We start from the raw sequence: 144179 nt of genomic DNA on the forward strand, positions 1-144179 counted from the left end.
AAAAGAAATTGAACAAGCCATCAAAGAACTCCCTAAGAAAAAAACCCCAGGTCCAGATGGATTCACAAATGAATTCTATCAAACATTCAAAGAATGACTAATCCCAATACTATACAAACTATTTGACAGAATAAGCAAAGAAGGAGTTCTACCAAATTCATTTTATGATGCAAATATGGCACTAATTCCAAAACCAGGCACGCCAAAAACAGAGAAAGAAAACTGTAGACCAATCTCCTTAATGAACATAGATGCAAAAATCTTAAATAGGATACTAGCAAAAAGACTCCAGGAAGTGATCACAAGGGTTATTCACTATGACCAGGTAGGATTCACACCAGGAATGCAAGGATGGTTCAATATTAGGAAAACCATCCACATAATTGACCATATTAACAACCAACTGACAAAAATCAAGATTATCTCAATAGATGCAGAAAAGGCCTTGACAAAATACAACACCCATTCCTATTGAATACACTAGGAAACATGGGAATAGAAGGGCCTTTCCTAAAAACAATAAACAGCATATATCTAAAACCATCAGCAAACATCATCTGCAATAGGGATAAACTAGAAGCCTTTCCAATAAGATTAGGAGTAAACAAGGATGCCCATTATCACCTCTATTATTTAACACTGTACTAGAAACAGTAGCTGTAGCAATTAGAGAAGAAAAAGAAATTGAAGGTATTAAAACAGGCAGTGAGGAGACCAAGTTATCACTTTTTGAAGATGATATGATGGTCTACTTAAAGAATCCCAGAGAATCAACCAAAAAGCTAGTCAAAATAATCAACAACTTTAGCAAAGTTGCAGGATACAAAATAAACCCACATAACTCATCAGCATTTCTATATATCTCCAACACATCTCAGCAGCAAGAATTAGAAAGGGAAATTCCATTTAGAATCACCCTAGGCAATATAAAATAATTAGGAATCTATATGCCAAGACAAGAACTATATGAACACAACTACAAAACACTCTCCACACAATTAAAACTAGATCTAAACAATTGGAAAAATATTAATTTCTCATGGGTAGGAAAAGCTAACATTATAAAAATTAGAATCCTACCCAAATTAATTTACTTATTCAGTGCCATATGCATTGAACTACCCAAAAACTATTTTACTGAATTAAAAAAAAATCCGTAACAAAGGTCATTTGGAAGAACAAAAGATCAAGGATATCCAGGGAAATCATAAAAAAAAATGCGAAGGAAGGCGGTCTTGCAGTCCCAGATCTCAAACTATACTATAAAGCAGTGGTCATCAAAACAATTTGGTACTGGCTAAGAGACAGAAAGGAGTACTAGTGGAATAGACTTAGGTTAAGTGACCTCAGCAAGACAGTCTATGATAAGCCCAAATATCCCAGCTTTTGGGACCAAAATCCACTATTTTATAAAAACTGCTGGGAAAAATGGAAGACAGTATGGGAGAGATTAGGTTTGGATCAACATCTCACACCCTACACCAAATATAAAGAAGGAAACTATAAGCAGATTATGTGAACACAGAATATTGTACTTGTCAGATCTCTGGGAAAGGAAAGACTTTAAAACCAAGCAAGAGCTAGAAAAAAATCACAGAATGTAAAATCAATAATTTTGATTACATCAAATTAAAAAGGTTTTGTACAAATAAAACCAATGCAACCAAAATTAAAATGGAAGCAACCAATTGGGAAACAATGTTCATAACAAAAACCTCTGACAAAGGTCTATTTACTCAAATTGATAGGGAGCTAAACAAATTGTACAAAAAATCAAGCCATTCTCCAACTGATGAATGAGCAAAGGACAAGACTAGGCAATTTTCAGTTAAAGAAATCAAAAGTATTAATAAGCACATGACAAAGTGTTCTAAATCTGTTATAATGAGAGAAATGCGAATCAAAACAACTCTGAGGTATCACCTCATACCTAGCAGATTGGCTAAAATGACAGCAAAGGAAAGTAATGAATGCTGGAGGGGATGTGGCAAAGTGGGGACATTAATTCATTGCTGGTGGAGTTGTGAATTGATCCAACCATTCTGGAGGGCAATTTGGAACTATGCCCAAAGGGCTTTAAAAGATTTCCTGCCCTTTCATCCAGCCATAGTACTGCTAGGTTTGTACCCCAAAGAGATAATAAGGAAAAAGACTTGTCCAAGAATATTCATAGCTGCGCTCTTGGTGGCCAAAAATTGGAAAATGAGGGGATGCCCTTCAATTGGGGAATGGCTGAACAAATTGTGATATCTGTTGGTGATGGAATACTATTGTGCTCAAAGGAATGATGAACTGGAGGAATTCCATGGGAACTGGAATGAACCCCAGTAATTGATGCAGAGAGAAAGAAGCAGAACCAGGAAAACACCATACACAGAGACAGATACACTGTGGAACAATTGAAAGTAATGGACTTCTCCATTAGTGGCAATGCAGTGATTCGAACAAGTTGGAGGAATCTATGAGAAAAACCACTATCCACATTCAGAGGAATAACTGTGGGAGTAGAAACACAGAAGAACAAACAACTGCTTCAATACATGGGTCGAGGGGATATGGTTGGGGATGTGGACTCTAATGAACATCCTAAAGTAAACACCAATGACATGGAAATAGGTTTTGATCAAGGACACATGTAATACCCAATGAAATTGTGTGTCGGCTGCGGGAAGGGTGGGGTTGGGTGGGAGGGAAATAATATAATTCTTGTAACCAAGGATTATGTTCTAAATGAGTAAATAAATTAATTTAAATAAAAGCAATGCAAGATATCACTATTAACCACTAAATAGCTGTCATTAATACCAAGAGCCTAGTGTAGGAGTATTTAATTTGAAATATGATGTTTATATTGTAGGAGTGGGAAGGGAACAAAATTCATTAAGTACCTACTACTATGTGTCAGTCACAGTACTAAGCATTTTATAAAAATTAGCTCATTTGATCTTTATAAGAGCACTAGGAAGTAGATTTTTCCCATTTTATACTTAAGGAAACAGAAGCTCATGGAAATGACTTGCTCAGGGTGACATAGCCCATCAATAGCTAAATCTGGATTTGAACTCAGATCTTCCTTACTCAAGGATCTGCCATTCACTTGCCTCTATTTTAAAATTTAGTTCATTCAAAAGTTCAGAACCTTGCTTGAGGGATGTCAGCATTTTTTAATATAATTTTATAATTTCAGATTATTCTGTTAAACACAAGATTATTTTTGTTTAATCAATCATCTCTTAAAATAAGCTTTTTATTCTGATAAATATTTTTATTCTTCAAAGATCTCTATACTTTTGCTTTTATTTCTATCTATGTCTACATTTAATAGCTATAATACCTAGATAAAGAAGGGTAAATGAAAATTTCCAAATGATTTGAAATAAAAGAAAAGAATATTCTTAAGAATATAATAGAAAAATACATATACCTTTTCTCATGAATGGGGAAACAGAGTGGTCCATAATTTCACCAGGAATTGTTGTATAGTTTGCCATTGGATTCTTTTTCATTATATCAAAAGAGGTATGGTAGATGATTTTATCTAAAGCATCTTCATCTAGTTTCTTCCCCATGAATTCCATTATCTTTTGAATCTCATGCTTTGGGTTCTGTGAGAGTGGAAAGAGAAAAGAGAATTTCATTCTAGAGAACAATTTGGGATTATGGCCACAGGGCTATAAACTTTGCATATCTTTTGACCCAGAAATACCACTCTTTAAGCTATATCCCAAAGAGACCAAAGAAAAAAGGAAAAGTACCCCCTGCACAAAGATACTCATAGCAGTTCATTCTTCCTTCCTTCCTTCCTTCCTTCCTTCCTTCCTTCCTTCCTTCCTTCCTTTCTTTCTTTCTTTCTTTCTTTCTTTCTTTCTTTCTTTCTTTCTTTCTTTCTTTCTTTCTTTCTTTCTTTCTTTCTTTCTTTCTTTCTTTCTTTCTTTCTTTCTTTCTTTCTTTCTTTCTTTCTTTCTTTCTTTCTTTCTTTCTTTCTTTCTTTCTTTTTGTGGCATCAGAGAATTGGATGTTGAAGGGATGCCCATCAGTTGGGGAATGGCTGAACAAGTTGTGATATATGATTGTGATGGAATACTATTGTGCTCTAAGAAGTGATCAGGAAGATGGTTTCAGAAAAACCTGGGAAGACTTATATGAACTGATTTGAGGTGACCAGAATCAGGAGAACATTGTACAGCATAAGAGCAACATTATGAGGATGATTAGCTATGAAAGACTTAACTTACTCTCATCCATATAATAATACACAAGAATTCCAAAGGACTGATGAAGGATGCTATCCATCTTCAGAGAAACAACTAATGAACTCTGAGTCTAGATTGAAATACTTTTTCAATTTATTTTCATTGCCCTTTTTTGACACATGGTTAATATGAAATATGTTTTGCATGATTTGATCTATATAATTGATATATTGCTTGCCTTTTCAGCAGAAGAAGAATAATTATAAACTCAAACTAAAAAGCTAATGTTCAAATAAATAAATGACTTATAAAAGATAGTTTACTATTTTCCATATTAAATCTAATACTGGGGCTCTCTGCCTTTGTTAAAAGGTACCCTTTTCAAGGGCACGTTCCCCATTTATGATGTTGTTTCTCTTCCTGGAAATGCTTTCTAGTTTGGCACATTTGTTTATGTCATAGAACTTTCAACCCACTGTAACACAAAGTGCAATATAGTAGAAAGTATGTTAGTTTTTTTCAGTTCCCTTTTATGTGCTCTCTTTCTCAAGGTAAACTCTTGAGGGTGTGAATTGTATTATTTTTAAACCCTTACTTTCTGTCTTAGTAACAAGTCTAAGATATACAGGCAAGATGTAGGCACAAAGGGTTAAGTGACATGCCCAGGGTCATAGGGCTAGAAAGTATCTGAGGTCAAATTTGAACCTAAGACCTTCTGACTCCAGGCCTGGCCCTCTATCCACTGTAGCACCTGATACTCTTACAGACTGTATTTTTGCTTGTTTTTGAATCCACAGTTTTTAGAATAATGCCTAACTCAATAAATACTAGTTGACTTGACTTTTATGGCTAGGAATTAATAGCGGAGTAATAGTCCTAGAACATCACTCTGGAGAAAGACAAGTTTTACTTAGTTTTGTATCCCCAGTACTTAGAACAGTAACTCTTACATAGTAACTGCTTAGTAAATGTTTGCTGATAACTATGTCTAGGCTATAAGAACAGTGAAAGAGGTAAAGAACATTATTCTGGGGAAAGTTCATAAAAATGCCCCCCCCACTGGAATTGACAAGGTATTTCTGCATAAAAAATCCAGAGCCTCAATAATTAGTTCTTAGAATCCTGATAACAGAAAAAATTTCCTTTATACGCAGGAAGTATGTAATGCTTATGCATTAAGAACCTTATTATCAGTGCTTTGTTAAAGCAATATTTAAAAAATGTCTATTACACACGAGAAGGGTATTTAGGGTAATCTTCTATTTCCTTGTATTAAAACACACACACACACACACACACACACACACACACACACTCAGAGACAGCTTACCTTCTGTTGTAGAATTGATAGTAAGAATTAATTCCAGGTAGAAAAGCAGTAAGATCTAGGCAATTGGGATTAAGTGAGTTGCTCAGGGTCATATAGCTAGGAAGTGTCTAAGGTTACATTTGAACCCAGGTCTTCCTATCTCCAGTCTTGTATTTCTTTTCATTAAACCCCCTAATTGCTATCTTCTAAGTATCTTAAGTGCCAAGTATAGTTAACTATACCCAACAGACCCTTAGTAAATATTATCACTTGACAGACTGGCTCTCGTGCTCACCTCCTTCATGTCCTCGTAAAAGAGGTAGAGAATGGGATATTTGTCTTTTGCTTCCCACCATCCTTTTACATGGTCATACCAGGAACCCCAGCACACTGAAAGGCAGGTAAGAAAAGTGCATAAATTAGTTTGAATGGAGGATGCATTCAGGACAGAATGTGGGCCACACAAGAAACTCCTTGATAATTAAGAAGACTGAACTCTTCATGAAGTGGTCAAAGATTTCTCCATATTTTTAGGATTTTGTTGGCAAAAACAATATAGCTGGACTCTGTCACCTTTTCCATTCAGGAAATCTTCAAAATACTCCTCCCAGGTTCCTGGATCAGGAAGTGCTGCGTTCATCTTTTGGAAATGGTAATAGGACACCAAGTTGTCCTTCGCATTTCTTGCCACATAGATTATCTGAAATTGTTCATGGAGGAGGGAAGAAAAAGGAGGTTTTAAAGTGTATTGAGGAAAAAAATTAATAATCTCAGTTAAGTATCATTGATTCGTTCATCAATTATTTATTCTCTGGGTCTCAACTTCCTCATCTGCGAAATGAAGACCCTGGACAAATTGGCTTCTAGTTAGTCATCTGGTATGAATATTGACTAAGCGTTGTAGTGATATAAAGATACAGGAGTCTGCATGTGTCCTGACATCTGTCTAGATTATCTTTTGGGTATGGTAACTATGATCTCAGTGCTGCCCCACAATTATTCTTAGGGGCTGATTTCTTGTGATTCTATTTCTGTGAGCAATAGGAAGGATTCCAAGGTAATTATAATAAGGGAAGTATGTCACTGGGGAGTCAGATAGACTTCTGTTCAAGTCTTTTGAATACATATCAATTGTGTGACCCTGAGAAAGTCAGTGTTACTCTCATTGGGCTGGACAGCTCCTTAAGGCTAAAACTGGAGTGAGTGCCCACATGTTTTGATTAATAAGGGATTTCCTACCTGGTAATTCCTTAGATCAATGAAATTACTGGTCTATCCTCCCTTCTGATCCCATCAAAAAGAAATCCCTGGGGTTAGTAGTAGATTAATATCCTTGAGACCAGGAGAAGTTTGTTTCTAGATGACTGGTCAAAGCCCTCTTTAAGAGGTTCCAAGGAATGTTTATCTCTTGCTCTTACCTTGCAGCCCTTCTCCAAGAAGGATGGTGGCAGTAGCTGAATGGGAAGATGAGTTTTCAGTTTGCGTGGTGATGGCATTGCATTAGCTTGTTCCACACCTACAAGACAGTTTTTGACCATTCAGCATCATTCTTATATTGTGACTCTAGGATAATTTTTCTTTCATTGTTGGAACAATTAAGTGCAACTTCAAGATCATTATAGTTATTTCTAGATCTCAGTGTCCATCTCCACACCATGCTACCATTATCTTCATCTTCCTGTCATTGGAACTGGAACCTTAAACTCTGCTTCTGGGAAACAGAGCTGAGAGAGGTAAGTCTTTGTCTTATCTTAACATGTATTCTTGTCCATGTCTATGCCATATTTGGGTTTAGCTAGTCCATTTCTCTTTTATGTGTTTTCTGCTATTAGAATATATACTCTTTTGAGGTCAGGTGAGGTCCTTTTGTTGTTTGACTGTTTCAGTTGTGCCTGACTCTTTGTGATCCTGTTTAGGGCTTTATGGGACAAAGGTACTAGAGTACTTTACCATTTCCTTTTCTAGCTCATTTGATAGATGAGGTACTAGAGCAAACAGTTAAGTGACTTGCCCCCAGTCGCACAGCTAGTATGGATTAGAGTCAAGATTTGGATTCAGGAAGGTGAGTCTTCCTGACTTCAGGCCCAGCATTTTATTCACTGTGACACCTAGCTGCCTGTTAAGCTTCTTGTTTGCTTCAATTTGTATCCCCAGAACTTAGTACAGTGCCTAGTGAACAGTAAAGATGCAATAAACTATCTGTCTAGTCTTGATTTATGTGGCTATATTTGTATATCATCCCCACTAAATCCTTTATAAAAGGTATCCTCCATAAATTTCAGCAATGAAATTGTACTGCATAGGTTTTGGAATTGATATTACTTCTAAAGTGTGTATATGGTCTGAGTACTACCCTAGTGATGTGGAATGCTTCATCTCTAATAGGTTAGCTATTAAGGTATGGATTCTTAGGGCATGACAACCAATAAAACAACAAAAAAAATACAAAATGTTATCTCCTGCTTCAAAGATAATGGCGGTACAGTTTCGTAAGATAGTTTTTAAATGATCTATAAATATTATAAGATTATAGATCTGAATAAATAAGGTACATCAGAAGCCACTTAATCTAGTTTTCTGATGTTGTAGATGAGGAATCTAAGGCCAAGAGAGGTTAAATGACTTGCTCAAGGACACACAGGTAGACTTCGTAAAACATAGTATTTGAACTTGGATCCTCTGATTTCAAGGTCATTCTGCTAGTATCTTAAGTTTGAAATCTTGCTATTATTTTTGAACCTTCCTTTACTTACCCCTCCTACACCCATCAATTGTTAAGTCCTAGAGAGTCTAGTTTCACATATGATATTTTTCATCTTTATTCACTCTTGCATCTTGCTTCCATTCATTGCCACACCTCATCTCCAATCACTCTTTTGTGTTCCAATTGCTACTGTCCTATTAGAAGCCCTCATCACTTGCCTGGGCTACTGCCATAGCCCTTGGTTTGGTCCTCATGCTTTCATTCTCTGCTTTCTCCAATACATGCTTTATAGTACTACCAGATAAATTTATCTTTTGAAAGGTATAATCATTTCACTCTACTGTTCAAAAATCCTTGATAGATCCAAATTCCTTAGTTTGGCATTCAAGGCTCTCCACATTACACCACCATTTTAGCTGTCCAATCTTATTTCAACTTATGCCCCTTTCCGTACCTTGTGTTTTAGACAATTTGACTACTTACTGCCTCTCATATATACCATGCTTTCCTAAGTTTCCTCAAACATTTTGTCCTTTGGAATATACTTTCTTCCATCTTTACCTGTTAACCTTATTTCACTTCAAATGTCCCCCTTTGTAGGAAACTTCCTTGGATGGTCTCAGTCAGTTGTGATCTTACCTCTATGAGATCTTGAAAGGTACTTCAAATGCAAGTATTAAAGGCATTTATCTTGTCATATTTTCCATCATAGGTATTCTTATACTAGATTAACTCCAAGAGGGCAGTGACCATGTCTTACTTAATTGTTAAATAAAAAATTGCCTAGCCACTGTGCTTTCTTTACGTAGCAGATACTTATTAAATGTTTGTGGAATGGAACTAGATTTTTATATTGCAGGTAGCTGACTTCTACAATGATTTACATAACCTCATGGAGAGTTTCTTTCATGCAGACATATTCCCATTATATCAAGACAAAGACATTGTATAGCCTCCCCCAAAAAGCATAATCACATAAGAATTTAGCCAATCAGGAAAAACTAAACAACAAAAAAGTATACAAAAATTTCCGTTGTGTACATTATGACGTCTAGATAGACAATTGGTTCATCAGTACATATATCCAGGCCAGATAGTACAGGAGGGCAATGAGTTTGGCCCAGTGCTGCATTTAAGTAAGAATGAGCTAGTTCACAATTGGAAAATTGTGTGGCGCTTTTTAAAAAAATTAAGCATAAAGACTTTCTTCAAACAAAATTCCATTTTGAAAACATGAGTTTACTTCCAATAATGCTGTAGAGGTAGAAGTAATAATTTCTGAGGAATTCAAGTTTCTGGCTAAAATGAGTAATTTAGAGATGAATGAAAAAATTGCATACTCCAAACATTGCAGGCATTGCCAAATGACGTGAATGATATCATCAAATAAATGCCTGATTAGAAAAGGAGACAGATGAGCAGGTGGTAAAACCAAGGAACAGTACATATATTACAGTGCTATAATAATGTCTGCAAAATAACATCTAGAGATCCAGACGAAACCAAAGAGTATTTCTGTAACTGAAAAGTAGTAAGGATCTATAGTCATATAGTGCTTCTCTGTTTGTTTCACATGGAGAGGATGCTCTTGAATGGAAAATAACACAGAAGCTGGCCATCAACAGTTGGGAATTGGCCGAGTACTTTTCACCGTAGTGACTGACTGCATTATAGAAGAGTATTATCCAGGTTCATGCATGCATTATGATGCACTTTATGTACTCTATTGGATACATTCTTTTCTGTTTTGCTTCATAGTTAAATTCGTGACTCTGATTACAATTTAAAAATGATACGTCTAATTATTGCAAGTAGCTGGTCATAGAAATGCCATATATCGTGTGCATGTGTTCCCTCATCAGTGTCTGCTCGTGCAGAGAGAAAACACATGGGAAGGGAGGCTGTTCCTCGAACTCTGAGAAAACCAGAATACAATTGTGTTGCGGTGATCTATCTCTGGAAAGGGAGACACACTGGGTTGAGGTCAGGTTGGAGTGAGTGAACCACACTTAAAGAGACAGTGTGCTCTGTGTCTCCTGAGAGGTGAGGCATTTATGTGTTTATCTAGAAATACTGCATAGATATAACTGCGCATCTCCACTACATATTCATAAGTAATGTCTATCTATATCTAGACAGACATTGTCAGGGTCCCCATCTCCAGAAAGCACACTTTGTTTCCATGTTACAAAAGTATAAGATTTGGGTGCTGAAAGTGAATTTTGTCTGGGTTTCCACCCAGATTAGTGAGGTAAAACTCAGGACAAAGAGAATTAAAAGGATTTTATCATAGGTATGTCATGGTCGTAACACCTCTATGGGCTAATCATTGGAGACCAGCAAATGACTTCAGGATGAGCCAGATTTTATTGGCAACTTTTGTAATGAGAAAAAAACCATTTGTCTAGGTTCATGTCCCTGAAAGGTCTTGGGCCATTTCAGCTCCTCCTTAAGGGAGGAAGCATGTAATAATTTCTAGATAGAAACAGACAGGGCTACAGTGACAAATATCAGGGAATACAAAACTTTCCTTTGAGTGGCCTCCCTCTGACACTGACTGACAAGCAGATCTGGAACCAATGGATCACTGAGTCAGCACAACTTTCAACTTGGGTAGGCACTACATTTCAAAAGCCAAAGGTCAGAAAATAGCTTAGTTCAATTAATTATTAATGGAGTGTTTATTTAGTGTTCCAAATACTGAATGAGAGTCAGGAAGGCTCAAGCATATGTACTGAAAAGGAAAAGATCTGAGTTGGAGAGCCAGTTCCAGCACTTAGGATACTAGTGACTTTGGGTTAACCATCGAATACCCCTGAGTCTCAGTTTCTTAATTTATGAAGTAGGACCAATGATAATTGCATTACAAGAGATGCCATAAGGAAAACACGTATAAACTAAAAAGTACTATAAATGTTATTTTACATGTATACATATACACTGAAAGAGAGAGACTGAGAGAGACAGACAGAGAAGGAGTAGCAGTATGGTAAAATGCTAATGTTAGAGGCAAGAAGGCTTGAGTTGAAATCCTGTTTTAGATATCTACAAATTGTGCAACCTTGTATTACTTAACCTCTCTTGCCTTTACTTTTCTCATCTGTAAAATGTGGGAGTTGGATTGACCTCTAAATTAGAGGAGTTGGGGATAGTTAGGTGGTTCAGTGGATTGAGAGCTAGGGCCAGAGACAGGAACTCCTGGGTTCAAATAGTATCTCAGATACTTCCTAGTTGTGTGACCTTGGGCAAGTCACTTAACCCCCATTGCCTAACCCTTACCACTCTTCTGCCTTAGAACCAATGCATAGAATTGATTCTAAAATGGAAGGTAAGGGTTAAAAAAAAATAAAGCAGAAGACTCCAACTCTGGAGCAAATGGATCATAAAACTTCCTAATGGGGCCAAACCAGATTAAAATGTAGTTAGAGTATTTTAAACAAAATAAAAAGAAATACCCCATGGGATAATATTTATTTGTGCTTTTCCAAATCAATGTGTGACAGGATCCATTCCTATTTGTGTGTGACACTACTGCCCTAAAGACCCTTCTGCCTCTTAATCTATCTTGTTATGAGCCAAGAAATGATATATCATGCTGAATAATGGGTCAGCAGTCTTGAATTTCAGAATAGGCTGTGTTTGTAAAGTTCACTTGTAAATAAATTGTTTAGAACTTAAACTTTTTTTTTAAAACCAAAGATAAAATGTTATATGAAGTGTTTAAATTGTCCACTAACAAATAGAAATTGATAATATAACAGTATAACTAAAGCACCAAGAGAAGCGATGTCATTGTTGTTATTATTTTTTAATTATGTATCCTCTGTTTTGCCCTTCTCAACTTGGTGGTAATAAGAATGAAAACTTTTTCAGTCCTAAGTCCCTGGGGAGAGGGGCTAAAGCCCAGGCAAAGAGGCTAATAAGAGGTTGTTAAAGGAATGGTGGACATCTATTGCCATCAACCTCAGTGGCACTTTTTTAGTTAGGTTTGTTGTTTGTTCTTGCTTACCCTTGTTAAGTCCATTCTTCAGTCACCCCACTTTTAAACTTCCTAGTTGTTCATATTTCCCTAAGCACCCCTCCCTTTTTACAGAGATTCCCCCAAATCAGCATACTTATTCTTTTTCAGTCTTGTCTCTGAGGCAAATACACTTTTCTCTGGAGCCTTTCAAAAGGATTTTGCCAGCGAGTCTTTGTACAAAAAGATGTGAAGCCAGAATCATCCACATTTCAGAGGAAAATATGTGATTGATTTAGATATTTGGATATTTTGTCATAACATCTATTGAGTGTGGAGCTTTTGGAAGGGGAGGGGGTTTAGGAATTCAGTTCTTAACATTCCATTGATCCTTCTGGGCAGTCCTGTGAATCTTCTAAGACCCCTTCTCAGAATATTTTTCAATAATTGAAAGAAATGCTAGATTTTAGTTAGAAGCCAGTGAAAATCAAGATGTAGGTTTCCCCCTGCCTCAATAAAGTTATGGATCCTCTGAATGGGACCCTTTGGGTCTGAGACCCCAGATCAAGAATCCTCCCTATGGGAAAAGAGAGTCTCTGGGATTATGGCTGTGTGAACAGATAAGATGAGACTAGTGCTCTTGCTCAAGAGACCAGTGCTGGTATGGGAGAATCTATTGGCAATAATGCAGGAATGAGGGATGTTTGGGGGTAAGGTAAGGGATTCCTCTCCTTCCTTTGATCACTACTAGTCCTGCTACTGCCTATACTATTATAAAACATTGTGCATGGACTGATGATGGGAAAATGTGAGAAGGGTAGTGCTGTTGTTGATCCTAGGCAGCAGCCAGAAATTGAAGGGAAAGTGAAGACAGAAAAGAAAAGGGTAAAGATAAATTCTGAGTAGAGAAAAAAAAAACCCAATAGAGGATTTCTCTTTCCTTTGTTCATGTGTTGTCAGGGAATAATTAAGTCAGGTGTTTAGAGTTAAGTGTGGTTGTGTGCCCATATTGTCACTTACCAGATGGTAGTGATGGAATTTTCCATTCAACGAAAGCAAACCGAAGGTGAGTAGGGGCTCGTTTACATTTCTCAATATTACCATCATTTTGTATCATGTCTACTATCTCCTGGGTCCATGTTGTTCCTTATTCCACAAAAAGAAATGAGAATACAAGTTTGAAAGAGTTCTTGATTTTTAAAATATGGAATGACAGCTATTCTGTATATGCTAAATTCACAAAGCAATATAGAACAAAATTCCATATTGTTTTGTCAAAATCTCATTATTTGTAAATATAGATAAAAAGCATTTTATAATGGTACTCTATAAAGGAATGAATATCTTAGTCTTTATTTGAGCTTTTCATTCCTCCTGGGAATGGAGCATTTAGTATCTCACCATTGACCTTAGGCTCATGTTGAAAGTATTTCCTTTTAGAAAATAGCTATCTCCTTTTTTAAGCAGCAGGGTCCAGTATCAAGAACACTGGATTTTTAATCATAAGACCATGGTTGGACTTTTAACTCAGCTATATTTAATAATTATCCTTGATTATTGTGTCAAATAAATTTTATTTATGTATGGATTAGACTAGAATGGTTCTCAGACCTCTTCCAATTCTGCAAAATTCTATACTATTTTGAATTTTAAAAATTATATTCAGCATGGAGACTTTTTAAGATTGTAATTCCTTAAAAATGAAACTTTGTGTATCTTCTATAACATGACAAATATGAAAATATGTTTTGCATGATAACACATATAAAATCTATATAAATTGCTTATCATCTCAGGGAAGAGGGAATGAGCAGAGGAAGTAGAGAATTCAGAACCCCAAATGATAGAAAATGAATGGTAAAAAGCATTTTTACATATTATTGGAAAGAATAAAAAAAACTGAAGTAATGAGGTTGGTACAGAGCATGAGACTTGGCTTCAGGAAGACATGTTTAAATTCTGCCTCAGTCACTTACTAGTCATTTCACACCCTTGGTAAATCACTTAACCTCTGGGCTTTGGTGTCCTCATCTTTAAAATGGGGATAACAATTGGCACCTACCTCACAGGGTTGTTACAAGCATCAAATGAAATAATAGATATAATGTTATAAGTTATAAAGTTATAAATAGTTGCAAACTTTAACATGTTATATCAACGCTAGCTATTATTGTTAGGAAATTCTTAGTCTTTGACTCTACCTGAAAACACTCTATTACGCTATTTTCCACAGAGACTAATGTAGTCAGCAATTTTCTGAGTCAGTAGAAATTTGTTAGTCAAATTGTATTAGGGAGAAAGTTGGTCATAAAGTTTGTGCTAATTGATAAGAGCAAGAAATAGATTAGAGCAAAAATTTACTCATTATGACAACAATTGACCTTTATCCTTCCTCTCTCTCTCTCTGTGTCTCTTTCTATAAGAGGATTATAAGGACAGCAAACATAAAATAATTTTTTTGGTGAAATAGGTAGAGGAGAAGTAGGGATCAGGATCACTGAAGCTCAAGCTTCTAATAAAATTTTCCCATTTTTAAGAAGAGTTAATGTGTCTACATGCAAACACATGTACACATGTACAACACACAGGATGTATCTAGCCTTCCTTCAAACACTCATGTGTATTCTTAGAACTCTCCTCTACAAAGATCTTTGTAAACTGATTCGAAAAATAAGGCAGGTCTTGTCATGCTCAAAGAAGGAAAGCAGAGCTTAGACTTGATCAGATTGCCTCTTTATCTTTTAAAGTCTCCTCAAACCTCTCATAGGGATGCTCTTTAATCTATTTTAGTGACACCTCTCTCCTACTTCAGTCCCCTGAGAAATGGATCAAATCTCTGAAATTGCAGTCCACGTTTATGCAATATCTCCAAATAATCTCTCTCTCTCTCTCTCTCTCTAGAAATACATTCATCTAAATCCTGCCCTCCCTTGTAAACCCAGTGCAGATTTTTACCTATTCTAGCATCCTATCTGTATCATTTGACTAAGGAAATATTTATTAAGGCTCCACATTATGTAAAACCCTTCCCCCCAACTTCCCTCAAGCCCTTCTTCCCCAGACCTGCTTTGGGATAGGTTGAAATAAGGAGATCATCTGGCTTGGCTTGAAAGTTCCAGATTTCATCCCAGATATCACAAGTGGGTGTAGGTTGAAGAATCCCCTTTATGTAGTCAACTCCAATTCTTTCGTTCTTCTTGAGGTTCAAGTTCAAATGCTTCATCTTTGTTAAGGCCATTATGGTCAGAATTCAAAAGGCTGCTTCTTACAAAAAGAGAGTGCCTTCCTTATTTGCAAAGAATCACATACCCTGTAGATTAACAGATAGATATTATAGATTAACACAGAAAGATTTTAAAGCTGAGCTAACTGTCACTGTTGGAACTTAGCTTTCAGTCCTAAATAAGGAAGAAAACAAACAAAAGACTTTTATCCAATTGGCTTTGAGTTACATAAGCCACATGACTGTTAAATCTCTGGAATGCTCACGTGGTGAGTTTTGTTTTCTGACCCTATTTTTCAAGCCCAATTTACTAATAAAGTTCTTGTTGATGGTCTTGAGTCTAAAAAAAAAACAACAAAAAACACCCCAACACCGATGTTTTCATTAGTTTCTTCATTAAGGCAGAGATGGGGCTGAATTGAATGCCTCTCTCAACCTATGCTTTTTAGCCCCTAAAGTTGGCTTCTAATTGAACTTCCTGAAAACCGGGATGCAATTGTCTCAGAAATCCCGGGCTTGTTGAGAGATAAGGAGGCGTCCTGCAGAGAAGACATTTTCATAAGTTTTACAACAGTGATGAAGTTTTGAGCAAACAGTTTAGAAAGGATCCTTTTATCATTTTCAAAGTACAAAATAGAGAGATTTCCTGTGGAGAGTCAATTCTCTTTTCCTAATCAAATGAGATGATATTTGAACAGAGCTTAGCACAGTCCCTGGCATATTGTGGGGGGGGGGGGGGTTAATAAGCTCTGGTTCCCTTCCCCTCACTTCCTCTCTTGAGGTGAGATTCTATTTATATACCTGGATAACTCCTCTTCATTAATTATGTGGAAAACCCAAAACTTTTGAAAAAAAAAGACAGTAATTATTTACATTATATGGAGATTGTCCACTACAAAAGACGCCCCCTTAGGACATTTAAATGAGATTTTAAAGTAAAATTAATCTTATTTGACGTGCCCCAACCCCCAACATAGCTGGTGTATGTTAGGAGCCTTACCTGGATTAAATAAAATATTATCCTATTTTTCTTCATTTCTTACCTTCACGTTAATCTTCATCTCACCACAAATGACTGAAATTTTAGACATATGGTGACTGAGCAAAATTCTGAGAGGAAGGGAGACAAAGTTCTGGCATCCAATTAATCTAAAAATCAAATATGGATCATTCAGGGGTTGAATTGTCACCAAATTTGTGACTCTTATTTCTTCTTCTTCTTCTTATTGCTTGTGTTGTTCTCATTCTATTTTGTCTGCCTGTCAGCCATTTCACAACTTGTGAGCTCCTGTGAGACAATGATACACACAAACAAATCTATGTTTCTGTGTGCTAGGAGCATTCAGGAAACTAAAACTGTAATCACCTCTGAATTATTCCTTTCCTTTTTTATTGCCATGCAAAACACACTTCCAAATAGCCCAAACTGCAAAATAAAATCCATGATAACACTGATGTGAAAGAGGACTTCCTCAGAACTGCTAATGAAAGGGAGCAGGGATGCAGACTGTAGTTCATGCAGATGGGTAAAAGCAGTTCAAGCCAGTGTGGGAGCAGGAGAGGGAGGAGGGAAGTAGTGAGGCAAGTCCACCTCTGGAGCAGGGTAAAGTCTTTGGGGGCTTAATGATATCAAGAATTTTAACAACCCTTCCCATTTTGATAGTGCTTTTTGGTTTGCAAAGTGCTTTCTATTCATTATAGTATTTGATCTTCTCAAATGAGGACTGAGAGTCCATATAGTCTAACTGAGGAAGAATTCAATTCAGTTTAACAGATAGAGGACATGCTAAAAGTTTAAGCCAGAACTAAGATTCTGGGGACACCCTGTACTTATCAACCTTGTACCAAAAGCAAATCTTCCTGAATCTGATAGGCAAATTGAGTGGCTTCCAAAGGACCAGCAATATGCTGTGGAGTTTTCATCCCTTCTTAAACTTCCTAGAACTCCCTAACTAGGAAAATGGTATTAGGAGAATTTTGCTCATTGATAGAGAAGACAGGGAGGTAAACCACACAGATAATGGAAAGAACACTGGATCAGACATCAGAAAATCTGTGCTCAAAACTTGCCTTTGCCATGTCCTATCTGTGAGACTAGGAAGAGCCACAACTCTTTAAAGAAGACTCAATTTTGCATTAGTACAATGAGAACAGTTGGACTTTTTTGTATGGTGGACCACTTGGACATCCTGGTAAAACTGATGGCTCCCCTTCTCAGAATGATATTTTTAAATGCATAAAATAAAGCCTGTAGCATCCTAAAGGGAACCAATTATGCTGAAATATAGTTATTGGAACATTTAAAAGACCAAGTTCACCCACCCTAGGTGAGGAACCCTTGGAAATTATCTGTATGGCCCCTTCCAGCTCTCACTCTGATTCTTTGAACAATAGAATGGATAGAAGGTCTACTAACAAGCAGGATGGTTTGATGTATCTCAATTTAATCTTTTGGATTATTCTTGGGAAGGTTTGGGCCAGGCAGTGGTAGAGGACCATGACACATGGGGAGTGTTGGGGAAACATGTACAATGGGCTTGGCTAGATGGATCATTACTCAGCCTATGTCAATGCAATTTACCTAAATTCCTGTGAATTGATTCATCTGGAGGAGACAGAGGAAGTTCATAGGGGAGAGAGGAGTAAGGTATAAGAAGACTAGAAAGAGAGGAGGGGACAGGTTATTTGAAGAGTGATCAGGGAATTTTGTTTGTTTGTTTGTTTCTGAAGGTGATAGAGAGCCACTGGAGCTTATTGAGTGGAGGTGGGAGGTGGCTGCTGAAAAGAGAGTTTGGATTGGAGGACCTAGAATGTTGATGCAATAGTTCAAGTATGAGGTGATGAGGGCCTGGAATGGAGTAGTAGCTGTGACAGAGGAGAGAAGGAGCTGCATAAGAGAGAGAATAGAAAATTAAAATGGATAAGATATGGCAAGAAATTAGATAGGTGAGGTGAGAGCGAGGAGTCAAAGATGACACCTAAATTGTGCAGGTAGGTACCTGGGACGTTATAGGGAGAAAACTATGCCTTCAAGGAGCTTCCATTTGTTTTATATTCTATAGCTTCCATTCCATCACACATAATTAATTAGGCCATACATACAAAGCAAATTAAAAATAATTTCAAGTGGAAAAGGGAGAGGAATAGTAATTGTAGGGATTGGAGAAGACAGTAAGAGTTAAGCCTTCCCAGGGAGCCAGGACTCATAAGAGGGAGGTCATTTCAGACATAGGAGACAGCCTGTGACAGACAGTGTTTAGCAAGTGTACCTATTTGGCTTGTGTATGATGTATGTGAGTGGGAATTATGGGAATACACACGCACACAGAGAACTTCTTTGGTTCTTTTCATTTCATAAAACTCAATATCTTCCCACATTATTTTCTTCTTCATCCTTATCTCCTGTATAGAGATGGTCCATCCACTTGCTAAGGCAAGCCATTCTTCATGTACTCTTGATCCCACTCCATTTTCTATCATATTACTTCTACTATCTTTTCTTTTACCTCCCTTTTAGCTTACACCTATCTTATGTTTGCCTTTTGTTATTATCTTATTCTATGTTCTTAATTTTTTTTAGTGAGCCAATAAATCTTATGTGATCCTGATTCTGGTTCCTTGATATTTGAATTATTTTTTTTTTCTGGTCACACACACACACACACACACACACACACACACACACACACACAGACAACACACACATGACCTGTCTTAGATTCCACACTAAGTATTGGTTCCAAGGCAGAAGAGTGGTAAGGACTAGGCAATTAGAATTAAGTGACTTGCCCAGGGTCACACAGCTAGAAAATATCTGAGGTCACATTTGAACTCAAGACCTCCCATTTCAAGGCCTGGTCTTCTATCGAGTTAGTTACCTACTTTCTCCTTGTAATGTTTTTCTTTAGCCCGAAAATTCAGAATTTTGGCAATGATACACTTGGGTCTTTTTTTTTTTTAAAGAAGATGATTGATGGGCCATTCCTTTCTTCCATTCCATTACCCTCTTGTTATATTTCTGAAAAATTTCTTTAATTATTTCTTGAAATATGTTATCCAGACTTTTTTTGGCTATGGATTTCAGGTTGTTCTTTGATTATTAAGTTTTTATCTTCTTCACCTGCTTTCAAGATCAGTTGGTTGTTTTTTTTATATATGAGATATCTTAATTTTTCTCCATTTTGTCTTTTTCTTAAATTTGATTTTAAGAGTTTCCATTTGATTTTTAGAGAGTCCATGAGATTTTGTACCTCTTCTATCAAGTTATTGATCCTTTCCCTCTCCAATTCTTTCCTCTATAACTTTCTTTTTCTTTTTTTTAAACCCTTACCTTCTGCCTTAGAATCAATATTATGCATTGGTTTCAAGGCAGAAAGAGTGGTAAGGTCTAGGCAATGGGGGTCAAGTGACTTGTCCAGAGTTCATAGCGAGGAAATGTCTGAGACCTGATTTGAACTCAGGACCTTCTGTCTTTAGACCTCACTCTCAATCCACTGAGCTACCCAGCTGCTCCCTCTTATTTCTTTTCAAATTTATTTTTAAAACTCTTGCATAATTTTTTCAAAGTACTCTAAGTTCCTGTGAAGGTGTTTTTTTTTTTGTGAGGTTTAAGTGTTTTTGAGTTATTCTCTTCTTTTAGGTGTGTGGCTTGGCCATTCTTAGCATGTAAAAATTATTTTCTTTTTCTTCTTACTTTTCCTCTTCTTCACCACCTCCTCCTCTATCTTTCCTGGGCAAGTCACTTAACTCTGCCTCAATTTCTGCATCTGTAAAATGTTCTGGAGAAGGAAATAACAAACCACTCCAAGATTTTTGCCAAAAAATTCTGAAATGGAGTCACAAGGAGGTGTCAGAAATTAGTGAACAACACACAACACAACTTTCCTTTACTCCAGTCATTTTTCTTTAGTCCTTTTCCTTTGCCTCAGATACCCAAACTGCACTTTCTTTTGTTTAGCTCTTTCTTTTGGATAGAGATATAGAAGATAGATAAGTCTTTTCTTGAATTCTCAGTTAAATTTAAGATATTCTGCTCTGGTATGAGAGGGCTAGTTGAGGCTTTTTCCTTAGTATCTAAGTTTTTCCAATTTTATTTCTTTTTCTCTCAAGAAACTTATTTTTGCTAAGGCAACTGAAGATCTTAAAAAAACAAAAATGTCAGTAGTATCTAAGGCTTCATTTTCTTTTTAATGATGGATTTCCATAGGGAACAGATTTTTAAAAACTCTCTACAATGGCCTATGGCCTAACAAATAGCTATTTAGCATTCACTTGAAGATTCCAAATGGGGGAAAAATACACTAACTACCAATAGCAATTCTACTTTTGGAACATTCTATTTTTTGGGAAAGTCTGTTTCTGTTCCTTTTACCCATTGTTCTTAATTCTGACCTTTGGGGTCATATGGAATAAGTCTTTCCTATGGCACACATTCAAATATTTGAAGGAAACTCTTATTCCTCAAAACATCTACAGTTTCTTCGGTTGCTCGTTGCACTACATGATCTTGAGACCTTTCTTCATCCTGGAAACTTTCATTAGATGTTTTCCAGCTTGTACTTGTGTTCTGATGAGGACAGAGTCCATTGGGACTGTTACCTCCTTTGTTTTGGTCTCCATGCTTCTCTTGATGCATTTTTTTTTGATGCAATAACACATTCTTTAATATAATTACAACATGAGCTAATCAGTGTAGATACTGGAGAATACAATATGGCATAGAACAGCAACATCAGAAGCTGCTAAGGATAAATGTAATATTGATTAATATTGAAATCGCTCATTTAGATATAGAGTCTGGGACCAGGGACAGAAGCTTTGTGACCAGAGGTACTAAGTTTGAAAGAGTTATTGAAGACCTCTCAACACCAGCTTTTTTGGCTGTCTATCACACCACTGATTCATATAGAGTGTGTGGGTCCATAAAACGTACTAGATCTTTTTTTTTTTTAACAAGTACTATGGAATAACCATGTTTCTCTCATCTTGTATTTGTGAAATTTACTTTTTTTTGTCCTCCACCCCTCCCAGGATAGTTTCCCTTTATCCCTAGGAAATTAGATTTTATTTCATTGGCCTTTAAAAGCCTGTTGAGATCTTTTTGTTTCCCCAACATTAATACAATTTATTAACTATCTTTTCCAGCTTTATGTACTCTGCCAATCTGAGGAAATTGCTTTCAGTGATTTTGCCCAAGTCTGTGTCCTTTAAGTATCCACTAGACATCTATAAGCTGACTTTGAGTTCCTACTTCTTATATATATATATTATATATATATATATATATTTATTCAAATGTATTTACCTGCTGATACTTTCATTTAGACCACATCTTTCTAGTCTGTCTACATACCAGGATGGAATGAGAGACATAGGTTATGCTGAAACCTTGGTAAAATATGTGCAGATCCTTTGGTCCATCAATCTGGTAACCTTGTCAGTAATGGAAATAAAATTAAACTGTCATAATCTTTGGTTCTTGACAAAGCTGTCTTTACTAGGTATGAACTAACCATTCTTGTTCTTTAAGTTCACTGAAATGTAGTCAGTCTGGACAGGCCACTTTAAATTTTCTAGGGCATTTAGGGACTCTAGAATTATCTTGCTACTTATTTTTAATTCTTTGTTCCTTTTAGACATTTTTGTTTCTTTTAGCCGCTTTCCAGTCCAAAGTCCAGGTTGACCAAGTCCATTTTTGGTAGAGAAAACCAAAGCCAAATAAGAGTGGGATAGTTCTGACTTTTCTCTGTTGATCATCATCATTGTTCAATTAACTCAACAAGCAACCCTACCCCTTCTTAGGTCTTCCTTTTTTCTCCCATATGGTTTAAAGAAGCACTTTTTTGATCTTCTGTTTTTCTTGTCAGTCTCAGTTTATTTTGAGCTGTTGCACTGTGGACATTATTCGTATAGGCCAGTGCCGTACTCAAATTCATTCAGCATTATCTGCTCCTTTTTCTGTCTTTTACTTCTTTAAAATAGCTAATGTGCTCCATTATTTCCCTGTGCATTTGCATTTGGACTTTTTAGATGATTTCTACCACTACTCTAATCAGAATTGTTTCTCAATTCATTTTTTAATTCAATAAATATTTATTAAATATTGGTACAGTGCTGGTTACTAGGGAAATAAAGAAAAAAACAAAATAGTTCTGGCCCTCAAAGATCTTATGTTCTGTTGAAGGATAGGCGAAACATGTACATAGACAGGTAAATACAAAGTATATAGAAAATTCTAGAGAGAAATTTCTGTATATGGCAAGTGCAACCAATTAGAGGGACCAGGAAAGACTTCCTTTAGAAGGTGGAACCTGAGCAGTTTTTGGAAAGAAGCTAGATATTCTAAGAGGCAGGGGAGAGGAAAGACTGCACTCCAGATATGGGGGACCATTTGGGCGAAGACATAGAGGCAAGACAGAACATCATTGTAGGGGGAACATGTGGCAGGACGTTCTGACTGGGAGGGAGAGTATATGAATAAAAAATGATTAGTGTTCATCAGGTGCTTACGCTACACTAAATAATATGCTAAATGCTGAAGGAGAGTAATGGGTAATTACATAGAAAAGCAAATGGGAAGGGCTTTACATATCAGACTGGGCATTTAAATTGGCATTTTATCTTATTGGTCATAGGTAGACACAGACATTTTTGAGTATGGAGTGATGTGGTCAAATCTGAGTTTTAGGAATATTCATTTGATAGTTGTGTGGACACTAGATTTGAGAGGAGAGAAACTAGAAAGAGGGATAGTAATTGGGAGTCTATAACACATTAATACAATAAAGAGAACAGGGATGAAGAACGTACAACCTTAAAGGGGACACCATTAAAATTGCCTTTTATAAGTTATTTGAATCCTTCCACAAGGCGCCAGTTTTGCCACACTGCTAAGCCTGGAATATACCAAGCAGAGAGAAAGAGCCAAAACTAAGATTCTCTATGGAATACATTCTTCCTCTGGGTCCCTAAAGTTCAGAATTATAGACTATTAGCAAGAACTCTCTGGCTGCTGGTAATTGCTGGGAGGATGCCCATGATGAAATCCAAACAGTAATATACCTGTGTCTCAAACCACATGGAGCTTCATTAAATAAAAATAAAATATTGAATCTTGGTGGGAACCATATGGGCAGACATTGCATTGGTGCATGCCAGGCTGTGCAAAGACCTTGTGCTCCAAAGAAGAAAAGAGCTATAAATCCAAGGCCACATTGCTGCTGCTGCTACAAATGATAGCTCTAAACCCATATGCTACTAAGTCACACACTTGGTTAAATGACAAAGAAGTTAAGATGTTTCATTTTATAATTTTTGTTTCTTCTACCAATTCTTCTTTCCACATACACACCAGCACAATTTATCACATACTGTAAACAATATATTATTTAAATGTTTAAATACTCACACAAAGATGTCAGTTCCTTTCTTTCTTGTCTCTTCTGACTTCTTTTCTGCTAAATAACGTCTTCAATTGAATTGGAAGGGCTATGCATGGTGGGATGTTTACTCCTTTAAACATCCCTTGTGGCTAGTTTCACAGCAACCCGTGGAAACAGGAGGGAATAGGAAACTGTTCAATTCCCACACTTGTCTCATGCTTTCCTCCAGTCATGACTTGCACCCACAGAGAATGTATGGGGAATTAATTAAATTCACAGAGCAATGGTCATTGCTGACATATAGGAGTGGTTATCTGGAAGAGACTTAGCAGAGGCAAAAGACTTAAAAGGGCACTTCAGCTCTGCCAGCAACATCACTGGGGCCTCAGCTTTTGCCATGAGATTCACTGTGAAGAAATCTGAAGCTTTTTAGAATATCTGTGGAGCTTTTGGATAATCTGTGCATTAAAAGGTGAAAGGAAGCATTAAAAAACCCTCACCTTCTGTCTTAGAATCAATACTATGTATTTGTTCTAAGGCAGAAGAGTGGTAAGGGCTAGGCAATGGGGGTTAAGTGATTTGTCCAGGGTCTCACAGATGGGAAGTGTCTGAGGACCTCCTGTGTTTAGGTCTGGCTCTCAGTTCACTGAGCCACCTAGCTGCCCTGAAAGGAGGCATTTTTTTTTCATTCTCTAATTTTTTTTATTTTAATAAATTTATTTAGTCAATTTAGAACATTATTTCTTGGTTACAATAATCACATTATTTCCCTCCTCCCCTCCACCCACCCTTCCTATATCCAACATGCAATTTCACTGGGTTTTACATGTGCCCTTGATCAGAACCTATTTCCATGCTGTTGATATTTGCACTAGGATGTTAATTTAGAGTCTTCATCCCCAACCATATCCCCCTGACCCATGTATTCAAGCAGTTGTTTTTCTTCTGTGTTTTTACTCCCACAGTTTTTCCTCTGAATGTGGACAGTGTTCTTTCTCATAGATCCCTCCGGGTTGCTCATTGCCACTAATGGAGAAGTCCATTACCTTCGATTATACCACAGTGTATTAGTCTCTGTGTACAATGTTCTCCTGGTTCTGCTCCTCTCGCTCTGCATCACTTCCTGGAGGTCGTTCCAGTCTCCATGGAATTCCTCCACTTTATTATTCCTTTTAGCACAATAGTATTCCATCACCAACATATACCACAATTTGTTCAGCCATTCCCCAATTGATGGGCATCCCCTCGTTTTCCAACTTTTTTGCCACCGCAAAGAGTGCTATTGCTGCCAGTCTTAACCAAATGGAGTCAGTTTGGTAGGCTTCCATCATGTACATGCCGAATGACTACCAGGCCAAACTTTGAACTCTTAAATAGTTTTTTCACATTTCTATATTTACAGAGAGAATTTTCTGCCAATTTTTTTTTACCTAGTTACTTTGCTTGTATTGCTCCAGAATTATGTGGAACAGGGAAGAAGGAAGATAGGTAATTTTGAAATGTAGATTATTTGCAAGGAACAGACAGATCTGGTACTAGGCCTTAAGGCACCAAAGGTACCCTGTGTTCCAGTAGCCTAAATATTAAGTTTCAGGAAGTGCAAAAAGGTTGCAAAAAGCTTGAGGATAGCTCTGTACCCAGAAAAGAGGACACACACACACACACACACACACACACACACACACACACACACACACACACACATATATATGGAGAGAGAGAGAGACAGAGAGAGAGAGAGAGAGAGAGAGAGAGAGAGAGAGAGAGAGAGAGAGAGAGAGAGAGAGAGAGAGAGGGAGGGAGAGACAGAGAGACAGAGAGACAGAGAGAGACAGAGAGAGAGAAAGAGAACAGTCTTTATCATCATTTTTCTCCTTTTTCTTGTTCCTAAGAAGAATAATTCAACAAACATTTTTTTAAGTCTGTACTATGTGTCAGGGACATATGGGGTGTTCTGTGAGGACTAGCATCTCTAGTGTGAGGGTTTGCCGAGTGCTTTTAAGGGTGGTTCATTTACCTTTGGTGTTCACCTATCACCCAACTCTCACCTGTGGCTCCAAAAAACTATAACACATGCAGTGGTCACACCCTGGCAAATTGTCTCACAGATGGGCTAAACCAGGTTGAGGGTAACTGGCAGGCCTCAAACTCATTGCTGAATTAAGAGAATTTTGACCTCTAGCACCTGAAGACTTCTCTGTTGGAATGGGCATCTGAAAACAATTTATTTAAATGGCCTTGGAAGCAACTGAAGCAGGCGCCATGGAGCACTTGGCCAAGGCATTGAAATCACCAAGATATCTAGTGCTTCTGAGGTCATTACCAGTCATCCTGACTTTTTCCTTGTCACTGGATTTTGATGAGTATGGAAAGAGGGAAGCTAATGACTCTTTGCCACTCTGCCTCGCTTAATTCCATTTCATGCACAATAATTCAAGCCATCACCCCATTATGTCATTGGTTATCTTTGAAAATGAAGGGTGAACTGCTGTGTCTCCAGCATGGTGCTAGGTATTGGAATAATTCAGGCTAGTAGTATTACTGCTGTAGTTTAGCAACAGCAGGTTTTAATTGATTCTAAAAAATGCTCATGTGACATTAGACTACATTAAGAGGTACAAAGCTTCTAGGAATAGAGAGGTGATAGTTCCACCCTGCTCCATCTTCTTTTGACACCTTCTGGAGTGTTGTATTCAGCTCTGGCTACCATAGTTTGAAAAGTACTGTATAAGCTGGTGAGTGTACAGAGGTAGACAACTAGGATGGTGAAGACCTTGAATCCATGACAAAAGAGCACCAGTTGAAGGAAACAGGAATGTTTAGTTTGGAGAAGAGAAGACTCAGGAGGGAGAAACTGTCTTCAAGCATTTGAAAAGCTATCATATGCAGAAGGGCTTGGACATGTTCGGTTTGGCCCAAGAGGGCAAAATTAGGAGCAAAGAATGGAAGTCCCAAAGAGGCCAATTTAGACTTAAAAATTTCCTAACAATTAGAGCTTTCCAGAAGTGGAATGGGCCACCTTGAGGGCCGGTAGGCTCCCCTTCATTGATGTTCTTCCAATAAAGGATAGATTCCTTTGGTGTATGAGTTGTACTAGATGACCACTGAGATTCTCTTTAACTCTCAAATTCTGATATCATGGACCCTTAAGCAGGTTTTTAGGGAACTTAATCTCCTGCTTATATTGTTTTCATGGGAAACATACTCTGAGTTCCAAACAACAAATATATGAACAAACTTTGTTTATAAGTTTTATGAAGCTAAGATAATCAACAATGCTATTGTTTACAACAGGGAAAGTTAATTAGCTAAATGCATAAATTTCACTAGACCATGTAGTTAATTTTTTATAGTTAATTAGTTAAAAAATTAAGGTCTCTTCATTATTACAATTAGTAAATTAAAATCTTTCTGTATTTCCACAAACATGCTTGATGTAACAGAATCATTGAATTTTATTTAGAGCTGAAATTTTTGTGAAAGAGCAAATACTTTTATGTAATTATTGATTACATATTGATAAAAGCAAGAACAATTACAAAGAGATTTCTAAAAAGTTTTATTGATTACTCTTCATGCCTTAAGTATTTCTGAATATGCCCCTTCTCTCACAGGACTTCCTCTTATAATAAAGAAACAATCCGTTCAATCAACATCGCAACCATGTGTCACGGTATATGCAATATTTCAAGCCCCAAATCTCCCATCTATGTGAAGAATGGAAGAAAATCAGTTCCCTCGACTCTTTGCCAGTACCAAACTTAGTTGTTATAATTACATAGCACTTCATTTTGGTTTTGTTGTTTTTTTCTGCATACATGCCTATTTTCTTCTTTAGAAAATAATTTTTATTGCTATCTTTTGTTTTTCTATTGTTTGAATTTACTTTTATATTACTCTCTTCTCTTCTCAGAGTGTCATTCCTTGTGATAAAGAATTTAAAAGAGAGAGAGAGAAAGAAGAGAAACCAGTTCACCAGAATTTATCAACTTACACTGGTTATAATGTTCCACACTCCTATAAGGCTGGTTACTTCAAAGGACTAAGGGGAAGGAGGGAAATAGACTGTCTTTATACCTAAAAAAATTTTTTTAACTGATATCCTCATATCACACAATTTCCTCTAGTGCCACTGCTTTATGCTTCCCAGAGAGCCATCTGTAGTAACAATAATATTAAAAAAGAAAGCAAAGACAAACCCCAAATTTGACCAAAAATAAAAATTCTGAAAATGAATAGAAAGTACCCCATCCCTGCAAAGAGTGGGGAGAAGCATCGTCCATAATTTCATTCAAGTCATGCTTGTTCTTGTAATATCAAAAAACTCTCTTTTAATTTTTTGTTGTCCTTTCAGTGGGCATCTACTTTGTTTTCACCTCTTTTCTATCACAAAAGTGCTGCTATAAATATTTTGGTACGTATAGGGGCTTTCTTTTTATCAGTGACTTCCTTTGGGCATTAGCCACGTAGTAGAGTCTCTAGGTTAAAACGTATGGAAATTTTATTCATTTTATAGAATAGAGTTTCGATAATAGTCAGCTTTAGACACCTATTATGTGCTTGTCCATTATGTTAGACCCAGGGAAGAAATAGTTAGATAGGAAATAGCAACTGTTCTCAATAAGCTTCTAATCAAACAGGGGCAAAGATGGAGATAGAAAGCATGAGTGCAGAGGACACTGAGGTGAATACGAAGGGAAAATGCTATGAGAAATAGGAAGAAGTAGAGATTTCTCTCGAAATAGGAGTGGAAGGAAGGGGAGAGATGGAAAGAGTTCAGTCAAGGCTTTATGACAGTGGTGGTATCTCAGTTGGACTTTGAAAGGATAGATGTTCCTGAATGGATGGAGGTAGGTGGGGCAAGTCTCTTCCAAGGCATAGGGAGTTAATGTGAAAAATGAAAAACCAATGAAATCACAGATATAGGAGAAGAAAGTCAAGAAAAGTAGATGCTCAGTTATACTGGAATGTAGCGTTTGTAAATGAAGTCACAACATGGTCATTGCCTTCAGCATCAAATAAATACAAAATACTATATTTGCTATTCAAAACCCTTCATAACCTAGTTCTCTTCTTCTTTTTCAGTCTTCTTACTCTGTACCCACTGCCATGTACTCTCACCCAATGACACTGGCCTTCAGACCATTCTGTTAACAAGACATTCCAACTTGGGTCTATGTTTTTCTCTGACTGTATCACATTCCTGGAATGTTCCCACTCCTCAACTAACTTTGATGGCTTTCTTTAAGTCTCATCTAAAATGTGATCTTTTTCTATTTAAATTTAAATTTTAAATTCTATTTAAATTTAATTTAAAATAGAAATTTAATAGAAATTAAAAAGAAAAATGGAATTTAATGGGAAATATTTATTTTCTATTTATCCTCTTCATAGCCTGCTTTCTCTATATTTGTTTGTACATTTTCTCCTACAGTAGACTGTAAGCTGCTTGAAGTTAAGAGCTTATAATTTTTTGCCTCTTTTTGGATCTTCAGTACTTAGCACAATGCCTAAGACATAAAAGGAACTTAATAAATGTTTTTTGATTGATTTACTGGTAAAGTGGCTTGGAGATTTTATAATACTCTCAACATAAGCATCAGGAGGTGATATTTTATTTGGAAGGCAATGGATAGTTACAATACCATTTCTAAATATAGGACGTGATACCATCTGGAGGATTATTACTTTGGTAATTATGTGAAGGATGGATTTAAGTAAGAATAGACTAGAAACCACCATTTAGAGAAGGAAGTGTGATATAGTACAAAGGGCACTGGGCTTTGACTCATGAGTCTGAAAATCTGGGTTTGAGTCCTGAATTTGCCTGCTCTTAACTATATAGCCATGGGCAAATAACTTTTCTTTTTTGGAGCTTCAGTTTCTTTACATGTAAAATGACTAGAGCTGTGGGTCAGCTAGGTGGCTCAGTGGATAGAGAGCCAGGCCTGGATAGAGGAGGTCCTGGATTAAAATCTGACCTCAAATACTTTCTAGTTGTGTGATCTGAGCTGAGCAAATCATTTAACCTCCATTGTTGAGCTTTTACTACTCGTCTGTCTTAGAATCAATATTGTTTCTAAAACAAGAGGTAAGCATTAACCAAATGACTAGAGCTTGACTAACTTTCAGTAGGTCCCATTTAGATGTAATATTTGAGATGCCTTATGACAGTTCAGTAAGTTGGAAGAGATGAGGGACTGAAGGTGGTAAAAAGAAGAAGAGCAGAAAGATGGAAAAGACATTGTGGAAGTTAGTTTCATACCAGATATATAAAGAGAATAAGAAATCTTTCTTGGAGAATGATTCTTTCCTAGTGACTCCTATTGGATACCCAGGTACCATATTAACATGATATGTATATCAAGAGATAGCCATGGTATTGTGGACAGAAATCTGGCTTAAGAGCCAGTAGGACCGGGGGTCCTTTTCCTCCTCGGATAGACTTACTATGTAATGTTGGGCAAATCATATAACCTCTCAATGTTCTAAGCAGATTTCCAAGATCAAGTTGCAGAACAAATGGTAAAGAGAGCTCTCCTAAATCAGTGAAATCAGCTTCAATCCTTATCCCTATATATGTCAAAGTGAAGTGCATTCATTATAGGGGTAGGAGGTGACAAGAAAGCAGTGTGACTCAGACCCAGAAAGAGTAAGGTTGAACAAAAATATCCCGCCCTCCCATTTATTCAGGAAGGGTCAAGAAAGAAGTAAAATTTTAGTCACAATTTGAATGTTGAAAGGATACATTTGAGGGCTGAGGTGGAAAGAGAGCTCAAGGAATGTGGTACAATTTGGAGAAAGGCAAAGATTGGCTGAGATGTTTGTCTAAGGTAAAAAAAAATGCATTGTAGGAAGAATTGGGGAGGGAAAGGAGGGAAACAAGGGAAGAGAGCTATTTGGGGGTCAATTTATTGAAGGACAGTTTAGTTTTAGACAACACCTTGGATTTTGGTTAGTATAGGTATAATACAGATTTCTTTTGAGGGAAAAACAGAAGGAAATTAGACACTAGGAAAGATCTTGGAAGAATCTGATTGAATTTGACAACATTATTGATGATAGGTCAATAAGAATCATATACGAGTACGCTGTACATGTTTAGGTAAGAGCAATGGATCTAGCATCAAGGAAACCTGAGTTCAAATCTAGATGCAGACACTTACTAGTTGTGTGACCTTGGACAGAGAACTTAATATCTGTGTATTTTTTTAACAGTTAAAGAGAAATGACCATTTTATATGAATTACAAGTTTGTTGTTCTGCATTTGATGAATAGTAAATTGAATTTTTGGCTGTCATATTTCAGCTGAGCTACCTATGACCTACATAGAAAGGACTGAGTTCTCCTTCCTGATATATCAGAAACATCTGGAGAAGGAAAACTATGTGGAGACTTTACTTTTTAGTTCCTTTTAATTGGTAGCATAGCCCCCAAAGCTAATTCTGTTGTGGGCTTGGTTAAGAGAGGCATAGCTTCTAAGAAAATGGAGTTAGTTATCTTCATTCCTAGTTGGGCAACATCTGGACTATTATGTACATTTTTGGGCATACAATTTTAGCAATATTCTTGATAAGCTGAAGAGTATTCAAACAAATGAACCATAATGGTTAATGGCCTTAAGTCCATGTTGTATGAAGATCCATTGAAATAGATCGTAATATCTTACCTGGAGAGGGGTTATGATTCCTTTTTTTTTTCCCCCAAGTTGTTGGAAGGTTGTCATATAGAATAGGGAATAGATTGTTTTTGGCCTCACAAGGCAGAGTTAGGAATGAGTAATTCATACTTCATAATAATTGATGTTAAGTGGAATGAACTGCCTCAAGAGACTATGGTTTTACCTTATGGAAGGTCTTTAAATAAGGACTGAATAATCCTGTGCCAGGTAGATTGTACTGTAGAAAAATGTTCATTTTGGAGTACATATTAATTCTGAGACCATATCACTGCTCAAGATCCTTCCAACTTTGAAATTCTGTGATTCTAAGTTTTATTCCTCAAGTTAACTGTAGTGGAAAGTTAAATGAAATCAATATCCTTAAGATTCAAGATGAATTAGTCTATATATGTTTTACATGGGGAATTGAGGAATCTCTCATCTTCAGACTGGACTTGGCAAATTTAATTTGTCAAAAGTAATTCTGCATCTAACCAGGAGAACATTGTACACAGAGACTGATACATCATGGCACAATTGAATGTAGTAGACTTTTCTACTAGCAGCAATGCAACGATCTAGGACAATTCAGACAAACTAATACCCTATCCACATCTAGAGAAAGAACTGTGGGGACAGAAACGCATAAGAAAAACATATGATTGACATGTGGTTCAATGGGTATGTGATTTGGGTTTTATGTTAAAAGATCACTCTACTGCAAATGTGAATAGCAGGAAATAGGTTTGGAACAATGATACATGTATAAGTCAGTGGAATTGCTTGTCAGCTCCTGGAGGGGGGAAGGAAGAAGGATAGGGAAAGTCCTGAATCATATAACCATCGAAAATTATTCTAAATCAATCTTGGGAGCCTATAGCTACAATATGTAATATATGGATTTGGTGGACTGTAAATTATGGTGGCATAATCAAAAAGAAGAGCAAGAAAAATACAAATGAATATATATCAACACACATGCCAGAAATATACTAAATTAATTTTATTATGAGTAGCATCATGGAAATGCAATTATATTAAATATCTATGGAGAGGGGCATGAAACAATAGGATAGTTCCTGAGATTAAAGGAGTCAGTGGAGAAAAATCTAAAAAGACCTCCAAAAAGTGAGCCTAAAATGTTTCCTATTTTTTGGCATTGTTGTGAGAATTTTATGTAGTTAGTAACAAATCTCTTTAGCTTCAGAGTTTTGGGTGAGTTCAGAATTCTTCCTCATTCTGTCTCAATCCCAGATTTTCCTTCTTAGTCATCCATGGAGAAAGAGAGTGTAGTATCAGCCATCTTCTCCTTATAGATTTCATTAAATCTCTCATTCTGAGCTACTGTGAAATGATTTTTCCAGTCTCCAACAGTGCCTAAAATACAACAATGAAATATTAATAAGCATATTTAATAAAAGTAGATGTCACTAGACTCACATTTTAGTGGAGATAGTGCTACCTTGGTACCAGGAAGACAAAGGCTCAAATCCTATCTCTAACACTAGGTGTGTGATCATGATGAACAGGTTATGTAAAACTCTTAGACTCAGTTGCCTTGTTTATAAAATGAGAATAATAAGAGCGAATCTACATATACATGTGCATATACTAGCTGATAGTGTCCTGAGCAAATTACCTTATGTTTAGTGAATATTTTTCATTTTCCTATCTGCATGCTGCCACACAAGAGGGTAAATTCCTTGAGGGCAGGAATAATTTTGTTTTTATCATTGGCTTCTCAGCATCTATCATGGGATAGGACTCCTATCATAGAGTATAATATTAATCATACAGTAGGTGCTTAATAAATGCTTGCTGGTTGTTTGAATGCTTGAAAATATTCAAGTGTGGTAAATTCTTTATACAGTCCACAGTGTTAATATTAAAAGGCAAGATATCACTATTGACCACTAAATAGCTTTCATTAATACCAAGAGCCCAGTATAGGAGGATTCAATTTGAAATATGATGGTTGTTTTATAGAAGAGGGAAGGGAACAAAATTCGTTAAGCACCTACTACCATGTGCCAGTCACTGTGCTAAGTATTTTATAAAAATTTACTCATTTGATCTTTAAAAGAGCACTAGGAGGTAGGTGTTTTTATTATTCCCACATGGAAGTTCAGTGACTTGCTCAGGGTCACATAGCCCATAAATAGCTAAATCTGAATTTGAACTCAGGTCTTCCAAGACCTGAGTTCAAATTCAGATTTAGCTCTATTTTAAAATTTAGTTCATTCAAAAGTTCAGAATCTTGCTTGAGGGATGTCAACATTTTTCCCCAAGTGGAATTTTACCAGTTTTCCTATAAAATATTTATGCAGAAAATAATTCTGTGGTTGTGTGTAGAACAAAGATGTTTTACTTTTCACTCAACATGAGTGATAAAAAATAATTAAAGCATAAGAAAATCCATCTTGAGCAACACAGAAAACTATGCTTTGATTTGGAAATAGCAAACATTACTGAGTGACTAAATGTCTTAAGGAAGATAGTGAAAGGACTTGTACTTTCTCTGTCTGATTCCTTGCACAAACTGTATTAAAACAAAATTAGGCTGGCCTGTGGGAGGTCTTTGTGTTGGTTAGAGGAAAGGAAAGGATCTCTATAAATTCAAGGCACTATTATTGGGAGTCCTATGGATCAGTGTTGTAATGATGGGAAGAGATATTCATTTTCCTACTTAGTAGGAATCTTAATCAAAAGTTATTATTATGTAACTGTTAATTAGCAGGCTAATTAAGGAAAGTTTACTTCTCACTCTATGCTTTGATTTTTGCTGTTATTACTTTTTCCTCATGTTGGCTCCTTGGGGAGGAAGAGGAAATGAACCATGAATTCTTTGCTCAGGTTGGCACTCAAAATTTTTGAAGTTGTTATTAAGTGATGTCTGGCTCTTCATGACCTCATTTGTGGTTTTCTTGGCAACGACATTGGAGTGGTTTTCCATTTTCTTCTCCAGCTCATTTTGTAGATGAGTAAATGGAGGCAAACAGGATTAAGTGACTTGTCCAGGGTCACAGAGCTATTAAATGTCCACGGCCAGATTTGAACACATGAAAGTGAGTCTTTCTGATTCCAAGCCCAAGTGCTCTCTCAACTATACCACCTAACTGCCCTATTTGAACCTTCCCCAAATAACATAGGCTGTACAAAGTGGTGGCATGGAAGGGACCTCAAAGGTCATTTGATCCAAACCTTTCATTTTACAAAACAGGAAACAGAGGCATACAGAAGAGAAATGAGGTGCCCAGTGTTACAGAAAGTCTCTAGGATAGGATAGGAAATCAGGTTTTCTGGCTACAGACACAATGCTCTTTCCCATGAACAATGCCACCTCCTCAGTGTTGAGGCATAGAAAAAACTGAAGGGCTTGAGAGTAGGGTATCTGAATTGTCATGATGTGGAAGAGTGGAAAATAATATAAAAATCAGCACATAAACTTTGAGAAAAGGAGAGTCAAAGAGAGGAGGCAAAATAGTCATTATTCTGTAGCCATTTTCCTGTGATAAGGTGTCAATGATGAGGGGAGAACTTTTGGAGGGGAGTATGTCAATGAGGTCAGTGGTGAGGCAGGAGAAGTTAGAAACAAGATGGGAGCAGAGCACTAGCCAGAGGGAAATGTGGTCACAGGAGAAGTAATCATGGTTGCTAGCCTTTTGAGTGAATCAGAGGTGTGGAGAGGTGCTTCTGTTTTCTGAATTCCTCCTCTGACTTGATTGTGACCATTTGGTACTCCACAAGAAAGCCGATGAGAGACAAGCCATTTTCTAAATTAAACATTGAGGATACTTGGGTGAGAGTTCCTTAATATAAGTATTGGAATGATGTCAGTCAGGTAACTTCTGGGTTTGGGGCATACTTATACTTAATTTATTTTGAGTATATTTCCCTTTTAATTTTGGCCCAGAAAATGATATAAAATTAAACCATATTTATATGTAAGAGAATTAATTTTTGATCCTATATTTTATATTTGATTTTATTTTGTAAGTGATTTTATTTTATTCTGTGACCATATACTCTTATGCCAAAGGGGACTGCCCCCTAACTGGCTTTCCTGTCAATGCACCTAGCAATCATTGTTTTTGTTCTCTTTTCCTTTTATCTCCAAATTATTGTAATTTCAAAGTTGGTTATGTTTACAAGATCCATTGGAGAGATTAGTCTTTCACAGATCTCAGGGGGAATGTATAATTGAAAATATGTTACTCCCCCAAAAAACTACATTTCCTGGGAGCCCACCAACTTCCTGTCATTATGTACTTCCTGTGGAGAGGGGTTATTAGGCAGGGACATGGAAGGTCCCACCTCTTTTTACTTCCTGTTCCAAGCTTGGCGGTGGTAAGGTAGGTGTTTGAACTGGCTGATCAGTCATGGGTAAGTGGTCTTTATTTTGTATCTTCTTTATTCCTTGATTTCTAATGATCATTAATAAATCTCTTAAAATATAATATTTTTATTATTGATATTTAATTTTAACTTTTACACTTCCAGAGGGAAAAAAAAAACTGTTGGGAGTCAGAATGTAGAGCAAAGATTGATTTTTCATAAATCAATTTCTTACATTAGTATATTTATGTATTATGGGTTTTTGGTTTTATATGATTATTTCCTTAAAACAATTACTAATTTGGAATTGTTTTACATGATAATACCTGTATAACCCAGGTCAAATTACTTGCCATTTCTGGGAAGGGACAGGGAAAGGAAGGAAGAGAGACAATTTGGATCTTATAATCAGAAAACATGTTGAAAATTATTACATATAATTGGGAAAATAAAATATCTTTAAAAAAGAGAAACCTAAGACGTAAGCTTTCTCACAGCCACTGTTAAAGAAAAACTCTGTTCTAAATATTCTTATAAAACATTAACTCAGCATTTCCTATAAGGTTCATGTGTTATCCTTAAAAAAACTGGACTAACTGACTTTGTCCCATCTTTAGCAATTAAGGTGGACTTATCTAATCTCCAGGTACCAGTGAGTCTGTATCCCTTGACCTCTGTCTTTAACTTCAGGATACAGCTGGAACCCATAAAATTCACAAAAGCATTCCTTTTAGAGATAAAGATTGTCTCTATTCCACGTGGGGGCTATCCCCAAGTTCTTTGATGTACCCAATCATGATCTCTCATCTCTGTGATGCTACCTGATAATATGATTTCTGTTCTGTTCTTTGTTCTATGCTCATAAAAATGAGTTGCATCGTCAATTAGAGGTCATCTGGCCAGAGGCAGTATCATTTGACCTATTCTTTATTATCAGGTCACATGGTCCTCTTAATAAATTATATCTTGCTTGCAGAATTGCCTCAGTTTACTCCTTTTTAAAATTTTGCATACAACATCATTCTAGTATGCCATATTCCCATGATAAATGTTCATTGATATACAATAGACTAGGGATGATAGTGCAGTTTCCCACATGAGTTGGGGTTTCAGCCAAGAACCTAATTGGATAAATTTATATTTACCCCCACTTTCCCCAGAGTAATGCAATGAACAGCTGCCATACACAAAAAGGGCAGAACTGGAGAATAGAGGCAGTTCTATGTAAAACAGAGCTTGGTCCTCTCACTAAGTGCCCTCTGATTGGTACTGGCTAAAGCATTCAACTGCTAGTTGAACCTGCCACATCCAGCACTTAGTTAAGTGGCATAGTGCCAGACGTGGGGTGAGGAGGACTCATTTTCCTGAGTTCAAATCTGCTTCAGATACTAACTGTGTTACCCTGGGCCAGTCATTTAAAACTGTTTCGTTCAGTTTCCTCATCTCTAAAATGAGTCAAAGAAAGAAATAGCATAACACTACAGTATCTTTGCCAAGAAAAAGTACAAGTGGGGTCATGAAGAGTAGAACATGACTACAACATGTCATGAACATCAACTGAAGTAATGGGCCACTCTAGTGGCTAAACTACATTTAGCTCTTTGTAATTTTTTATTTATTAATACTTCATTTATAAGTTATATAATTTATTAAGAAATGTTTTAATGCTGTGTTTTAATAGTAATAAGTATTGTTTTAGTCCATCCTCCTGAGATTTATTTCTAATATAGAAATTAATCTAATATAGATTAGATTCTAATAATCTTTTTGACTTCTAAGTAATCATTAGGTTTGGTCTCTTTCCTCATTCCTTTGTCCTGACGTGCTCTTACATTCCCTGCCCCAGAGCATCCTCTAAACTGAAGAGATTAAAGTGAAGTTTTGAGCTCCATTTTGCCCAGAAAACAAAAAACTAGTTCAAACCAAGTATGTCTGTGGGCAGCAGGGCAATATCCTTGGATTCCCCCCTTTGAAGTGAATTGTGAAGTGAATTGGAGTGAATGGGACAATGTCACTCAACTAGCCATAATCTGATTTCTTCTTCTAGATAATGGAATCCTAGAATTGGGCATGTGATCTTCCATTCTCATGAGATAAATCAGGTAGAGACAGTAAAAAAACAATTTATTCCACTTCCTTGTTAAGGATTCACCAATTAGAGATGTTTAGGGAAAGATAAATAATAAGCTTCCAAAATTGTTTTTGATGACTCAAGATACTGAATGTCTTTGTTTTTGATCACTAAGATTACTGACCAATTAATTTATTGATTATTGCTATCCTGATCAATAAATTGATTTAAAAACCCAGGACCCAGGCTCTTAGAATTCTTAATCATCCTACTTTACTGAGTTAAAAAAGAAATATCAATCCTAAGTTCAGGATCCTCATTTATCCCATTAGACAGTATTCACAGATGAATTTCAAGTGTCCTTGTTTTTTTTCAACATCCTACATGATTGATAATTCTAGAGTAATACTTTTTAATTCTAGAGTAATGTTTTCATAGAAGGAAAACCATATTTTATGCATCGTGCTATTTGTGGTTTGAAAGAGAAAAGTGCTTATGAATTAATATTGATATTTAACATATTGAGTACTCTAATTAGATAGGGTTAGATAGTTGGTCCCAAGAGAAAGAGACCTAAGTTCAAGTTCTTCCTATGACACAAATGGCTGTGAGATGCAGGGTAAATCACTTCGGTTCTCTAAACAACTCTCTGAGACTCTGAGAAAGTGCTGAGTTACTTTGATAGAGGGGATTCTTTCAGCTGAGAGTTTGTCAGTAAAATCGCCAATCCAGCACTTAGTACAATTCTTAGGATATAGCAGTCACTATTGATGGCACAGTGGATAGAGCTCTGGGCCTAGAGTTAGGAAGACCTGAGTTCAAATCTTAGGTGTGATCCTGGAAAAGTCATTTAACCTGTTTGCCTCATTTTCCTCATTTGTAAAATGGGCATAATAATAGCATCTACCTCCCAGGGTTGTTGTGAGAATCAAATGAGTTAACAAAGTGTTTTGCATAATGCCTCACAATTAGTAAATGCCATAAACATGTTATCTATGATGATGATGATGATGATAATGATGGCAGCTTGGGGACACAGTGGATAGAATTCCAGCCTTGGAGTCAGGAGGACCCAAGTTCAAATCCAGCCTTATTAACTATGTGACTGGGGGCCAGTAAATACAAACTGTTTACCTCAGTTTCCTTATCTATAAAATGAGCTGGAGAAGGAAATGGCAAACCTCTCCAGTAGCTTTGTAAAGAAGACCCCAAATGGAGTCATGAAATGTCACACATAACTAAGCAACTAAACAAATTCTTCTTCATGTTTATTCCTTTCCCGAACCCAGTTTAAAGCATTGACATGAATGAAGAAACAATTTCCTTAGTGAAAGAACATATACATTACCTTTCCTCATGAAGGGGGAAACATTATGATTCATTTCGGGACTGAATGTATAGTTGACCATGGGATTCTTCTTCATCACATTAAATGAAGTATAATGGACAATTTTGGCCAAAACGTTTTCATCCAGGTTCTTCCCCAGGAAATGCATTACCTTCTCAATTTCTTGTTTGGGGTTCTGCAGGGAGAGTAGAAGGAGAAATGAGAATGAGTAAATTCTATATCAATATCGAGTGTCCCTGTGGGCATAACAGCAGAGCAGTTAGCATGGGGATTGTAATGCAATCTGTTTACAAACCTATTGGCTCTACTTAGATGTTTTCCAGAAGATGTAAGATGATTCTGAGGGCAGCTGAGTTTTGTAAGAGGAAATTCTATTAAAAAGGTCCCAGGTAATACACATTCCATCTGTGGCAAGATTCCTATTCTCAGTTAGTGCTTAATTTGTAAACTTTACAATTTTTTCCCCATTTGAATTAGTTTATTTAGTCAATTTAGAACATTATTCCTTGGTTACAATAATTACAATATTTTCCTCTCTCCCCTCCACCCACCCTTCCTGCAGCCAAGGGCAATTTCATTAGGTATTACTTGTGTCCTTGATCAGAACTTATTTCCATGTTGTTTGCACTAGGATGTTGAAGAGTCTATATCCCCAATCATGTCCCCTCAATCCATGTATTCAAGCAGTTGTTTTTCTTCTGTGTTTCTACTCCCATAGTTTTTCCTCTGAATGTGGATAGTGTTCTTTCTCATAGATCCCTCTGAGTTGTTCAGGATCACTGTGTTGCCACTCATGGAGAAGTCATTACATTCGATTGTACCACAGTGTATCAGTCTCTGTGTACAATGTTTTCCTGGTTCTGCTCCTCTCGCTCTGCATCACTTCCTGGAGGTTGTTCCAGTTCCCATGGAATTCCTCCACTTTATTATTCCTTTGAGCACAATAGTATTCCATCACCAACATATACCACAATTTGTTCAGCCATTCCCCAATTGAAGGGCATCCCCTCATTTTCCAATTTTTGGCCACCACAAAGAGCGCAGCTATGAATATTCTTGGACAAGTTTTTTTCTTATTATCTCTTTGGGTACAAACCCAGCAGTGCTATGGCTGGATCAAAGGGCAGACAGTCTTTTATCACCCTTTGGGCATAGTTCCAAATTGCCCTCCAGAATGGTTGGATCAATTCACAACTCCACCAGCAATGCATTCATGTCCAGACTTTGTCACATCCCCTCCAGCATTCATCACTTTCCATTGCTGTCATGTTAGCCAATCTGCTAGGTGTGAGGTGATACCTCAGAGTTGTTTTGATTTGCATCTCTCTGATTATAAGAGATTTAGAACACTTCTTCCTGTGCTTATTAATAGTTTTGATTTCTTTAACTGAAAATTACCTATTCATGTCCCTTGACCATTTATCAATTGGAGAATGGCTTGATTTTTTGTACAACTGGTTTAGCTCTTTATAAATTTGAGTAATTAGACCTTTGGTTTTTGTAATGAAGATTGTTTCCCAATTTGTTGCTTCTTTTCTAATTTTGGATGCATTAGTTTTGTTTGTACAAAAGCTTTTTAATTTGATGTAATCAAAATTATTGATTTTACATTCTGTGATTTTTTTCTAGCTCTTACTTGGTTTTTCCTTTCCCAAAGATCTGACAAGTATACTATTCTGTCTTCTAATTTGCTTGTAGTTTCCTTCTTTATATTCAGGTCATTCACCCATTCTGAGTTTATCTTGGTGTAGGGTGTGAGATGTTGATCCAAACCTAATCTCTCTATCCTGTCTTTCAATTTTCCCAGCTGTTTTTATGAAAAAAGTGGGTTTTGGTCCCCAAAACTGGGATCTTTGGGCTCATCATAGACTGTCTTGCTGAGGTAATTTACCCCAAGTCTATTCCACTGATCATCCTTTCTGTCTCTTAGCCAGCACCAAATTGTTTTGATGACCGCTGCTTTATAGTATAGTTTGAGATCTGGGCTGCAAGTCCTCCTTCTTTTGCATTTTTTTCATGATTTCCCTGGATATCCTTGATCTTTTGTTCTTTAAACTTTACAATTTTATTTAGACTTAGATCCTATTTCAAGCAGCTTATTAGTACTAAGGGAAGGGGTTCATATTACTGACATATAGTTAAGGAGCTTCTATTTGACAGATAATCTTGTTTTTTCTATGTGGAAGAAGCAGCTCTTAACATATCAAAGTAGAGATGTCTATTCTGACCTTTCAGAGGCACCAATTAGGTGGTAAAAAGGACAGCATGCTAATTGGAATAATAATAATAATGATAATAAACATTTATATAGCACTTACTATGTTCTAGGTTCTATGCTTAGTGCATTCCAATTATTATCTCACTTAATTCTCACAACCACTCTTGGAGGTAGGTGCTATTATTATCTTCATTTTACAGGTAAGGAAACTGAGGCAAATACAGATTAAGTGACTTGCCCACAATCAAACAGCCAGTATGCACCTGAAGCTAGACTAAAACTCAGGTCTTCCTGACTCTAGGCTTAGTGCTCTATCCATTTCATCACCTATGTTTAAATTCAGCCTGAGAAATAGGAATAGCGGTGTAATCCTGAACAAGCCACTTAGCCTCTGTCTGCCTCAGTTACCTCATCTGTAAAATGAAGATCATAATAGCACTTACCTAATTGAGAGGATCAATCATGATAATATTTGCAATGTGCTTTGCAAACCTTGTTGTTCAGTTGTTTTATTGGTGTCTCACTCTTTGTGATCCCATTTGGAATTTTCTTGGCAAAGATATTGGAGTGTTTTGCCATTTCCTTCTCCAGCTCATTTTATAGATGAGGAAACTGAGTCAAAGAGGGTTAAGTAATTTTCCTGGAGTCACATAGCTAGGAAATCTACCTGAGGTCAGTTGTGAATTGAGGCAGATACGTTTTCCCGACTTCAGACTAGTACTTTATCCACTGCATGACCTAGCTGATTTAAAAGCTAACAAAAATACTAGCTGTTATTATTGTTGTTATTATTAATCCCTCACTCCATTCCAGGCTTACCTAATTTCTATTACCCTAAGATAGCTAACCTAGTTTGTCCTGTAGATCCAGGGCTAGCCATGCTTGGGAAGCCTTGGGATTTGCATGACTCTCAAGGTATCCATGGCACTGGTACCTTTGGGCTGCCTCCTGACCTGCTTCCCATCTTTGGATTAATTCTAGTTACCCATTACTATTATTTATCCTACAATGTAGGCAGACACAGGCTACAAAACGACACTGAATCCCTGCCCATTATTGGTTATCCATATTATCTCGTGATTTATATTTCAGACCTAGTAGCCTTCTGTGAATTTTCTGAGAACAGTTTATGGTAGGATTTAGTGACCTCAGCGGTGTTTCCTCTTGGAGATCAGCTTCCTTATTCCTGGTATTGGGAGACCTTTAATTTTTGCCTCAAAGGTCAAGGCACTTCTTAATGAATGAGTCTAAGGATGTGAAGCTTTACTGGGGTTTTCATTGGGTTCTGTGTGTTCTTGGGAGAGAGAGATAGAGCTTCACTGTGGATTAGGTGAGTGGAATGCCTGGGAATGGAAGGTAGCTTGCAAAGAAATTACTGCCAAGACTTCCCTTGGAGGTACACTCATTTACTAGTAGGGAGCTTAATATCAGAATGCAGTCTTCTTTTGATCAATAAAAGGAAGCACAGCCCTCCAATTATTCCATTGATAAGGTTATAAAGTGCATTTGGAGATTGAAGGCAGCAGGGGCTGGGGATAGAGACAAGAAGGGAAGAAGGGAAAGAGAAAAGAGGAAAATCAAGGGAATAATAATGGAGAACAGTGATGTAGGATAGGGACAATATTACATCATTCAAAAGTTAGAAGGAAAGGTCCTAGAAAAGAGTTTAAAGAGTCAAGGAATTATAACTAATCTAAACATGAAAGAAGATGGAGATGCTCATAAAAACCCCCAAACAGAAGAAATGAAAATGCTATGTTGGTTTAAATGTACTGAGTTGAGTGTCCATGGGAAGGAACCAAGTAAATTTTCTGTCCCTAGAAGATATATGATGAAACCAGTGGCAAAGGGGTAACTGTAGGCTACCTTGTGATGAGTCATTAATAAAATAAAGACTCTTGAAAGCTTCATAAATTTGGTTTTTTAGAAAAAAAATTTTTCTAGTTTTTATTGGATTCCTCCTTTGGAGAAATCTTTTGCAGGTGCTAATCAACATGTACACAACTAAAAATTTGTAGCAGATAAGGATTCAAAGCAATGTGGGCCACTTTGAATTTATGGCTAATTTATACTGATCTGATTTTGGAAAAATTATTTCACCTCAGGGCATCAGCGTCCTTATATGTAAAAGGAGGAGTCTGGATTAGATCTTGGTTTTTAAAGTGTATCTGTGGAGCCTTAGAGGTTCTCAAGACCCTATTAGGGGACTTGTGAGGTCAAAATTATTTTTATAATAATACTAAGATATTACTTACCTATGAAAATATTCTTTCCTTTTCCCATTACCCATCTATGTGACGCCAGTTTTTCTTCAACCAAAACAACATATCATGACAGACTGAATGCAGAAACAGCTATGAGAATCTATCTGTTTTCTATTAACTGGACATTATTTCTGATATGAAAAGGTATGTAAGAAATGCCATTCAAATCTGACCTCAGATACTTCTTACCCGAGTAACCAAGGGCAAATCACAACACTAATTGCCTAGCCTTTACCATATTTCTGCCTTAGAACCAATAATTGGTATCGACGGAAGGTAAAGGTTTTAAAAAAAGAATGTAAAGAGAGAGTACAACTCATCTATAACTTAATAGAAAAAGGTTAAAAATTTACTAAGGCTTAGAAAGGTTACTTGACTTGTCCTTAATCATACATTTACAATCAGAGTCAAGATTTGAACTCAGGTTCTCCTGACTCCAAGACCAGCACTCTATCCACTGTAATATGTTGCATCTTAGTCTTCTTCATAACTTTCATAAAACTTAAATGGTAGGTAAGGGAGCTTTATGATAAAAATCAAAATTATTTACTTTCTTAATGTCTTCATAGAAGAGGTAGAGAATGGGATAAACGTCTTTTGCTTCCCACCATCCTTTAACATGATTAAACCAGGAGCCCCACAGACCTGAAAGAGAAGAACATGGTTGTCTTGGTCACAAGAATTAAAGACAGAATGTCCCCTACTACTTTCTGGGACAAAAGGTAAAGGGTGCTTGGTGTAAGCAGACATAGTACAAAGCCTGTTCCTGCCTCATCTGGGTATTGTCCTGTTCCAGCCTCCCTGTAATAAATAGTCTTCTGAAGATTTGCCACTTGACTCTGGGGACTCAGACTTTCTTATTTCAACATTGGCCTTAATCCTGGCCATTTTGTTGCTTTTTCCTTCTTTTTCTTGCATGCCACTTCTGCTTCTGCTATTTAATGTCCAGCTAAGTCCTACCTCTTGAAGACTTTGTTGGTTAAACTTTGCCTGTCTAATGTCAACTTATTGGGGTTGAAATTTGAAATGCCTACATTGAGACAGAGTTGAGTCTAGAGCTTTAGCTATAAAACAAAAGATGTTTCATTCTGCTCTCATCTCTTATTTCAGAGCACCTCACTTTTCTCATGGCAGTAGCCTGTGCTTGGTACAGATAACATGACTCTATAGTCCCCCTATTAAAAGGTCTGTTTTGTATCCTAGAGAGTCCTTTTTTATCCTGTCATATTAGAGACCAATAGAATAGTGTCATTCACACTAAGATATTAATGACCTTATCCCGGAGAAATTTGTGTTTCAATGAGGGGGGAAACTAAATGAGTCATTCCACTACTATGCCTTCTCTCTGAGATTACCTCTAGTTTACCCTTCTAATTTTGTAGGTACACAGTTGTGTGCATGTTGTCTCCTCCATTAGAATACAAGCACCATGAGGACAGAAACTGAGTTTTTGACATTCTTTGTAACCCCAGCATTTAGCAAAGTGCTAACTGCTTGATCACTTGGATCAATGGGGATATGATTGGGGATATAGACTCTAAGCAATCACCCTAGTACAGTTATCAATAATATGTAAATAGGTCTTGATCAATGATACATGTAAAAGCCAGTGGCATTGCATGTTGGCTATGGGAGGGGGTTGGAAGAGGGGAGGGAAAGAACATGAGTCTTGTAATCATGGAAAAATATTCTAAACCATCTAATTAAATAAAAATTTTAAAAAATAGAAAAAAATAAATGATGTTGCTGGTTAAATACTCTCTTGTAGAAAAAATGAAAGTGCCCCTCAAATTGCATCATACATGTACATGTCCTTTTATTGAGATCCTAATGCCTTGGTGTTCCCATTGGCCGAGGTCCAGATCCCATCCCCTAGCAAACTGCATCACTCAGGTATGTTCACTTCAATGTGGGATTTCCTTTAAAACAGAAGTACTGTTCCTGTGGCAGGGGTTGAGAAATTGATTTTCCTATACCTCACTCACCCTTCCCTGTCAAGAATGTTTCAAAATACTCTTCCCAGGTTCCTGGATCTGGAAGTCCTTTATGCATCCTTTGGAAATGGAAAAAAGACACCAGGTTATCCTTGGCATTTCTTGCCACATAGATGATCTGGAGTAGGGAGGAAGAAAGGAGAAAAAGAAAATGTGAGAGAGGAAGATAAGCCCAAAGTACTGCGTTTAGCATTTTAACAACTGACTCTCTAGTTCTGAGTTATTATGAGTTTAATTTGCATTAGTTGCATTAGTTTCTACCACTTTATTGAGCCTGGACAAGGTACAAAATGATAAATCAAACTCCAGTTGTACCTGTTGCTGATTTTTGATGCACAAATGTTCACACTGAAAATTTAACAATCTTTTCTCATGAGTGGGTAAAATGAGGGATACTATTTTTAATGTGCACCGGACAAGTAGGAAAAATTAGAAAAGGTCTTTGCAAACCTTAAAACCCCTTTGCAAATTATAAATTCAGTATCTCAATATTTTTCAGCAATATCCATGGTTTGTCAAAATCAAATTTAAAGCTGTTTAAAGATTGAAGCCAATTGTGCTAAAGACTATTTCTTGTATGTATTTTTATTATTTAAAAAAACAGATAACTGACACAATTTCTAGGACATGAACTTAGTCATCAAATGTTTTTACTTTAGGATTTGTTACACACATTTAAATCTCTCATCTCTCTTATTTTTTTGAATTACAGGGCTAGAAGAATCTGAAAGTGATATAATTTAACTCCCTATGCCTAAATAGAAATTCCTTCCCACAGAAAAATAATTGTTACCCTGACTTTGTAATGTCCAGAGAATCTTCATTAACTCTGGCATGTGTTCCTTAGAATTGAGAGTTTCAAATGTCAAATTCAAATGTTATTTTTAAAACTTGTAACTTTTTTTAGTGAAACAGTTTATATTGCTATTTGAATATTAATATTCAGTTCTTGCTTCATCTCCTTTGTTAATAAACCTGGGTTGGTTAATTAAAAAAAAAAGCTCTAGTACATGAGTATGTGGAGCTGTCCTTGAAGCTCATCTTTTGGATCTGGCAATCCAGTAATCAATAATCACTTCTCAAAGGTCTAATATGAGTATGGTCCTATGCCAGGGATACAAAGGAAAAAGAAAATCAGTTTCTATACTCAAAAAAATTTACCAGAAGCTCCCAGATAGAGGAAGGGAGCAAACACTCAGCTAGGGACATCGGGAAAAACTTCCCATAGGATGTGGTACCTGAGCTGAGCCTTGAAGGCATCTACAGACTCTTAGAGGCAAAGATGAAGAGAAAGAGTACATTCCAAGAATGGGAGACAACCTGTAAATGAGGTCACAATGGAGGAGGCTACTTGACATTTGGAATGTGGGGAAATGGAAGAAGGGAGAGAATTATCTGTTGACAAGGGGTTGAGAGTTTATAACATTAAAGCTTCCATGAATCCTCTCTCCAAAGTTCCTAGCATGTGCCCGTGCTAGTACCTTAAGGACAACCTTTGACTTCTCTTAAAACTTATCATCTCTATAATTCTACTATTACAGTTGTTCCCTCTTTGTCTTGCATCTCTTCTATTGGGGTTGAGGAGAGAGGCCATGAACCTATTTGAGATGGCTCTAGCACATTCCTATTTCAGTTTGGTACTCTCTAAATTCAGCCACACCTGGGCTAATGTTCTACACTCCCCATTTTGGTTATAGCTCAGTCCAGAATGTTCCTGTAGACTGCAGAAACAGAATTGCCCACCTGCCTGGTTTCAGCAGCCCTCTAGACTCCATCCCATCTATCCTTGGTAGCTATGGCACAGTAGACTCTAATTGGACCAAGTTTTCTGCATAAGCAAACATAGACCCATCTGCAATGCCTTCCTAACCTCTACTTCTTTCTTCTCACCATGTAGACACTTACCTTACTGTTTTCTTCCCAAAAGGATGGAGGTAGAAGTTGCACTGGAAGATGGGTTTTTAGGACTCGTGGTGAAGGCATATCATTAGCCCGGGTCACTCCTGAAAGACAGTTTATTTTCATTCCCTCATTGCTTTGTTTTTCAGTTCCATTGTCCTTCTGTGAATTACGTGGAAGTCAACTGAGGAGTTCACAGTTAGTTTCTGACTTTCTGGGCCACTCTCTTTATACAAGAGGTGCGCCATTTTCTTCATGAGAGTTCAAGAGGAAGAGCATCAGCTATGTTTATAGTTTATAGCTATGTGTTTATCTCATAAAACATAAAACTTAGTGTTGAAAGGCACCTTAGTGGCCATCCAATCCAAATACCTCATTTGAGATGAGAAATTTGAAAAGTGGCAGATATGGGTGAAGAATAGAAAACATTTTCTTGTATTCGATGTTGTAGCTATGTGGAACAGTGAATAGAACTCTGGACCTGGAGTCAGGAAGATGTGAATTCAGCCCCTACCTCAGATTATTACTATATGTATGTCATTTAATCTCTGTTTCTCTTATTCATGATCCCATCTGGAGTTTTCTTGGCAGAGACACTGGAGAGGTTTGCCATTTTCTTCTCCAGCTCATTTTACACATGGGGAATATGATAAAAACAAGGTTAAGTGACTTGACCAGGGTCACATAACTAGTAAGTATCTGAGACCAGATTTTTTTTTTCCGGAGATTATTTTTATTATTTTAAAAACATTTTTATTTAATTAGTTAATTTAGGATATTTTTCCATGATTACAAGATTCATGTTCTTTCCTTCCCATCCCCCCCAACCCCTACCTGTAGCTACTGCACAATTCCACTGGGTTTTACATGTGTTATTGATCAATATCTATTTCCATATTATTAATATTCTGAGGCCAGATTTGAACCCAGAAAGATGAGTATTCTTGGTCCCAGCACCCTACATACTGCACTGCCTGTTACATTCTAGAACTGTTTAAGGATCGAATGCCTAGTTCATAGGAGATCCTCTACATGTGCTTATTCTCTTTCTCCATTCCCTCCCCTTTTGTCTATTTGAAAGTATTTGGAAATCAGAAGAGCTACTGGTAAAGAACTGGAATTTTCCTAACCTAGCTAACGAAGAAAGGTAGACTATGTGTTTTAGGCAAACAAGTTAATAGAATTCAGATTTACTCTTTGGATTTCATTTTCAAAAGATAGAAGGATGTGTTTAAGTAGCGTCTGCCTAGACTCTAGAGTGAGGTTCTATAAAATCTGGTGCAGGTAGCGCTTGACTTGTAGATGAGGCATGCTCCTGGGCTCCTACGTTTAGAACTAGAAGGAACCTTAGAGGACACGTAGGGCCAATGCATCATTTTAGAAATGAGAAAACGGAGACCTAGAGAGGCTCAGTGACTTGCTCAAGGCAATAAATTGCAGAGACAGATTTTCAGATTTCGGTTCTGAGACTCTGGAGTCCTCACTGCTTTCCATTGCACCTTGTTCCTCCAGAAGTTCATTTCTAAGTTAGGGGGTTGGAACTTGGAACTATTTTTTTCTATAGAAATAATTTGAAAATTATAGTTATTATAAGGTCAACTTTCAAAAACATATTCAACCCAAAACATATCTGAAACATAGTACTAATATTGTATTAAAGTGGCATGTTGGAAAGAAAGCTGGTCTCAAGTCAGGAAGACCTGGGTTCAAGTCTTCTTACTGACACTTACTGGGTATGTGACCCTGGGCAAGTGTTTAGCCTTTCAATGCTTTAGGCAACTCTCTGAGAGGGAGTTCTTAATCTTGTCATAGATCCCTTTGGCAGTCTTGGGAAATTTCTTTACTTCTAAGAATATTGTTTTTAAATGCAAATATATATATATATATATATATATATATATAGGGTTACAAAGGAAAACAGTTATACTGAAATACAATGATTAAAATTAAAAAGAAAAACCCAGGTTCTTAAAAAGGTTAGGAATCTCTGTATCTAGAACTGTAAAGAGATCTATGATGAAAGCCATGTTTAGATCGTCAGTTTGTTTTTACAGGTCTTTGACAAGAATTTAACACCAGCGATTAATAAAACCAAATGTTCAGAGTTGGTTAGCTAATAGTCAATAAACTCAATTACAAAGTCCAAGCATTTAATTGATCTTATATCAATCCTCTGATTCAGTCCATCAAATGAATCTGGGAAGATATTTAAAAATAAATCAGTCACCTCTCTGGGTCATAGAATCTGAGGATACTGTTACTGATGTGAATTTTTATAAAAGTGAATAATAATAAATTCTATCTTCTACAAATGACTCAATGATTGTTTCTGTTATCTTTATCTGGAATCAAGATTCAGTCAAACTGTGTATTTAACATTCCAAGGTTGAAAATTGAAGCTCTTAAGCGAACTCTTTCCTTACCTATCAGTTAATTAACAACTTGGACTAAGGATTTTAGGAGATCAATTGATTTTGTAATAAATGATATAAAAGCAATAAATTCAATTTCTTTTTTCATTATTTAATAAATATTTCTTATACAGACATACCTAGGCATACATAGGCACTTTATGGCTTTTCTTTTCTTTTTCTTTTTCAATCCCTTACTTTTCATCTTAGAATAAATCCTGTTTTTGGTTCCAAGGCAGAAGAATAGTGGTAAGAGCTAGGCAATGGGGGTGAAGTGACTGTCTGAGGTTGGATTTGAACCCAGGACCTCCTATCTCTAGGCCTGGCTTTCAATCCACTGGACTTTATGACTTTTCTTAGGCTTATCAGAGCTACCAGCATCACTACTCTCATACTTTGGGTCCATTAATAATAAATGAAATCACATTAATGAAACAAAGAGAAGCACTGCTCTGGTGAGGACATGACTTCCTACAAGTGAGAGCTCTGGGCAAAATTTGATGGAGGAGTTCAATATTTGGTGCAAAACAATGGAATGACTCATTCTAATCTTTCAGCATAAGAATGAGTATGAAAGGTGAACTGCTACAAGTCTTTATGCCTTTTGGGAAAATGGTGATGATTTAGCACGTATTTAAATTTTTTTATTTTCTGTGTTTTTCTGCCTTTATTTTTTTTAGTTGCCAATTGAATATACTTGAATTCATATGGGTCAAATATTCTTGCTGAGAATTTTACATACTGATGGTTGTTCAGTTGTGTTTGACTCTTCATATTTGGAGTTTATGGTTCTGAGGTTTTCTTGGCCAAGCTCCTGGAGTGGTTTTGCCATTTCCTTCTTCAGCTTATTTTACAGATAAGGACACCGAGGCCAAGAGGGTTAAATGACTCACTCAGAAACACACGGCCAGTGAGTGTTTGAGGCCAGATTTGAATGCAGACCTTCCTGATTTCAGGCCAGGAGTTCTATTCACTGCATCATCTAGCTATATCTCAATTTCTTTTTGGGTTTGACACCACTAAAATAGAGAAGTTATGAAGAACAGAGGAGGGAAGGCAGGGTTCGGGGCTGTTATGTTGGGAATTTGGTGAGGAATGAACACAAGGGAACATATAAATAATTCAGATTTATTGGTTGGGAAGGGGAGGAAGGAACATCAAAATGGCCCCAGTCTTTTCATTGGAGTGCTGCGTTATTAAATGTAAACATGGGGCTGAAGGTATGTTTGGGGGTAACAAAAAAGGAGAAAAGACTTGTTACAATTGCTGATGTAAATGAATTAAGGAGTTCATACATTCAGTTTAGGGAGATCATAGAACTGCATAATGGGTTTTGTTGAGCTTTTGTACTATAAATTTGAATTTGGTGAAATTTTTTCCATTCTGTGAATTTCCACAGAAGACTAAGACCAAGATCAGAGTAATCAGAAGGGGGGCGGGGAACAGAGGAAGAGTATTGAGGGTTGGGAACAAAGGAATTTCAGGGTTGCAAGGACATGGTGCAATGTTCAGACAATATTTGGAGGCAAATGATCTGCTTTCATTTCTGTCTTTACTACTTTATACCTTTGTGCTCTTTGGTATTTTATCAATTTGGCCTCATTGATAAAATCAAAGGTTTGGACTAGATAATTTTTCTGAAGTTTCTTTGTGCTTGAAGTACTATGATTTGTGATTGGAGGATATTAGCTCATGAATTATTTTAGTAAAAAACATGAGGTTAAGGTTAGTTTGGAGACGAGTGAAGCCAGACAGGTAGTCTGGGTCATGGACCACAGGTCACATTAAAGGCAAAAGGTTAGGAAGGAATATAAAGTTGTGGATGGAGAGGGGAATTTTAAAGTTCAAAATCTTGGACATGATACAAATCTGAGATGAGGGGGCAGCTGGGTAGCTCAGGGGATTGAGAACCAAGCCTAGAGATGGGAGGTCCTGGGTTCAAATCTGGACTCACACATTTCCCAGCTGTGTGACCCTGGGCAAGTCACTTAACCCCCATTGCCTGGCCCTTACCATTCTTCTGCCTTGGAGCCAATACACAGTATTGATTCCAAGATGGAAGGTAAGGGCTTAAAAAAAAAAAATCTGAGATGATATGATCAAAGTTGTGATGATATTAGTGTTTGATTAATTAGTTAAGGGTAGTTAATATTTATGGAAAACTTGTTGACTACTGTCTGTATTGGACTTACCAACATAGGGTAGGTTTATTCTTTCAAGGAAAGGATTTCGTATGTTAATCGGAGCTCGTCTTGTTTTTTCAACATCTCCATTATTTCGTATCATATCTACAATCTCTTGTAGCCATGTTGTTCCTGGTAGGAAAAAAAAAAAACCATTAAGAGTCACTTTTATATAAAAAATGGTATTTAGAAGAGTTGAAAAATGAATTTCTGTGTGTTTATAGGCAATGGTGAAGTAAAGAAAAAAGTCAGAGAGAGGTATTTGATCCTGGAAATAATGGAGAGTTATTAGAACTTATTTAGGGGCAGCTGGGTGGCTCAGTGGATAGAGAACCAGGTCTAGAGACAGGAGATCTTGGATTGAAATCTGGCCTCAAACACTTCCTAGCTGTGTGACTGTGGGAAAGTCACTTGGCCCCACTGCCTAACCCTTACTACTCTTCTGCCTTGGCACCAATACTTATTGTTAATTCTAAGACAGAGCGTAAGGATTAAAAAAAAGAATTTAGTGAAAAAGGAGTGCCATAATCTGAAACACCTATGTTTGAAGAAAATTAGTTGACAATTATGTGATTGGATTGGGATCAGGGAGACACATTTTGAGGCTATTGTAGTAGCCCTAATGAGAGATGATGAGGGACTGAATTAAGATTGTGTGTTTTTAAAAAATATTATAGAGGTAGAAACTACAAGGTTGGCAACTGAACGGATGTGTAGGGTGAACAGTAGTGAGGGGTCAGGGATGATACCAAAGTTGTAAACGTGACATGCCAGAAGATCAGAGATGTTCTTGATGGTAATAAGGACATTTGGAAGGGGGTTGGATTTTTGGGAAAAGATACTGAATTCTGTTTTGGACTTGATGCGTTGGGATAGCTTTGGGACACACAGTTAATAATACCAATAAGAATTTGGCAAAGTAAGTCTGGTGTTTAGAAGATTAGAATTAGAGAAAGATGACTTAGTTCATAAAGAGCAAAAGGAAGCAGAGATGAAAGTAAGGAAGAATTTGCGTCTCCCTTACCTGGGAAAGTTTACTTATCTATAGATGAGTCCTCAAGAGTCTTAGATGGAAAAGGAAGGAAGGAATATGCTGTAATTGAGGAAAACAAAGAGGCTGCCCTCCAGAGGTCTGGTTAGCCCAAACCTGTGAATTACATGCATTCAACCAAGCTTTGAAGATGCTAGAAGAGAGAGTTCTGATTTTTAGCAAAGGGAAAGAATTAATTTATGTGGATTTACTAACTCAAGTGCTAAGGAACTTGCTGAGGCCAGAACAACTGGCAGGAGTCAGCCAATCCACCACTTAGACAGTGACCAGTGAGCACCTTGTGCCAAGATATGGGCTCATCAAGAATATTGATTCTGGGGGCATCTGGGTGGCTCAGTGGATTGAGAGCCAGGCCTAGAGATGGGAGGTCCAGTGTTCAAATGTGGCCTCAGCCACTTCCCAGCTCCATGACCCTTGACCCCCATTGCCTAGCCCTTACCACTCTTCTGCCTTGGAACCAATACAAAGTACTTACTTCAAGACAGAAGGTAAGGGTTAAAAAAAAAGAATATTGATTCTGAGGATAAGATTAATTTTACAGTTTACCAGGCTGAGAGTGGAAATTTAGTTCCCATGGACCAAATGTCTTCCTTTGGCCTTACTGAAGATAAGGACAAAGCCTTGAAAGACAAGAGGCTGTCCTCCTATGCCAGAAGACATAACTGTGAGAGAACAGATGAACAAGGCTATAGAGCCTCCTTTTCCGGGGACCAGTGACAAAGCATGCTTTCAAGGTTTATGTTAATTGTTTGTCATCTGTTTTTTGTTTGTGACCTTGTGTTGTCATGTGTGCATACAAAAAGGAGGGTTGGGAAAAGAAACCTCTAAGTGATTTTGAGGTAAATCTGTTTCTTTCTGTCTCCCATCATTCTAGAAGGTGGGAGAGCAGACAGACCAGAGAATATATTTGAGAGGTTCAAAAAGAAATATGAATTTTTGGACCTCTTAAACTTTAAGACCATAATTAAGTGAAGACCTAACTAAGTGAAAAAGGAACTTTGCAAACCCTCTACTTTTAATAGAGGACAAAGCCAAAAAAAGATCTGTTCAATATTTTTCCCTTTCCCCTTTTTTGCTCACCACCTGGGTGGGGCAAAAGGGGAGATTAGAACAAGAGAAGGGAGATTTTGATCCCACAGTTTGATTGGATTTTAATTAGGATTAATTTTAAAGATTGATGTATGTGATTTTGGAAAATCACAAATGATTATGAAATGTATCTTGTGGAATTGCATGAAATGATTATAAACTGATTCAGTATTGAAAATTGTTTATCAGTTGTATAAGATTCCAGATAAGATCGATTCTGAACTTAAAAACTGTTAGTTCTCACTGAGATTTGATTGCACAAAACCTTTTTAATTTAATGTAATCAAAATTATTTATTTTATATTTTGTAATATTTTCTAACTCTTGCTTTCTAACTCTTGTCTTAAAATCTTTCCTTTCCCATAGATCTGACAGGTAAACTATCCTACGTTTACCCAATTTGCTTATAGTTTCTGTCTTTATATTCCTAGAATTCACCTGTTCTGAATTTATCTTGGTGTAGAGTCTCACTGAGATTGAAATAAATATTGGTTAGAGATTTGAGTGTTTGGACATACCTAAAATGTTTGTTATTTGAGTCAGATGAATATGAGAATTGACTGAATGCAATTGATAGCCAGCCTGATGCAGAAAGGATTTTTGCTTTAAAGAAGCAGAATAGAAGTAAACTCCTGATAAGTGCTGTGTTGGCTACTTAATGAATTTAAGGATTCAATAAAATGAGAGTAAAGTGTATAAGAATTTAGTACTAGCTTAGAAGAAGATGTGATATAATATGGAGAAGATTCTATATGACCTAAATTTTGAATAGACAAAAGAGAATGTGAAAAGATTATTCTATTACATATGCTATTGAATTAAGCAACAAGTGAAAATGTAATGAACCTTGGGGAAGAGTTTTAAGTTTGGAAATCTGAAATGAAATATGCATTAACAGTTTGGAATATTGCAAAAGGGATTTCTGAATTTGTAAACATTTGTTGTAACCAATTGGGATATATGAATTGCTACCAAAATATGTACCTTGGGCAAAACTGATTTTATTGCTGAATGTGAAAATGGATTTAAATGTAATCTATTGGCCTGTAGAATGTAATTTTCAGTGAACACAAAGGATTTATTTAATTTGTACTGGGAAGAAAACTAATTTCTGAGGTGATAAGACAATATGTGAAGATAGAATATGTAAATTATGTATGTGAATGATGATGCAATTGATAAGAAGAATGATAATCAAGGTTCTTCTGAACCACTCAAGCAGGTGACAGAGTACTTGGTGGAAGGAAGTTGAGTGATGGCAAAAGTAAGAAGTAGAAGGTGAGAGAGGTGAAGAATAAGCATATGAAAGACATAAGGTGTAGGAGACACAATAGAATATGGGGCCTCTTTATGAGAGTCAGAAGGCAGACATGCTGTAGGAACAATGTAAGTAAGTATATGTATATGTGGAATTTTGAACTCTTGGACTTTATTGCCCAGAAGTCCTTCAGTATTTCCCAGATTCCTTTCCTCTCTCCACCACTGGTGCATGGTCACATTTGTATTTAAGTTTGTTGTGACTCTTCCCTCTCTCTCTCTTTTCCATGTGGAAAGCTGGTGAGCTCTCTCGGTTTCTCTAGCTTTTTACCTTCCCTTTGCTTCAAGTTAAATATTAATAAATATTATTAAATATAATACTTGGAGTATTGAATATTAATTTTTAAAATTTACGTATATGAAGATGTCAGAAGGGGAAGAAAGAATGTGATTCTGCTTGAAGCAGAAGTCTTGAGGGGAAAAAGAGTGGATATTTAGAGATTGAGGAAGTTTGATAGAGTAAGAGAAAGTCTTCCAAAGACTATGGTAATGCAAATATAAATAAGATATAGGATAAAGAGATAAAGAATTGCCATTTACTCTATAAAGAAGTTAAGGAGAAGAACATTTATTTTAGCTAAATTTGAAGTAAGATTTTTAGAAACCATTAGAATAAGTAAGTAAGCAGGAAGCTTGTTTGAAATTGTGGAAAATGGATGAAATTTGAACACTAAGAGAAAAGGTTTTCTCTCAACTATGATGAGTAGGATTTTTGTCATTTAAGACAGAGGTTTATGGGAATCACACCTAATATTATGGTGAACTTGGAATTCAAATATGGCTCTGATAATTGAATCACCGTTGGAAGAGAACAAGAAGACACTCAGAGAACAAGTGAAAGCCCTTAGAGGAAGTTGAGAGGACAATCTCAGTCTGAAACTGAGGTAGGGTCCTTCTGACTTGGTAAGCCATTCTGGATTCTAATGGTCCCTGAGTGAAACAGTCATGGCATGAGACAGTGAGAGCTCTGATCCGTACATGGATTTCGACACTGGTGACCTACTCATTCTGTGTCCTTGAAAGAACCTTAAGGACACGTAAGGATAATTTTCCCTGTCTTCCTTTTGTGACAAATTCCTACAATCAGCAAAGGATGCAAATTGTAAGATGGAAAGTTTCCATTTTCCAAACAAGCAAGTTGACTAGTAGAAGTTAGAATTGATCAAGTGATAGCTTTAGACAACTGAGATTTTTTTTTTTAATGATCTGTAATGGATATTCCATAGAAATAAGTAGAAGCAGTTATGAGAAGCTAAACTTTAGACTAAAAATTAGGGACCCAGGAATTTCTGGATCTCCTAAAGAACCTGAGTAGAAGAATTTATTTCATAAAATGTTAGCTTTGTAAAAGAATTTTTGTTAGTAGGAGGACCCTGCCCCCAAGATTCTGCAGGCAACCTTGAATAGAAGGAGCAGAGACTAGAAGAAGATTATTTCTGAAGATGGAGTGTCCAATTATGCTTAATCAATGTCACTAGTTGTTATTGTTGCATATATGGGAAATAGAGGCAGATGAGAATTACACAACCAGGAAATTAAAAAGAGGGAGGACTCTGTGGGTTGAGATTCAGTGTGTAATTTTCAGAGTAGTATTTGGCTTATAACCCCAATTCTTAAGACTCAGTGTTATTCCTTAGACTAAAAATGCCTGCCCCCTCCCAAACTTCTAGTTTTCTTGACCTATTTTCAAAAACCTTGAGAAGAGTTTATTTGTAAACTGGGAAGAAAGTCAAACTATAAGATAAGATGAAGGAGGTAGAGTACAGGGAGTTTCAAAAGTATCATCATAGTCCCCAGCCTGGGAATCCCAGGATAGTCACAGGTTTCTCTGGATCATGGGGGTCTTTAGGAGTACCTAACATTAAAAAACCACACACTCAAGACTGTGAATATCACACACACCCCCTTCTGTGGGATTGGACAGAGGGGAGAAGGAGAATCTTGTGTCAGGATTATTATAAAAGACTGATTGTACCTAGGAGAAGAGAGGATATTTTTGCCCTGAGCAAGGCACTTGTGTGGGCAGAATCCCTTTTCCTCCCCTTCCCCTTCTTCCTGCTGTCCACTATTTTCTCCAAATAAAGCAACTTTTCTCTGCCAGCTTCTTATCAAGTCTCCAGTCTTCTCATGAGAGTTATTTTTGGGGGCATGATCCCCCCCCACCACCAAATTTCACTCCACACATCTGTGAAATAAGTTTTATAATTATTTCTTCCATTTTAGAGTAGGAAACTGAGAGATCAGTGACTTGTCCAGGGTAACAAAAATAGAGTCTGAGTTCAGATTTAAACTCAGGAAGAGGAATTTTCCTGCTTCCAAACCAGGAATATTCCAATTGTACTATTCCAACTAATTGCCCCAGAAAGTATGTAAGACACATTATAGTTCCTTTGAATCTCATCGTTAGGAGTCAAATGTGATCATATATGTGAATTGCTTTGAAGACTTTACAGTGCCATATAAATGCTAGGTATTATTCTTATTACTCTTATTGCTGTTTTAATTATCATCATGACATCATGATGACTCTCCTAAATCAATTTCAGATACAGTAACTGAACTTAGTCTATATTCTTCTTCATCCCAAGCTTAATGTCCCTGAGCAGAGGAAAATCCATTTCTGAAAGTTACTTCCTCTTACAGATTCAGTTGAATAGAAATGATGCACCTATTAAATTAGAATCATTGTAAGCCTTTTCAGGCTTTTTTTTTTTTTACATTTCAGTGAGAGTAGAAAGAAGGAACCAACTTCTGCCTGTCTCATGATGTTGCTATTTTCCTTTTACTCCCATGCCTCTCAACAAGACATTTTCAGGAAGAATGCAAAAGTGGAATTTGCGTCATGTTTTATACTATATATCATGGTCTTGGTTTTTGATATTTGCCAATCAATTGAAAGGAAATGGCTCATTAATTCCAGAAATGAAAATCACATTTTTCATATATATTTTTATATCACATTATTGCATATATCCCTCTATAAAGCACATAGATATGTGTGTATGTGTAATTATATAAATATAAACTATATATTTGCATATATGAATTTGTGTGTCTATATAAATATACACATATATATTTATATCTGTACACACACATATAGAAAGGCTGGTAAAACAGAATTAGACCATTCTCAAAGACCACAACTATTCTTAGAGGAATACTGTTCTAGGTGACAACAAATTATAGGTTGTGAGGTTCCTTTTTTCCTTCTTGAATATTTTAAATGGGTCATGGTAAATAAAATAAAAAAATAAAAAATGGGTAAATTATATTTAAAATGGACATTAAGGGGGCAGCTGGGTGGCTCAGTGGATTGAGAGCCAGGCCTAGAGATAGGAGGTCCTAGGTTCAAATTTGATCTCAGACACTTCCTAGCTGTGTGACCTTGGGCAAGTCATTTGATCCCTATTGCCTAGCCCTTACCATTCTTCTGCCTTAGAACCAATACACAGTATTGATTCTAAGACAGAAGGTAAGGGTTTAATTTTTTTTTAAATGGACATTTAAGGATAGATGTAAAGGGAAAAAGAAGTCACGAAAGAGCCAGTGACCTGTGTTCAACAGTGCAGAAGTCAACTGAACTGGTGTTAGCATTTACCAGGAAGGCTAGGGAAATTTACAGGCTGATTACATGGATTTGAGTCTTGGGGATTTTTTTACAAGAAACTAGTGAAAAATAACCTTATTTTTCTTCTTGTGGGTCACCCCTCCAAGCGTCTGGTGGTGGTATCCAAAAATGTGCAATCATTATATTTTAGAGATGCTACCTAACATAGAACTAAGAAGAAAAAAGATCAGTGAAAAGCTCTTTGCGTTGTAAAAACTGACTCATGAAGCAAAAATATTGTTTTTTTTGGTGTGGTTCCTTATTCCACAACCTTCTATGCAAATGAAGTTAAATAATGTTTTCAATGTTGATTGGTGTCAAATAGCTGAAAAGGTACATACTAAAGCTAAGGCAAATATTCAAATGTCAGGGACAGCTCTGCTTCTCCCACCCTCAACAAGGAAGTAATAGGATGATAGAGTTATACCTAAGAAGGATCTTAGAGACTGGACTACTCCAGTCAGAGTCAAATCCACTTTGTTTTGGAAGATTTGCAGAACATGATGAGTGGAAATCTACACAAAGCTTCATTTCTAGGGACTTTTCTAGACAGCATAGAGTGAAGAAAAAAATTAATATCCATCTGGTAAATTTGATCAGAGTGAAATGTACAGTCAAACTATTTAGTCTCTGATGTGTAACTTTGACTCGAGCAATTTATGTTGGTCACTTATTCTGATTGGATTTATTCAACAAAGAAGGAAGTAACCACTGTGTTGGGGACTGGGAATACAAATATAAAAAGGGAACAATCCTTGCACACAAGGAGTTTACTTTTCCTCAGAGGATACACCTTGAGGTAATCAAATGAACAAATATAAAGTGATTTAAAGAGGGAAGAAATGAGAGGCAATGGAGGAAGTACTAAGTAGGGATGTAGCACCTGCTAATCTTTCATAGATATTTAGAGAATGAAGTTGAGGAGGGCTTGAGCTCCAGGTGCTGAGTGAATGCAGGGAGATGGGAGACAGAATATCAAATTGGGGAAATACTCTGGAATATAATTCATGAAAGGGGAATAATGTGAAATAAGTATAGAAAGATAGATTAGAGCAAACTTTTGGAGGGTCTTTGAAGGGAGCTCGAACAGTATTAAGTTTATAATATCATTATTTTATAATAACATTATCACATGACATCATACCCCCAGAATTTTACTCTTCCCAACTTGAAAACATTCTTCCTTGAGTGACCCTTGAGTGACTTCCCTCTCATTCCCTTGTTCCTGTTCCAGGCCTGGAGAAATGCACAAAATGGAATTAGTTCCATCTTTTTTTTTCATATTTATACTCTATAAAAACTTGGCCAAGGTGTTTGCATTTCATCCTAGAGGCAGTAGAAAGTCATTGAAGATTTTTGAGTTGACAAGTGACACAGTTATATCTATGTTTTTAGGATGCTTATTTTGGTTGAGGTTTCATGGTAGAGTTAATAGAGAACTGACCTTATAATCAAGATGACTTAGGTTTAAATCTTGCCTTTGACACATACTTGATGTATGACCTTCAGCAATTCATTTAATCTCTCAGTAGTCTAGACAATTTTTAAAATCTCAAATTGCAGAGGAGTTACCTATCTGCATTGTAAGAGTGAATTACTTCACTAGGGAATTCTTCTGACCAATGAAATCATAGATCCAGCTCCTAACCTATCCTATCCTATCCTATCCTATCCTATCTTATCCTATCCTATCCTATCCTATCCTATCCTATTCTATCCTATCCTATCCTATCCTATCCCATCCCATCCTATCCCATCCCATCCATTCCTATTTTGATGACTAGGTGGAGACATTAGATTGGAGAGAAAAGAGAAGTCAGTAGATCAAATGGGAAGCTATTGTGGCAGTGTGGAAGTTACAATAAGAGTGATTATAACAATACATCTGACCAGAATAGATCCAGACATCTCTAAATGATCCTGTAATGAATAGCCTGGCATAATCAGAATTAACCACACTAGACAGATGCTGAGGAGGAGAATTAAAGATAAGTCAGAGGTGCTTATCTTGACTATAATACCTGAGGTGTCTGACATGGACATAAATCCTACACAAGAGTAAATACCACCCTGGCCCTGAAAGAAACACCTAAATCTTAAAAATGACTCCAAGGTCTCTTGGAGTCCCTCTTATCTTATCATGACTAAGTCCTGAATCCAGATGAACAATCCAAGCTGCGTATACAACATTCCAAATGGATGCTGAGTATCTCCTGATGTATGAATTATAGCTCTTTGACGTTACTATAAAACTTGAAGTTTTGCCCTTTTAGGGAGTTCAGTTTTCCTTGGATGTGTGTGTGTGTGTGTGTGTGTGTGTGTGTGTGTGTGTGTGTGTGTGTGTGTGTGAATTCTGTCTTTTTCAGGAAATAAATATGATTGATGTGGAAACGGTTTTCTGTTTTATGATTTTTCCAGGTTTGATAGTGGTCTAGGTAAGAGATCATGCAGATCTATAGATGAATGTAAAGAAGAGGATGATGAAAAGCAAAAGATATTTTTGGAAGGGGAATTGATAGGACTTAATAACTGATTAGATATGAGGGATAAGAGAGAAGAGTCTAATTTATAACCTTGAGGATTTACTAATCCTCTGGTACAGCTCTCAGTACAAACAGAAAAGCTTGGAGAAGGAGCAGAACGATGGAGGAAAGTGGAGTCAGTTTTACACATTTTGAGCTTCAGAGGCTAGATGTCTTGTGGGTAATTGGTGGTATAGGACTGGCATTCAAGAGAAATTGTAAGACTGGATATAGAGACCCAAGAGTCATTTGGTATAAAAATGATAATTGTAGGTACTGGAGTAGGCGAAATCACTAAAAAAGTATAAAGATGGCCCAGGATAGTCTTAGGGAGCATCTAGACTTGGGGAATATTCATTGAACAAAGAAACTGAGTGAGAGTAATCCAACAGGTAGGAGGGAAAATTAGGAGAGAGAAGTGTTATAGAAGCCAAGGAAGGAAAGAATATTGGGATTGGGGTGGGCAACAGCATCAAAAGCTGCAGGAGGGAAGTGGTTTGAAAAAAGGCCATTGGATTTAGCATTTTAGAGATCAATGGGCAACCTTGGAGAATAGGTTGGTTAAAAACCAGATTGTAAATTTTTGAGAAGTAAACAGATGGTGAGGAAATAGAGCTAGCAAGTATAGCTGCTTTCCCCTTCCCTCCCTAGAGATGAACAATGAAAGCAGAAGGGATAAAGAAAGGTATTGGAGGGAACAGTGAGGATTTTAAGTGAAATTTTAAGGATGAGGGAGACATGATAGACAGTAGGAAAGAAGCTAGTAAATAGGGAAGGATTGAACCTGAAAGAGAAGATTCCAGAAGAGATAAGAAAGGATGGGATCAAGGGAGCAAGCTAACCTCAGCAAGACAAAAGGACCATCTCTTAGACATTGGAGCAAAAGAGGAAAGGATGGTAAAGATGCAGAGGAATTTTTAGTTGTGGAATAGGGGAGATGGTGGATTTTACAATGGATAACACTTTTCTTAGTAAAATTAACACCTGAGACCATCTTTTGAGACCTGAGAGTGGGAGTTGTTTGAAAACATTGAAGAAGGAAGAGGAGCTTTGGAACAACCATTATAAGGAGAGTCATATGTAATCAGGGAAGAATAATTATTAGTAACTAGATAATTGCTATTTCTCCTCTTTCAAAGTCATGTAAGCAGCTTAGTTCTACTCAAGTCCTATCTTATTATGGAAATATTCCCTTTTCTCCCTTGGACTATAAGATGGGCCTTCAGTAAAAGCGATGAATTTTCTGTCTCCTATTTCTCATTTCCCCAATCCCAGAGACTTACCTGCTTTAGGATAGGAAGAAATGAGTAGATCATCAGGTTTGGCTTGGAAGTCCCAGATTTTATTCCAAGCATCACAGGAACTCTTTAGCATAACAACTCCTCTCACTTCGGAAACTTCTTCTCGGCATATCTGATTCAAATTTGCCTCCATTGTCTCGTTTACCTTCTCCTTGGACATTGAGATGGAGAATCAGCAAAGGGAAATGTGCAAAATTAACTCCAGATTCCCAGTTTTATGTGAGTTCTCAGAAGAGGAGATGATGCAAATCTTTGCTTGATTAATGCCACCTACGCAAATAAGAGAATAGGGTTTTTGAGGGAGAGTTGGATAATGAAGGGAAGACAAAAAAACCACAGAAATAGGATCATTATTATCATCATTTCTTGATGGGCCCTGGGCCAAAAATTTTAAGCCCTGCAGTTGTTCTTTACCTTGCCAAGTGCCGGCACCACACCAGGAGCTATGGGAAGTCTGCTTCTTAGGTAACCAAGATCAAACTGTTCTGCTTCTTTTAAAATCAAGCAAATGAAGTGATTCTTTGCTCTGTAATGGACACATGATTCTTTTGCCCACTGAGGGGGAAAGCCTGAACAAAGACAAAATTTTTTTCTTTTTCTTTTCTTTTTAAAAAAATCCTTACCTTCTGTCTTAGAATCAATATGCAGTGTCAGTTCCAAGGGAGAGGAGCAGTAAGGGTTAAGCAATTGGGATTAAGTGACTTGCACAGGGTCACACAGCTAGGAAATATTTGAGGTCACATCCTAATCCAGGAACTTCCATCTCTAGGTTTGGCTCTCTCTCCACTGAGCTGTCTAGTTTCCCCACAAATGTGAATTATATTATTTCTGCCATCATATGTAATAATTCCAGAAAGATGTAGATGTCAAGAAGATCTGGTTCCAAATGTTATCTCAGACACTTATTTTGTAAGTCTGAGCAAGTAATTTAACATCTCTGAATTCAATCTTCTCCTCTGTAAAATAGGAGGACTAAATAGTCTATGTGGGTAGCTAGATGGTGCAGAATACTGGATCTAGATTCAGGAAGACTCGTCTTCCTGAGTTCAAATCTGGCTTCAGACTCTTACTAGCTGTGTGACCCTGGGCAAGTCACTTAATCATATAAATTAATTATTTAAATTTAATTAATAAGCATGTGTACCTCATTCATTTCCTCATCTGTAAAAATGAGCAGGAGAAGAAAATGGCAAACTACTCTGGCATCTCTGCCAAGAAAACTTCAAATGGGGCAATGAAGAGTTGGACACAATTGAAATGACTGACAAAATGATCTGTATGTTTGCTTTCTGTTCTAAATAGATAATCTTGTGACTTTATGGTAACATTACTGGTAATTTCCATTCTATATTCCTCTGGTAAAATCTAGAGTACATTTCAGGCAGGGCACCTAAGGATTATTAGGTCAGGAAAAAAACAAGATGATGTCTGGCAGTAGCAAATGTTTTCAGGGATTCTTTATCTGCGACATCCTCAGTGTAGTGGGGTGTAGAAACTCCCCGCCCTTTCACAGCTGCTGAAGGGATTGGGTGTATAATGAATAAAATCTCCATCTAGGGGACTGGGCTAAGACTTGTGATTTCATCACTACAAGGAACTTAATGGGTGAGAAAACCCCCTCTACCACTGCTGTGTGGTACCTTCTCTTATCACTTACACAATTGGAGAGTTGCCTAAAACACTGAGTAGTGAAGAGACTTGTCCATGGTCTCCTAGCCAGTATGTTTTAGAGATGGAACTTAAGGGTCTCCATAAAAAGAAGAATGTCAAGTTTTCTGTGAGAGCTAGGGAAACTAGAGAGTGGAAAAGTCAAAATAATAATTCACACCTTTTTTTCTTAAGCCATATCAAACATGTAATAAAGATATTATAATTTTTGTTTTGAGTTTTAATATCAACGGTAAATCTCTTGCTATAATAATATTGATTGTCACTTCCTGTGAAGCACCCTTGCCATCTAAGTGAGTTAAAGGTATAAAGGAAAAGGAAGGGAATGAAGTGAACCATTGTTTTGTATTTCAGGCTCCTTTCCTTAATTTCATTCCCTATGAGTTTCTTGGCATCTCAACTGCTATTTGTCTTTGTACTTTATAGCTATTCTCTATGATATCCAGCTTGATGGAGATATTCATGCCACTCTCTTCCTTCCTGTTCCTCTTTACTTATTGCTATTTATAGCCAGTTTCTATCTGGTTTCCACTCTCAAGCTTCAGAATAATATACCCTTCTGGTTTCTTATTTTGGGGCAACTAGGTGGTACAGTAGAGTGTTGGTCTGGGCTCAGGAAGACTCAACTCCCTGAGTTCAAATATGGCCTTAGACTCTTACTGGCAGTGTCAACTTGGGTTCTGTTTGCCTCAACTTCCTCATCTGCAAAATGAACTGGAGGATGAAATGACTAAAGACACTCCCGTGTCTTTGCCAAGAAAACCCCAAATGGGGATATGAAGAGTTGACACAACTGAAATGACTGAAAAAACAAACAAATTTCTTACTGTCACCAAGCTGTCTTGACTTTGTTCCTCAACGAGTCACTCCTTTGTAGACAATGCTGTCTCTTCCCTGGAAGATTTCTTCTCCCTGGAACAAAACAACTTTTCTTTAGTAGTTCCTTCTCCCCTGCCCCTTATCCCTCAGGGTTTTACTACTAAACTTTATGAATAAACAAATAGGTGTTGGGAAGGAACTAAATAAAATGGGGAAGGGAAAATTCAGAGCTATATAATGGTTTAATAGTTGTTCTTAGACAAACATTCCAAGAACTCATTTTGTTTTTTTCTTACTTCCTTTCCTCTTCCATACATGCATATTAATTTACACTTTTTATGTCTAGAACTATTTTTACACAATTTTTTCCCTTTCAAACTATTATCCAGAAATTTTCTCCTTCCTTTGAAGAAGAAAGCAGAAGAAAAGAATCTCCCAATCTCCTTCTTATTCCCTTTCTCTCCCTTCAGAGAGCATCCTAAGCCCTAGACCTACCTTCTCCTCTTGTCCTCTCTAAAAGATCTATTTAAACTCTATAAATTGCACCTGTCTAAGCCTAGGAAGAATTTATATCTTGGAGGGACTTCTAGCCCGGCTCTCTCAGTATTTATCACCCCCTCATCTTAGGTCCCCATGAAGGAAAAGCTAACCAGTCAAACTCAGCCATCTAGGTGAAGCTTCACCATCTCAGAAGTACAATGACGCAGTAAGTCATAAAGTCATAGAACTTTAAATGGAGGAATCATCAAACCAACATTCCACACCATTTACATTTGCATCTACATGTAAACCTACAGGCCATTACCAGCAAGTAAAGAGCACACCTGGCCAAGATACCATCAAAAATAGCCAGTAAAAAGAGTGGAGTGTCAACCGTTATCGGGAGCATTTTGTTGTTGTTGCAGTGACTCTTTTAGTAAAGGGGACATATGCAAAGATTATCCTATGTAGATACACACCACTGCCAGATTACTATACATTATTCCTCTACTAAATAAAACTGCTTATGCCTTCTTGTTGACTACTTAATAAAGTAAAAATTCCTTAGCTTAGCCTTAAATTCCTTCCTTCATAGGTTGGATCCAGCCTACCTTTTCAGCCTTATCTCTGCTTCACTGAATTGAAGAAACTGTTTTCTGAGGATAGGATTTGGATTTCTGGGTCATGGTTTAAATTATAGGGATGTTAAGTTTTTGACAAAGGATCGAATATAATTGTGAAAGGCCAGTAAAAATGTATGTTTTTGGGATCTTGCAAATTTAATGAAGAGAACTTTAAATTAAAAAGGAATGGAGAAAGAAAGGGCTCAATACTTATAGTGCAGGAAGGTGAACATTTATTGAGAAGCACAGAACCTGATAGAAAACAAAGCAGCCCACAATAAAAACATGTCATCAGAAATCAATATATACAGGGGACAGCTGGGTGGCTCAGCGGATAGAGAAAGCAGGCTCAGAGATGGGAGGTCCTGGGTTCAAATTTGATCTCAGACACTTCCTAGCTGTGTGACTGGGCAAATCACTAAACTTCCATTGCTTATTCTTATGACACAGTAAGTCATAAAGTCCTAGAATTGTTGATGAAGGAATCATCAAACCAACATTCCACACCATTTACATTTGCACCTACATTTAAAGCTATAGGCCATCAGAGCAAGTAAAGAGCACATTTGGCAAAGATATCATCAAGAATAGCCAGTAAAATTGTTGGAGTGTAAACCCTTATTGTTGCAGAGTGACTCTTTTAGTAAGGGGTAACAAATACTCCTGCCTTGGGAGCAACATACAGTATTGATTCTAAGATGGAAGGTATGGGTTAAAAGAAAAAAAGAAGAAATAGATGCACAAATCCAGAAAGTATGGGTAGGAAGTATCTTTTATTCCATAGAAAATGGAGACCTAGGGAGATTAGTTGATTTCAGAGATGAGCTTTGAATCCAATTCCTTCCCAGCTCTAGAGCTAGCACTCTTTTCAGAGAAGGGAGCTGACATGTAGGACAAAAAATTTTTTTCACTGACTTTCAGGAAGTGTGCTATGTTTTTATTCCTGTCTGTGTCAATCAATAATACCTATTCACAAAATGCAAATTAATTTCCCCAGCAAGTATGAGAGAAAGCTAGGGCAATATCTTGCCTTGTTCTAATATATCCTGGAAGCTTTTTGAAGTTGGAAGAACAGTAAAAAACAGCTGCTCACTCTCGCTTTGAAAAGGCAAACATACTTGTCCACAAGTAATGTGATGGGAAGATTTTAGCACTGAAGACTGGAAAAAGATAGCTGTTGACATTCATTTTTTTTCCCCCTCAAAGACTACCAAAATCATTGTCACAAGAAGTCCAACAGCTGCTTAAAGTTTCTCCTCAATATGTTTTAATTCAAATTTAAATTCAATTTAAATTCAAATGATTCTTTTCTAAGCTAGCTGCTAGGAAGATGACTTACAAGGACAATGGTTCTCTCTTTTAAAGAGGACTGAAGGAAAATGATATTCTTTTGAATGGGATTGTTTTGGCTCCACTTTTGGTTCTCTGCACATTATAACCACATCATTTTTACCTTCTCACCCTGTAAATCCCTTCCTTCTCCTACAACCTCCTTCTCCCATTGGTGAGCTCCTTTTAAACCTCCATTTGAGGGTGGACCCTGATCAGCCATCCTTTTTTCTTCTCCCAGCTCTGCTTCTGACTCTTAGGACTTTGTCACCATGTCCCCACACTCAGATGGTCATCTCCTTTTTATGTGTTTATTCTACCCTTAAAAGGAAAATGCTTTGAAAGGTATAAAGTCCAATGTAGATGTGAACTATGTATGTGGCTTTTAACTTTTTTTTTAACCCTTCCCTAACATCTTAGAATCATCAATGTGTATTGATTCTAAGGCAGAAGAGTGTTAAGGGCTAGGCAATGAGGGTTAAGTGTCACACAGCTAGGAAGTGTCTGAGGCCAGATTTGAACTTCAGCACTGAACCACCCAGATTCCCCCTGGCTGTTATCTCTCTGACTATCTTTGCTGTAGAATAATAGCAGCAGTTATAAAATGTGCCTGTCATCATCATTAGGTAAGGGTGAAGAGGGTGAGAAGCAAGGAAATGGATTGAACCAAGGTTTTATTATTTTTCTGACTATTTTATCTCTGGAACTTATGTTATTTTCCTATTTATTATCCAAGTTTAATAGTTTTAATAAAGAGTTGAATTTTTATTTAATGAAATAAATAAGCCTTATCTAAGGCAAAAATTCTCATATGTGAGTCATAGAAATATTATTTTTGTTTAAATGGATTATCTATTTATGGAAAAGAACCCACTTGTCTATCACTTCTCAAATAGGGTCAGTATCTTCCTTCAAGAATTTTTGTGGAAACAGTTTAACTTTTTAAAAAGGAAAGTAAGAAATGATATAGAAAAATAGCAATATTGCCACCATTTTTAACTCTCTGGACATTACTATCATGTCAGCTGCCTTCTTACTCTGGAAGTTTCCAACTATTTTCCCTTTAGGAGATAATAGAGGACTTTGGAAGCCATTTATAACTGCTATTATCTATCTGGAAGAACAAAGGGGTTGAAACTAATGTCACATAACCCAAATTTAAAAAACTATTTGTGAGATCTGACAATTATAAAAGATCTTTAATCAAATTCAAATCACATTCTTTTGATTTTTGCTTGATACCATTTGTTGCTGGCTCACATACATATATACATATGTGTATGTATATGTATGTGTGCATATATATATATGTACATATATATATATTGTTTTTGCCTTGGACTTAAAATTCTAACTAATTTCTAGGATCCCATGAAGAGAACACAGTGTCATGGATTTAGATATTCTAAATAATTTCATCTAACAATCCCATATTAGATAAGAAAACTGAGGCACATGGGCAATATAAGATGACAGATGTATAATTAAAAATCTGTTACGCTACAAAAGAACTACATTTCCCGGGAGCCCACTGACTTCCTGTTATTATGTACTTCCTGTAGACAGGGGATCAATATTGAGTGGGTAGTCCTGTCCCTCTCTCTTCTTTTGGCATGATGACATTGAGCTTGCTTGTGATGGTAAGTTAAGCATGGGGATTTTAAATAGGTTGATCAGCCATGGGCACTTTATCTTTATTTTGTGTCCTCTTCATTCCTTGATTCTAATGATCAACAAATCTAAAATATAATATTTTATTTATTGAGACTAATTTTAATTTTTACACAGATCTAGAATACTTGCTGAGGGTGTACATAGAACATTGCATTGGTACAGAAGGAAACAGAGAGTTGAAATATGCCATCTCCATATTCAAAGGACATTGAGTCCAATTAATGGAAAAGGCACAAATGCTGATAATGATAATTTATAATATTAAGATCATGGTGTAACAGCTAGAACAAAACTTAAGAGTTCATCTTACCAACTTCCTCATTTTATAAATGAAGAAACAATGTGGCTTGCCCAAAGTTTTAATCCTCTGACTCTTGAATTTTTCCCATTGCAGTCAGTCATTCAATATACATTTATTAAGTATCTACTATATGCTAGGTGGGGCAGCTAGGTGGTGCCACGGACATAGAACTCTGGTTTGGAGTCAGAAAGATCTGAGGTCAAATTTGAACTCAGACAATTAATAGTTGTGTGATCCTGGGCAAGTCACATAAGCATTATTTGCATCAGTTCTTTTGAGTAAAATGGGGGTGCTCTGTAGAAGGAAATTGGCAGACCATAGTGTCTTTGCTAAGAAAGCCTTATGGACAAAAAGTCATGGATTCGTGTAGAGTTGGACAAGACTAATGACTAAACTATAGTAACTGTGTCAGGTACTGGACTAAGCACTGGGGAGACAAATAAGAAAAAATAAGTCAGTCCTTGACTTCAAAGAGCTTCCAATCTAATGAAGGAAGACAATCTACAAAAGGAAACTGAAGAAGGGTCGATACAACACAGGGTACTGGGATAGGGGCATGATGGGTGGCAGAATAATGCTTGGGGTTCAAAACCAAGCATAGTATCTGGTGGAAAATGTAGAGTTTAGCTGAAAAGTGCTGAACCTCTATAAAGGAATGAGCCGTCAATGTTTCTTGCTCAGTCCACCAGCCTTCCTGGTCAGTGCACAATAGAATTGCAAAACAAAGGATCACATGAAGCTTGAGGGGGGCAGCTAATGCTAATTGTGAGAGGTTCTATGGAAGTAGTGACAATTGAATTGTTTTAAAGAAGGGGAGGAATTTCACATGTGAAAAGGGAGAGAAATAATATCCAGGCATAGGGAGGAATAAGAGCAAAGTTTCAGAGGCAAGAGGTAGAACACCCTAGGTCTGGAAGGCAGCATGTTGTTCCCTTTGCCTGGGAAATTATTTTTGTGGAGTGGGGGTATATAAAATTAAGTGGGGAAGGTATCCTGGTGCTGGCTTGAGAGTGACTGAATGAAAGGCAATGGAGTTTGAAATTTCTTCTGTGAGTGGGAGAAATTCAATGAAGACCAAGGAAAATTCATATAGTTTGCTTATGACAACAAACTCCGGTGACATAGGACACAGCTGCATGGGTAAACAGGATAATAGGAAGCTAAGCTTTAGAGTTTCTGGAATGTTGCTTTTCAGGACAGTGAACTTCAGTTTCTTCCTGCTACGTCAGCCCTGAAACAGGATGTTGACAACCTGCCCCAGGATGAGATATGCTTGTTGAACTGCCTGATTTGTATAAATAAAATAAATAAAACACCAACCTTAGCCAGGGGACAGGAATGTCCTTAATGACCCGTCAGTTCAAATGGCTTCATTTTACAGACGAGGAAACTGAGATCAAGAAAGATTACGCGGTTGACCAAGGTCACAGGAAACTACTGCATCCTGCTAAAGTCTGTCTCACCTTCAGCCTTCATACGGTTGGTACAGTCCCTGCAAGTGGCCCACTCCAATCCTAGTTTACTCTAAGGAGTCTTCATTCATTGCTTTACCCCTCTCTATCTCATTCCAGCTGAGATGTGTAACCTTAACCTTCTACTTCCTATTTGCAGTTCTCCTGCTGCTACTCCTAACAACAACAATAATAAATAATTAGCATTTATAGAGCACCTATTATATGTTAGATCCTATGCTATGTACTTCATAAATATTATATCATTTGATATTTATAGCAACTCAGGGAGGTAAATGCTATTATTATTTTCATTTTACAGTTGAGGAAATTGAGGCAAATGAAGGTTAAGTTGGTTTCCCAAGCTGGTGTCTGAGGCCAGATTTGAACTTAGTTCTTGCCGACTCTAGTCCCAGTGCTGGGTCCCTTTTACCTTATACTCTAATATTCTAACTGCCTAATGCTCTACTCTGCATGATAATAGTAATAACCATTTTTTATTGTACATAATTATAATGAATGTAATAATACCTTTTAGGGCTTACAGATTGCTTTATATATGTTATCTAATTCTCTTCTTTTAATCACTCTGTGAAGTAGCTACAAACATTATCTCTGTCTTTCATATGAGGAGATGGTGTCTCAGAAAATTTAAGTGACTTGCCCAGAGTCACCATTAAATGTCTGGGGAAGGATTCTGACCTGGTCTTTTTGTCTTTACATCCAAGGCTCTCTACACTGTCATGTGCTACCTCTGATGAATGACAGGTGCTTGTCTGCACTAGCTTGGGTCAGTTCTCTAGCACAGAACACCTGGAAATAGTGACATCTCCATGAAAGTAACTTGGTCCTTCCTCTAGGGTCTCACTGGTCACCTTAAACCTAGAATACAACCAAGAACATGATCTCATCTTCACGCTAGGCTAGGGAGAGGTGGGGAGTATAAGAGCTCCTGTGGGTAGGAAGGGCTTTTGAGAATTTGCCCATGTGATTTTTTCTCTTACCTAACCTTCAGACACTATATGCGAGTATTGGGATTTTCTGTACCTTTTCTTGGCCCATTAAAATCACCTGGTCACAGACCAGTCCATCCCTACTTGATCCTTCCTCTCTTGCCTTGAAACTGATCACGGCTTAGTCTTTCCTTAATTCTTAAAAGCTATGCATGATGATTTTATTATTGGTATTATTAGTATAGTCACAAATTTAACTGAGAAAGGCGACATTGCCACATTATATTGTGTAGAAATAGACCACAAATTTAGAGCTAGAAGGGACCTCTTTCCTGGCAGAGATACTGGATCGCTTTGTCATTTCTTTCTCCAGCTCATTCAACAATTAAGGAAATGAAGGCAAACAGGATTAAGTGGCTTGCCCAGGGTCCCATAGCCAGTGAGTGTCTGAAGTCAGATTTGAACTCAGAAAGAGAAGTCTACTTGACTTCAGGCCAGGTGCCACCTATCTTCCCTGTAATACAGCTAGTAAATATCTCATCCGGTTTGAACTCATTTTCTTGATTCAAAGTCTGGAACTCTCACCCGTGACACTTAGCTGCTCAGGTAGCAAAGACTGTTTCTCCTTTGGGTCATGTGCAGGTGTTCTCTGTTTCTTATTGGTTTAAGGCATGGGGTCAAAAAACTGCTAAGTCAGAACTGAGGATCCAAGTCAATCAATCAACATTTAATAAGTGCCTTCCTTTCTATGTGCCAGGCACTGTGTGTGCTAAATGCATTGAAATGGTACGAATTAATGTAATCTCCCATTCCAACTCTCTCTTTCTCTGTCTCTGCCTCTCTGCCTCTCTTTCTGTCTGTCTGTCTCTGTCTCTTTTTGCCTCTGTCTGACTGTCTGTCTCTGTCTCTGTCTTTCTCTGCTTTTGAGTAAGGAAGAATAAATACTATGGATTGCTAGTAAAAACGGAGAAAGCTGTTGTGGTTGCCATATCTTCACCAGGACTACTTTGGCATCCATGTTTTTTTTTTGTGTGTGTGATTCTGTTCTGTCTACTTTTTCTTGATTTTAGGTCTATATTGGAGATAAGAGTGGATCAGGTTTCAATGTTATGATCTTTGAAAAGTTGAAAACTCATCAGAAGTTTATCAACTGGAGCCCATGGCAGAATCTGCTGTTAACTGCAGCAGTCAGTCCTAATGAGGAGCCAGCCCTGAGTGATCTGAGTAATTCCAGCAATGGATCTACCTGGCAGGTGAGAGACTATGTCCTGCAAGCAAGGGAATGACTCGTCCATTGTGTAACTTTCCAGAAGTGAAGTCGATAGGGGCAATATTGATATTTACCATTTTAAATCCAAATCTACACTTTCTATGGTCTGAGGTGGCAGAATAGAGTTGGCTTCTATTTTGGGAAGTATTTGAAATTTAGGTCTTGATATACCTTCTCTATAAATATTACCTTGAAAAAGTAATTTGATGTTAACTAGTTAATCAATATGGAGAAGAGATCATCTAGCTGATTGGTTACTTGATATTGTGGAATTGTTAACTGGTTGATCAATACTGGAGGGCTTACAGTGGGTAGGGACTTGTGAGCTATAGAATTAGAGACAGCTCCCACAACTCCTCAGAAGCCTGAGGGACAGACTTTGGGGACCTGACCTGTCAGGACAAGTTTTGTTGGGAGAGTGAACCGAGAACCTGTATGTGCTACAACAGAAATATAGATTGCATGCCGCCATAAGGAGACCCCAAAGCCCAGAAACCATCATGCTTGGCAAACATTTGGATTCCTTGCCAAGTAGTGAGGTATTGTAGCTTTTGGCTAAGAGACAATTCTGGTTTAGAATAGAATTCATTTGTAATAAATCCTGGAGAAGGATGGTGAAAGATTATGAGCAGCACTGCTTCATAAAATGACAACAATAAAGAAAATTAAAATAACTTTATAGAAAGTTTGTTATGAGTGGAATTTAAATGATCTCCAGCATCCAACAAACATTAACAGGGAACTGTTAGGAAAATAAAAAACAAGGAGGAAAAATGAAATAACGTTAACATTTCGATAGCAAGATCAATTTTCCTCATAAGTGATAGCAGAATCACTGGATTTGGACTAATGGTATGAGAGGGGACAGAGAATTACTGACTCAAATCCTTTCACTCATAAGACTCAGTCAAGACAGATCTGAGTCCTTCCCAGCATCTAGTGACAATGTCAAAACTGTGCACTCTGGGTAGATATCTGCTTGGTTTCAGTAGTGTCTCCCATGTTCTATGTTCTAGTAGTAATACTCACTAAGCTAAGAGAGGCTACACCTGCTTTCTCCATTTCATTTCACAAACTGTTTTGCAGTTAACTCTTCCTTTTCTCTCTAAAGCTTTCAGCTGCAGTCATTTTCATGTTGCCTCAAAGAGTCTCTTTGTTTTGGATGTTCTTTAATTTATTATTATGTAACTGGAGCACAAAATGAAACAAAACTGTAACCAACTTCTTGAATACTTCTCTTAGAGGAAAACAAGAATGGCCTTCCTTAGCCTTGATAGGAAAATTCTTTATCTTGGCCATTGGATTACAGGGAGATGTAGAATAAAATTTGCTCAGCTATTGGTGTAAAAAATGTCCTCTTTCCTGACTGCCCTTCCCTCCCTCCCCATTCTCCATACATGGGCAATGAGCCTCTCTCCCTTTCTGGCAAATGCTAGAGCTATGGGACTATTCACAGGCATGTCTTGATCTATACTATTATTGTTTTGTTCTTCAAAACTGATAATTTGATTTTACAGTGTAAAGAATATTTTTTTTTGATGGGGAGAGATATATCGGGAAATAAAAGTGATAAAACTAAAGATATACATAAAATTTAAAAATATTTTAAAGAAAAGAACAAAATTCTTTTTATAAGTTTTAAACAATAGTTCCGGTTTCTTGAAAGCTTTCAAACATTATTGTTAAACTATTTTCAGATACTTTACTGCCTTGGAGAAGAATTTTAAACAATACTATTGTGATCCTTCATTTGAAAAGGCAGGTGTCATTTCCTCAGCTATCATTAGGATAAGGGACTTATTTTTTTTCAAGTTTGGAAATTGTGTTTTTAAATTTTAAATATTTTTTACCAATTACATGTAATAATAAATTTTCACATAAGTTTTCAAAAGTTATAGGATCCAAATTGTTTCCCTCCTTCCCTTCCCTCCTTTCTCCTGGAGCTGGCAAGTGCTTCGAGGATAAGATACTATAGAAAACCTGAGAAAAACAAGTTGTAATTTAGTAGTAGTTTTGGAAGCATAGCTATTGTATTAAAATAATCATGCAGGCTAGAAAGCAAGTGATTTATATAAAGTGTTGTCCATTACCACTCCCTTCCTAGTTCCTGGTATATAATGCCTATGGTTGGGTCAGTTTCTAGAAGAGAAACAAATAAGAAAGAAATAATAGTTACATTGGGGCTTATAAAAGATATGACCCTGAATCAAAATCCCTTTGACAAAGTTGCTCATTGATGTTGATCTCCATTCCTTATTTTCCAGAAAGTCAGAGGCCCAGGTTTACTTAGGTTCACTGAGAAGCCTCCTCTGGAGTAGAAGTGCTATCTTTTTATGGAGATTATAGAAGCTGATTTCTCTGTAATTCACTCACCTTTGTCAGGAAGATGTTTTAAAAAAAGTTTTATTGTTATGTTTAAAAATGTTTTTTATTTTAAAAATATTTTTCCATGTTTATATGATTCATCCCCCCCTTTTTTCTTCCCTCCCCACTCCCAGAGCTGACAAGCAATTCCACTGGGCTATACAAATGTTATCACTTGATACCTATTTCCATATTATTCATTTTTGTAATGGAGCAATTTTTAAAAACCAAAATCCCAAATTATACACCCATATAAACAAATGATAAGTCATATGTTTTTCTTCTGTATTTCTGCTCCCACAGTTCTTTCTCTTGATGTGGATAGTGTTCTTTCTTCTAAAGTCCCTTCAGATTGTCCTGAGTCTCTGCATTGCTACTAGTAAATAGTAAAGTCCATTACATTGGATCTTTCCACAATGTTTCACTTTCTTGGTACAATGTTCTCTTGGTTCTGCTCATTTCACTCTATATCAGTCCATGGAGGTTCTTCCAGTTCATGTAGAAATTCTCCAGTTCATCATTTCTTATAGCTCAATAGTATCCATCACCATCATATACCACATTCTGTTCAGCCATTCCTCAATCAAAGGACACCCTCATTTTTCATTTTTTTTTGTCACCACAAAGAGCATGGCTATGAATATTTTTGTACAACCATTTTTATTATCTCTTTGGGGAGTACAAACTTAGTAGTGGTATTGCTGGATCAAAGGGAAAGGATTCTTTTAAAGCCATTTGGGGATAATTCCAAATTGCCTTCCAGAATGGTTGGATCAATTCACAACTCTACCAGCAATGCATTAGTGTCCCAATTTTGCCACATCCCCTTCAACATTTATTATGTCACATTGGTCAATATGCTAGGTGTTAGGTGGTACCTCAGAGATGTTGTGATGCGCATTTCTCTAATCAGGAGGGATTTAGAACACTTTTTCATGTGATTATTGATAGTTTTGATTTCTTTGCCTGAAAACTGTCTATTCATGTGCCTTGGCCATTTGTAAATTAGGGAATGGCTTGAGTTCTTGTACATTTGACTTAGTTCCTTATAAATTTGAGAAATTAGACCTTTGTCAGAGATTTTTTATAAAAATTTTTCCCTGTCTGTTGCTTCCCTTCTAATTTTGGTTGCATTTGTTTTGTTTGAACAAAAACCTTTTAATTTAATATAATTGAAATTATTCATTTTATATTTTGTAATGTTCTTATTTTTTATTTTATCTTAAATTATTTCCCTTCCTATAGATCTGACAGGTATACTATTCTATGTTCACCCAATTCACTTATAATTTCCTTCCTTATATTTAAGTCATTTCCCCATTTTGGATTTATCTTGGTATAGTGTGTGAGATATTGATCTAAACCTAATTTTTCCCATACTGTTTTTCAATTTTACTGATAGTTTTTGTTAGATAGTGGGTTCTTGTCCCCAAAGCTTGGATCTTTGGGTTTATCAAACATTAGCTTGCTGAGGTCATTTACCCCAACTCCATTCCATTGATCTACCCTTCTATCTCTCAAACACATTCTTAGACCATGAATTATTTATTCATTCCTCAGTTGATGGGCATCTTCTTAGTTTTCAGCTTTTTACCACCACAAAAGGAGCTATTATGAATATTTTTGTATGGAGAGGCCCTTTTCCTCTTTTTTGGATCTCTTTTATGTAGAGATCTAGAAATAGTATAGGGGGATCAAATGTTATGCACTATTTAGTAAATTTTGGTGTATATTTCCAAATTATTTTTGAGAATGGTTGTACTTATTCCCAGATCCACCTGAAGTATATCAATGTATCCCGTTGTCCCAGCACTTCCAAAATTTATAATTTTTTTTTGCAATTTTTGCCACTCTAATGGGTGTGCAATAGAAATTTGGTTTAATTTGAACTTCTCTAATTAGTAGTGATTTGGAGTATTTTAAAAACATGGCTATGTATAAGTACCTGTTCATATCCTTAAACCATTATTGATTAGGAAATGAGTATTTTCATTATAAATTTGAATGAATTCCTTATACATCTTGGAAATTGAGACCTGTATTAGAGAAACTTATTGCATATATCCCCCTTCATTGTTTCTTTTTAATTTTATTAATTTTATGTTTGAAATAATTTTAATTTTACACAATCAAAATTATAAATTTTATCTTCTATGATTCTTTCTATTCTTTTTTGTTTATGAACTTTTATATCAGAGATGTATTAGAACCACCTTCTATTGGATCTCTGAACTGACTGTTAAATTTTCAGGGTGAACATTTATGCATTGGAAATTGGTGGGTGCTATATTAGGGCTTGCTTTATTGTTTTTGTTCATTCTCTAGTCTTAGTGTGAGAGAAAAAGTTAATAATGAAGATTAAAATAAAAAACATGTTATGTAGACATTGATCAGTATAAGTATTAGGACAATTAGACATGTTTATGTTATATTCTCATTATTTGGAGAGTAATGACATAGAGTGAAAACACACACTGAATTAGATGGGCTAGGTGGATAGGCAGTGGATTACACCACCATGGCAATTCTATTCTTCTCATGAGGGGACCGTGGCTCAATGAACACTCTATACTAACATCTTACTTTACAGTTTTGCTTCCAAATGGATGGAGATAGTAGTTATATAGGAAGAATGTGTATTCAGGGTCTATCATGAAGTTATTGCATTAATCTGCTCAGGTCCTGAAAATTCTTCTCATTCATTTTCTGTAAGTTTTCTTTTGTCCCACCATCACTTAGTCAATTAACAAGCATTTATTAAACACCATTATGGGTACACATAATGCACATATATAAAAATAAGCAGACTACAGTTATTTAGAATTAATATAGAAATATCCTGTTGTTGATATTTTGGAAGGAAATCAATTGGTTCCAAAACCACCTCTTATAGATATCCTTATCACATTATTTCTCTGCTTAGTGCAAGGCATCTATTGCAAGATTTCAAGATTAAAATCAGAGACCACAAAAGAAACACGTTATTTTGAAAACATCCACTTGCTTCATAGGATTGCTTGAATAAGAGGAGTTACAGTCACAGAATTAGCTTTCTTCTATTCTGGCCAAATGTATCTATGCACGACAACTAGAATCTTGGAGAAATTATTAGTGTTTCAAAAAAGATGCTGTTATGCTTTTTTTAGCAGGGGTTTTGAGTCTGGAACCCTTGGGTCTCAGGGTTTAGTACATGTGAACATGGGTGGAAAAAATGACATATTTTTAAATTAAGTGGTACATTTCCTTTGTAATACCCTATATTTTATTTTATGTATTTAAAAGCACAATTCTCATACAGGAGACAGGGAAAGTTTTTTCTTTTCTTTAATATTTAAGAATTAATGAGATAAACTTGGAGAAGACAGAGAGATGAGGAGAACTTTCTTGTGAGAACTGTTTTAATCATTATGCTATGGAGAAAAGAGTTTGAGAGGTTCCCAGGGCATTCTGCAAGGACTATTTCCAATGTTAACTGAAGATATTAGAAAGGAAAAAAAAAGCCATAAAATTTCTTTTCTTTTTAAAAAATTTAATTAATTTTCTTTACTAATTACATGTAACAATAAATTTCTACATACATTTTCACATTACATTATCCAAATTGTCTCCCTCTCTCCTTCCTTCCCCCCTTCCAGAAGTGTTAAGCAGTTCAATCTGAGTTATACATGCATTATCATGTAAAATATATTTCCAAATTGTTCATTTTAGTAAGTGAATAATTTTATAAAACCAAAACTGTAAAACATAACCAAACAAACAAGTGACAAATCATAATCTTTTATCTGCATCCCTACTCCAATAGTTCTTTCTCTGAAAGTGCATAGGATTCTTTTTCATAAGTCCCCCAGAATTGTCCTGAATCATTGTAATGCTGATAGTAGCAAAGTCTATCACATTTGATCATTCTACAATTTTGCTGTTACTGCATACAATGATTTCCTGGTTCAGCTTCTTTCATTTTGCCTCAGTTCCTGCAGATGTTTCCAGCTCTTTCTGAAATCATTCTGTTCATTATTTCCTTACAGCACAATAGTATTTCATCACTACCCTATATCACAATTTGTTTAGCTATTCCACAATTAGTGGACATCTCTTTAGTTTCCAATTCTTTGCCATCCCCAAAAGTGCAGCTATAAATATTTTTGTATGAGCAAGTCCTTTCCCAATTTTTTAAATCTTTTTGGAAAACAGATTTAGTACTGTTATTACTGGATCAAAAGGTATGCATTGTTTTATAGTGCTTTGGTTATAAGTACAGATTGCCCTTCAAAATGGTTGGATCAGTTCACAATTCCACCAGCAATGCATTAGTGTCCCAATTTTGCCACATTCCCTCAAACATTTATCATTTTCCTTTACTGACATAATGGTCAATCTGGTGGGCATGAGGTGGTACCTCAGTGTTGTTTTGATTTGAATTTCTCTAATCAAGAAGGATTTAGAACATTTTTAATATAATTATTGATTACATTGATTTCTTCATCTGAAAATAGCTTATTCATATACTTTGACCATTTGTCAATTGGGGAATGACCTGTATTCTAATAAACTTGACTTAGTTCTTATATATTTGAGAAAAGAGCCCCATAAAATTTCTGGAGAAATATATAGTGGATTCCTTAAAATTAATTTGTTTGTTATATTTAAACTCCCTCTCCTTTCCTCTCCTCATTATAGAAGATATCATTTGAAAAAAGATATATATTTATGCATAAATGCACACATGTATACATAAATATATATTTATAACTATGTCATTTCTATTTATCATTTTTTCCTCTGGAGGTGGACATATACAAGTCATTTTTGTAAACAATATTTCCATTCCTGTATACAATGTTCTCTTGGTTCTGCTCATTTCTCTTCATAATCTCATGTAGATCTTCTCATGTTTTTTTTCAAAATGATCCTGTTCATAATTTCTTATGGCACAATAGTATTCCATCAGAATCATATGCACAACTTGTTTAGCCACTCCCCAATTGAAAGAGAGTGGCTATAAATATTTTAGAACACAGTTTTTTTTTTACTTTTTCATTGATTAACTTAGGAAAATAAATCAAATAGCGATATTGTTGGGTCAAAAGCTATACAGAGTTTTATAACTTTCTGAGCATAATTCCTGATTGCTCTCCAAAATGTCTGGATCAGTTCATAGTTCCATGAACAATGTATTAGTGTCCCTATTTTTCCATATTCCTGCCAACATTTGACATTTTGCCCTTTTATTATTTTATTTTTTTAAATCCTTACCTTCTGTCTTAGAATCAATACTGTGTATAAGGACTAGGCAATGGGGGTCAAGGGACTTGCCCAGGGTCACACAGCTAGGAAATGTCTGAGGTCAGATTTGTGTGTAGAACCTCCTATCTCTAGGCCTGACTCTCAATCCACTGAGCTATCTGGCTGTGCCCTCTTTTATTATTTTAGTCAATCTGATATATGTGAGATGATATCTCAGATTTCTTTTATTTACATTTCTCTACTCAATAATTATTTAGAGCATTTTTCATATAGTTATATATGCCATCCCCAAACTGTTCCTATCTTTTGACCATTTGTCAACTTGGAATGGCTCATGTTCTTATATATTTGACAAAGTTCTCTATATATTTTAGATATGAGACCTCTAATTGATAAGCTGTCTATAAAATATCTTTTCCCAATTTACTAAATTCCTTCTACATTTTGTTATATTAGTTTTATTTGCACAAAACCTTTTCTATTTAATGTATTAAAATTATTCATTTTATACCTCAAAATGTTCCTCCTATTTATTCACAAATTCTTGTCATTCTTAAATTTAATAGGTAATATGTTCTCTTTTTAAAATTGTTTTATATTCTTGAGAGACTTTTTAATCAATATCTGAAAGAAAGGGATGCTGAAATTGAATAGTGCAAAGTGAAGTCCTTTGATGTTACATTGAGAGGCAGTTACATGGCATCATCAATAATGTGCTGGACTTGAAGTCAAATGCTCTTTTAGATACTTTGCTGTGTCACCCTGGGCAAGTCACTTAATTTTCCTTAAACTCACTTTTCTCTTCTTTGACTCACCTTTCTCCTATGTAAAATAGGGATAATAATAACATCTCCATCACAGGGTTGTTGTGAAGATCAAATGAGATGATACACTTTGTAAACCTTAAACATTGAATGAGAAAATTGTAGCAATTTTAATAATCTAAAAGATGTTCCAGCGTATCTCTGTATTTCTCTAGATTTGAAAGTGATATGATTATATATGGAAGCAAGTTCCAAGTAACAGGTTGGGGGGTGACCTACAAATGAAGTTGACAGACTGGTGTAACCCTATTATATTTTATCTTTTTATTACAGAAGTGGCTTCCTAGAACATAAAATTCTAGTTTATTAATGTGTCAATACTATTTTCTAAGGTATAAATCAATCATATTGCATAAAGTTTATCTATACAGGCACTTATATTCCAAAGTGACAAAGGCAAGTTTTGCATATCTGTAAAAATGGGAGGCATGATCGCTCTAGATAACCTTTTGGGAATATTGACAGAAAATATAATCTTAAATAGTTTGATCTAACTTCTTATGAGGAGCCAGGTTTTTGAAAACTTTCTTGCTATTTCTTTTCTTACCCTTCTCTTCTAGTTTTATGAAATGATCCAAATCCTGGTACTAGAAAAGAAAAATTAAAATCTGTGATCGCTTAAAAACTGGGAAATACTCTCAAGAATTTTTTGCCAGGGGCATTTCTCCCACTGATGCAGATTGAAATCCATCCACTCTTCTCAGTCTGAACTGTCTCTGTCTATGTCCATCTATAAATTCTCTATAGAGTTTCTTCTCAACATGCAAGAGATCTTATGTTAGTTATATTTTGACAAGTGAACCACTTGACCAGGATCTCAAGCCACTAGATCTCTGTATGAAGTGGAGATAATGCACATTCAAGCCCATCAAATTGAGGCAATTTATCAAAGGCATTCATTAAACTTCTCCATCTCTTTTCTAGCTCTTAATTCCATGCTTTTACCCTAATAAACATCCACGATCAAATCCAGTTTCTTTGGTCCAGTCTTTAATATGCTCCACAAACATCTCTAACTGCTTTCCTAATCTAATCTTTCACTGGTTTCCTTATATAAACCTTTTGTTTGAGCAAAATTTTATGCTTGTTAATCTCCAATTAGTCCTTGGGAAATCTTGCTCAAATACTACAAAAATTAGGACAATGGTAGGATTAGGACAAGGAATAGATCTCAGTACTTTGTGGAAATGAAACTTTGTGTTCTATAGACACGGTGTAGGTTTTCTCGAACACCTGTTTTATAAAACAAGCACACACTGTTCTCTCTGTCCCTTGGGCTATCGTATGTAAACTCGAGAGAGGCTGACAAATCCTCTAGTTCTCATTTCCTGTTCTATACGCCTCCCTCACACACGTGGAGGAATAGAATGACCAGAACTTTAAGGCTTAGCTTTCAAATCCCAGATTTGATCCTAGTAATCACAAATAAAATTTGTCATGGTAATTCCCTTTGCTTGGGAAATTTCAGGAAATGCCTATATGAACTCCATTCCAGATTTTCTATTTCCCTCATCTTATTCCTGACCATTGAGATAGAGAAGTGACAACAGAAAGAGTTGTGAAAAGAAAGCCCAAGACTAACACAGAATCATATAGACTCATAGAAAATGAGAAGACATTGGAAAGAGAAATTCACTACATTTTTGATTTCTTGTTTAATGTTCTGGGTTAGCCTTGTAAGGAAAGATTAGTTTTAGAAAAGAGAACATGATTGCTGATCAATTTCCAAATTTCCAAACTAAATAATCAATAAATATTACCTTGTCTTGCATAGCGCTGTGCCTACCCAAACCAGATGAGAAATGATTCTTGGGTATGCTGTTAATTATGACAGATGTCTTACCTGGCATGCCAGCTTGAAGATTCTGAGAAGAGCTGGGGATTGCTTTACTAGAGGATGAAGTCTTTTTCTTAGGTGCATGACTCATATGGATATTTGGGTCCAAAGGGAATTTTTCCTTTCCACCTCCAAATAAATGCTTGTCTTTTGGTTGAGATATTGCAGTATATCAGGGTGACGATAAAAAACACTGAAAAAGGCATGACCTATGAAAGAAATAAATCTCAAATCTCTATGGCTTGCCTTCCTTACTGATTTCTTCTTCATTCCTCACCTTTCTCTATTTGTCAAAGGGAAATAGATATAATGAGATATTCTGTCATAAGTTCTTGGCATCATTTCTTGGCCAATTGAGGATCTTTTTCAGGAATACTTGAGTATTACATGAATATAATTGAACCAAATTGGGAAGTCAGTAGTGTTCATTTTTGGTTTCTTAACTCTCCTTTCAGTCTCTTTTTCTGAATCACTTTATAATTCCCCTTACATATTTTCCATAATGCAATTTATCTACCATTTGTTATATTTCCGTAGTATACTCAGTGGTACACTAAAATGTTGGCTTAAATTTGCTTCGTTGTTAATCCATTCATTAAATTTTAATATGTGATTCCTTAAGGTTGAAAATCCTTGGATTCCAACTAATGTTGTAATTTCCAGAACCGTGGGGGAAGATGAGACATGTTATAAGGGGAATAAGAAGGTAACTTCCCCAATCCTGCTCAAAGTATAGCTATTATATATAACCTTCTACTCAGTCAGGTTGCAAAGTTATTTATTATTCCTGGTTAAAATCTACTGTTTTGGAAAATGGAGGGTTTTTTTTTTGTATTTAGGGGTTCTTAGCTTAGGGTCTGTGAACATGTTCTAAAATATATTTTGGTACCCATATTTCAAAATTATTGGTTGACTTTATAATTCTATGTATTTTATCTTATGCATTTAAAAACATTATTCTGAGAAGAGACCATAGGCAACTCTGAACTGCCTGAGGATTCCATGATGCAATCAAAGCCAAGTTTGCTGACCCACTATAGGTCAGTGTTGGTGCCTTTTTGTATTGAGTAGTTGGAATGTGGAATCTGAGTAGTCTGAAAACAAAACATCATGTCTCCAAAATTAGATACCAGAAGCAAAGTAGATTTTCTATTCTCTAAGCCCTACATTGTTAGAATGTCCATGTCATTGTTCTACCAGAGAGTAAAAACATAGTGTTCTCAAAAAACAACATCAATGCATGGGTGCTGCTCATCCTTTAGAGGTTCCCAATATCATGATAGTTAACAATCTAATGGTGATATCACAAACTGTATCATACCTCCTAGGAAGGGGAGGAAAGGATAGGACTTAAGGAGATGGGACAATGAGCACAGCTAGAGAGGTGGTAGGGTAATTGTATTGTGAGCTGAAGAAAGCAGTAGCTGTTGCCAGTCTCTCATGAAGGCACTAACCTCTCTTCTGCTCTGAGGCTGACCACTCTGGTCTAGAATTTCATAGAGTAAACTTGAGTTGATTGTGTTGTCAGAGGAGAGACATGGAGAGCTTCATTTTCAATCAGGAGTATAGCTCTGGGGAGTCTGATTATTTGGTTGTTTTTTCTCTCTGTGTTTTTATTTGTATGTATATATTGTCTATGTTCCTGGTGAAAGTATTATGCACTAGCCTGTGTTATAAACTTCTTGTGGCATTAGGTGCCAGGGATTTTTTGATACTGATTTCTAATCCCCTGAGTTTCTTCTTCTTTATTATTATACTCCTGTGAAGACAGGATTAACTCTCCCCTTGTCTATTTTAATTGTTTATTAAATCAATCAAAAACTTAAGTACCCCTACTTAGTACCTTACCAGTCACTAAGTATGAGAGTTCATAAGTCACTTGCTAGAGTAGGTGACAACTCCAGAGGCCACTGCCCCATCCCTGGTCAGTGCTAGGCAAACTGAAAGACTGTGATTGGTTCCGTAAAGTGGGGAAGGGACAGGAAGTGATGTGGAAAAAGGACTATAAAAAGTTCTGAACTTCCTGTCCAAGGGACTTCTACTTTGAACTTCTCCTTTGGAGTTTATCTTTGGAGACTCTGTGTTGGTGAGCTGAACTGAAAGAGGAGACTATTTCCCTGGATCCTGTGTAGGTTGTTGGTGGAATGTCCTGTGTTGGTGGAATTCTTACTGGAGATACCATTGGAACTCTTGGCTTAAGAGACTACCATGACTCTACATGGAGACTGGGACTCGAGAGCCCTTGCTGGGTGGTAAGCTGAACTTCTTCAGACAGAAATTATAGGGCATCTAGCTAGGCAATACTTTCTAATTCATTTCTACATTTTTTTCTTTTACTATATCTCTGTTAAACAAAATTGTTAAGAGCAACTATCAGACTTGTGACTTAATTAATTTTTTAAATCAGTGACCACAATATTACTTTAGAATTCTCATATTTAGCATAAAATCTAATTTCAAATTCTTATACTTCTCTTCCTCTTAGTTTGAGATGACTTACTTCACCTTTCTACTTCTTCCCTTATTTCATCTAACTTATTTTGCTTATTCAATTTCTTCCTTTAATTTTTTCAGTGTATTTATCATCCATTTGATCACATATTGAATAATTATATTATTTTTCCTATAGAGAATGACATTTACACTGTAAATGACAGAAAAATGACTAATAGGAAGTAGATATCCAACTTAATTAAGGCTCTTAAGAGAACTCTTCATTGCCCTTGATGGATTCAAATTAACTGGCTAAAAGGAACCACATCCTGGGGCCCTGAAAGCATTGGCAGAAATGATTGCTGAGACACTCTCAGGAATTATTTCAAAGTTTATGGAAAACTGGAGTTCTTCGATATTAGAGAAGGGCAAATGTTACCCCAGTTTTGAAAAGCAAAAACCAAAATATCCAGAAAATAGTCAGCAAATTATAGGTCAGTGAGCTTGGCTTTGATTGCTGGGAAAATTCTAGAATGGATCAATAAGAAAATGATTGACAAATATGTATAAAGAAACAATCTTAATTGAAGCCTTCTGAGGATTGGATTGTGGGAGAGGAAGCAGACCCCATTTTTCCCTCTTTGAACTTTATGGAACCATTAGCAAATGGTGTTAAAAGCACATGTTTTGCCTGATGAAGCCCAAACTTAGGTTTGGATTTCTTCTTTTTCATTTTTCATTTGCTGATTTAGGAAATGAATACCGCAAGATAATGTAGCAAGACTTAGGCAATCCTCTGAGTTTGAGAGTTTGGAGACCTTGTGTCTTATAGAGTAGGAGTTAACCAGTGGCAGGGGAAGCTTCTACACTGGAGAGTATGGCCATGGATAAGAAAAATGGCCCCAAACTGGCTATCTTTTTAGAGGTAACATTTTTTTCCATATATCGTGTAATCATAAACACTCTTGCTGACTAGTACCTACCAGAAACTACAGAAGTGGAGGTGGAAATAGGACAGGGAAGGGCCTTAGTCCTCTGGCTAGATATTCTGCCTCCAACATTACCCTCTGCTCAAAGGAAACACAAGGCTAGAAAACTCACATAGCAAAATTACTTATGGCAATCTAGCATCTTTTATTCAATCATTCATAGTAAAACTGCCTGAGGGAAGAGAATGACCCTATCTTGTTATTATAAAGATTTATATTGTTGTATCTCATAAACATGTATTTTTGGAGTTACAGAAAAGATCCAGACAAATTTTCTGTCTCATGTTGCAATCATCCAAATTTCCCTGTATTAATCCTTATCCATTGCCTCCTGCCTCAATAAATTCATCTCCTGGCCTAGGGATGATATCAGTGGGAAATCCACCTTCTCAATCCACCTGATCCCTCCCCCTGCTGAAACTGGGACACATTCAGGCCTTGAAGGCATCAATATTCTCTGCTCCTCCTTTTCGTGAATTTAAGTGAAATATAACCTCTTTGATAGCAGAGACTGTCTTATGTTTATATGTTTCCTTAGCACTTAACATAGAACTTTGCACATAGTGGGTATTTACTGAATGTTTACTGATTGATTGATAAAATCGAGGATTTCTTGCCCCCTCCAGGTAAGGGGTTCCTCATCTCCCTAAGTCAAATATCAACTGGATCACAAGGAGTGATTGATGTCACCCGTACCCCTGCACATGACCACAGTATCTCACCTGGTATATTACCTAGCAGTCCATGCATAGGTCTGGTTCTGCTCCTTTTGGAATGTAGCATGATATAGTAGAAAGACTATTGACTTTGGAGTCAGAGTAATGGGGAAAAAAAGTCACTTGAATGACTGTGTGTGACCTTGGGCAAGTCACTTATTCCCATTTAAACCTCAATTTCTTTTTGCATAAAATAAGGGGGTTGAACAAGATTGAATGTCCCTTGGAGCTTTAAATCTATGATCCCACCACTCTCATTGAGGAACATAAAAATGTATAGTCAATTAAAATAGCAATGCAATAAATATGTTTTTAAAATTCCTATTGGTCAAAATTCTTCCAGAATTAAAACATTAATAGATGCCATGAAGACATATAGCTCTCTTAAAGGAGAATTATACTGTATCATCAAAATATTAAAAGAATTTAAAGATAACCCAGTTAAAAAACACAAGCTACAGATAAAGGGACAAATAAGGAAATGACAAGATATCTAAGGAAAAAATCAGTGGAACAAATGAAACTAAACAAAGGAAGATAAAAATGGAAAAAAGATGTTCATGATATAAAATAGGACATAAAAAGCAAATAACACACATGAAAGAAAAATTTCTGATCTTGAAACATGATGAATAAACTCTATTTATGCTCAAGTTCCAGAAAGCAGTGAAAAAGAAAAAAAAAGGTTAGAATTTGACTTGAGGACATAAAGAAAAATTTCCAGGACACAGAAGATCAGGCAATACATTGCTAGAAGAAAGAAGATATATGACTTCAGCATAGTAAAATGTTACCTATAATTGACCAAAATATTGACCAGATATACTGAAGCAACAATGAGAATAAAATTCATACTCTTCAAGACTTAGTGCTTTACTTAGTCTAGTAAGTCAAGTCAAGTTTATTCATAAACACAGAGACACTAGACACTATTAATTAGTAGTATTTTTAATAAGAGTATTAAGTGGACATTAAAATCATTGGAGACCAATTTTACCACAAGACTATACTTTTAGAGCATGCTTTCTTAGTTTCTGTTGTTTTGTGACTGTCAAAAACATCTGTGAGAATAACATGAGATAATATTTGCAATGCACTTTGCAAACTTGAAAGAATTATTATTATTATCACTATAATCACAGTAAAATAATCATAATTATAATCATCACCATCATTATTATCATCATCCACACCATTATCATATTTCCATGCGGAATGGTAAAGAGGTTCCTTCCATCTTCTTTTTATAGTCTTTGTCGAATATCTCATTTTGAGCTACAGTGAAATGGTTTTTCCAATCTCCAACAATTCCTATAAAAAGGAAGAGCCACAGTCTTAGTTCTATCACCTGCAGTCTAGGTAAATTAGTAGAATATTCGAATTACTTTGATTTTTAGAACCAACCCAAAGTCATATGACAAAGAGACACTAGACAGGTAAAATGTATGACTTCATTGTCACCAAATTCTCTTGGTAGGAAGGACTGTGTAATTGATAAACCAAATACCTACCCTTTCTCATGAAGGGAGAAATGGATTGGTCCATAACAGTGGTAGGTACTGTAGATCGGTTAGTCATAGGATTTTCTTTCATCTTTTCAAATGATGTTTCCTGCACAATTTTATCTATTATCATTTCATCCAGGTTCTTTCCCATGAACTTTATCACTTTCTGAATTTCACGTTTTGGATTCTGTGGTGGTCAACACAATGTTAGACTAAGATGGGGCATAAAAATCATGATTTTGAAATGTCAGTGGTAGAAGCAACATATTAAAAATGAAAGGCAGAGATGGGAAATAGAATGATAATTTTATATGAACTTTACAAAATTATAAGCCCTATGAGTACAGGGATGAGGTTTTATTTAGTCTTTTATTTCTCTCTTGGAGCATAGCATAATACACTGCATATGGTAGAGACTTAATACCTGTCATTTGTAGAGAAGACTGAGGGTCCAAAAAGATGATATCTGAGGCTTGACCATGGTGAACTTTATTATCCCTTCAGTAGGAGTATGGACATAATTCAGGCTTTGCTTCTCAGAGCCTTTTAGTAAGGATGCACAGTAAGAGGCTGTGCCTCTCAACACATCACTCACCTCTTTGATGTCCTCATAAAAAAGGAAGAGAATTTGATGTTTGTCTTTTGCTTTCCACCATCCTTTAACATGATCATACCAGGGGCCACAGCTCACTGGAATAGACAGAAAGGAAACACAATAACCTAAGAATAGGGATGTATACAAACCCATGAGCAATATTTATTTCATGCTGTGATACTGCATGCCACTCATACAAAGGGAATCTGGGTCAGTTGGGGATCCTAATTCTCAGTTTGATGTTCCTAGGGGCCAAGAGAGATTGAAAAAAGGAACCTGAATTGAAAATAACAGAGATCTAACCAAGTAATTGATGCTCTGTTTGGAGGCAGTGAATTATATAGTTCTCAAGTACTCTTACTCAGAAATCTAGACTAAGAAGTGAAGCAGGGGAATAAATCATCAAAGTCAGAGGATAGACAAGTCTATTGTTGTGAAATCAACTTAGGAAATAAGAGATCAAGGCATAGACATAAACCAAGAATAGAGGAATTAATGAGAATAAAACTAGATTAGCAAGTAGACCATTAGGAATAGCTCATGTTTGTATCAAGCTTTAAGGTTGGCAAATACGCTTTACACACATCAGCTTACATGACCTAAAAATTCTGTGATATCCAGCTATTTACCCACTGGCAAGTGACTATAGAGTTGGCATAGATGGGAAACAGAGTGACAATTTTATATGGACTTTACAAAATTATGAGCCCTATGAGTACAGGGATTAGGTTTTATTTAATCTTTGATTTCTCTCTTGAAACATAATATAATACAGTGCATGTAGAAGAGGCTTAATACCTGTCATTTGGTGTAGAGAAGACTGAGGGTTCAAAAAGATGAGATCTGGTCATTCAGAGAGTGAATAATTATAATAATAATTATGATAATGATGATAGCTAGTGTTTGTTTAGTATTTTAAGGTTTCCAAAGCTCTTTACATATGCTAACTCATTTGATTCTTATAATAACCCTGGGAAATAGGCACTATCATTAGCAGTCAATAAATATTTATTAAAAGCTTACTATGTGGGAACAGCGAGGTGGATCAGTAGATTGAAAGTTAGGCCAAGAGATAGGAGGTCCTAGGTTCAAATTTGGCCTCAGAGAGTTCCCAGCTATGTGACCCTGGGCAAGTCACTTAACCCCCATTGCCTATCCCTTACTGCTCTTCTGCCTTGGAACCAATACATAGTATTGATCTAAGATGGAAGGTCAGGGTTTTAAAAAAAAGTTTACTATTTGTTCTACATTGGCTTAAGCACTGGGGATACAAAGAAAGAGAAAAGATAGTTCCTGTTTTCAAGAAGCTTAAAGTCTAATTGAGAAGATAATATACAAACACCAATGTACATCTGTCATATAGGATAAACTAGAAATAATTGTCAAAGGGAAGGCATTAGGATTCAGGGTCATGAAGAAAGTCGTCTTGTAGAAGATGGGATTTTATCTAGGACTTGAATGAAGCCAGGAGGTAAGGATGAGAAGGGAGAGTATTGCAGGCATGGAGAAGATGCTTGGATTTGGGAGATGGAATGTGGTGTGTGAAAAGGAGCAAGAAAGCCATTGGACTGTAGAATATGTGGCAGGGTATAAGATGAAAGCAAACTGAAAAGCCTGGGGATTTAGATTAGAAAGAGTTTTGAATGCCAATGAGATGACTTCATATTTGATCCCTGAAGTTTGAGTAGGGTATGACATGATCAGTCCCATGCTTTAGGAAGAACACTTTGACAATTGAATGATGGATAGAATGGAGTAGGGAGACACTATGGTAGAGAGATCAAACAGCAGCCTATTGTACTAGTTCAGTCATAAGGTGATAAGGGCTAGCAGTAGGGTGATAGTAGCAGCAAAGGAAAGAAGATATGCTAAAGATGTTATGAAGATAAACCAACAGGTCTTGATAACAGGTGGATTATGGGAGTTGTGTAATTAGAAAAAGTGTTGTACCTTTGGGCTCCATCTCCCAGAATTCTTTTTCATCTCCCAGCATCCCTTTCCCTTCTCTACATCGTGTGTTCAAGTGTATATAGAAGTTTTGGTGACTCCACTCAGGTTTTTTACTTGAAGTTATTTTTAATAAACTTTATAAATATAATACTTGGAGTATTTTGTATATTGATTTTTAATCTACATAGAGTGAAGAGTTAAGGATGATGCCTTGGTCTTGAGCCTGGATGATTGGGAGGATGATAATACCCTCAAACTAACTGGGAAGTTAGGAGGAGGGGACAGTTTTGAGGAAAGATAATGGGTTCCTTTTTGGGTCATGTTGAATTTAAATGTATATAGGGTATCCAGTTTGAGATATCTAAATAGGCAACTGGAGATTTGAGACTGGAGGCAAGCAGAGAGATGAGAGAGCCAGCAGAGAGAATTATCAGGCTAGAGATGGCAACTGAATCCCCAATTTATAATGAGGTAACAGACAGAGAGAATCTAAGTGACTTGCCCCGGGGCAAATAACCAGTAAGCATCTGAGGCAGTATTCAAACCCAGGACTTCTAAGTCTTAAGTTCTGTGCTCTATCTACTTTGAACTAATCTATTGGTTGCCCACCTTTGTCAACAGATCTTGGGGAGTGAAACAAGTGGTTTGTCTATGACTCAGTATGTAATGCAATAGCTATCTCATGAAATGATTTAATATAATAAATAAGCAAGTACACCTTCCACAGACAAAAGAAATAACATTTATTAAATACATATGTATATATATATATACATACATATATGATTTTTTTCAAATCCATATAGGTGATGCTGTGATGAATAAAATCTGGCATGATGTTTTCACAAAATCACAAAAATAAAAATTGTTCAATGAAAAATGTTACTAAATTTCCATTTGATTTTTGTTATCATGTATATTCTCAAATAATGTATATTAGTGCTATGACTACCACGTGGGGGTTCAAAATATGTTAATATGGGGGTCCCAATACTTAAAAAGTCTAGGAACTACATCTCTCCATTTTTTTTTCATGAGAACAGCATGAAAGACTTGTAAATTGCCTTGCTGAAATCTATCTATACCATATTTAATGCATTTCCCTGACATGCCAGAACAATAACACAGATTTAAAAGGAAATTCTATTCTTGATGAAGCTATGCTTGCTTTTAAAGACTCACCAGATAACCATTGCATAATATGTTTTTGAATTTTGTTACGAACTAAAGTCAACCTTATTGTGTCCCTTAGGGCAATGATTCTCTGGTGCATTAATTTTTTTTAAATGTGAGCTCTCTTTCACTACCCAAGGGATCAGTAGAATGTATCTTTCCAGTTTTTATCAGTGCATTTATAAGTGCTTGTACTTTTATACATGTCTATTTATCTAGTCATATATCTATCCATTTACCCAATTTCTTTCCTTCCTTCCTTCATTCCTTCCTTCCTTCCTTCCTTCCTTCCTTCCTTCCTTCCTTCCTTCCTTCCTTGACCCTTAAATAAAAAATTGACTTGTTACACACCCAATTTCCAGCTATACTTAGGGTCTATGTAGCCTCTCTTGATAATAATAGAATTATTTTTTTCCAGAATAGTTATGGCCAATGGCATAAATATAGAAATTAAAACATAATAAATTGATTCAGTTTCAGAAGAATAAATATTGTATATAGATAGAAGGTACTTTTCAAAATTCTTTTTTTTTTTTTTAAAACACTTACCTTCCATCTTGGAATTACTACTGTGTATTGGTTCCAAGGCAGAAGAGTGGCAAGGGCTAGGCAATGAGGGTCAAGTGACTTGCCCAGGGTCACACAGCTGGGAAGTGTCTGAGGCCAAATTAGAACCTAGGACCTCCCATCTCTAGGCCTGACTCTCAATCCACTGAGCTACCCAGCTGCCCCCACTTTTCAAATTTCTAATGAAATAATGAAAGATATTGGACTATTTAAGATATTTACCCTTTCCTAAATTTAATTTAAAAGCTATCATTTTAGCCAACCCAGCAATTACCAAAATATGAAAATCTGTATTTGACAAATTTGGTTAATTTTAATGTGAGAAACCAATTACTTTAAATTTAATAACTCACTTCCTCTTAGTCTCATACTACACATGACCCAGAATGTGAATTATAGACTTCAGAAAGCCAGACCTTTGGTAATCATGATATTATAATAAGATTTCCTCTCTATGGCATATTCCAATATAGTTCTAAATTTCCCAAAGGTCCACAATTTCAGCATTAAACTAGGTTCTTTACCATTCTGACAGCTCATACCATCTGGAAAATGTTACTTAATCTTATCTTAAATTTTCACTTGGAAATTTTATTTGACAACTTATTACATTGCGGTGCTGTCTTGAATAAATGATTTCATGCTAACTGTGACTACTTAAATACTCTAAGTTTGTTTCATAAATTACTCCCAAGTTCTTACTCAAGCCTTGCTCCAATTTTCAAATCTTCATGTCTTGGTTTACTATTCAGAAGTTTCTGTGGTATAGTAGAGAGTACTAGGAGTCTGAAAAGTTGGAATGGCTGATTCTAATACAAGAAGCAAATCATCCACTTTCTCTAGTGTTCAATTTGTTGTCATATTAAAACTTTTAAAAATAATTCTTAGCTTCTGCTTAGAATCAAAATGAAGTGTTGATTCCAAGGCAGAAGAGCAATAAGGACTAGGCAATTGGGGTCAAGTGACTTGTCCAGGGTCACACAGTTAGGAAGTATCTGAGGTCAAATTTGAACCTAGGACCTTCCATGTCTAGGCCTGACTCTCTATCCACTGATCTAGCTGCCCCCTTTTGCCCTATTTGTAAAGTGGGAACCAACACATGTACTATATTTATTTGCCTGTTTTTTCCCCCTTAGACTGTGAGCTACTTCAGAATAGGGACTGCCTTTTGCTTTTCTTAGTAGCCCCAGTGCCTGGCACATAGCAGGTCCTTAATAAATGCTTGTTGATTGGCTGACAACATTGTTTCAAGGACAGCACTTTGTAAAGGACTATAAAGGACCAAATAAATGTATATTATATTAGCCTCCCCCAACTCCATCATTTCTCTCTCCTCTCTGTGTTTCTTTGCTTCTCTGTCCTTCTCTCATTTGGGGAAGGGCCTGTACAGGTACGATTTGAACTTAGATCTTCTTGGCTGGAAGTAACTGACTGTGTTGTGACCAACTTGAGAAGTAGAACAGCAGGATAAGATGGGAACAAAATATTAGATAAAGTGTTGAAGACGAGAGAGAGAGAGAGAGAGAGAGAGAGAGAGAGAGAGAGAGAGAGAGAGAGAGAGAGAGAGAGAGAGAGAGAGAGAAAGAGAGATAGAGAGAGACAGAGAGAGACAGAGAGACAGAGACAGAGAGACAGAGAGAGACAGAGAGAGAGAGGGAGAGAGAAAGAGAGACAGAGACAGAGAGGGACAGACAGACAGAGAGAGTCGGGGGGAGGGAGAGACAGACAGAGACACAGAGAGAGAGGGAGAGAGAAAGAGAGACAGAGAGAGAGAGAGAGAGAGAGAGAGAGAGAGAGAGAGAGAGAGAGAGAGAGAGAGAGAGAAAGACAAAGACAGAGAGAGAGGGAGAGAGAGACAGAGAGGGAGGGAGAGAGAGAGAGAGAGACAGAGACAGAGACAGAGACAGAGACAGAGACAGAGAGGAGAGAGAGAGGTGGATACAAAGAGAACTTACTAACACATTTTTTTAAAAGGTTTGTTTAGAGATGGAAGCAAGGACAGGTAATGGGTAACTGTCAGTGCTAAGGACACACAAAGAATAGTTTTTAAAGTTCCATTGAGCAAAAGAAGATCAAAGAAGGGATAAGATCAATGCTTGTGTGGTATGGATAATGATAATGCAAGGCAGAGAAAGCAGAGTGGCTCAACTCATTTGCTCTTTTTTGTCAAGGAGAATGAATTTTGAACTGAAAGGGGGGTGGTTGATACCTTAGATAACTATTCTAGCCACAGGGACAAGATGGACATCATCCTTGGGTTCTGAAAGAATCATTCCTGTTCTTACTTAATTTCCATTAGTGACCTCTGAAAGGTGGTAGAGAATGAGAGAGGTATTTCAGGACTGTCAAAGAGCAAATGTTTTACTGACTTTCTTTTTTAAAGGAAGAGAATGGAGTTCATAGAATATGAGCTGATGAACTTGTCTTTTGGTTCCCAGATAAATTCTATGATATTTTTGTTCTATTGTCTTTAGTGATTAGGAAATCTTTTCAAAGAACTAGATAGACCAGTTAATGCATAAAGCAGTAACACAATTTCAACAGGATTTATTCCTAAAACAAGATGGCTAAAATTAGTTGCTTGGGAGTGAGAGCAAAGAGAGAAGACAGATTCAGAGCAAAAGAGTATGTCCAAAAGATGTAATCCAGGATAGTAAAGGGCTTTGAGAACATGCCATTTTAATATTTGTTGAAGGAACTAGTAATGTTTTGCTAGGAGTAAGGAAGTCTTGTCAGAGAGTTGAAGGATTGTCACATGAAGAAGTATAGACTTGTTCTTTTTGGTCCCAATGATGAGAATTAGGAGCAATGGGTGGAAGTTACAGAGTCAGATTTAGATTTGTCATGTATATTTATTATATACTTCTTATTTATTTCTTTGTGCCCTAGATGCTGAAAATTTTCACTGGCTGTCCCCATGATTGGAATTCTCTCTCTCATCATCTCCATCTCCTGGCTTCTCAGGCTTCCTTCAAGTCTCAGTTAGAGTTCCATCATCTGGAAGAAACCTTTCCTCCTTAATCTTAATGCTTTCCCTCTGATGGAATAGTACTGTTCCATAAGAAATGATGAGTAGGCTAATTTAAAATGCTTAAAAAAATTTAAAACATTTAAAAAAACTTGGAAAGAATCATATGAGGTAACGAACAACAGAAAGAATAGGACCAAGAGAACATTATATACAGCTATAGATTTAATACTTCAAGAATAGCATGTGAATGTCAACTCCAGAGAATGAACTGAAAAATGGAAACATGAAAGATAATCTGTGTGTTTATGTCTATCTATCTATCTATCTATCTATCTATCTATCTGTCTGTCTGTTTGTCTATCTATCTATCTATCTATCTATCTATCTATCTATCTATCTATCTATCTATCTACTTCCTAGATGATTCTTTCTATGGTGCAGGGTGGAAAGGGTGGATCTGAGACACTTGTAAATAAATTCCATTAATTAAAAAAGAAAAAATATCTTAGTATTCTGCTTCAGAGATTATTCCAAATTTATTCAATATATATCTTATTTGTACATAATCGTTTTCATGTTGTATTTATCCTTCATTAGACTGAGCACCTGGAGAGCAATGACTTTTTAAATTTTGGTCTTTGTATCCTCTTCATTGAACACAATGCTAGTTAAACGCTTCTTGACTGACTAATTTGTTGACTGTGTTCATACACCTCTTTATTCAAGAAACTTATCACCTCAAGAATCAAATACAAAATTCTCTGTTTGATGTTCAAAGCCCTCTTCAATCTTTCCAATCTTCTTATAGCTTGGCTCCCACCACATACGTTTCAATCCAGTGACACTGAGTTCTTTGCTATTCCATGAACAAAATATTCCATTTTCTTTCCCCTAGGGAATTTCCTTTCAATGTCCCCCAAGTCTTAGAATGCTCTCCTTTTTCATCTCTGCTTATTGGCTTCTCTAGCTTCCTGTAAGTTCCAACTAAAATCTCATCTATAGGAAGTTTTTCCCAACCTCTCTTAATTCTGGTGCCTTTCTTCTATTAATTATTCCCATTTTATCTTGCCTATGGCTCGTTTGGCATATATCTGCACCTTTGGTGTCTCCTCTATTAGGCTGCGAGCTCCTTGAGGGCAGGGATTTTCTGTTGACTCTTCATATCCCCAGCCCTTCACCCAGTGCCTGGTACATAATATACCTTGACTACAATATTGATTGATGTTGGATGTAGGATAGTGACTTTTCTGAGATGTCATAAAAGGGATTTAGGTAGAGGCTGAACTCATGATTTATGAAGTCTTTTCCATCTTCAGGAGTCTAAATTGTTTGCTAAGTACACAGCTGGAAAGAGAACCTTCAAGATAAAGGGTAACTTGGGCAAACAAGGTTATTCACATTCAGGAAAATGGATTAGCACAGTTTGCCATGGCATATTTTTTCATCCTGCCAGCAGCTAGAATGGTGAGGCAGGGTCCCTGCTGTATGATTCTATTTTAGAGATAAAAGATAATTAGCAGAGTATATTGTGTTTTAGAGAATACCCTAAAATGTTGTGATCATCTAGGTCCATCTCAAGTCAAAATAGGAATAAAAATAGACAACAAAGTATTCACTTACCTTTCCCATTCATGAAGTTTTCAAAATATTCTTCCCAAGTTCCCGGTGCAGGGAGTGTTTGGCTCATCCTTTGGAAATGGTAATAGGATACCATGCAGTCTTTGGCATTCCGAGCTACATAAATGATCTTGGAAAAGTGAATAAAAGGTAGAAAAGATGTTAATTTTACAAAGGTTGGTATGTTGGTTAATAGCATATATGTGCCAGCCACTGTGTAGACACCATGGTAACCACAAGGAAGTGGTAGATGGGATAGGGGTTAGTTCAGGAAGGAATATTGGATAAAGTGAATATGAGTGGATAAAGCAGAATTTTGAAGGAGGAAGGGAGAGTTTGGTGACTAGGTGGGGAAGGGCATTTTATATGGGAAAATTATGTTGAGAGAGGAAGGGGAAACTCATATTTGGGTTTATAGTAAATAGATTCTCTTGACTGACATAGAAAGCACAATTTTTTAATATTTTAAATTTTAAATGTTTAATTCAGACATTTCTCAGGAAAATTCATTCTTTAGCTATTTACTAGGTTCCAATCCTTTGGTGGATTAGGGTGACACAAGTCACTTTGGTCAGTATGTAGTATGACGATAATGACCTTCTATCTGGTGCTTAATTATTATTATTTTTTTCACTAAAGAAAGGACCAGGACTCTGCAATCAAAGCTGGGAACCCACAGAGCTTATTGCGACCCCTAGAGTTTGAGGAATGATAAGATAGATATGTAAGAGAGATAGAGACTGATCCACAGAATCACTGGGTTGAAAGGAGTCCAATGGCCATTTAGTCCAATCTACATTTCAACAGGAATATTTTCAGTAGAAAGAATGTTATTCACATCCAGAGAAAGAACTGTGGGAGTAGACACAGCAGAAAAACAACTGCTTGATCACATGGGTTGATGGGGATATGATTGAGGATGTAGACTCTAAATGATCACTCTAGTGCAAATATCAATGGTATGGAAATAGGTCTTGATCAATGACACATGTAAAACCCAGTGGAATTGTGTGTTGGCTATGGGAGAGGGGTGGGAGGAGGGGAGGGAAAGAACATGAATCATGTAAACATGGAAAAATATTCTAAATTAATTAAATAAAAAATTTCAAAAGGAATACTCTCAGTAATAACTCTGATAAATCCAATTCTTACTTCATTATAAAACAGACTCTACCCTCATTTAAGCCAGTTAAAGTGAGTCTGCTTGCTGGACAGAGTTTATTTCTGAGGTTACTGCATGCAGTCTCATTTTCCAGAACCAGATCAAGAGTGGACCATGTGATGGTGATGATGAAATGGAAGCACTTGTCTCTGAATCTTTTTAATATAAATGTTCTACTAGTTATTATGTAGATAGAGTAAAGGTGAATATGGCTGTGTTCCCTGAGATCTAGAAGTAAACCAGTACAGTGTGCTATCATATTGCCTATATTTTCTAATCAAGATATTTAAACATTTTTCTTTTTAAAACCAAGGGATAACAAATAGAGAGGAAATTGGAAGTGCAGCATTCAAGGATTATGGCTATTTTTCATTTCTTTGTCTAATAATGTAGTGTTCTAGGACTTTGTCTTCAGCCCTATTTTGAGCTTCCTTCCTTCCTTCCTTCCTTCCTTCCTTCCTTCCTTCCTTCCTTCCTTCCTTCCTTCCTTCCTTTCTTTCTTTCTTTCTTTCTTTCTTTCTTTCTTTCTTTCTTTCTTTCTTTCTTTCTTTCTTTCTTTCTTTCTTTCTTTCTTTCTTTCTTTCTTTCTTTCTTTCTTTCTTTCTTTCTTTCTTTCTTTCTTTCTTTCTTTCTTTCTCTCTCTCTCTCTCTCTCTCTCTCTCTCTCTCTCTCTCTCTCTCTCTCTCTCTCTCTCTCCCTCCCTCCCTCCCTCCCTCCCTCCTTCCTTCCTTCCTTCCTTCCTTGGCCAATGAGTTGGCTAAAGGCAATGATGGCAAGCTTATCAATTTTCTATATGATGCCAGTCTGGGATCACTAATACTATGCCTCTTTTAATGCAGTTTAGGATATCATTACCTTTTCAACTATCTAATAACATTGATAATTTATTGAGCCTTCAGTCCACTGAAACTCCCATTTTTTTTTAATGGTAGCCTCATATTGCTGAGGTTTCTTGAGCATATTGAAACTCTTAAAGCTTTTGAATCTATTTTATAAAATGGAATCACAGAACTACAGCTGGAAATCTCAGAGGCAATCTAGTCCAATTGTTTTACTCTGCAGGTGAGGAAAGCGAGGACCATGAGGCTTAAATGACTTGCCAAAGGTCATACATGTAGTATCAGAGGAGGGATTTGAACGATAAAGAGAAAAAAAGAGCTAAGGAGTAAATAAATACTCTATTTAGGTAGGAGGCCAATGCTTTAGTCTATTTGAATCTGCTACATTATAGGGGGCATTCTTCTGAGGGTTAGCTTCCAGGCTGTGGTCACCTTTCCATGGCTCTGAGTGGAGTGTGGTTGCTCAATAATGCCTTTAACTTGTGGAATGTCAAAGTCTGTTTTATGCTAGTGGGCTTTGCATTCTTGGCCACAAGGATGGGCAGGTGTAGGCCATGGACAGAAATGATATCTATCTATATCTATATCTATCTATATCTGCATCTCAGGTTTATATAATATATATATATATATAAAGTCCTGATTTATATAAATATATACAAATCAGGACTTTGAGAGAGCAAAATTGGAATTGAGATAGGTGCTCTTTATTGCATTTATAACATGTAGCCTTCATCAAATAAATGAATTGGACTATTCTTTCAGATAAACCTGCATAATAGTTTCTGCTTACCTTACAAGTGCTTTCCCAGAAGGATGGAGGAAGCAGCTGGGTGGGCAGGTGTGTCTTCAGTACCCGAGGGGAGGGCATTGCATTGGCTTGTTCCACACCTAGAAATAATTCAGAGTGATAAAGGGTTCAAGGGGATAAACTAAACAGATTAACTCTCAGAGGAGGCTCCTTTAGAGAAAGTCTTGTTGAACATTTCTCATTGTCCAAGAATCTACTTTCCCCATAATTTTTTGGGGGGAGATTTTTCAATGGAAGAATTTTTGTGGACTGTAGAATAGAATAAACAAGCAGTGTCTCTCTGTTTTCTTTAGGACAATGAAGTATTGTAAGCTTAGGAAGATTCAGTTCCCAAATATTCAATTGCATCAGACAACAGTTCTAATGAGGGTCTTGCTGAGAGTTGGTGCATCATAGTGAACAGAGGTATATCCTTAAGTTAGTCAGAGAAATATTCTTATCCCACTTTTGATCCATAGCAGCTATGTAATGCTGGGCAAGTCATGTCATTTCTCAGTGCACCAGGGAACTTTGAGACGACTTGTTCATATTCTCCTCTCCTGTTATTCTTCTTGTCTAATTGCCTGGCTTTATTTTAATTTTTTTTTTTTAACCTTCCATGTCTTCAGTACTGGGCAGCTAGGTGGCACTATGAGTAGAGCTCTGGGCCTCCAGTCAGGAAGACTCGTCTTCCTGAATTCAAATCTTGCTTCATACATTTAATATCTGTGTGACTCTAAGGAAGTCACTAAAACTTATTTGCCTCCATCTTCTTGTCTGTGAGATAAGCTGGAGAAGGAAATGCAAACCACTCCTGTATCTTTGCTAAGAAAACCCCAGATGGGGTTAGGAAGGGTCTGACATGCCTGAAAAAACAGCTGAGCCACAATATGTTTTTGTTTTTCACTTCGTCCTTGCCTTTTTCTTATATTTGTATCCATGTACTTTTCTGCTGTAGTAGAATGGGCAGAATCTATGAATCAATCAATCAATCAATCAATCAATCAATCATGTGTTTGTTTAGTACCTAATCTGGACAATGAAGTAGTCATTTTTTCAACTATCTAAAACCACAATTAATGTACAATGATAGTTATATGTAAAATAGAGCTTATCAAAACCTTTTTTCTTTATCTTTTTTTAAAAATTTTATTTAATTAAGACATTTTTTCTGTGGTTACATGATTCATCTTCTTTCCCTCTCCTTCTCCTCTCCCCTTCCCATAGCCAACGTGCAATTCCACAGGGTCAAAAACTTTTTTCAACAACCATTTGTTGGTACCCCTGGTACTTGATGCAGTCAGGGAAGAACAGACAGACATGGCCAGGAGAAAGGAAGGCTCAGGATGTTTCCTTCCTGGTTTTTGGTGGGTGATGCCTACTGATTCTCTGAAAGTTCTACTTTCTTGGCCCTCTGTTGCCTTCTTGAACCTGATGCCTCTCAGCATCTATGACTCTTTTTTGGTTGGGGTACGTGGGCTTCTGCTCAACTGTATCTCTCCCCTTGTGCTCTCTTCCCATTAGAAACCTTTCATTCCAGTACAAAGTAGACTGCTAGAAGGAACAAGAAGTCTGATTCATGATTCCACAAAAAGCATGGAATGGTATGGTAGAGCAAGAGTGAGGAACACCAGAGTATTATTAGTGGCTAAATTATTAGAGCCTAAAAGCACAACAAAGTGTAAACAGTCACTTAGTAAGATGCTAATCTGGCTATTTTACCCTTGGGGGTGTCACTTGATTCCAAAAGTATGAACAAAAGCCTGGCCTATCACGCACTGATCCCCCTTCTACTCAAGGACTGTAAGGAAGAAAAAGCTATTCATAAATAGTTGCTTAAGGCATCTACCACTGGTTTTTCTGGGGTAGCAGCTCCCCAGTATTAACACCCCCCAAGTCCTCTCTGCCTTACTCTTGTAATATAGACAGGTTCGTGGAAGCACCCTTTAATTTCAAATCATATCTCTATGGAGAAGCGCCAAATAAAACAAAATTTTCACGCTCTGGTGGTAGAAAAGAACTGCACAAACCAGATTCCCACTGATTATTGGATGGCTAAATAATTTTGGCACAAGAATGCAGCGGACTATCATTGCACTGTAACAGATAATGACTATGGGGAATGCAGGACATATGCAAAAAGAATGGCGAGAGGATTCAATAAAAGCAGTACAACAATGCACACCATAACTGTGCTGGTGCAGTCATTTTCAGGCATGTCCCATTTTTTGTAACCCCAAGTGGGATTTTCTTGGCAAAGACACTGGAGTGGTTCGCAATTGCCTTCTCCAACTTATTTTTGCAGATAAGGAAACAGAGACAAACAGGATTCGGTGACATGCCCAGGTTCATGCAGCTAAGAAGGTCAGATTTGAAATGGGGAAGATTAAATTTCCTGACTCCAGGCCTCAGTACTTTATCAAGTGCACCACCTACCTGTTCCACTTGAGGACTGCAGCAATGTAAATGGAAAGAAAGGCAATCAAAAAGGAAGCTAAATGCTGTGTGATTACAAAGACTATGCGTGATCTTGGAGAAGAGTTGGGGGAAAAAACCATTTGTTCTTTGCAGAAGTGTGTAAGGTGATGATGGGTGTGGAACACTGAGTAAATGATTAGATATAATCTAATTGCCTTCTCTTTCTTTTTACATTTTTATTAGAAGGGAGGGATCACTGAGCAGGGAGGAGAAGACATATATTAAGAAGTGAATTGGATATAAAAAGCCAAAGGCATTGATCAAAAAAATGAATCACATCTCTGTGCAACAAAAGTATTTCTACATATAAGGAATACTATTGAGCTCTAAGAAAGGATGAATAGGATGATTTGAGAGCGAGCTGGAAAGACCTATATGGACTGAGGCAGAGCGAGAACTCTGTACATAATAACAGCAATATTGTGGAATGATCGACTGTGAGAGGCTTGGCTGCTCTCGACAATACAATGATCCAGGTCAGTTTTGAAGGACTTCTGACAAAGAATGCCATCCACCTCAAGGGCAAGAGCTCTTGGAGTTGGAACGTCGATCCAAGCACATGATTTTTCACTTGAGTTTATTTGGGGTTTTTGGTTTTCTAGGAGTATTTTCTTACAAAAATGAATAACATGGAAATATATTTTACAGGATAATACATGTATAACCCAGAAAAAATTTCTACATAGGATTAGGCATGTGGACCTGCATTTATGCTTTAAAAACAAAACAAAACAAAACCTTACCTTCTGTCTTAGAACCAATACTCTGCATTGATTTCAAGGCAGAAGAGGGGTAAGGGCTAGGCAATGGGGGTTAAATGGTTCTCAATCCATGGAGCTGTCCTAGATGCTTCTTGGCTCGAAATACTTATTGTAGAATTTAGGGCTGTTTGTGGATCTTTGCCTCTGGGAGTATATACGGCTTTGGCCCTACAAGAGCCAATGCATCTTTGACTATAGCGCTCTTGATAGGGCCATCTGCCACTCATCTCGACACTACATAATGGTGCTCCCTGGCTTAGGGCTTGGCGTTGTTTCTTCTGCTCCTCCTGTTTGTGGATGCTCTACTCCATCTGGCAAAATAGCAGCTGCTTAGATACCCTGCTTTTGTTTCTCCTTCTCACTTCTCCCAGACTAATCAGTCTTGGGCAGTGGCTGAACATAGTGGCAGGGCAAGAAATTTGGAATGGGAGAGTTTGGTCAATATACAGATTAGCAATCAAAAAAGGAATCCTAGTCCATATCTAAAGTGAAAGGCAGGGCGCAACGATGAATTTAAAACAAGGCAGTCAGGGGCAGCTGGGAGTCTCAGTGGATGGAGAGTCAGTCTAGAGACAGGAGGTCCTGGGTTCAAATTTGGATTCAGACACTTCCTAGCTGTGTGACCCTGGGCAAGTCACTTAATCCCCATTGCCTAGCCATTCCCATTCTTCTGCCTTGGAACCAATACACAATATTGATTCCAAGATGGAAAGTAAGGGTTTAAAACACAAAAATAAATAACCAAAAAAACAAGGCACTCAATGTACAATGTTGAGTGTGGGACTTACAGGCAGGAAGACTTGGGTTTGTATGTTGCCTCTGATATTAACTGTGTGACTATTGGTGAATCAACCAGTAATTCTTAGGCACAGTTTCTCATGTGTAAAATGAGGAGATTGATATTAATGACCTTCAAGCTTTCTTCCAGCTCTAAATTTTTGATCCCAGGATATAGAACACATATTCATTCTCTCTTCCCCTCCCTCCCTACTTCCCTCCCTCCCTCTCTCTTTCTCTGTCTCTGTCTCTCTGTCTCTGTCTGTCTCTCTCTCTCTCTGTGTCTCTTTCTGTCTGTCTGTCTGTCTCTCTCCCCTTCTTTTTCTCTCTCCCCCTCTTTTTTCTTTCTTCATTTTAATAACAAATTTCCACACAAGTTTTCTTCCAAAGTTATATGATTCATGTTGTCTCCCTCCCTTCTTGCTTCCTCAATCTCTCCCTCTCCCTTCCTCTCTCTTTCTCCCTCCTCCTTTTCCTCTCCCTCCGAGATATATTTAATGTGTATATATTTTTATATTACATATACACATATATGTGTGTATATACACACATGTTGTTCAGTTGTTTCAATCATATCTTTGTGACCTCATTTGGGGTTTTCTTGGCAAAGATATTGGAGTTGTTTTCCATTTCCTCATCCAGCTCATTTTATAGACAAAGAAGCAGAGACAAATTGGGTTAAGTGACTTGCCCAGGATCACACAGTTAGTAAGTATCTGAGGCCAGATTTGAAATCAGGAAGACCCTACCCATTGTGCCACTTAGCTGCATGCATGCATACACACACGTGCATGTGCTTTTTAGGGAAAGGGGAATTCAAAGGATCAGAAAAAAGCAGTCAGAAACCACATTGATAGATGAGAAAGATGAAGACAGAGGTACTGAATTACAAAGCAGGCAGACAAAAATCCAGGAACCAGGATATCTACAGAAAACAAAAAAGGCCAAGGGAGGCAGGAGACCAGTCAATTAATCAATTAAATTATACATCAATGGATCAGGCATTGGACAATACCTGGAGATATAAAGAAAGGCAAAAATAGCCTCTTCCCTCAGGGCATAGCATACCATAGCAATATACAGAATGGTGGCAGAGGGTTAATTCTGGAGACTGGGGGGGACAGGAAAGATCTTCTGCAGAAGGTATGGCATGAACTGAGAAAGGTCAACAAAAAGACTTTGTTTCTATCACAAACTCTTCAGTCAGAAACTTCTTAGATACTTTCTGTTAGGAAAGAGATACTTTCTAATCTTTTGCCTTCTTAGGACCTGTTGCTTGGAGCTAGCTAGTGAGGGAAAAATATTTGGAAAAGAATAGCAGATGCACAAAAATATAGATCCTACTTTGTGGTCTGTCACCATCATTGTGACCCGAGTGAAAAAGCCCAGAGATCCTAGAGAAGGTGCTTCAGAAAAGATTGGGAGAGAAGTGCCTACCGGAAGGTTGAGGCAAGCGTGCCCACTCGAGGAAAGGATGCCGGTGATGAATGACAGATCGCTGACACTTCTCCACATCTCCATTCTGTTCAATCATGTCTACAATTTCCTGAATCCATGTTGTTCCTGATTCCCAGGTGGAGGGGATTAGAAGCAGACAACAAATGGAAGCACCATGTTAACTACTGTTCTTGTTTGTTTTAGACTATGTCGCTTCCTCAGTTCTTCACTCTGTATAGTTGGAAAATCTTGAACCCCAGGACTATGTTCTTCAGAATTCCTTTTGTATTTCCCAGAATCCTTTTCCCTTCATTTACTTGTGTCTTTACGTAATTGGTTATAACTCTCTGGGACTTCTCCCTTTTTTTCCCTCTTCTTTCTCTGGATCAAGGTTTGAGTTAGTTAGCTCCTTTTTAATTCTAGTTTTTATTTTAATAAATTTTATAAATATAATACTTGAGTTATTGCATATTAATTTTAATTCTACAACTCTATTATACATGGTAGATGGATATTTTTCTCTTTCTTAATAGTAAATGTACTGAAATTCCAATAGATATGATGACTACTCTTTTAAGTGGAAGAGCCACCATTTTTAGAATGGTAGAAGTGAATTCAAAGCTTCTGGAAACTTTCAGCTTGGGGTAAGGAAGTAGGTGTGTGCTAAGTGAGGCTGATTTATGAACTTTGTAATTACCAAAGTATATAAAACCATCATAGGTCATAGATTTAGGCCTGAAAGAGACCTTAGATATTGAGTCCAAATCTCTCATTCATAGGTGAAGACTGTGGAACCCAGAGAATTTAAATTATTTGCCCCAAGGTCATATAAGTAAGTAAAAGCTGCGATTTGAACCCTGACTTCTCCAAACTCCTTTCTACTGAATTATGCCATGTCTTTTATTTTTATTTATTTTTATTTTTGCTTTGTTTCAGGGTAAGGAATGTCATAATCACTAAAGGGAGAAAACTAGCCAAACCATCCAAAAGGAACAATATGACAAACTCATATTTATGTAACACAATAGTGTTTGACAAAGTGCTTTCTCACAAAAATCCCATGAGGTTGGAACAGTAAAGCTCAGTTTTCTTATTTGTCAGATAAGGACCCTGAGGCTTTGTGAGTGTAGGAGTGGTCAGAAATAAGTAAGAAGGCTAAAATAAAAGATGAGGCCTTTAATCATGTCTCTAGAAGGTGTGGGCTTGATAGTACTAGCTAGTATTTATATAAAGCTTTGAAGATTGCAGAGTGCTTTACAGATATTATCTTTTTTGATATTCATAACAACCTTAGGAGGTAGGTGCTATTATTATCTTTATTTTACAGATGAAATAACAAATGCCTCATGGTTGAGACCATCTTCTGACCAGTGTCCCAGTGAGCTCTGCTCTGGATTTTTCTCTCCATATATAGCTTATAGGTCTATCTAGAAGGAAACGTACCCAAACTCAACATAGCCTTCTAGGAAGACCAGATCCTCTCTCTTTGCCCTCTTTTTGCAGAGTCAATACCAAAGGGATGTCTCTATGATAGCTTGAGCCAGTCAAATCATATATGTTTGAGACTTTAATCATTCCTAGCCAGTATGGTATGAATGAGCAATGAGTAATCAGACTCCAGGTATTCTCCATGACCCACCAAGGAGATGCCTTCCATCGTCACAATGAGTTGTTAATAGGGTATATTCTTGGGTACTCTCAGGAAATTTAATAAAGGTTTCTCTCCTATCATCTGAAAAGTCCTCATCTTTTAGTCTTAATATCCAGGTTTAATTCTGGATTTAATTTAATTAATCTGGTTTAATTCTTTAACTTTCTTTATGATGTTATTCCTTAGTCACATAGCTGACAAATATTTCCGGTAGGATTCCAGCCCAGATCTCCTAATTCCAGGTCCATCATTTTTTTTTTAATAGACAGGAATCTCTACTATAGTCATCCTCTGATGTCTTACTGGAACAGTCAGACAGAATCAGTCTAGAACCGAGTCAGAACTGAGGCAATGCAAGCAGAAATATGTCTCACATGCTGAAGTTTATGGGGCCTTCCTTAATGAGTGAAGTTATAAATAATTTAGCTACTGGCATCAGACTTGGAAATAGCTAGCCTACCAAGGACATTCCCCTTTCGTTTCCCAAGCCACTTTTCTAATATAAGAGGCTTCCTGTTTGGTCTTAATTCTGTTCTGAATAGGCCCCAGACTATAGTTTGCACTTCAGTTCTCTGTTCTAATAACACATTAAAAAACATTTTCATTCATACCCAAATCTGGCAGACATTAATTCAATGTGTTAACTGGGCAAGTCACAACTTCAATTTCCTAATATGTGAAATGAAATAATAGCATCTATCTCACTGAGTTTGTGAGGATCAAGTAGATTATATAATATGTATATAAAGTGCTTTACATAACAAGTGCTATATAAGTATTTGTTATTATTGTTATTTATTACAAATGCGTAAAATCTTGGAGTTGGACTAAGGAACCCTTGAATTAAATTCTGCACCAGACATTTACCTATGTGACCCTAGGAAGGTCACTTAGCCTCTCAGTCACAGTTTCCTCATCTGTAAAAGGGGACAATAATGACATTTATCTAACACAATAGCTTTTTTAATTTAAACAATGATTTTATTTTTACAAATTCAATTTATACATCACTTTTCAGTCAGGAATATATATATATCTCATGGTAAGTTATTATTTTATTGGGGATTTGAAGGAATTAGTACAAAATTTTTTATATATAAAATGATCATAAGTTAAAAAATTGCATCAAAGATGGGATCTTTGTGTGAGCTCTCCAAAATAAATTTAGTAAGTAGACAGTCATATTGTTACTAGGTACTGAGATACTTGATCTCTGTTTTTGTCTTTAGGTTGGTATGGTAGGTTATGTTTCCTTTGCTTATAAGAAAGTGGACAAATGCTTTTCTTATCTCGGGAGGTTATGAAGGAGAAATGATGAGTGATATTATCTATTATCTATTATAATTACAAATTATTTAATTTTTTTATAACTAAGATAGCATCACCAGGGAAGTTATTCTCTGTTCTTTCACAATAGTTTTGATGACATAGTAAAATAATATAGATGAATAAAGTGCCTTGCAAACCTTAAAATTCTTTAGAATGATTATAAATAAGTTGTATTTTATTATAATATTTTATTAATTTATTACATTATATTACATGGATATATACCATATTAGGTTAATGATATATTAATATTATATTATCATATAATATTAATACAACAATATTATTATATATCATTATTATACATTATTATATATACATTATATATTATAATAGTATATGGTATATTTTAATGTTATATAATATATAATATTATAATGCACAATTATAATATTAAACAATGACATATAATTAATATCATCATTATACATTATAATATTATACAACATTATAATATGAAACAATTATATATAATAATTGCTATTATTATATATAATTTTATACATTATCATATGTTGTATAATATGTAATATTATTGTACATTATAATATTAAACAATGATATAATTGTTACTATTGTTATATATCATTATTATACATTATAATATGAATATTGATATATATTTATTATACATTATTATTAAGAGGGACCCCATATCTTTCTAAACACAACTCACCTGATTTAGGATAGGTACAGATGAGAAGATCATCATTCTTGGCTTTGAATTTCTGTATCTGGTCCCAGTTATTCACTGTTGTACTTGGCAGGAGGATCCCTTGCACCTCTCCCAGTGGAGCACGTTTCCCTCCCTCTGAGAGCAATGGTCTTTTTGCTTCCTGAGCCATATTCTCTTTCATGGGATCTTTATCCACGTGGGATGGTGGAGACGCTGAAAGTACAAAGGCAGGATGACGGTGCCTGTATGTGTGTGCGCTGATTGGAGTTCCGGAGTTCAGAGTCTAAGGCCCTATGTAAGTGCCATCATCATTGCTATTATGACTAGGCTCCCATCCCCAGGCCCCCAGGCTGGTGGTGATTTTATTCCCTGAGCCTTCTACTCTATTTCATGGAAGTGAATGGTTAGGTTTGGCCAGGTGTGGAGGATCTTAGAGGACTGGCTGGTTGCTGCTCTGAGGAACTAAGATGGAGTGGGTGAGACAAAAGAACCTTGAAAACTTCTGGCCGATATAGGAAGGGGCAGGTGGCCAGGATTTGGTCACTCGTAGGGGACCAGTGAGGGCCTTGAAGACCTCAGGAGATAGTAGGGGGTGTGCAATTTTAGGGGCATAAGAGGGAGCTGGGAGAGGGAAGGACAGAGGGGAGAGGAAGGTCATACAGCTGGCCCTGGGCCTTTGGGAAGTTAGGGCTTCTGGTCCCCCAAATCCTAGTTCTGCCGCTGTAAATCAGGCTAGTGCCAAACAAACACTTGGCCCCCCCAGATTCTGTTAATCTGCTCCATTATCTCCTACCCCTATTATGGTGAAAGTTAATACCAAACACACACAAAACCAGCCTGTTTTAATTTGCAAATCTTACCTTTCAGTGCTAAGGGAAATGGGACTCAGGTCGCTGTGCAATAGTTACAATTTAATGAAATCAGAAGACATTCCAAGGAGGGGTGCTGAGCTATTTCCTTGTATGGCAATTCCAAGAGCCCAAACTACCCCTGAACTCGAGTTGTTTCTGCTCATAACTCAGGAGATCCTCCAGTCCAATTTGTAGCTCCAGAGGTGGCAGCTAGAGAAATCCTCCAGCTAGACTTCTAAATTAGGGGTGGCAGAATGGACACTGAGCAGAAAGGCACTGAATGGCTAGGGCATTGGCCCTTCCCCCAGACTGATTACTAGAGAATGGCATGAAGCTTGGATTTGTTTATACAAAGACTGTGAAAAGATTTAGGTACCGGAGTTCTGATCTCTTTTTGTCAGATTTCTTGCCCAGTTTGACTCAGCCCTGATCTTGTGAAAATGCAAAGTTAGTTCAAGCATTAGCAGTATTAACCCTCAAATGGGTGTTGATTTTTTTGTTGACTCTTTTCCCACTTCTTCAACAAATGCTCATGAAATACCTGTCTGGTGTCAGGTGCTGTGTTGTGTATTGACAAAGGCAAGGAAACAAGTCTTAACCTTAAACATCCAAATGGGGAAGACTACCATGTTTATGGAAACATTATTATAAAATCTGAGGTGTATGGGGTGCTCAGGGAGGGGTAGTATCTCTGGTATGGAGGGCTTGTTGTGCCCTCTTAGGGCGGCTCTCCAGCCTCTGACCCCCACCTGACACCCAGCTCTCACTTGTGGCTCCCAGTAGCTGCTAGCATGAGGCAGCGGCCACACCCCGGGCAACGGCTTCGACAGGCCAACTAAACCTTGTGAGGGTAGCCATCGGGTCATTGACCCCTGGTGAACCAGGGCTTTGCTCACCCAGCATGTGAAGACTGCTTCGGTGGAACAGACAGAAGAAACCAATAAGAAGGTTCAACGGCTGAGAGGGCGACGCAGCAAAGCACTGTGTAGTGATTAGGGCGTGTTGGAGAACAAAAGACAACATGGCCATCCAATGCATCTGAGGAAGTCTCCAGGTGTAATGACTTTTCATGCCAATGGACCCAGGCTTCCAAAGCCGAGAGAGTGGGACTGTCTCTGTGCATCGACTTTTCCACTTAAATCTCCTTCACGCACAAGTGTCTTTGTGCACACTCATCTATACACCATAGATGAAAATGCACAAAGACAATTGTCATCCTCGGTTACCGAGATACTACTACTACTACTATTATAAAATCTATGAAAAAGAATTTCCCCTGAGGGTGGGTGGGAACACTAAATAGGAAATTCAGAATAGATTTCTGGGTTCTTTGAGTTGTCCTTCTAGAATATGGAAGTCTGGTGGCAGAACAAAAGTCAAGACAACTGGTAATGGCCCAGGATGGAGTGGATGACCTTAGTGTCTTTGACCAAGTTCTGACCATCTGTCCAAGTTCTAAGTGCTTCAACCTCCTTCATGGATCTTGGAATAAATTGCTCTAAACTGCCTATTCTGCTGGGGGAAGTCTTCCCATGCTTGGGGTAGACATCCTCCTAACTTACCTGGTTTAGCCCATCTGCTGAGATGGTTTTATTGGGGTAGGACTGCTGGGTGTGCTACAGCTTTCTGGAGCCAAAGATGAGAATTGAATGAAAGGTGGACCCCAAATAGAGCCTTGTAAAGGGCAAGCCTTAACTCCAGAGGGGCTGGTCCCCACTGAACACCCCATATAACCCAAGGAAGCGAGGACTGCTAAGAGGGAAAGGAAGGGGGTTCTTTGTGAGAAGCAGCTCACACTTCAATAGCATTTTATAAGCCCTAGTTCCCTACAAAACTCAAATCATGTCCTTCAACATAAGATCTTGCTGGATCTCCTCCAGCTTCTACTATCTTCCTTCCCTCTAAAAAAAGTCCCTCATATTAATTTTGTATGTACTTTGATATGTCTATGTGTTGTCTCTCTTGATGGAATGTAAGCTATTTAGAAATAGGTACTGTCATTTTTTTCTTTGTATCCCCAGCATAGCCTTTCATAGTGTATATAGAACTGGCTTCCCCATCAGAAATACCTTTTTTTCAGTTCTACCTCTCACCCACATTGGTTGTCTGTTGCTGGGGAAGTCACAAAGCAAACCCTGATATGCATGGGTTGAGGGAGTTTTCTCACTGGGGATTCCTTATACCAGTGAAATTACAAATAAAAATCGAATGAAAAAAGAAACCAATAAGAAAATTTAAAAATCTCTGTCATTTAGGATATCATTTGACCCATAGTAGGTGCTCCATAACATTGGTAGATTGATTCTGTAGACCTCAGCCAAATGCTTGATGATGTTCTAGGTTAACTATAGCTTAGTCTCTTCTGAATAAAACCTTTTAAAATATCAAAATGCAATTTCTAGATTAAATATTTCCTTTGGTCATACATCTTAGCTCTAGTTTTCCCTTAATTGCTTTATTTTCAAAAACTTTAACCAGTTTTACAGCTTTTCTCTGCATCACCCATGGTTTTTCTACATTCTGTCTTAAAATACAGAGCTCTGGACTCTACACAGTATATCTGCTCTAGAATCCAAATCTTCTACTCTGTTCATCTTCCTATTTGGATTGATAGAATGATCCTCTAATAAACAAATATTTCATACTTCAGAAGAATTTCTCTATCACATTAATCTTTTCTTAGTTCACTATGCTATTGGTGCATATTTTACTAGAAATCCACTTGAACTTAAAAAAAATATTTTCCTGTAACATGAATGTATATTTGCTCCCCACGTTTACTTTTTAGTACTTCTTGCTATAGAATGCCATCCTGTTCAGCATCGATTTTTCCCTTTATTGGTCAAAGTCAATTTGAATTCTATTGACTTCTTAAGCATTGACAGTCTCATTATACAGTCATTTAGTCCACATGTTCTTAGTGACATCATCAGTTACATTTTGAGAGCTAATAAAAAAAGGGAAAAGAAGACTTTATATGGTTACTTACAAGTATTCGAAGATAAGTTGCAAAAGGAGGTGAGCAAGATGTGGCCCCAGGTACTGTTTTAGTTGATTATTTTGGCTTGTTTTAAATATCTCGCCTCAAAGGTGAGTGACCAACTGTCCAATCGTTGTTACTTATAATATCTGATTTCAGGCCAAACCAACCACTTTGGGAGACTAAAGTCCAGGTAGGTAGATAGAATTTGAATACTTCAATTCATTAGATACTGTGGGCAGAGTTCACCTGTATTCCTGGGCATTCTGGGAAAAGTCTCAGCAAATAATTTTGTAATTTGCTTTGACCCTATTTCCCATGCTGAGAGCAGTTCTTCTATTATCTGTCCTATTAGTACTTTGATTAATATGTTTACATTTGATAGTACTGCCTACACCTAACTGCTACATCAGAAATGAGGCTACTAATGGTTAGGGTTGTGAGGCTAATCGTGTGTGTGTGTGTGTGTGTGTGTGTGTGTGTGTGTGTGTGTGTGTTTGTGTGTGTGTGTGAGAGAGAGAGAGAGAGAGAGAGAGACAGACAGACAGACAGACAGACAGACAGGCAGGCAGGCAGTCAGACAGACAGAGAGAAACACCCAGAGTCAGATAGAGACAGAAGAGCACAGAGACAGAGTCAGAAATAGAATCAGAGACAAAGATTTCTTGAACTTCTTAAGTAGAAGCCTTGATGCAAGGGACCCCTTTTATATCTATATGATGATCAGGAAAGGTAATGATATTTTTGGCATGAAAGCCCTGAATTTGAAATGCGAGGCCAATGATAACCCAGACAAAATAAGTCAATGATCCTCAATAATCAGCAGTATTTATTCAGTGCAGAACATTCTAGATACAGATTTGCGCAGATTTAAGACTTGGAAAATGAACAGATCTTCTTGCTTGTCATGGAGATTGTGAGAGTGAGGAAAGTGAAAGGTAAAATCTCAAATAAAAAGGGTCCATATGATTAAAGACCTTAACAGATTATATTTTATACCAGAACTGGTCATCAATAACTAGCATAGTTTATGACAGAAACATTTTAGGCTTTAATTGTAGGAAGATTGTGGTGATACATATGGAGAATGGTGCCTGTATTATTGTTTTGCTTGCATACTACTAAATCATTTGCACATTGGTAAGACAGGTAGAAAAGAATTCTAGTTCTATAGTTCTAGAAAAGGAAGACACCAGAGGCCATCTCATCCAATCTCCTCATTTTATAGATGAGGATGATGAAATCCACAGAAGTTGTGAGTTGCCCAAGTTCTCATACATAGTGAGTAATAGACTCCACCCAGATCTTGGGACTTCAGTTCCTTCACACTTTCCATTGTATTACTGGAAGGTCACAATAAGGCATTAGATAGCAAGGAAAGACTTCAGTAATTAGATCTGCTTGGAGTGGATTCTTTTTGTGCTAGGGCATGGTAGAAATGTATTGACAGCATCAAAGAAAAATGTTAATGCTTTATTCTATCTTAGAGGCATATCTACCAGAAGCTTTTGTTAATTTATGATATTTTTATCCAAGCATTTTTCTGCTTGAGATAGAAATGTCCAATCTGACAGAGTTCCCTCATTGTTATAGATAGCTCCCTCTTCTAGATTTTTTAAAGTAACATATACAGGAGTCCCAAATGACAAAAATTTTATAATATAATAAAACAAGAAAAAAATTGAAGAGGCAAATAGAATTTTAGAGAAGTTAGATATCTGGGAAAAACTGAATGGGAATGGAAAAGAATATACCTTTTTCTTTTCTTTATACCTTTTAAGAATTTATCAGTTAAATGTAGAAACCGTTCTTGATAATTACTTTCTGACATTTTGCAATTCATATTCTCTCACTCTATTCATTCCCCTCCTACTCCCCAAGACAATAAATTGTCTGAAATAGGTTATACCAGTGCTTTCATGCAATACATATTTCTGTATTCCTCATACTGTGACAGAAGACATATCACACGTGCAATAAAGAACTCATGAGGAAATGAAGTGAAAGATGGCATGTTTTCATCTGTAATCAACTCCAACAGTTCCTTCTTCATTTGTGGATAGCATTTTTTATCATGAGTCCCTTGGGGTTACTTAGAATCCTATTTATGCTGATAGTTTATTCTTTCACAGTTGATTATCATAGAGTATTTCTGTTATTTTACATATTGTTATTCTGGCTCTGCTTAATTCACTTTGCATCAGATCATATAAGTCTTTTCAGGTTTTTCTGAACTCATCTTGTTCATTATTTCTTATGACACAATAGTATTCCATTACCATATACCATATAATACATACCACAGCTTGTTCAGCCATTTCCCAATTGATGGATACCCCCTCAGTTTCCAGTTCTTTGCCACTACAAAAAGAGCTCCTAAATATTTTTGAACCAGTAGACCTTTCCTCCTATCTCTGATCACTTTGGGTTATGGACCCAGGAGTGGTATTTTTGGGTCAAAGGGTAAGCATAGCTTTATGGCCCTTTGGGCATGGTTCATAGAGCTCTCTGGAATGTTTATATCAGTTCACAATTTTACTAATAGTGCAAGAGTGTCCAAATTTTCCCACATCCTCTCCAACATTTATCATTTTCATTTTTTGGTCACATGAGTATTTTATTTTGTCAAAGGCTTTTTCTGCATCTATTGAGATAATCACATTATTTCTGTTGGTTTTGTTACTGGCATGCCAATTATTCTGATAGTTTTCCTCATATTGAATCATTCCTGGCATAAAATAGAGGTTATGGTGTATGATCCTTGTGATATAATGCTAAAATCTCATTGTTAGTATTTATCTAAATTTTTTGCATTGATTAGAGATTGGTCTATAGTTTTTTTTCCCTCTAGTTTAGCTCTTCCTGGTTTAGATATCAATACTATATTCATATAATGAAGGGAATTTGGTATAATTCCTACTTTCCCCATTTTTCCCAGTTTGTGTATTAATGGAGTTAATTATTCTTTTACTATTTGGTAAAAATCACTTGTGAATTTTTCTGACCCTGGAATCTTTGTCTTAGGGAATTCTTTGATTGTTTGTTCAATTTCTTTTTCTATGAGTAGGTTGTTTAAACACTCTATTTCTTCTTTTGTTAATTTGGGCAGTTCATATTGTTGTAAACATTCATCTATTTCATTTAGATTGTCAGATGTATTGGTATATAGCTGGGCAAAATAACTCCCAATAATTGCTTTAATTTCTTCTTCATTGGTTGTGAGTCTACCTTTTTCACTTTTGTTACTGGAAATTTGGTTTTCTTCTCACTTTTTAAATCAAAGTAACCAAATGTTCATCTGTTTCATTTATTTTTGTTTAACAAAAATCAGAACTTTGTTTTATTTATTATTTAATGTTCGTATCTTCATTTTTAATAATCTTTCCTTTGAATTTCAGGATTTTCAATTTGGTACTTAATTGGGAATTTTCAATTTGTTTTTCTACCTTTTTTTTAGTTGCTTATCCATTTTATTGATTTTATCTTTCTCTATTTAATTGATAGAAGAATTTAGAGATATCAATTTACTTGGTAAGTACAACTTTGTCCACATCTCGTAAATTTTGGTATGCGTCTTCATTGTTATTCTCTTTAATGAAATTATCGATCATTTCTATGATTTGTTGTTTGACAAATTAACTTGATTAAAAAAAGAGAGAAGAAAACTAAATTTACAGTATCAATAATTAATTAAAATCATAAATTTACAACCAATGAAAAGGAAATTAAAATAACTATGAAGAGTTTTTTACCCAATTATATGTCAATAAACCTGACAATCTAAGTGAAATAAATGAATATTAAATATATAATTTGCCTAGATTAGCAGAAGAGAAAATAGAATAGGAAATAGAATAATGATCCCCATTTCATAAAAATAAATTGAACAAGCCATTAATGAATTCCCTAATAAAATATCTCTACATGAATTCACAAGTGAATTCTACCAAACATTTAAAGAACAATTAATTTTAATAATATCAAAACTATTTCAAAAAATGGCTGAAGAAATAATTCTACAGAATTCCTTTTATGAAACAAATGTGATGTTGACACTTAAACCAGAAAGAGTTAAAGTGGAGATAGAAAAGATAGATCAATTTCTCTAATGGTTATTTTCAATAAAATACTAGTTAAAAATATTAGTAAAGAGATTACAGTAATATATCACAAAGATCACACATTGTAACCAGGTGGGTTTTATACAATGCAAGGGTCCAAGACAACTACAAGCAACTCCACTGCTGTAGAGAGAACTAATGGAATTTGAATGCAGCTATACCAGTCTTTCTTCACTTTATTTTAATAATAAATTTTTCTCTAATATAAGCAATGTGTGTCTTCTTTCACAAGATGGAAGTCAGTCCAGTGATTTTTATTTTTTTCTCTCCTTGGTCTATTTTCCAGGTCAATTTCCCTCCCCCCACCCCCTATAATTTCTTCTATATTTTTCAGGTTTTTTTTTTTTTGTGGAGATAAGGGGAAGAGGAAGCTGGGTAGTATTTTACCATTTTGACTTTCCACAAAATATCTTTTTGAGTGATTAAGCACATGTCCATTTTTAATTAACCAATCAATCAATCAATAATTCAAGCAAATTACTCATTGCCCAAATGAATTCTATAAACTTTAAACAAGACTTGTGCATTATTAGCACAGACAAAAAAATGAATGGACTGTGTGTCCTTGCCAAACAGTTTTTCTTAATAGAATCCCTTGGATTGTTTTGGAGAGATGACAGGTTTTGTACTAAAGACAATTTAAGAAATGCCAGATCCAAGAATTTTGTGTTTAAAAGAGTTGTTTTGATGCTGATCCATTAGACTTTGTGTTTCTTAAGAGAAGAAATTGTTTTTTGTTCTTTTTTTTTGTATTCCCAGAGCTTAGTTCAATGCCTGGCACACAGTAAATATTTAATAAATGTTTATTGACTTTGGATTTAGGTTTTAATTGATCGATTTCTATGCAAGTATTCAATTATTCCAGCATTTATCATTGGAGTGTATTTAGAAATGTGGTTAGGGAAGAAATGTGCATGTCAAGGTCAAGTCATACTATTGACCAAAGTCATATACATTTTTGTTGAGCTCCAGGTACAGTCTATCCATTATGCTTTGCTGCTTCTCATATTATAGGTCACATATTTTCATTTCCTAAAAATAAAGCATCATGATGTTTTAAGATTTTTTAAAATATAAAAAACTAGAAAGTCATGGCCTAATTACTAACTCTAAAAGCATGATCCATATTCTCATTGCTTGAGTAGGTATGGTTGGGATGTATTGAATCCTTCAGAAAGGTACTCTAAGCACATGTTTGTATAGGTTATAGAAAATCAAATAAAGGTATTTGTAGAGCAGGAAGCATTTGGTGTGAATGTGTAGGTGGAACATGATAAAAATATCTTTGCTGAGAGATTAGCTTTATTTTTTTTAAGCCTTTACCTTCCTTCTTAGAATCAATACCACTGATTCTAAGGCAAAGGAGCTACAAAGGCTAAGTAATGGTGGTTAAGTGACTTGCCCAGGGATGTGGTCTGAGGTTAGATTTGATTCCAAGACCTTCTGTGTCCAGATACTTTAGTCATTGCTGTCGGATGATGCCAAGACTGACAAGGTCTCAACATCACCTCCAATACATTGTCCCTTATAGTTGGTGGATGATGTTGGAGACCATGAAGGACTCACCAGCTGGAAAGAATCCAGGAGTGATGTCTGCTGGATGGACCATTTGAGGTCCTTAAGGATGTCAGTGTATGAAGGCACAGCAGAGGCCAGTTGATGTTTAATCTTGAGGCTCTGATCTATGATGATTGGCAGCCTCAGTGTCTTTAGAGTCTCAAGTTTAGACAGTGGTCGCAGACATTCTAGATTGCAGTTTATCCAAACCTTTATTTTTTCACTAAGCCACATCACTGACTTTGCATGGTAGGACTAAGTGTTGAAAGGACTTGTTTTAAAGTTAAATGATGAAATTTTGTAACGGATGCGTGAGGAGCTCTTTTATTCTACAACACTGGGGAGAACAAGACCAGTGAATCACCTACTAGGTTACCAGCTGCTCCACAAAATTACACCAGCACACCTTTCATTATTTTCTCTACTACACATAGCTAGGAATTGCTTATCAAAGTGAAAATGAAGTCATTAATAAAATTACACAAATGCTTAAAGTTGTAAAAGTTAAATGGCAGATGCTGATTGCAGGATTGACTGTCGATGCAGTATCTCCCGACTCAAATATGAATTCTCCCTTCATAATGTGATCTTCTAACCTAATTCCATTGCTTTTTCTGTGGTGTTAAGCTATCTTTACCTAATGTACCATATAGAAGAGGAATTCTTTTTTTAACATTTACCTTCTGCCTTGGAAACAATACTGTATTGGTTCCAGAGTGGTAAGGGCTAGGCAATGGGGGTTAAGAGACTTGCCCAGGATCACACAGTGAGGAATGTCTGAGGTCAGATTTGAACCCAGGACCTCCCATCTCTGGGCCTGACTCTCCATCCACTGAGCCACCCAGATTCCCCCTAAAGAAATTCTAAAACAAGTCACAACTAGTATTCATTATGTTCACCTTCTCACAGGACATGACCTTCAGAACTTGAACCTCACTCACTTTTCCTCATTGATTGGGAAATGGATGTATCCATCTATAATTTAGGGAGATGCAAATAGTTAGCCTCATGATAGCAAAAGAGGTGTGATAGATGATCTTATTGAAAATTTCCTGATACATTCTTCTCCAGCAACTTTAAAATCTTCTGGATTTCTTGCTTTGGGTTCTAGGTGGAGAAAATCAGTAGAAATAAAAAAAAATAGCACCTTCTATCAGACACAGTTCCCTAACAAACCTGTAAAGAACGTCATAGGATCCTAGACCTAGAAACAGAAAGGACCCCAGGGCCCATGCAATCTAACTGCTTTATTGGACCACTAAGGAAATGGGGGAAAGTGAGTCTCAAAGACATCCATCCAGAAGATGGCAAAGTTAGCAAATGTGAATAGGTTAATTAGCAAGCAATTATTATGTGCTTATTATGAGCTTGATAATCTTCTCTAGACCCCACTCCTTCCTCTGTCAGTACTCTGTAGACTTTCTCTTCTTGACCACAGAAGCCCCAGTGCCTGGCAGTTCACCCCCACTTGTTCCCTGTATTGGACTTTTTACCCTGTCCCTATGACCCTTTCCTCTGATTGACTTATTCCTCCTAGAATCTGGATTTTAAAGATTACCAGAACAGCCACATCTTCCTTCTACTCTTGGCTCTACTTCTGACTCACCAGAATATCTCTAACATTTTCCAGTGCTATTTAACTTCCTTTTTTGAGTTGTTTTCCTCTATTGGAATATAAGTATCTTGAGGGTTGGGGCAGTCTTATTTTATGCTTCTATTTTTGTAGACATATTTCTGCAATTTCTTCTATATTTGTTGAAATCTTGTAGAAATATTTTGTAGAAATATCTGCTTTCTAATATTTATTAGTAAAGCTTAGCACAATGTCTGGCAAAGAGTAAGCACGCAAAATAAATGTTAGCTTGCTAAAAATATAAGGAAAATATACACATATAAATATAGAAAGAAAATCTCAGAGAAAAGGCACTAGCTGATATAAGGCTGATGGAAACAGCAGCTTTCTAACAGCTGGGACTATTGGAAAGTGGAATAGGCTGTTAGAATGTCATGCATTCCCCCTCACTAAAAGTTTTCAGAAAAGGCCATTGCAGTGGGATCCTTTGAGGTCTTACTCACTCTCTGGGTTTACCATTTTTGTAGTAAGGCTCACTAGGTCTGTGAACACTGAGTCTATTACCCACCTCTTTCATGTCTTCATAGAAGAGGTAAAGAATGGGGTCTTTGTCCTTTTCCCCCCCACCATCCTTTCATTGGTTGTCTGTCTGTCTGTCTGTCTGCTTGAACCAGGATAAGTCATTTAACCCTGTTTGCCTTAGTTTCATCAACTGTAAAATGATCTGGAAAAGGAAATGGCAAACCACTCCATTATCTTTGCCAAGGAAGCCCTGAATAGGGTTACAATGAGTCAGGCACAGCTGAGATAAGGGCAAAAAACCTAAAGCAAGTAATAAAACTAAATGTTGATGAATATAGGGGAGATGTTGAACTCCTACACACACACACACACACACACGTAATGCTACTTAAAAAAGAAGAGGTACAGAAAATCTATACGTTCAGCTGCTAACGATATCGAAACAATCTATTATATTCTTCGCTGCTTTCATTTAGTGTCAATATATTATACCATCATATGTAAACTGCATTTATCTAGGAAAAAAAGAGGGGCTAGAAAAAATTTCCTATGAATTTGGTAAATCCTCAAAAGCAAGAATTGCAATCTTGCTATCAAAAAAAGACAAAGAATCATTGAAGGAAAAAAAATGAAGCAAATATGATGACTAAATTATGCTGAAAACCATAAACTGTGGACAACAAACTAATATCTATATTAAACATATATACTCTAAGTGCTTAAGCATCTTAATTTTTAAAGTATATTTTTACTTAACTATAAGAAAACTTGGACAGCAACACAATAATGACAGGAGATTTCAAAATTCCTCTTTTGGATAAGACTAACAAAAAAAGGTAAAAAAGTAAAATATAAAATTGAACATATTGTTGGAGAAAACTAGAGCAAAAATATGGTATTTTCTAAATGACATTCAAAGTAAGTTTATGTGAATTTATGTATATACCGATAGGCATATTTATACATACCTAATGTATAAAAGCATCTATATACACAAACATATGTATATGCAAAATTCACTATGTATTGCAAATATAGATAAAAGGCAGAAATTATAATTATATCCTTCATGGACCATAGCACAATAAAACTGTTATTAGTTCAGAGACAACAAAAAATAGGTATAGACAATTTAACAATCACATCTTAAGTAGTTTAGTGGGTTAAAGAAAAAATAATAGAGTAATTATTTGAAAGAAAATGATTAGAATGAAACAATGTATTAAAATTTCTGTAATGAAGCTAAAGCAGCTTTCCTATAAAAATAAATGAACAAAATGTGCATTTAAAAGTTAGGAAACCCACAAAAATCCTAAAAAAGTAGCATTATAGAGGATGTATTTTAAACTAGAGGGGGAAGAGACAAACTCCAAATCAAAAAAGCTATAGAAATTGTAACAAATTTAAAAAGCTGTTTTTGAGAAAATGATCAAAATGTATAAGCCATTAGCCAATTTGATTAAAATAGAAGTGAATACCATATCCAATGAACAAAATGACAAATGGACAAGGTGAAATAAAAACAAACAGTGGAAACAAACAAAACTTTCAAATTAGTTTTGTTTAAAAACAAAAACAAGAATCTAAAATATACAAAAAGAATAATCAGAATCTTTCATATGTAATTGTATGCTAATAATTGTGACAACACAAAAGAAATAGAGGAATCTCTCCAACAATATGGACATGAAGCAGTTCAGAATTGAATAATTCTAGAATAGATAAATTCTTCTTTCCTAACCCCACTACATAGAGTTATACTTCAGTGTTTTGTTCATATTAAGTATTCAATGATAGTTCTTTAAAAAAAATCAATCAATTAATTAATTAATTAAGAATATTTTTCCATGGTTACATGATTCATGTTCTTTTCCTGCCCTTCTCCCACCCCATCCCTTCCAGTAGCCAATGCGCAATTCCGCTGGGTTTTCCATGTGCCATTGATCAAGACCCATTTCCATTCAATGATAGTTCTTGATCAGTAGTTTGCTTTGGACAAGATGGTATTAATATAAATATATATCTTATCACTCTGAATCATTTGAAAAATCACATTTCTGAAGAATTCTGATTTTGTTGCTGAACATAGTAAACAAGTGCAAGTAGAGAACTTCTCTCATTAGTGCTAACATCATATGAGGAATTAAGTGATTACCCATCCAATTCTACTCACCTTTTCCATTCATGAATTTCTCAGTGAACTCCTCCCAGGTACCTGGGTCAGTTAGCTCATTAACTGCTCTTGAGAAATAATAGTAAGACTAGTCTCTATCTATCTACACTATCTTTTGCATTTCTGACCACATAGATGATCTGCAAAGAATGTAAATGTAGAAGACGATGACTGTCAGTGAGAAAAAAGTAAAGAGAGGAATGTTTGTGTTCAGTATGAGGAGTCATTATGATATTCAAAAGGCTGCTTAGAGTCTTTGATGCTTGCATTTCATGCACTGATACAATAGGGCACCTAGGAGCAGAGAGCTTGTTGGGGCACTCTGGAGGCTGTGATTTGAGGTAAACTGTTAAAAAAAAATTTTTTTTATTAAGGTAGGACTATCTACCTTATCTACCTAATCTAATGTGAAAAATAGGAGGGAGAAAGCACTTGGAATTTTGAAATCCAGCTTCATTTATCCATCATGAATTTACCTGGAAATGAAGGTGGGAGTTGTTCTTGGTAAGGGGGCTTAAGGTGCCCCACCATTGTCTCCCCAATATTCATATCAACATCTAGTTTGATTATATGCTTTGTCTTTTTGTCCCTGTTTCAATTATGTCTGACTCTTTGGGATGCCATTTAGGGTTTGTTTTTTTGTTTTTGTTTTTGTTTTTTTTTGGCAAAGATATTGGAGTAATTTTGCATTTCTTTCTTCAGATCGTTTTACAGATGAGGAAACTGAGGCAAGCAGTGTTAAGTGAGTGCCCTGGGTCATATATCTTGGAAGTGTCTGAGGTCAATTTAAACTTAGGAAGATGAGTTTCTTGACTCAAAGTCTGGCATTTTACTTTGCCACCTAGATGCCCACTTTGACTCAGTGAATTAGAAAAGAACTGTAAAGCCCCTCATTCTTCCAACAACAACAACAACAACAACAACAATAACAACAAAACACTCTGGTGAAAAAAATCTCAAATTTTTCCCTAAGGAAAGCTTTTATCTCGTTTTCCATTGCTCTTGCAGCCTGTCTTGTAGAGGCTGGGTGGCTGGACTTAGAACTGGGAAATTAGGGTTTGAATCACTGCTCTGACCTGGTCTATTTCTGTGACCCTGTTCATGTCACATAACTCCTCTGAGTCTGAGATTTCTTTTTGTAAAATGGGGATAGATATGCATGTCTGAATGAGCTGTGATAAGGATAAATGCTATATTATTTTGAGATCTTTTTCCTTCTTATTTCCTTGCCTTCTTATGCCCAAATCTTTCTGTTATTACCCTTATTAACCTATATTTCCATGTGTCTGTCTTCTTTCATGCAATGTGGCTTAGTTAAAATAACATTGTCCTATCTCGGTGTGGCCATTTATTAACTAGGTGGCCCCTTTAAGTAATTTCACTCCTTTTAGCCTAAGAAGTTTCCTGGTATAAGATTAGATGTTCTTGAAAGTTCTTCTGAGCTCTAAGTCTTATGAATGCTATAATATTTCGCATCTGTATATATTTATAATATTTTACATTATATAGATATTAGATTCTATATAATATTTGTCATATAATGTAATATATAAAGTTTATAATATTATAAACTCATATGTAAATTCCAGGATGTTTATATTGAATTTATAGGTGGAAAATAATAACTGGTATAGTTCTTAACAGTCATGTTGTCAAGTAAATGTTCAATATATTATAATATATAATATATAACTCAAATTTATGGTTAAAAACCTGAGGCTCAGAAATTTTCTGTGGTCATACCAGACCTTCCTGCCTCCAGGCTTGCCTCTCAATCTGATGAGCCACTAGTTCTCCCCAAGCTCTCTTCTAATTTCATATCCAATACATTTTTAGTTACACCACACTTTCTTTTTAAATTAGATGGGAAACAATTGATAAATGGTACAAGATGTGGATCAATAATTCTCAAGGAAATAAAACTAAGTTATCCATAGATCTATAAACAAATGTTACAAGTCATTAATAGTAGAAAGATCAAACTGAAGGAACTCTGAGGTTCCCCTGCACATCCAACAGATCAATTATGTTATTAAAAAAGAAAATGAAAATTGTTGCAAAGGTGTGTGAAAATTTCCCCAAACTTTTCTCTCCATCTCTCCCCTCTTCACCCAGCCTACTCTTAGTTTCCCCTTTTCACTTTTGTTTTAAATTCATGAAGACACAACAGAACCATTTCCAAGACTTTTATTTCTTCTATATCCCCTGATGGTGCTTGGGGTGGGGGTTAAGAAGGGACATATTCATCATCTTCCTATATCAGAGTGTATTCAGTTTGTTCTTGTTTAGTTATGATTGTTCACATTTAGTTATTTATATTTCTCTTAACTCCTGTGTTTGAGTTTCAAAGTTTTTATTCATTTCTGGTTTCATCACGAATATCCAGAATTCCTTTATTTCATTAAACATTCTTTTCCCTTAATATGATTATGCTCAGTTTTGTTCGGTCATTATTCTTGGTTTCAAGCCTATATTCTTAGCCTTCTGTGCCATTATACTCAAAGCTCTTTAATTCTTAATATGATGGCCACATTTGCGTTTTTTATAGAGTTGATTGCTAAATTCTATGTGATCCTGACTGGGTCTTGATATGGCCTTGGTATATAACTCATTCCTATTTATTTCCCTACTCCATTGTTTCTCTTTCATTTCCCTCTCATGCCAAGAAATCAAGCTGGACTCTTCCCCTCATGTTTTTGTTCCTTTTTCTTGCCTACATTCTGACTTTGAATTTATGTTTAGGAACATGCTCTGCACACTTCTGGGACTATCTGAACCAATTTTGGTGTTGTTTTCTCAGTGAATTTAATTTGATTCTTTTCTAGGGCCACAGGGACTGCTCAGACTGGGGACCTGCAAGCTTTCAGCACTCCCAAAGTTATCTGATTTGGGGTAAATTCTGATAGTTGCCCCACTGATCTGAGGATTGCAAGTTCCTAACCAAGGTTGGATTTTGAGAAACAGGAGACTTCTGCTGGATTCAACCCCGATTAGCTATCTAGAAAGCTTCAGAGCTACTTCAGAGTGAAAGCACTGTAGGATTGCTTTTGGTCTGGGATGCTCACATTTGTTGTTCTGTAGGCTTTAGTTTAAGTTAGAAGCTGGAACTGAGCCCCTGCTCTGTGCCAGTGTTTGGAACCATACAGTTGTTTGTTCTGAACTTACTCATTACTGGTTATATATCCCCAGGACTGCTGCTCTTCTACCTGGACTACCACCTTGTGGTACAGGTCTGGATCTGAGGCTACTAAAGAGCAAAGGTATAAGTTGTCGTCTTCTGCATCTTGCACAAGCTCAATTTTCTCAATGCTGGTACTAGCACCACTTTTTGCACTGGTGCACAGGCACTTCCTTAGCTACTATGCTTCATGACCATAAAGTCCTGGATAGACTTTTCTCTCATTTATTTCTCTGTCCTGACATGGACTGGAAGAACAATTGACCCTAATTCTTCTTCTTTTTAAAAAATTTCCCATTTAAGATTTAGTCTGATGCATTTTCTAGGTCTGTGTTGTGGAGTTTCGGGTAGGTCAGGGTGGGGCAGCATGAGTTTATTGTGTCTTCCTGTTATTCTACCATCTTGTTCAGCGTGCATGTGCATTACAACCCGCTACCCACCATACTCAAAGAAGGAAGAAAAGGACCAATACTCACATAAATATTTATAGCAGCTTTTTTGGAAGTGAGTAAAAGTTAGAAATTTATCTTTAGGAACATGCTCTGCACACTTCTGGGACTTTCTGAACCAATTTTGCTGTTGTTTTCTCAGTGCATTTACTTTCATTCTTTCCTAGGGACTTAGGGACTGTTCAGACTGGGGACCTGCAAGCTTTCAGCACTCCCAAATGATCTGATTTGGGCATCCCAACTGATGAAGGCATCCCATCAATTGGGGAATGACTGAACAAGGAATGCATAGGAAATACATTATACTATTATTCCATATGAAATGATGCTATGGAGCTTTCAAAAGAACCTTGGCTATCTTTTCAGAGCTGATTCAGAATGAAGTGAGGAGGAAAGCCAATGGTACAGCAACATTATAAACATGAATAAAAAAGGAATACTTAAGAAAGCATTTAACCAATGTAAATAATCTACCATGTTTCTAGAGGATTTATGATAAGGAATAATATTTGACTCTTAGATACATAATGGAGTAAATATACTAAATGAGTCATTTTTCATTCTGTCAATTGTAGATTTGTTTTGCATGACTACATATTTGTTGTAAGATATTTATTTTACTTTTTCCCATAGATGATGGAGGTCAGATGGAGGGAAAAGAAATGCTTATTAATTAAAAAAAATTAAAACTAAATCATAAAAGTCATCATGTCTAAATTTGAAGTAGCTGTTATATGTGTTCACAAAGGCCTGTTCCACACAAGTCAAGAGATACGGACTGATCCAGTATATAGGAATTTCCAAGTGAGTGGATTCCCTTTACCCAGTCAGGATTTTGATTAGAGAACTTCCCTGTCAGTGTCTAGAAAGCTGAAAATTGAATGTAGCCCTTTGTATTGTGAAGATACATCTGCCTAACATCGGAATCTGTCATATTTTTTTTTAAAGAATTACTTGTCTTCTAGAGCAAAAGGTTATACAAAGTAAGGAAGATCTGAACTACTGACTGATCTTACTTTTGTATTTGGTTTCCAGTAGGATGGTGGCAACATCTGGGCAGGGAGATGTGTCTTTATTTTTCTTGGAGAAGGAATTTTCATAACTGACTGAAGACTTGGAAAATAATGTAATGTTACTCAAATTTATATTATATTAATTTAGATTTTATTTACTTCAGGAATATAGTTTTTGCATTTTTGTCTCCTGGTAATATGAAATTGTATACTCCAAAGAAGTTTTAGTGAACATACAGAGATGTTTTTATGGCTGTCCCTGTCCTCTATTCAGAAAAGAAAATAATAGTTAACATTTATATGGTGCATTAAATTTGCAAATCAGTTTACCTATAATAACTCATTTGATCTGAAAATGATTTACCAACAATGCCAGCATCTTCTTGATGCATATGATATAGTGATAGCAGATGATTCTCTACTCCTTAATATAAGCAGTGTCATAGGGTGGCAAATAATTTGGGGAATAATGGAAACATTTGAGCTCTGTGACCCCTTAAATGGTATTTGACAATTGTGTGATTATTTAAATTAAAAAAAATTCAAAATATATTTTATTTTACCAATTACAGTTGATAATTATTAACTTAAGTTTTTCAGAATCCTAAGATCAAAACTCCCTTCTCTCCCCCCATTTGGAAATGGTAAGCAATTTGATTTAGGTCATATATGTATTATCAAGCAAACTACAATTCTATATTGGTCACTGATGTAAGAACACACTCATACAAAACTAAAACCCCGAATAAAATCATGATCCTTATAGTCTTTAGAATTCTAGCAACCAGGAATGTATACACCCCCACTTAAGGATTAACTGTGAGGAGGATGGCCTTTGACCGACATGTGCTAGCAAGTTACAAATCAGAAACAACTGACAAACCCCCTGGGCTGTCCAAAGCCAAGCTTAAGCTACCATTGGTACATGTGAGACACAGGAAGTGATGTAAAGAACTGTCTATTTATTTCACGTCACTTCCTCTCTCTTCTCTCTCTCTCTGGGTGGCATTTTGGCGTGCTTCCAGCATTTTGGTCCTGTAGCATGGTTTAGGTGAGGTGTCTTCCCTGAGCATCCTTGGTGAGTGGTTAGGCTGATTCCTCCTTTCCTTGATCTCCTGAAAAGGCACTATCCTCCAAGGAGGCCCCTCATCTTGGAGGAAACCTTGTGGCTGGAAGCTGAGCTAGATTTAATCTTCTGAGAAGGCCCTTTGACTGAGGCCTCTGAATTTCCTTTGGCTTAGGCGAGGCTGGAGAAATCTTATGCCCTTTCCTCTCTCTCTTCTTCTTAATTTCTTCCTTCTATTGTAATTAAACCATCATAAAATCCCAAACTGACTTGAGTATTTTATTGGCATTGAATTTAAATCCCTGGTGACCACTAATATAACATATTCAGTCAACAACCCTAATTTTAGCCTTAACGCTATTCATATCCTTTGAGCATTTGTCATTTGTGGAATAGCTTGATTTCTTATACATTTGACATAGTTCCTTATATATTTGGGAAATTAGACCTTTGTCAGAGAGTTTTGTTATAAATTTTTTCCCCAGTTTGTTACTTCCCTTCTAATTTTAGTTGCATTGTTTTTTTTTTTGGTACAAACCCTTTTAAATTTAATATAATTAAATTATTTGTTTTATAATTTTTAGTGTTCTCTATCTCTTGCTTGGTCTTAAATTCCTTCCTTTCCCATACATCTGTCAAGTATACTATTCTATGTTCACCTAATTTATTTATGATTTCACTCCTTATATTTAGGTCATTTATCCATTTTGAATTTATCTTGGAATAGGATGTAGGATGTTGATCTAAATCTAATTTTCCCATAGTGTTTTGCAATTTTCCTGGAAGTTTTTGTCAAATACTGAGTTTTTATTCCAAAAGCTTGTATCTTTGGGTTTATCAAACACTAGCTTGCTGAGGTCATTTACCCCCAAGTCTATTGCATTGATACAATCTTCTATCTCTTAGCCAGTATCAGACTGTTTTGATGATCACTGCTTTGTAGTACAGTTTAAGAGCTGGTACTGCTAGGCCCTCATCCATATTTTTTTCCCATTATTTCCCTCGTTATTCTTGATATTTTGTTCTTCTAGATGAACTTTGTTATGATTTTTTCTAATTCTACAAAAAAGATTTTGGTCTTTGATAGGTATGGCACTGAATAAGTAAATTAATTTGGGTAGAATTGCCATTTTTACTATATTAGCTCATCCTATCCATGAGACATTCATGCTTTTCCAATTATTTAGATCTAGTTTTATTTGTAGTTGTGTTCATATAATTCCTGAGTTTGTCTTAGCAGATAGACCCCCAAATATTTTTGTATTGTCTAGAGTGACTTTAAATGAAGTTTCTTTCTAACTCTTCTTGCTGAGTTTTATTGGAAATGTATAGAAATACTGATGATTTATGTGGGTTTATTTAGTATCCTGCAACTTTGCTAAAATGATTAATTATTTCAACCAGCTTTTTAGTTGATTTTCTAGGATTCTCTAATTATACAAACATATCATATGCAAAGAGTATTATTTAATTTTCTCAATGCCTACTTTAATCCTTTCAATTTCTTTTTCCTTTCTAATTGCTACCACTAGCATTTCTAATACAATATTAAATAATAGTGATGATAATGGGCATCCTTGATTCACTCCTGATCTCATTGGGAAGGCCTCTAACTTATCTCTATTGTAGATGATACTTGCTGATGGTTTTAGATAAATACTGTTTATTATTTTGAGGAAAGGCCCTTCTATTCTTATACTTTCTAGTGTTTTTAATAGGAATGAGTGTTGTATTTTGTCAAAGCTTTTTTTCTGCCTAATATTAAACCATCCTTGCATTCCTGGTATAAATAATACCTGATCATAGTGAATACTCCTTGTGATGACTTGCTGTAGTCTATTGCTAATATTCTATTTAAGATTTTTGCATCTATGATCATTAAGAAGATTGGTCTATAGTTTACTTTCTCGGTTTTTGATCTTCTTGGCTTTAGAATCAGCACCATATGTGTGTCATAAAAATAATTTGGTAATATTCCTTCTTTGCTTATTTTGTCAAATAGTTTGTGTAGTATTGGGATTAGTTGTTCTTTGAATGTTTTATAAAATTCACTTGTGAATCCATCTGGCCCTGGGGATTTTTTCTTAGGGAATTCTTCGATGGCCTGTTCAATTTCTTTTTCTGAAGATGGGATTGTTTAAGTATTCTATTTCCTCTTTTGTTAATCTAGGCAATTCATATTTTTGTAAATATTGACCCATTTCACCTTGATTGCCATATTTATGGCCATATAATTGGATGAAGTAATTCTTAATAATTGTCTCAACTTCCTCTTCATTAGAAGTGATATCACCCTTTCTATTTTTGATACTATTAATTTTATTCTCCTCTTTCTTTTTTAAATTAGGTTCACCAGTACTTTATTTTATTTGTTTTTTTTCAAAGTAGTGGTTTCTAATCTTATTTATTAGTTCAATAGTTCAGTTTTCAATTTCATTAATTTCTCCTTTAATTTTTAGGATTTTCAATTTAGTTTTTATTTGGGGATTTTTAATTTGTTCTTTTTTTAAAATTTTAAGTGTAAGCCCAGTTCCTTGATCTTCTTCCTCTCTATTTTGTTGATATAGGCATTCAGAGATATAAAATTTCCCCTGAGTACTGCTTTGGCTATATCCCTCCAATTTCACTTCTTCATTGGTGCCTTCCCTGTCAGTTTTCAGTGATTTATCCCTCCTCCAGATTTTATTGCAATTTTATGAACACATAAAAGACCCCTTGTGGCAAATTTTTGAGAGAACCTGAACAAACATCTCATAGAATAGGCAGGCATGGCTGATTTGTGACCTCAATGGTTGGAAGAAACTTCCAAATCAATTATGTTAGTTCTATGGATGTGTCCTCTCACCGAGAATAAATTTTAAGTCCTTGAAGATAGGATTCTTTGAATGGAAGATGCATAACACAGAGTCAACATAAATTAGGGACCCAATACATGGGATTTTTTGTGGTGATGATTATGTATGTACTTGTTTTTTGGATTATTGACTAATCAGAACATTCAGGCCCTTCCTTGGTCTAAGTGCAAGATTTCTGCCTAACATTTCTGCTTGGTACAGAAGAGGAGAATGCTGTAGAGGCTGAGAATTTAGTCTGGTTTGGCCCTCAAGAACATGTTTTGATTGAGAGAATCCATAGGTAATGTGGTTATAACCTTATCATGTAGCATGCTATATGTACAAGCTATAGGCCATGTACAATGCAAGTCCTATGACCTAATAGCTAGATGACAAACTGAAATTCTCATGCTTTAGGTATATGAAATTTACAGAGAAAATGCCAACTTCTTTTGATAGAGGGAGTGTTAGAAGAATCCATCCCCGGTGATCTGGGGAAGAGTTTTCCTTAAGAAGGCGAGAGCGGGTTCAGGACTAACTAACTAATCCAGTCCAACTTTAATTAAGCATTCTTCCCAGATGGGATAAAAGTAGGTGACTTCCACTCAATACAGGGGAACGTTTTATCTTGCTGGCACTTCTCTAAATCTCCATATTTTTGGATCATGTCCAAAACATGCAGTAGTCAGGTTGAGCCTGAAAGAACTTGTGGTCATTTCTTTAGTCTACCTGTTTAAAACATAAGCTAACCTCATGTGATCTATTCTTCCTTTAAGAAACATAACTTGAACAGTTACTAATGTACCAAGCATTATGAGGCATGTATGATATATTTAGATTCATTCAATTCATTCAATAAGCCTTTTTAAGCAGCTTGAATTACCACAAATGATCTAAAATAGAATTTGCTGATGAATGCAGGGCAGGGTTTTTTTTTTAGTACTGGCTTTTCTACCCAAATATATAAAGTTGTTACCAGTCTCATAGTGTCCCTCTTCCTCAGTGACTTGAAGATGGGTGTAGCCCAGAATGAAAAGACTCAGGCTTTCCTGTTGGTTTCTTACATTTGTCCTGTACTATCTGTCCATCTGTCTGCCTGCCTATCTATCTGTCCTTTTGTGGTAGTTATCTTCACAGTAGCAGGTTATGTGGGAGCAATAACATGATGGTTCCTTTTGCAAAGGGGAGGGACTAAGGTAAAAATATATAATCACAAGCCTTGTGCTAAAGAGGAAAGATTTTGGAGAAAAAAGATGCCTCCAAACTATTTTGTAATCTTTTGTTCAAATTTGTTGTTTTTATGAAGGAATTACAAATATTTTGCTGCTTGATCATAGAGGAACTCCTGGGATCCTTCATTTTAGTGGTGTTTGATATTTACATCATCATTTAGGTTCTGAAAATTGCTTTCTGTCTATGAGAAGCAGCTTTGATGAAATCTAGAGCTGACCTCAGTACCAAGACCCAAGTTGACATCCCACCTCTTACACTTTGGAGTTTGGTGACCTGGGCAAGTAACTTAACTCATCCCTCCAGGCTCCAAGTTCCTGAGAAGGTGGTGACTTGCTTTGATAGAGGGCGTTTTCTTCTCTGTGAGATCTCTCTATCAATGAAATCACAGGTTCAGTCTCTTTCCTTATTCATTTATAATTACGATCTCATCGGATCTTCACAAGAACTTTCATCCTCTGCATTTTATAAACAAAGAATGGAGTGCTAGAGTGATTTGCTCAGGGTCACATAGTCAGTGTGTCTGAGGCAAATTTCAAACACTTCCCCCTGGTTTTAAATCTTGTTTTCTGTCCACTTTATCCCTCTGTTTCAAGGCTCTCCTTTCCCCTCCCGCTTGCCCTTGTGTCAGTGTTGTTGCTGATGGGGACATAGCTGTCATGATCGAAGAGGAAGCAGTGACCAAGGAGTGGCTGAAGCTCCAGCTTCTGTGCCATCTTTCAGGAGCATGCCTAAGAGGACTCTTCCATTGGAGCATGCATTTCCATTTAAAGAAAATGGGAGCTTCCTCTGATTCGTATCTCACCTCTTTTATGCACACACACAGCTGCCACCTTAGTTCAGGACCGCATCACCTTACTGCCATATTATTGTGAAATCATCCTAAATGTTTTTCCTGCCTGAAGTATCCCTACACCAATCCATCTTATTCAGTACTGCCAAAGGTATTTTGTGTAAATTCCGGATCTACCTTTGTGAATCTTGTACTGAAATAGTTCCTTATGCCCTCAAGAAGAAATATGCACTCCTTTTTTCTGTTTTTCTTTTTCAAGCCCATGTAGTCTTATGAAACATGGCCCTAGAAGTATCCTTCCAGGCACAATGTAATCATAGCACTGTGTGGATCCAAACAATCTAAGCTTTTATCAGTTCTGCATACATAATATACCTTTGCCTTGGCTGTTCCCCATGCTTTTAACAAATACTGTCTTTATTTCCACTTCATAGAGCCTCTTTGTCCAAGACACCAGATGCCACTCAAGCACTTTCTTATGCTTGAAGCTCTTTTCGATTCCCCCTCCCAAACTAGAAAGGCCAGACCTGAGTTCAAATGTAGCCTCAGACACTTGCTAGTTCTATCAGTTAACCCTGTTTGCTTCAGCTTCTTCATCTGTAAAATGAGCTGGAGAAGGAAATGGAAAACCATCTTTGCCAGGAAAACCCCAAATGGGGTCACAATGAGTTGTACATGACTGAAATAAATGAACAAGAAAAATAGTGCAAGCATAACTGTATCTATCCTGTATCATAAGGGAAACCCTTTTCTAATCTTTCCCAAACATTGCTCATTATGAGCAGGGTTACATAAGATTGTATCTGAGCTGCCTCGATGATGATGATCATTATTTTATTCCATTTCATTCTGGAAATGTAATGCAATCACCTTTCACTAATGTTCCTGTACATTCTAGGGTCTAACCTAGGCAAAACTTCCAATAGGTCCTCCTGCCTTTGGCCACCTCGTTTCTACCTCCTCTACCCTTCCCCTAACCCTCTGGATACTAAGATCTTCCCAAATAGGTTTCAATAGTTTCTCAAATCTCATTCTGTACTAATTATTATTGCAAAATTATTTCTCCCTCTGTATTCCCTCTCTTCAAGAAATGTCCCATTCCCTTAACTTAAAGAAAACTCAGCCTATTGTACGAAAGAAACAATGCAAGTCTTTGGGATTGGTGGAGTTAATGAAAGCCAAGAGGTCCCTATTTGCCATTTTGCCCAAGGCCAGCTCTCAAATGAAAATGAAACTCAATTAGAAGCTTACTTCCTCAATACCTGCTTTAATAAAGCTAGATTCATTCTTATTATCAATGATGCCCTTATATTTACCTGCTTTTATATAACTTGCAATGAGCAGATCATTGGGCTTAGCTTGGAAGTTCCAAAGTTCATCCTGGTTATCTCTCATTAACTTGGTCATAAGAACCCCATTTATTTCTTGGAATTCCATTTTATTTTTGGACTCTTCACCTTAATTGAACTTCTTTCTAAGAAAATTGTCCAACAGCAACTTGTCAGTTCCTGAAATGAAAGTGAGGACCTAAATGTTATTTTCCATAGTCATCCTTTTCCTTACTGTTTCTGGAGGATACAGGAAGTTTTTGACAGAACGTTAACTGCTCATCTTGCTTTGGCTTAACTGGAGGTAAAGACTTCAGTGCCCATGACTTGAAAAACAATAGATTTACTAATATCTGACATTTCCTTAAATAGGAACAAAACGTCTTATTCTACGATGATAGATAAGGCATTAAAGAAGTAACACAGTTTCTTAAATAGAATAGAAAAATAGTTATAAATGTCTCTTAACCAGCTAAATGATCTTATGCAATTCACTTTGGGTCTGTTTTCTTAGTCGAGTGACGAAAATGATAGAATATAGAGATGGAAAGACATTACAGAAAATTTAGTATTTTCTTTCTCATTTCATGGTTGCAAAATCTGAGGCTTATCAACGTGAAATGAATTTGCTATGGTATACAATAGAGTAGGTTTTGATTTAGGGAAAGTGAGAAGAGAGTAAGGAAAAAGAGACACTGTATTCCTGATGGAAGGAAAAAGAGAACCACCACAGAGTGAGTTCATAATGTGGACTTCTTCCTTGCCCCATATTTTATTTTTATAAATCTCAAACCTGAATAGAAGGAAAACTGAGGCAACTTTTGAGGTTAGATATCTCAAAAAGGATTAAGGGAGTGTGGGTTTTTTTTTCCCTGTATTTGTATTCTCAGTAATTATGCCTCAGTTACTGAAATTAGCAGACATTTAAAAAATTTTTTGCCCACTAGGTAGTTGTTTGAAACACTTTTATTTCTTTGCCTTGGTCAACTGGATTTTGGGGTTGATAACTGGGACAATCACAGAATAAAAAGTCACTATGAATGGCTCTGATTAGAGAGGGCCAAATCTATGCCTGAAGATAATTTTGCTTGCAGCCACTCCTTTCTATATCATCGTACAGTTTCTGATCGCACAATTTTCATTTTGTCATGTAGATTTTACTATGGATTTGTGATGGTGTCAGAATGGAAATGAAACTCTTGATGTGGCAATTTTTTCCTTTTCTTCAAGAATTCTTATAGTGGGTTGATTAAATCTTCTTAATTTTGGAGGGCATGATTACATTTCTTAATGCCTACCATTTTTAACATGCCGATTTTCTCCTATATCGCCAATAATTTCAGTTACTAGGAAGGGGTGACAAAGATTTTGCCCCCAAGGCTAGTGACCCAAGATGTGAACTAGCTGCCTAGTGGTATGAATTATTTTTTTCTTAGTGCATTTACAACCATCCTTTTCCATCTCACCTCTCTGGACCTGGGGGTTTGTATCTAAACTTGCACAAAAGATGCCTGGGATCAGCAGTCTTGTGAGCATTTTTCACTGGAGATAAGATTCTATTATGTTCCTGTTCTTCCTACCATAACTGAATTTGTCATGGGTACAAAAATTCCTAGTTACAGCTCTGTATTTTAGGAAGCTGAGGTAAGGTAAGTCTAAATTGCTAATCAAAGTGTTAGGACTATAGAGAATTGTCTTCTAATAAGTAAGTTTTAGAATACTGTAGAGATTTGTTTGGAGGACTTAGAATCAAAATTATAGAAGTATGAAGGTTTTAAGAATTTGTCTAGTCCACTTCTATAATTCACTTCCAAGTAGCTCCAATTATTTTTGATTTTGGTTTTATTTATTTATTTATTTTTTTGGGGGGGATCTGAAAGTTATTTTTTTAAATTTTAAACATTATTTTATTTGGTCATTTCCAAACATTATTCACTGGAAACAAAGATCATTTTCTTTTCCTCCCCCCCCCCCTCCCACCACCTTTCCCTCTCCCATAGCCGATGCACGATTCCACTGGTTATCACGTGTGTTCTTGACTCAAACCCATTTCCCTGTTGTTGGTATTTGCATTAGAGTGTTCATTTAGAGTCTCTCTTCAGTCATATTCCCTCAATCCCTGTAGTCAAGCAGTTGCTTTTCATCGGTGTTTTTACTCCCACAGTTTATCCTCTGCTTGTGGATAGTATTTTTTAGATCCCTGTAGATTGTTCAGGGACATTGCATTGACACTAATGGAGAAGTCCATCACCTTCGATTGTACCACAGTGTATTAGTCTCTGTGTACAATGTTTTCCTGGTTCTGCTCCTTTCGCTCTGCATCACTTCCTGGAGGTTCTTCCAGTCTCCATGGAATTCCTCCACTTTATTATTCCTTTTAGCACAATAGTATTCCATCACCAACATATACCACAATTTGCTCAGCCATTCCCCAATTGATGGGCATCCCCTCGTTTTCCAATTTTTGGCCACCACAAAGAGCGCAGCTATGAATATTCTTGTATAAGTCTTTTTCCTTATTATCTCTTTGGGGTACAAACCCAGCAGTGCTATAGCTGGATCAAAGGGCAGACAGTCTTTTATCACCCTTTGGGCATAGTTCCAAATTGCCCTCCAGAATGTCTGGATCAATTCACAACTCCACCAGCAATGAATTAGTGTCCCCACTTTGCCACATCCCCTCCAGCATTCATTACTTTCCTTTGCTGTCATGTTAGCCAATCTGCTAGGTGTGAGGTGATACCTCAGAGTTGTTTTGATTTGCATCTCTCTGATTATAAGAGATGTAGAGCACTTTTTCATGTGCTTATTAATAGTTTTGATTTCTTTGGCTGAGAACTGCCTGTTCATGTCCTTTGCCCATTTGTCAATTGGAGAATAGCTTGATTTTTTGTACAATTGATTTAGTTCTTTGTAAATTTGAGTAATTAAACCTTTGTCAGAGGTTTTTATGAAGATTGTTTCCCAATTTGTTGCTACCCTTCTGATTTTGGTTACATTGGTTTTGTTTGTACAAAAACTTTTTAATTTGATGTATTCCAGATTATTTATTTTGCATTTTGTAACTCTTTCTAATTCTTGCTTGGTTTTTTGGTTTTATTTTTAAAGGTTTTTATTGGTATTTTCTCTTTATTATATTACTATAGCTATGCCAAGTATCTCCCTCTCCCCTTTCCAGACAGTTTGTATGACAAATAGCATTTTTGGAGATAAATTAAATCAACACATCTGATAAAAAAGCTAAAAAATGTACTATGTATAACACCTGCGAATCTCCAAATTTCACCAGTAGGTAGATTAGGTGTGTTTTCTCATATCTCTTTGCGTCCTATTTTATTTTAATAATTGTGTTGTATTTACTTTTGATTTTTTGTCATATAATAGGTCTTTCCAATTAAATTGTTGGTATTACTTTTATTTTCTAAGCTCTCTTTACTTAATTCTACATAATTTCCCATACATCTTTCCATGCTTTTCTATATTAATTGATTTTGGGTAAGTTAGAAAAAAGAGGCACTATATGTCTGATCAAAGGGAAGAGGGGACCACCATAGACCAAGTTTCTCTATAGCGTTGCAGACTCCGAGGAAATTCATAACATGTACTTGTCCCTTGCCTCATATTCTATTTTTTAAAAATTAATGTCTACAGAAGGAAAAGGGAGGGATTTTTGTAGGTTTCAGATATCACAATATTATAATAGATGAGGGAATGTGATCTTAAAAAAAAAAAACACTTGTATTTCCAGTGCCAATACAATGCCTGGTATATGGTAGACATTTAAAAAAATATTTGCCCATTAGGTAACTATTTGAAAGTTTTATTTCCTTACCTTAGGCAGTGGGGTTTCTGAGTTGATTATTGGGGTAATCAATGAAAGGGTAGTAAGTATGAATGATTCTGAACTTGAGATACTCCAAAATGAATCTACTTTTTATAATAATTAAAATTGTCTAGTCATACTAAAATTATTTACATAATGTTATTAGTTGGGGTGTTAACCAGGGGTTCTTAATCTGAAGCCAATTAAATGATTTAAAAAGTATTTTGATAATATTTCAATAAAATGTTCAATTTCAATAAATTATTTTCCTTTGTAATCCTGTGTATAAAATCTATTACTCTGAATATCACTGGGCTTAGATTGATAGGAGTGAACTCTTTAAAAGAGAACATTTTATAGTACAGAAGAATTACTTCCTTGTCTAACATGTCAATCATATTAATCTATCCCTGGGCTACTAGCTATTGATATATATTTGAATAAGGGTACACTCTCTACAAACTCAGATCTTTTTCTGATTCTATAACTTATTTTTTGCCCCTTAGGTTTGCTTCTTTGTCCTTCTTGCTATTGGATGTCATCCTGTTTAGCATCCACTCTTTATAGGCTAAAATAATCTTAATTTTTATTGGTCTTTAGAGATATTAATATCTTACTTTATAAGCATACTTAGCTCACATATCCTTTGTAAAGTATTCAGTTACACTTTGAAGGTCAATAAAAAATGATGAAAAGAAGTCTTTGTATAGTTACTTACCGTCATCCTATGACAAATTAGAAAAAGAAATAAACTTTTGCTCACTTTGTGGCTCAGGCACTGCTTCAGTTGACAGAAAATTAAATGTGTGTTTTTTGGTTTTAATTTATAAATTTTGTCTAAAAGTTTAACTGACTTTATATAATAATAATAATCATTATTATTTTTGATGCCTGACCTCAGCACAAAGAAGTCTGCATACTAAAGTCCATTTTAATTGCCAGTTTCCATTTGGGGGGGTGTCAGCAAAGAGCTCTAGCATATCATCTCATATTGCTAACACTATTTTCAACTTTGAGAACAACTTTTCCATATCAGCCCTGTTAGGAATCTGAATACTGAGTTTGATGAATTTGATAGTAATGACAATAGCTAAGTGCTACATTAGGGAGAATTTCAGTTTTTGAAGGCTAGGATCTGTGAGGCTAATTTGTGTATAAGTTTGTGTGAAATAAATGTATGTGTGTCTTTTTATTTGTGTCTGTGTGTTTGTACATATGTGTGCATGTTTGTGTGGTAATCAAGAGAGAGACCATGTGAATGTGAGAGTATATATGTCCAAGAGGGAAATAGAGGCAGACTGGAAGAGATGGAAAAACTGCTTCAGAAAACAAGAGAGACAGAGGGACTTCCTTATTGGTGATGAGGAACTATGGATGTTAATTCTTCTAGAATGATTGGACTCTAAATTTGAAATTCAAGTTCTATAGCACTCAATAGTTATCAACATTTGTCTAGTGTGGTACCCTACATACACAGATCTCCCCTGATTTAAGACTTGGGAGAGTTAACTGAGGCATTCTTGGCAATTTTGCAGATTTGAGAATGAAGACTGAGACAAGTGAAATCTTAAATATAAGAATCCACTATTGGAGCCTTATGGATTACTTTCATTATGAGAGTAATAACCAGAGTAGACCATTATAGCAATCTTCGGTTTTGTTCTTTGTTTTGGAAGATGGCCAATGATATCATGATGTTGAGGTAAAATTTTGGATGATGGATAATGTCTTCACTTGTATTTGAATTGGATTAAACTGAGGCAGAGTTTCACAAAATTGCAGACTCCCTCTCTTCTGGAGTCATTAAAGCCTGGTGTCAGGACAAAAAGTCAGGAAAAGCCAAGATGACTCCTGATTGCCAGAACAAATCGCTCATCTCTGCCCATTTCATTGGGAGACGTTTTCCCACCTAGAGGTGGACATTCTCCTGACTCACCAATAGATTTGAGATCTCTTGATTATACTCAGTCTGGTTTAGCCTCTTTGATGAGAAGGTTTTACTGTGTTGTTCAGAAACAGGTGAGGATTGGGTGATAGATTGTTGCCAAAGGAAGATGAGTACCCCAGAAAAAGACTCAGCAAGCCCTCACACCAGAGGTGCTAGTCCTTCCTGAATTTCTCAGATTCCATAGCAACATTTAAGCTTTATATGAAGAAAGATTGTAGTGATAGACAGGAATTTACTTATCATGTGGTGCCTTTATTACTGATTCACTTGCATTCACTATTAAATACTTTGCATCAATTGATATATATTTATCCAGGGTTTTTTGTGATTGTACTATTTGTCATTTCTTATGACATTTTTTTTGTATTTTTTGTATTGCATCACAATCAATATCCAATATAATCAGTTTCCAATTCTTTACCACAACAAATAGAGCTACTACAAATATCTTTGTACAAGTAGGTCCTTTTCTTCTATCTTTGATCTTTTTAGATCATAGATCTAGTAGTGGTATTGCTGGGTCAGAATGTTTGCAGTTTTATGGCCCTTTGTGAATGCTTCCAAATTATTTTCCAAAGGGGATGAATCAGTTCATAGCTCTACCAATAGTGTATTAGTGTCCCAATTTTCTTACATTCAACATTTAACATTTTCCTTTTTTGTCAATTTGACCAATCTGGTAGATGTGAGGTTATGGTACATCAGAGTTGTTTTAATTTGCATTTATCTAATTAATAGAGCTTCGGAATATTTTTTAATATGACTAAAGATAGTTTTAATTTCTTCATTTGAAAACTGCCTGTTTATATTTTTTGACCATTTATCAATTGACCAATGACATATTCTTACACATTTCATTATTTGCTTTATATTTTAGAAATGAGGCTCTTGTCAGACATTTGCTATAATAATTTCCCTTAGGTTTTTATATCCCTTATAATTTTGTTTTTATTTGTGCAACTCCTTTTAAACTTGTTATAATCAAAATGATTCATTTTATATCTTGTAATGTCTATGTCTTGTTTGATCATAAATTCTTCCCTCATCCATAGGTCTGACAGGTATACCCTTTTGTGTTCCTTTAATTTGTTTAGGGTATCACCCTTTAATTCTTTAAAAAAATCTTTTGGTTTTCCCTAACTATAGGCAAAAGCAAAATTTTAAACATTCATTAAAATTTTTGAGTTCCAAATTATCTCCCTCACTCATTCCCAGATCTCCCCTTGAGAAGTTAAGCAATCTGATAAAGATTTTATATGTCTTATCACATAAAGCATTTGTCCTTATTAGTAATTTTGTAGAAGATTGCAAAGAAAAAATGAAAAGTGAAATAGAGTAAGTTTTGGTCTGCATTCATTCAAACTCAATCATTTTCTTCTCTGAAGGCAGATGACATTTTTATCATAAGTCTGGAATTATCTTGGATTCTGAGAATAGCTAGGTCATTCACAGTTCATCTAAAGTACTACTGTTACTGTGTACATGGCCTCTACTGTTTCTTTTATACTAATTTTAGAATCCACTGATTAGAGTAACACATAGCAAGTGCTAAAGGAAATTAGAATAGGAAAAAATCACAAGGGCTGGCCTCCTTAGGAGGGCTTTTGTGAAGGAGCACAGAATTGTCTGAGAGTGGGGAAAGGAGAAGACGGCATTCCACTTGGGTTGTTCCTCAGCCTCTACATCTACCATCACCAAATACTTATTCCCTTTTCGCACTATATCTTGCCACGCATATCCTCCTTGCTATTCTTTCCGCTTTATTTTATTTATTTTTATTTTATTCTTTACACTTCTTTATTTTTTGAACCAGAATTTTAGTTGATTCTCTAATTTTCTAAGAATATTTATCTATCATCTATCATCCCTTACTCTCCTGCGTCTGCATAGTACTAGCACCCTGTTGGGTCCAGAACTCTGACCAGGACCCTTGATCCCTTGTGGCCAATCACAGGAATTCCTTTCTGCCCTGGAACTGTGACCCAGAATAATAGAATTGCCAATCAGTTCTAGCTACCCCTGGTGCAAGAAAAAAGTCCCCTGCAATCTTTTTGACTGGTTGTCTGACCCTCTTACTGTCTCTGGGTGCAGAATGCCTGAAATTACTGATGCTGCTCATGTCATGACTGTCTTTAATGCTCCTACTCTGGTTTGGGTCTGTGTCTACCTTACAGACTTCTGTAGACTTTCTAAAATATCTTCCTCTGATCTTTTGTTGGCTTGCTACTACAAATTTTGTTTTTAGGGGTTATTTTAAAGCGTTTTGGAGGGGAATGTTGGGAGAGTTCATCTGGGTTCCCTCTCCTAGCCTGTGCTCTGCCTCTTGAGTCAACTCCTATTCAGATTGCTAAAGAGTTGTTTATAGCTGATGGAGTTGAAGAGTAAGCAGCTTAGTTTTACTTCAGGCAAATATTGAACCATAAGGCAAGTGACCTTGTCAGAGGG

At 36.4% G+C, this 144179-nt stretch overlaps 3 protein-coding genes across 6 annotated transcripts in view; all 3 read right to left on the reverse strand.

The window, feature by feature from the left end:
- The window catches only part of LOC100019781 (sulfotransferase 1C4-like), a 19263-nt gene extending 3635 nt beyond the window's left edge, over positions 1–15628 (reverse strand). Inside the window, exons 1-6 of the mRNA XM_001372482.3 lie at positions 15228–15628; positions 13185–13310; positions 6921–7018; positions 6076–6202; positions 5798–5892; positions 3425–3605 (exon numbers count right to left, since the gene is read on the reverse strand). Coding sequence (XP_001372519.2) covers positions 3425–3605; positions 5798–5892; positions 6076–6202; positions 6921–7018; positions 13185–13310; positions 15228–15402 — 802 coding nt within the window. The 5' untranslated portion in view covers positions 15403–15628. The remainder of the gene's footprint in view (positions 1–3424; positions 3606–5797; positions 5893–6075; positions 6203–6920; positions 7019–13184; positions 13311–15227) is intronic.
- A 16789-nt stretch (positions 15629–32417) lies between these two features.
- LOC100019749 (sulfotransferase 1C4-like) lies at positions 32418–66283 on the reverse strand. 3 transcript variants are annotated; one of them, XM_007501199.2, is made up of 9 exons: positions 66180–66283; positions 65538–65622; positions 63025–63312; positions 52162–52284; positions 47565–47662; positions 45651–45777; positions 44216–44310; positions 39184–39358; positions 32418–32806 (listed from the first exon to the last, which is right to left on the reverse strand). In XM_007501199.2, exons 3-9 carry the CDS (start codon positions 63200–63202, stop codon positions 32694–32696), a joined length of 909 nt encoding a protein of 302 aa, XP_007501261.1. In that variant the 5' UTR covers positions 63203–63312; positions 65538–65622; positions 66180–66283; the 3' UTR covers positions 32418–32693. The 3 variants fall into 3 exon arrangements, with proteins under 3 accessions (XP_007501261.1, XP_016280377.1, XP_007501262.1); XM_016424891.2 differs by lacking the exon at positions 66180–66283 and adding an exon at positions 66076–66176; XM_007501200.3 differs by lacking the exon at positions 66180–66283 and adding an exon at positions 66025–66173.
- A 22666-nt stretch (positions 66284–88949) lies between these two features.
- On the reverse strand, positions 88950–111375 carry LOC100019690 (sulfotransferase 1C2). Of its 2 annotated transcripts, XM_001372424.4 has the most exons (8): positions 111156–111375; positions 110296–110508; positions 106640–106765; positions 101190–101287; positions 98399–98525; positions 90118–90212; positions 89529–89709; positions 88950–89328 (listed from the first exon to the last, which is right to left on the reverse strand). In XM_001372424.4, the coding sequence occupies exons 2-8, from the start codon at positions 110474–110476 to the stop codon at positions 89216–89218; spliced, it is 921 nt and encodes a 306-aa protein (XP_001372461.2). In that variant the 5' UTR covers positions 110477–110508; positions 111156–111375; the 3' UTR covers positions 88950–89215. The 2 variants fall into 2 exon arrangements, with proteins under 2 accessions (XP_001372461.2, XP_007501259.1); XM_007501197.3 differs by lacking the exon at positions 111156–111375 and having other exon boundaries at positions 110296–110990.
- Between the last annotated feature and the right edge of the window lie 32804 nt (positions 111376–144179).

The sequence above is a fragment of the Monodelphis domestica genome, chromosome 8 (genome assembly GCF_027887165.1).
Source record: "Monodelphis domestica isolate mMonDom1 chromosome 8, mMonDom1.pri, whole genome shotgun sequence".
Classification (NCBI taxonomy): domain Eukaryota; kingdom Metazoa; phylum Chordata; class Mammalia; order Didelphimorphia; family Didelphidae; genus Monodelphis; species Monodelphis domestica.

Bases quoted from the DNA above. Each gene is read 5' to 3' on its own strand.
- LOC100019690 (XM_001372424.4), bottom strand. From the start codon at position 110,476: ATGAAAGAGAATATGGCTCAGGAAGCAAAAAGACCATTGCTCTCAGAG. The intron at 101,288-106,639 runs GTAGGCACTTCT...AATTATTTCTAG, and splicing joins ACGCTTGCCTCAACCTTCCG to GTGTGGAACAAGCCAATGCA. The intron at 98,526-101,189 runs GTAAGCAGAAAC...CACTTTTCCAAG, and splicing joins TCTGGGAAAGCACTTGTAAG to ATCATTTATGTAGCTCGGAA.
- LOC100019749 (XM_007501199.2), bottom strand. From the start codon at position 63,202: ATGTCCAAGGAGAAGGTAAACGAGACAATGGAGGCAAATTTGAATCAG. The intron at 45,778-47,564 runs GTAAGTGTCTAC...TCCCTACTCCAG, and splicing joins TTTGGGAAGAAAACAGTAAG to ATCATCTATGTGGCAAGAAA. The intron at 39,359-44,215 runs GTAAATAATTTT...CTCTCCCTGCAG, and splicing joins TCTATGAAGACATTAAGAAA to AACCCCAAACAAGAAATTGA.